Source organism: Corythoichthys intestinalis, chromosome 14, assembly GCF_030265065.1.
Source record: "Corythoichthys intestinalis isolate RoL2023-P3 chromosome 14, ASM3026506v1, whole genome shotgun sequence".
Classification (NCBI taxonomy): domain Eukaryota; kingdom Metazoa; phylum Chordata; class Actinopteri; order Syngnathiformes; family Syngnathidae; genus Corythoichthys; species Corythoichthys intestinalis.
This window is the reverse complement of record NC_080408.1, coordinates 47,215,035-47,359,213: the sequence shown is the minus strand read 5'-3', so window position 1 is coordinate 47,359,213 and position 144,179 is coordinate 47,215,035. Positions and strand designations below refer to the sequence as shown.

Below are 144,179 nucleotides of genomic sequence, written 5' to 3'. Positions count from 1 at the left end.
TTAAAGCTCCATCTCAACATTTTCAGAGACTTGGTCATTTTCTACATATTTCTCTCTCAGTCCAAGTTATGGTGCAGGAATGTATGTTCCGCTTTTCTGGGTTAATATACTACTAAAACTATTAATACTAATTAGGTGAATATTAATGGAGAGTGAGAGCAAGAGACAGCGCTTTTGTATGACTCGGATCATTATTTACACATTATACACATACACCTCCCTTAACACAGAAAGTCGCCAGAGAGAAAAACACAACAGGCTGAATTATGAAAATTTTATTTTAAACAGACTTTTACAATGGCGGAAGACAAAAGTACGCTAATAGTGAGGAAACAAGTTAGCCGTCTTGGCATGCTTACTAGCCACGGTAACAGCCTCGTTAACAAGCTAACATCATAGTATTTGTTTCAACCATCGCTAGACACACTAAACACGCTGGAGTGAACTCTCATAGCTGTTGGGAAACGTCCATGACACCATTTACTTACCTTAAATTTTGTGTAAAATGACTGATGATGGTCATGTTAATGCGAAATCATGTTGGAGGTGTTGCCTGCACGTTGGCTGTCCTTCCTCCTCTAAGCCACGGCTGTCTGTTTCTTTTCGGTAGCCGAAGTACTCCCATACTATTGACTTTGTCTATTTTTGAGGGGGGAAAAAAGATCAGATGTAGTTTTATGGACAGCGACAGCAGTCACCCACAGAGCACAAACTAGACGGGGAGGGGTGAGCGCTGCCAAGTCATTTCTCGTTTCATTTTTGGGACATACAGTAAAAAAGTAGCTAATACCGTACTACGGTATAACAGAAAATTTTAGTGGTTTTACAACCGTGACGTTTTCATACCACGGTAAACCTTGAAACCGGTAATCGGCACATGCCTAGTACAGTATAATAATAACAGGTAATAGAGACGAAGTGCAAAAAAAATATTTATACCATTTTTTTTTTTTAATCAGGTAAGGTAAATGGTAAGCAGTTACAATTTTACTCATTACTTGAGTATTCTTTTCAATGAATACTTTTTTACTGTACTTGTGCATTTTTGGATGACTACTTTTACTTGAGTAGTATTATTTAGAAGTATAACAACTCTTACTTGAGTGAAATTTTTGGCTACTCCACCCACCTCTGATGATACGTAATAACACTAGCATTCCGCCCTGTTCTTCAATATTGGAGTACAGGAAGCAAACGCACATCTTTGGTAAACATTTTAATATTATTTTAGTGGTTGTTAGGACTAAAATTGTTAACGTTTTTGCTTCTACAGCAATTGCAGCAAATATTTATGTTAAATAGTTCAAAACAAGGAATTGCACACTAACGGAAAACGGAATGAAGCAGCAACACCTGGGCAAGACCATGAGTAGAAGATGACTGGTGAAACTAATAGGCAATCATACAAGACACGAACAAATTAATAGAGAACCGAACAATGGCAAAGGGAAAGAACTGAACAAAACACACTCAGATCCTTACAGTTTCAATATTATGAGTTTATATAGCAGGAACACAGTTTCAATATTCTAAGTACATATGTACAGCAGGAAGAATAAAGGTGAGCAGTATGGTTTTGATGTTACTGGTTCATACGGTAGCTTTAACCGCTGCATGAACTGTGGATTGCATCATATGATTATTATCGTTATGAAACCCCACTACTGTTACATTTTAAAAGAGAACAGAAAAATGATGATTTTTGTGTGCACTGGTCAATGTGAAGACAATGGAGGTTCTTACTGTTGTTTAGTGGATGAGTGACCTAAATGGAGCAGTAATTATAATGATTTATTCAGTACCTTGAGTTGAAGAGTGTGTGGGAAGAATTGGATGACTTCCAGTCCGATGCCTCATTTATCAACATCTTGGCAACTTTGAACCAATTAAGACATACTTTGGAATCACGCCAGTGACGACGTGGAGGCGTTGAATGCCGGTGATGCCGAAAGTAGACTTTTGTTTTTGTTATTTTCTTGTTTGTTTGTTTGGTTTTGCATTTGTATGCAAGTTGCAGCCAATCTGTCGCATTGCAGCAATCAAGTGTAACATAACCCATCTGAAACAAATACTGAAATGGTCTGTTTAATGCCAAAAAATAAATAAAAATGGCATTTATTGTATTTTACAGTGCTGGTCTTAAGAAAAACATGCAGCAATGCAACAGTTATAATAGTTCTGTTATTTTTTTCCCCGAAAAGTTGTATTTAGGTTTTTATTTTTCCATTAACTCAATACATTTTAATCCGTTTTAATCAGAGTGGATTTGCTAGTTAGCTCCACCAGTAGGTAAAAACTACAAATTGATTTCAATCGAGTTTTATTTCGTATATCTATTGTATTTGTTTGTATGTTTGTGTACAAGATAACTCAGAAACAAATAAAGGGATAACTATAAAATTTGCAGGATATGTTTTTAACGTGAAACGGAGGAATGGTGTTAAATGGTGTTATACTTGTATAGCGCTTTTCCACCTTAAGGTGCTCAAAGCGCTTTACACTACATCGTCATCTACCTACTGGTGACGCAGCATTAGGAGCAATGTGGGGTTCAGTATCTTGCTCAAGGACACTTAGGCGAGTTCATTAGGACACAGAATTGAACCCACAACCTCTGGGCTGGGGGACAACTACTCTACCACTGAGCCACGCCATTAAATTTTGGGGTCATGAGGTCAAAGATTACAGAGGCCATAAAAGGAATTGCATGATAACTGAAAAAACAAAGAATTATTATCAAATTTGAAGGATATATTTGTAATATGAAATGGAAGGAGTGATTAAATTTAGAGTTATAAGGTCAAATATGGTGATGCTTTGAATTTGGCTGCTTAGGCGAAAGGCCGCTCTCTCAGAATGTGTTTTCATTTTTCTTGTGCTAATTATTAATCAGTTTCAGTTCTTAAAACATTTAGCGTTTTATTTCCTCTATTGTAGTTTTTATTTCAGGTAATTTTTTTTTTTTTTTTTTCAATTCTACCATGCTACAGTGTCTAATAGAAAATGACATCGGATTTAGTGTTCTTGCAGGGGATTTTTCCAAATGTTGCCCCTTCCTAAAACGGCAATACCAAGGGATGGGAACCTCTGGGTACCCCCCAATACGATACGGTTTGCGATACAAGGCCCATTATAACAATTATGTCACAATATGGCAATACAGCAATTATTAGGGGCCAGAAATTTCCTCCACGATAGTCAACGATACAACTATTAACAAGCTACAGTGGTATTAAAAAGTATCCGAACCTTTTGGAAATTCTCACATTTCTGCATAAAACTGCACCATCAAATGTTAACTGATCTGTCAAAATACCACAGATGAAAAAAAAGTGTCTGCTTTAACTAAAACCACCCAAAAATTTATAGGTTGTCATATGTTAATGAGGATAGTATGCAACAATGACAGATGGTGTAAAAATAAGTAAGTGAACCACAATAGTTATATATTTTGTGCCCCCCCACCCGCCCGGCAGCATAAACTTCAACCAGACGCTTCCCGTAGCTGCAGATCAGTCTGGCACATCGATCTTGGCCCATTCTTCTCTTTAAAACTGCTGTAGTTCCGTCAGATTCCTGGGATGTCTGGCATGAATCGCTCACTTTAGGTCATGCCACAGCATCTCAATGGGGTTCAAGTCTGGACTTTGACTTGGCCACTCCAGAAGGTGTATTTTGTTCTTCTGAAACCATTCTGAAGTTGATTTACTTCTGTTTCTTGGATCATTGTCTTGTTGCAGCATCCATCCTCTTTTTAGCTTCAACTGTCTGAAAGACGGCCTCAGGTTTTCCTGCAAAACATCCTGATAAACTTTTCAATTCATTCTTCCATTAATGATTGCAAGTTGTCCAGGCACTGAGGCAGCAAAGCAGCCCCAAACCATGTTGCTCCTACCACCATGCTTTACGGTGGGGATGAGGTCATAATGTTCGTGAGCTCTTCCATTTTTCCTCCACACATGATATTGTGTGTTACTCCCAAACAATTCAACTTCATCAGTCCACAAAATATTTTGGCAAAACTTCTGTGGAGTGTCAAAGTGCCTTTTTGCAAACATTAAATGAGCAATAATGCTTTTTTTTTTTTTTTTTTTTTTTTTAAGACAGCATTGGCTTCCTCCGTGGAGTCCTCCCATGAACACCATTCTTGGCCATAGTTTTACATATAGTTTGTGTGTACACAGAGATATTGAACTGTGCCAGGGATTTCTGTAAGTCTTTAGCAGACACTTTAGTGTTCTTTTTTTTACCTCTCTGAGTATTCTGCGCTGAACTCTTGACGTCATCTTTGATGGACGGCCACTTCTTGGGAGAGAAGCAAAAGTGTCAAACTCTCTCCATTTGTAGACAACTTCTCTGACTGTCGATTGATGAGCTTTAGACTTTTAGAAATGGTTATATGTCCTTTCCCAGCTTTATACAAATCAATAATCCTTAATCGCAGGTCTTCAGACAGCACTTTTGATCGCAGGTCTTTAGACAGCTCTTTGACCAAGCCATGATGCACATCAGACAATGCTTCTCATCAAGACATTTCTTTCCATTGTGTTTTATAGTGGGCAGGGCAGCTTTAAACCACTCATCAGTGATTGTGCACACCTGACCTAAAATGTTTGGTAAAAATTGGTTTCAATTTCTCTTTAAGTCTCCTCAGGCAGAGAGTTCACTTACTCATTTTCCCCCTTTTGTCATTGTTTGCATGATATCCTCATTAAAATATGAAAACCTATTAATGTTTGGGTGGTTTTAGTTAAAACAGACACTGTATTTTTATCTATATGATTTTGACAAAGGTCAGATCACATTTGATGGTGATTTTATGCTGAAATGTGAGAAATTCCAAAAGGTTCAGATACTTTTTCACACCACTGTATTTCTAAATGTTTATTAGGTTATTTATGCACTTCTGCCGTCCTCAAAGACTATGAGAATAATTCAGTGCAACCTTTTTGTAAACATAGGCAACACTATATTATAGCGGCATTCTTATTTTACTTACTTTCTTAACTCATTGCCTGCCATTGACAGCCATAGACATCCAGTTCATTTAAACTGGGAGGACTACCTTTGAATGCTTCTGTTTGAACTGTGTTAATAAGGAAGTGACCCTAAAATGCTCCACAATAATAGCAGGTGACCAAAAATCTACACCATTCGCTCATTCGCACTTTCCCAGTCGAAATGAATTGGACGTCTAGCGCCATAAGTGGCAGACAATGAGTTAATACAGACATTCTACAAGTGGAAAATGTTGGTCTACTGGAAAATTTGCAAACTTTTGGTTCATTTATTAAAGTGACTGATTTTGAAAACGAAATACCGATTCTTGGCAGGAGCATATCGAAAACCGATTGTAATACAAAGTACTGCGATGTCTCATCATATCAATATATTGTCACACCCCAAACAATACCATTTAAAAAGTTTTGGGAGACACGTGGATGACATCGACTTACATACAGTATTTAAGTGACCTTGTGTACATGTTTGTCATTTAAATCACTTCTGTATGGGAGAATGTTTGCCTGGGCACTTTCAAAATCAGACATAATTTAAAATTAAATGTCTGTTCCGATATCTAAATAGATGGCGAGCCCACCGGATGATTCATCCCAGTGGCTAATGAGGCTTCACTAATCTCTAATGGACTTTGTTCTATTTTCAGATGAAAAAAAATGGGTGAGTGAGCTCATTTACCTTTTAACTCTCTACTTTCCTCAAACACTTTTTAGTTTGTTGCCAAGATGCCAAAAGTGTGTTTTCATTACATTCTACAACAATTAACTACATTTAGGGGTATTCCAAGTTCTAGATATATTTAAAAAAAAAAAAAAATTTAAAAAGTCAATTAGAGTGCCTTACAATAGTCTTCAAACATGTCAGTTTCAAGCAAACAAAGCTCTTAGTTTAAGGTTCAAATACTACATATAATCAAATTATGATATCTATGTTGAATGTAAATATCAGTAGTTGAGTTACATTACAATTTCTTGTCCATTTGCACTGATTCTATTGAAATTACGTTATTGTTTTTGTGACAAAAAACAACATGTGAAGTAACCTAATTCAAAATCACAAGGGCATAGGTTTGGTCTCATCATTGGTAGGGTCGATATAACAGCATAACCTGCATGTACACTTTTTGCTGGGGACGGTACATTAATAAGATCAAACATATCGGGTGAATGGGGTTCAGGGCTACATAACTCTCGAATATAAACATAATTAATTGATAGGCTAAATAATCAGCACATAATACATCTGTATTGATTTATACTAACTTTCATATGTAGTGGTTCAGGTGATACACTGTTTCAACATTTGTTTTCAAAAACTACTAAAGAAAAACTTTGAAAACTTCCAGAATAAATGTCTGGATTTAATTATCAAATTTATATTTCAGTATTTGAACTTAACTCAAATTATATTAAAATCCACAATAAATACAAACTTATCAATATTTTCTTTACTATCTAGGAATGCAAAAAATAAACATTTGTCTTAAGGCCACTCAACATTGTTGAGAAATTAATATAACATTTATATAATATATAAAAATATAAATTAGAAATAACACAAAAAAAAACCTCTTAGTCAGGGATAAACAAAAATGAATAAAAATAGAGCCTTCCTTCAGGTAAAACACTACTGCTTTTGTTCACAAGCACAGCCAAACTCACCAAAAAAATGAAATCTCCTTTGGGCTGCTTTAAAACCACATAAATAAAATAAAAATGAAAATTGAGGAGAAAGAAATAAACCTCGGTTCACTACATTTCTCACAGTTTAATTACCATTAACAGACGACACTTCTTTCTAAGCAGCTTCCTACTCAGGTTTTGCAGGTTAGCAAATTCACACAGTTTAATGTTATGCTAACGCTGATACAGGTCGGACCTTCAGTAGCATGATTAGTGGTGTGTTCCCCACCTCCACAACATTGACATCTTTTTACATTAAATACCATGACTGCAGCTGGTCGGAAAAAAAAACCTTCTAGTATCCCTGCTCTTCGAAGGGGGTGGAGGAGGCGGCATGGGGCTGGGGATGTGAGTGTGTGTGTGTGTGTGTGTGTGTGTGTGTGTGTGTGTGTGTGTGTGTGTGTGTGTGTGTGTGTGTGTGTGTGGGTGTGTGTGTGTGTGTGTGTGTGTGTGCGTGCGTGCGTGCGTGTGTGTGTGTGTGTGTGTGTGGGCGTGTGTGTGTGTTTGTGTGTGCGTCATCAGCCAATTAAACATGCATTTGAGCGGAAAAAATGGACTGGCACCCTCAGCAGTGAAAAGGGGTAAATGTAAGTCTGAACATAATGAAAATAATTCACTTAATAATGGTAGGGTCAATTCTATCCTTACAACATACAGTGGGGAGAACAAGTATTTGATACACTGCCAATGGGTTTGCCCACTGACAGTGTATCAAATACTTGTTCTCCCCACTGTATGGGAAGACAATCTAAATTACCTATATAACTGAGGTCATTATATAATGCAAATCAGGTTACCTTAAAAGTTGGTGGGGACAGTTTGAGCATCCTGAAAAGTTGGTAGTGTTATGTCCCTACCGTCCCTATGCAAACCTACGCCCTTGCTCATTCATGTTGCCATTCTTTTAAACTCGACAGAACACTGACTGGTCCAGTTGACACCTACGAGATTGCTGCTCATCCACCTCCATGTTTAAAACCTGGCAAATGGCTCAGTGTGTGCACAAACTAATGAAGACACAAAGATACAATTTCAATCCAGATTCTGTGGGGCACTCATTTACCTCGTTGGGTGCCATTGACAGCGCTAGACGTCTGATTCATCTGGTCAAAATGGATCGGCTATCTAGCAGCGTCATTAACACTGAAAGATGAGCATTCACAGCCATTTGTCCCTGTTTAAATGAATTGGATGTCTATCCTTGTCCATAGACTTCATAATGATATTGACGTGTCAGATCGGTCATGCACTGCGTCTCGCCTTCAAGTTGGGGGCCGCCCACATCCATAGAAGCTATTCACAAACACATACACGCAGCGATGTGACGCTGGATTCCTGTTGAAAAAGTACGATAGCTGTACCACATACAAACAGGAAGGATCTTCTCAGGAGTGATTTGTTCGAGGATTCAATAAATTATATTTTTCGTACCAAAAATACATTTTGAAACGTTGTGAAAAAAATCAATGGGAGAAATTAGCCGCTACTGCACTGGCATCATAGTTTGGAATATTTACAAAAAATAAATGCTAACTTCAGGCTTTTTTTTTTTTTTTTTTTTTTTTTTTTTTTTAATGCTTTTAACCAAGAATCAAGACTGTTTTACGTCCATATCTATTAAGAATTTGAGGATTTAAGAATTTATTCACAAGAAAAAAGGCCACTAGCTAAATTCACTAACAGACTAGCATTGTACTTCGACATATTTACATAAAATAAATGCTAACTGCACGGTTTTGTGGCTTCTAATCAAGAATCGAAACTGTTTTAGGCCCATATCGATAAAGAATTTGGGGATTTAAGCATTTATTCACAAGAATTTTTACCGGAAAAGTTCTGTTTACATAAGGCGGCCACTAGCTATATTCACTAACAGACTAGCATTGTACTTCAACGTATTTTCGTATAATAAATGCTACCTTCACGTTTTTTTTTTTTTTTGCTTTTAACCAAGAATCGAGACTGTTTTACGTCCATATCTATAAAGAATTCTGGGTTATAAGCATTTATTCACAAGATTTTTCATCGGAAAAGCTATGTTTACATAAGGAGGCTGCTAGCTATATTCACTAACAGACTAGCCTTGTACTTTGACATATTTACAAAAAATAAATGCTAACTGCACGTTTTTTTTTGCTTCTAACCAAGTATTGAGATTGTTTTACGTCCATATCTATAAAGAATTCAGGGATTTAAGCATTTATTCACAAGAATTGTCAATGAAAAAAGCTTTTTGTCCGTGATTTCGCTAGGTCAGCTTTGACGGCCTCGCCAACAATGAAGGCCCCTTTTTTATCCCATCAATACATTATGAGGTCTATGCCTTGTCATTGGCAGGCAATAAGTTCATAGTAAATATGCAGATTTCTTTTTTTTTTTTTTTCTTTTTTAAGTTAAAAAAAATGCGGGTATAAAACTGTAAATTCTCTTTCCTTTATTAAAAAAGTAGCTTCACTACGAAAAATAAAAATGCAATTGTTATCTCTAATTCTTAAAAAAAATCTATTTATATATTTATTTCATTTATTTATTTTTTTAACCTGTCCTGTTCAGCTGTTAGACACGGAGAATGGAAGTCTAAGTGTCCAGTTGGTCTGAACAGTTTTAGTGTTTCATATTGAGAATACTCCCATTGTGATCATTCAACATACCTCATTTATTCTGACAAAGCAGCGAACAGGGAGGGGTTATGGAGGAACAGAGAAAAACACACACAAGAAAAGAAAGAAAAGAAAAGCAACAAGAAACACATTGAACGCCTACACTAATTATTAATATGTTGGTGCTATCATCAGCTAGATGTATTTCCGGTTGACACCATGTGGGGGGGCCTTTTGACCAGGGAAAGAAGGGGAGGAGGAGTGGGGGAGACTATAAGCTAAGTGATTGGGAGGGGTAGCACTGTGATCTAGAACCCAGTGATCGTGTGAATCCCTTGTGAGTGTAAGCCCGTTGGCAACCGACCCTACGCCGCCCCACCGCCAATCCCGGCACCAGGACCCCCACAACCGAGTGCGCCTAATCACAACCATCTGCACGCAAGCCCAACCAAACACGCGACAGCCATGCAGACGAGAGGAAAACACCCACCAAGGGCCACGGCCCCAATTTTCAATTTATATTTATTCATTCAACTATGTACTTTATTGATATTTCTTTATTTAATTATTTCAAATTTTATTTCATTTTTATTTATTTCATATAAATATAAATTGAAATAAATATATAAAAATTTAACTATGAATTGAAATAAATAAAAAGTGAAATATATAAGTAAAAATTGAAATATTGAAATTAATAAATATTTATATAATAAATATGGAATTTTAATCACACATTTTATAATTTATTTAATTGTGGGTTTGTTTGTTTTGTTTTTTGTTTTTTTTTTTTAGTTTTTGCTCTCCTGGTCCTCCATAATAAAAGGCTAAGTGGGAGAATTTGTAAAAGGGTGTTCTTACACTTATGTATAGCTGTTAAAACGGCACATAACGTTAACACGTTACGACGAGAAAATGTCACGGGAAAACATGAAACTTGTGTTAAAATTGAACGATATACTGTATACCTTATTGTCAGCACACCATCACGATGTCCAATGAAATATTCGGCACGTATGTACAAATACATTGGAGTTAAACGAGCGACTGCCTCACCATCCCACATCAAAATTCTCGCTAGCCAATTGAAATCAAGCGATGGTCTGTTTCAAACCAATGCCGTGAGATCGTTTGAGAGTAACTTGGAGTCGCGTGCTGCGACTTATTAAATGGTCAATACATCTTTGGAGGCTTTCACAAGGTGCCCATTGGCTCGTGTCAGAGCAGAGCGCAGCTCGTCTTATAAAAAGCCCAGCGCATGCTTTTTCCTTCTCCTGGATCACGGCAGAACCTCGGATCGCTCGCATCACTTCCAACTGTTCGGAAGAAGACAAGAATTCGGCAGTCAACAGGTGCGGGTGTCTGTTTTTAAATGAAATTGTAAAATGTATTGAAAATTGGTTGTTAAAAAAGATAGAAAGTTACGTTATCAGATGCCTCATCGTGTGGTGGAATGTCTATTAAATTAGTTTACCAGAAAACATGTATATATATTATTGTTGTTAGTTTTTTATTTCCCTTTGTATTTTAATTTTTGTCCGAGTATAAAACGACAATGTGCATGCGAGATTGAAAAGTAACTACCTATTTGAAGTCTTTCAGTGCTTCATTGACGATGAAACACGTCCAATCATGTGGTTGTTTTCATCCTTCTGCTGTGATTTTCAAAGAGTTTTTCACTAGCAGATGTCCAATCCATTTTAAATGGAGGGATGGCAGCCCTTCCACTTCTTGATTTAATCATGTCAATAGCAGTCAATAAGAGAATATATTTTAAAATCAATAATACATATCTATATACGGTTGGCAGTCTATATACCCTGGCAGAAAACACTCAGGTGACTTGAAGTTCCCCTCTGAGACCCCCAATTTGGCCAAATTTCAAAATTGTCCTATATGCAAGGGCGTAGGTTTGCTTAGGGATGGTAGGGACATGACACTATCAACTTTTCAGGATGCTCAAATTGTCCCCACCAACCTTTAAGCAGCCTTATATGCAATATACAGTATAATGAGTTCAGTTATACAGATTATTTAGATTGTATTCCCATATGTTGTAAGGATAGAAATGACCGTACCATTATTGAGTGAATTATTATTAATTATTATTATCATTATGTTCAAACTTACATTTACACCTTTTCACTTGCTGAATGCGCCATGCAGTCGATTCCCCCCTCCCACCCCAAAAGCACGTTTCATTAGCTGATGACTTGACCCACCCCCGACACACACACGCACGCTCACAATCACACAGCCCTGACAGAAATACATGTCGACAACATGCCGCCAACTCCGCCCTCCTTGAAGAGGAGGAACATTAGAAGGGTTTTTTTTCAGCCAGCAGCAGCCAGTACTGTGAAAAGACGTCAATGTAGTGGAGGTGGGGAACACAACACAAATTTTACTGCTAGAAGTCCAACCTGCATCGGAGTTAGCATAATATTAAACTGTGTGAATTTGCTAACCTGCAAAACTCAAGTAGGAAGCTGCTTAGAGAGAAGTGTACTTCTGTTTGTGTTTTCTACTGTTAACGCTAATTAAACTATGAGAAATGTAGTGAACTCTGCTGGAAACTATAGAACCAGAAAAATGTGAGCAAGAGGCTGCCTAGAGAGAGACAGGCGCTGCAAAATCTCATAGGTTGCTCACACAACACAACATGCACAAAACAATCATAATTAACCATGTACATAAAAAATACTTTTTGGGGGGGGGGTGCGGTGAGCTACCCAAACTAGCGTTGCGATTGATTGGTTGATCGTGTTCAACGTAATGGGCACCCCTGTTTAAGAATATCAATTATTTAGGTTCTTATTCGTGAGAAATGTAGCCCTGAACCCCTGTCACCCAATCTGTTTGGTCTTATTAATGTCCCATCCCAAGCAAAAAGTGTACATGCAGGTTATGCTGTTATATCGTCCCTACCAATGTTGAGACCAAAACCTACGCCCTTGCCTAGATGCATGTGTGATACATCATTGGAAAGCCTAAAATCTCAATTTTCTGGGGGAAGAAAAATTTTGAACAGGAGGGCATTTAAAAAAAATTAAAAATTTAATTTTAAACCCAAACTCGAGGTGAGAGCATGAGAGAGCATAATTAAAGACACCATGATTTTAATGAGATATTGTCGCGAACTTACCTTGTTTTGATCCAAAAACTGTACCATGTGTCACCGAGTGTCAAGACACAGCTGTAAATGGCCACAGCAGGATTTTGGGGGGATTTTATGGGTGAAATACGGTAATATAACTATATGACTATTTACTATATAACCACTAACCATAAATATATAAGGGTCACAATGCAGAAATCGCAGACAGCAAGGAGTGGTCGAGATTTTCTTTTTCAAACATTTGCCCTTTTAAACATTTTTTTTTTTTTTACCAGATTTTTCGTTGTTTGGATCGATTATTTATCTTCTAAAATATTGGGGAAAAAGCGACAGTAACAAAAAAAATACAATTAAGCATCTGTGACCTATTTACAGACACTATTTTTGTCATTGTGACGTAATTTGTTTAAAAGTTTAAAATATGCGAGTGAGTAGTTGTATTGAGTTCATTTTGCTCACACTTGTAAAAAGTTTTGACGAATGTGCGTGAATAGTTTTATAAAGTCTTTTTTTTTTTTTTAACTAAATATTAGACATCAATTAATGACTCTAAGCTAAAATTGATAGAAATTTCGAATAATTAATATAATTACTTACCTTTTTATGGCTGGGTTGAAACAAAAGCTGTTGCGCGGTGTCTGTAAACGGGTGACTCCAGGGTAAAACGGACAAATTAAAAATATTTCGGGGACTTAATGCGACATGAAACTGATATGGTGGCATTTAGACATATTGTTCAATCAAACACAACAGTTCTTTTGGCTTAAAATACAGCAGTTTATCTTAAAGAGGGGTGCAAGAGCAGAAACTGCTTTTTCAGCCTTGTCTGTGTTTTCCGCCATAAATTACTTTTTTTGTGAGTTTGTCCCATGTGTATGATCAAAAACCAGATGCATTTGCCTCCAAAGAATGCAAAAAGTAGCTCACCTGTTATTTAGAGAACCATCTTTTCATTTCTTTTTACCAGTATATTGTATTTATTAATTTCTCTCTTTCTCTCCCACTTCGAATTAATATCAACAACAAGGTGTTGTGGTTGTTTGGATTGGACGTCCAGCGCCCTCAATGGCACTGAGAAATAAGCATCCACAGCCTATCCTCCCAGTTTAAAAGAATTGGACATCTATCATTGTCATTGGCAGTAACTGATTCAAACACATTTAACTCAACGTGAAATTGTCAGTGCCTTAAATGGGAACGTTGACCCTACTGATATGGCCGCCACATATGTGCATTTGTTTAAATAAAAATGGTTTAGATGTCTACTAGATGAGTTCACAGCAGAAGGATAATAAGACATCAAATGATTGCACGTCTATCATTGCCAATGGTCCTGAAAGAGTTAATAAGTCATTTTCAAGTAGTTCAAAATGGACTTATACTGTTTTTTTTTTTCCAGCAGAGTATGTCTGCTTTAGCTGTATTTCTAAAAATGTACTTGTTACAACAGGAGTGGTGCGTGGACATGTGGCTACTAGAGAAACTACGTAACAAAATGGAGAGCAGCGGGACGTCATCTCAGCCCCCGCAGACCACTGAAGCAATACCCGTGGCTGTATATGCCAATGTGCTGACCCCTGAAAAGATTCCCAATTTTTTCATCCCCCCCAAACTCATATGCTGCCCACCAGAAGAGTCGTCACCCCCCAAGCCTCAGCACGGCTTGGGCTTGCGAGCATCCTCCTCCGATCACGTCATCTGCGTTCAGAGTCCCAGGGGCAAAAACCCCAGCAGCCCTCGCCTCTTTTCCCGCCTGGGTGGGGACGCACGCAACCTCCAGAAGTCGGCCAACCGCCACATCATCCAGATAGAAAGCGCGGACGAGCCAACCGCCGGGACTCTGGACACCAACACAAACGCAGACCCACAATCTCAGACTGCCATGTCATTGCCTTACGTCCCAAAAGCCCAGACTTCTTACGGCTTCTCCACCCTGATGGAGTCTCCGCACACCCGACGCAAGGAAAGCCTGTTCCACAGCGACCCCAGCAGCCCCCTTACCTCCCCCAACAGCCAGAGGCGCTCCCAAGGGGGGACTCACCTGGCCCCCGCCAACAACCCTTACCGCTACTTCAGCGGCGGTGAGAGCGACACCTGCTCCTCGGCGGATTCGTCTCCGTTTAACTCTCCTCTGCTGTCGCGCTCAGCCTCTCTGCTGCGATCCTTCACTCAGGAGACACATGCCAAGGTAGGAGCTGACTCGAGGTCGACCGATATGGGATTTTCAAATACTGACGCCAATATCTAAAAAAAAAAAAATTCAGCTGATTGCCAATATCCAAAGCCGATATTTGAGGCCGATTTTCTTTTTTTTTAGCACGTAGATTATAAAGGTATTTTTTAATTGCTTCAACAGCTTCAAATTTACAATGATGACCTGAGACTTAACGGATTAATTTGGTCTTCTGCTACCCAACTAACAAACGCTGCACTTCTTTTTATCATTTTACTTACACTCTTAGCAAGAAAAGTACATTATTTTCAAACATCTAAACCCACCAAGATGTCTCTACAAGATGTAAACAAGTGAAAGTTTAAGAGTATGCTCGCCATGCTAAAGCTAATGCTGACGCTACAAGTTACATTTAGAGTGAAAAGAAGGCACTCAGTAAACACCTTAAAAAGCTAAAGCGAAATTGCATATTATTTCATGCAAAATTTTAAAAAAAAATACAATATTTACAAAACAGGCAAGCCTGAAGCTTCCTGTAGCAGCCTGCCTTCAAGCGAGAAGGGTCTGACTACAGCCCAGAGCCAATCGACAGCCACTATAAACCAAGCCTCATACAAACCATGCCCTCTAGAAACCACACCTGCTGTTGGTACGGTGGCACGAAAAATTTGTTTACTATATCAAGTACAAAGCGTTTTTGGGACAATAGGCCCTAGCCCAATTCCTTACCCTAAACTTGACACAGGGGTAATGCGGCCACAGGGGCATGCGTAAACATAACTAGATTGTAACCTTTGCTATGTTTGGAAGTCATTTAATGTTGTGAATCAACCGTTAAAGTTGTAAAAAAAAAAAAATTGCTCACGTTATTGCATTATTGCTTTATTTCCTTTCTGTCCACTTTCGACATGTGAAAGTGTTAAAACTTTTTCAGCATTTAAAGATAGATTCATGTCAAGATTTTGCCAATTTTGAAGTATGTTAGATAAAAAGTTACTCACCTTAAGTTCTCTACAACACATCGGCCTGAGAACTCTACTGCTAAAGATGGCGGCTGTTTACGAACACCGCCGAGTGTCTCATTTCGCATCTTTTTCTACTTACATTTTCTCACGCGGCCGAGTCTGTCATTTCGCATCTAGTTCTACATACATGTGATACCTATGAGACGCATCTGACGCTACCACCGTAGCACCGTAGCATCATGTGGGTGTACAGTGGTATGAAAAAGTATTTGAACATTTTGGAATTTCTCACATTTCTGCATAAAATTACCATCAAATGTGATCTGTTATTTGTCAAAATCACACTGATGAAAAAATAATGTCTGCTTTAACTAAAACTACCCAAACATTTACAGGTTTTCATATTTTAATGAGGATGGTATGCAAACAATGACAGAAGGGGGAAAAATAAGCAAGTGAACCATCAAGTTTAATAGTTAATAGTTAATGTTGGCAAAAAGGCACTTATTGCCAACATTAAACAAGCAACAATGTTTTTTTTAGACAGCAGTGTCTTCCTCCGTAGAGTCCTCCCATGAGCACTATTCTTGGCCATAGTTTTACTTATAGTTGATGTGTGCACCAGAGGTTGCGCTAGACATTTTCGTTGTCTGTCATTTTGACTGACAGGGTCATAAAAATCTGGTCATAATCTATTTTTACCAGTCACTGAAATTTTTAAAATGATAATGATGACATATTCAATAGTATTTAGTTTTCATTCATTTTTAATTTTGTAACGCTTGCTTGGCGGCGAAAAATTAGACACTGAAGTTGTATTTTTCTCCCTCTTTTTACTCTGCTTACCGCCAACAACACCAACAAAACAACTCCACTCCCAAAGAAAAAGAGGCAACCATATAGACCCCAATCACCAACGTCACACAATGATCTTAATTGTGGTTGTCAGCCCAAAATCTTCTAAATATATATTAAATGCATCTTACCAGATATAAAATGACTACTACATAGTCTGTGGTGATCGTTTGGTGCCCCGATTTCTTGTCGAATTACAGCAGTCCATCTCGCTCTCCTCTTCGGTAATTCCAGCTCCAATAGCATATATTTAAAAATGCTACCGTTCACAAGTTCGTAGTTGGATCACGGCGATCTCGGCGAACCACCGTCTGTCACAATTCCTGCCTCTCTCGGCCTCTCCCGGGAGTCGAGCTGTCATCATCATTGTGGAACGCAAACTATATATGTTCGATATATGTCCATCAACGTACAAGTCAAGTTGTCTTCTCTTTTATAACAGCATTTCCCAGCTGTAAACAAACGAATAAAAACTTGTAACACTTGGATATATGCGGTGCATTCAAACACGATTAGCAACAGGCGGCTAGCAGCAGTAGCAGAAGCTAGTTGTTGTAAAAATGATTAAACTTCGTAATTACAATCATCATCGTAATATCAATAGCAAAGGCAACAAGTCGTTTCATAAGCCAGATTTTAGGTTTCGTATTTTTAGAGCACATTACCTTCCATAACAGCGGGGGCATGACTGCAGGAGCTGTCAGTTTTGTCCATCTCCTTATGACGAGTACGAGCACCCATGGTTTGGAAATCGACATGGTACGAGCATGGAGGCCTTGGCTTGGTTCTCCACCCGCCTACATCAAAATAACATTCCCGGGATCTTGTATAAAGACCTTCCAACTTCGATTCCACCGCCATTGACTTCAATGGTAAACAGGCGGAAACGGAAGGGGAAGGAAGACATAAGGAAGTAAACCGGTACCTCGAAAACTTGTCTATACACAGGCGGCAATCTAGTCCACCAATTGGATCACGCGCTGGCACACCGGGTGCACCAATAAGAACCTCGCGTTGATGTGTCAATCACGGTGCCGCCGCCAGACCCCGGTTACGCTACAATATTCTGACAGAATAGCCAACGACGTCATGCATTAAGAGAGACAATAGCTAATTAATGTGCCACCCTGTGGTCCGGGGTGTGAATTGCAACCTGTCAAAATGACTGACGGACTTCAGTTTTTTCCGTCACCGTTTTAAAAAACCGGTCAACGACGGAAAATTTCCGGTTAACGCGACCCCTGGTGTGCACAGAGATATTGGACTGCGCCAGTGATTTCTGTAAGTCTTTAGCAGACACTCTAGGGTTCTTTTTTACATCTCTGAGTATTCTGCGCTGAACTCATGGTGTCATCTTTGGTAGCCGGCCACTCCTTGGGAGAGAAGCAAACTCTCTTCATTTGTAGACAACTTCTCTGACTGTCGATAGATGAACATCCAGACTTTTATAGATGGTTTTGTATCCTTTCCCAGCTTTACACAAATAAACAATCTTTGATCGCAGGTCTTTAGACTGCTCTTTTGACTGAGCCATAATGCATATCAGACAATGCTTCTCATCAAGACATTTCTTGTTTTATAGTGGGCAGGGCAGCTTTAAACGACTCATCAGTGATTGGGCACACACCTGACTTAAATTGTTTGGTTTCAGTTGCTCTTTAAGTCTCCTTAGGCAGAGGGTTCACTTACTCCCCCACCCCTTCTGTCACTGTTTATATGCTGTCCTCATTAAAATATGAAAACCTATAAATGTTTGGGTGGTTTTAGTTAAAACACAGTTTTTTTTCATCCGTGCAATTTTGACAGAAATCAGATCACAAGTGATGGTCATTTTATGTAGAAATGTGAGAAATTACAAAAGGTTCAGATATTTTTTCATACCACTGTAGTTTGTTGGTACGCGGTGTGTACGAGGCGTAGTTTGTAGCAGCTTTTACTTGGCTCCAGGCTGCAGTCAGGTATTATTACTTCAAGCTGCTTCGGGGTCCTTTTGGGGTCCTGCCTTCAGTCAGCGGCGGCCACAGTTGCCCACACAGATGCCTGATCAAAATCCTTTTTTTTTTAATCAATTAATTTTTTTGTTTGTGACTCGGCCGATTTTATTTGTTTGATCGGCCGATGGCCGATGCTGGAAAACAGTCCATATATCGGCCCAATACTTCGGGTGGCAGATATATCGGTCGACCTCTAGCTGACTTATGCCTTCACAAGGTTCAGTCAGATGATTGAAGCTAGGGCTGCTAAAAAACATTGAGATTCAACTAAACCTAAAAGTTATGTTTTTTATGTTAACTTATGTTTTTATATGTAAAACGTGGTATTTACTGTTACAGTATATTACTGTTGGCTTTATATTTTATCTGGAAATGTGCATTGGAACCCAAAACGATGGGCATTCACATTGAACTAGGACCCACAAAACCAACACCCATCTATTTAGGACTTGCACAAAAAAAAAAAAACTCTATTCGAGGCCTTTTTTTTTTTTTGCCACATTAAATTTCATCCGGTGTTCACTTATTTGCCTTTTCACATGATTTTGAAGTATGACTACAAAAACTAGGAAAATGACATTTCTGGAGAAATTGCGATGGTAGCTTTGCTTTCGCAGGTAAATCCTTTGGGGCCACGTCCTGATTTCAGGTCACTTCCTATTGATTTGGCGACATTACATGGTCACTTCCTGTTGTTATCAGGTGATATTTTGATGCACTTGGCCGTCAATGGCATTGACTTACATACTGTATGCGCCCATGGAAACCAAGTACATTGTCATGAATAGAATCGACATTTAGGGCTGTCAATGGCATGGACGTACATTGGTGTCAATGGCATTGGACTTATATGGCTGTTAATGGAAACCAAGAAAATTGGCATTAATAGAATCGAGATACATGGCTGTCAATGGCATCGACATACGTGGCCATCATTGTCAAGGACGTACATCGCCGTCAGTGGCATCGACCTAATTGGGCACCAGATTCGTAATGAGCTCACGTCCACATATGATTGATTATGGCAGCAGATTTGGGAGAGGGAGAGGACAGTCCTGGAACTAATAACACCTAGCGCCAGCAGGGGGCGCCAAAAAAAAAAAGAAACAGGCAGGCAATAAGTGGACATGACAACACTGCAATTTGCATATTGGCCCAAAACCAATAATGATAAATGGATTTCGATATTATCTGATTTCATTTTAAGATGCTTTTATCGGCCAATATTTTCGGCTACCCAATAAAATCGGACAACTCTAATCAAAACTCATAGGGTCACCTTGTACCCACAAGGGCTGAACAATATTGGAAAAAACTGACAATGCGACTTTTTTGGGGGGTTGAAATTTTTTGGCGATATTAAAACTATTAAAAATTGAAATTAGATGATTTGAATAGCTCTGTTTGGGAAGACTTTGGTGGATCAGGATCACTATGACCACATTGTATTCATTTGAGATGTACCGTTCGGATCACATGATCGGAAATTGTGCCAATCGCACTATTTTTCATAGGATTGGAATCAGGTGAAAAGGATCCGGGTTTTAATTATGTAATTGATTAACTGTTTTTCTGCTTTATGCTCAGACAGCGCCATAGCCTCTCACCTTCCCTCCTGCTAAGCAGTGCAGCCAAACTGCCCAACTTGTGTTTGGTAATTTAAGGTTAACAACGATTGACAGGTTAGCTCCAATAGCCTCGGTAGCTCTACAATCAAAGGCAATCATCGTTAAGCTTTGTACACACTGAAATGTGCTGTGGAAACTCATTCATTGTGTAAATTAGAGGCTGTTCTCAGCAGCGCAAGCGTCAAAGCAAAAAAAAAAAAAAAATTTTTTTTTATTCGGTATCGGCTCAGGACTCGTCATCGGCAGCTTCGCAAAATCAGGTGACTCGGACTTTCCTAGTATTCATATAATACAGTCTAATCCAGCCTAAGGTGGTTTATCTGTTAAAGATGAATATTGGGGTTTAGAAAGGGGATCCATGTCCTGCACAATTGCTGCTTTTATGAAGAAAAACAAAAGTTTACATTGGAAAAAAAACAATCGCACATCCTGCAATGGGACTATAGCGCATGCACACATTGCGATGGCGATGTTCTTAACAGCGATAGGTGTTTAATCCATTTTGACTGGGAGGCAGAGACGATCACTGTCAGACCCCCATTCAAATTGTATTCAAGGATTTTTATTCTCATCAGTTCCCATTTACATGTTAATGGTGAGAAATTAGAACTCAGGTTTTAAAAGCCAATATAAATGCAAAGTGAGTAAAAAAGAGCAAAAGTGTAAGGTGCATAAAAATTACAAGAATGACAGACAACAACAATGATGGATCGAAGTATAAGAATATGTAACTACTAAACATTTTCGTAGTTGGCCGACTTGGGCTTGTTAGGTGTTAAGAAGTGCGTGAGTCGGCATGTTAGGTGCTAAGATGTGCGTGAGGTATATAGATATGATCATAAGTTATGTGATTGTCTCTCAAAGTGACTTCAGTGATTTAAGTGCATCCAGTGATATTATGATAGATATGATCATAAGTGATGTGATTGTCTTTTAAAGTAACTTCAGTGATTAAAGTGAGTCCAGTGATATGGGGGGGGGGGCTACGGAGCATGGCAAGAGTTCAACAGTCTGACAGCTTCAGGAAGACCTGAGCCTGGTATTGGACGTCTATTGCCATCAATGGCAGTAAATTATGAGCATTCACAGCCAGTTCTCCAAGTTTAAGTCAATCGGAAGTCTATTGTTGTCTGTGGAAGGCAAATAGTTAATTTTGGATCACTTCCTTGAAAGTTTAGTGTAGCTACAGTTTACTTCCTATACATTCTGGGGTACCTCAGTGTGACTTGGTGTACATTTTGATAATTTCCTGTTGATTTTAGGGCCTTTTAGGGCAATGTCAGTCATCCAATATGAAGTGACTATGACGTCTTATCATTGTCAGTAGAAGTGAATTAATTCAGTCTCATCAACACCTTCAAATACAAGGTTCACATCTTTGCCTATTCAAGTCATTATTGAATATATACATATATATACATATATACCTATGTACAGTGGTACCTCTACTTATGAACGTCTCTCAATAGAGAATTTCTAGGTTACGACACGGCCGAACTGGAAAATATTGCCTCTTGTTACGAAAGAAATTGCAGGATACAAAAGGAAAAAATACAGAATGGGCTGGTTCTCGCAGCTCCCAGAGTTCACTAAATGTAACATAATTATGCTGCTCAGCCATTGGCTATTGCCTAGCATCTTCCTGGCCTCCAATTGGCTACGAGGGACCTCAACTGTATGTGTATCCCAGCGTCCTCTTCATTCGTGTATTAATTTTAATTCTTTACTCAACTCTTTGTATTTTACATTATGCACAACTCTCACCTTTCGTCTTTTATAAAGCATAAAATGCATCAAAACATGTATGTTTTGATACATTTTTAAACTTTATAAAGATTCAGATTTAGATTTATGTCTGAATTTTGGGGGACTTGGAACGGATCAGGACATTTACATGGAAAACTTGTCTCTACTTAAGGATTTTCCAGTTCACGAAACTACTTTCGGAACCAATTAATTACGAAAGTTGAGGTACCACTGTATGTATGTATGTTACTAAAGAATGGACACTTTTTACATCTGTTCTATTGGGCCTTAACAGGTTTCAACTTGTAATTGTTGTTCGTTTATAGGTATCTCGTGCCAAGCGCTCCCTGGCCCGCCACAGCTCTCTTTCCACCGACGATTGCAGCTCTGCCGACAACAGCCCGAACATGCAGCGTCGCCGTATGCGTTGCCCTACCTCTCCTGCCCTGCGCAAGTGCAAGAGCAGCGCCTTAAGGGGCGTCACCTCTGACCCTTTGCAGCGCGAGCACACCGTCAACCTGCACAAGGGCGGGACGCTCAGACTCAGCACGCACTATGACCCAGAGGCGGCGCGGCTGAGGGTCCGTGTGCTGGCCGCCGAGTCCATTTACGCCAAGCAGATGGACCTGAAAAGTATCAACTGCTGTGTGGCACTTTACCTGAAACCCGGCAAGAAGCAGAAACAGAGAAGCACCATTATCAAGAATAGCAGGAATCCCGTTTTCAATGAGGACTTCTTTTTTGACTCACTTCCTAAGGCGCAAGTGAAAAGTATGGCCATGAAGATAAAGGTGATGAACAAGGGAACCAGTTTGAAGAGAAACATGCTTCTTGGAGAGCGAGAAGTGATGCTCAGTGAGTTGCTGGCAGGCCTGTAGGGAATCTGTCAAGCCTTTCCTGTGATTATTCCACTTCACAGATCTGATTCAAATTGGAGATGTCAAATGAATCTTAGGGGGGTTGTATCTTGCAAAAACCTTAACTAGCAAGTTACAGTACAGTAACATGAACGCATCGGCCATTGACGGCGATTGACATCCAATCAATTTGGGCTGGGAGGGCCTGGCAGTTAATGGATTGACATCCATCTCCGTCAGTGGTATTGAAATGTGATCATTTACTATCAATTGAGCTTTATTTACATATTACTGTCGCACAATGTGTTACGGTTTTTAATTAGTTGCAATGGTCAAATTTACAAGGAATATGTATTGACATAGACTTCATAATGATATTGACGGGACACGGGGCCGATTAATAGTGGGCCTGCATTGTTGTCGTGGCTGTCAAAGCTGACCGAGTGGAATCACAGACAAAGAGCTTTTTTCGTGGAAAATTCTTGTGAATAAATGCTTAAATCCCTGAATTCTTTATAGATATGGACGCAAAACAATCTCGATTCTTGGTTAAAAGCATAAAAAACAGTGCAGTTAGCATTTATTTTAGGTAAATATGTCAAAGTACGATGGTGGACTGTTAGTCAATGTGGCGGCCGCTACATGTAAACAGAGCTTTTCTGGTGAAAATTCTTGTGAATTAATGCTTAAATCCCTGAATTTTTAACAGATATGGGCGTAAAACGGTCCCGTTTCTTGGTTAAAAGCCAACAAATGTGCAGTTATAATTTATTTTACGTAAATATGTATATAAGAATGATTCTAGTCCGTTAGACAATGTGGCGGCAGACTAAAAAACTAAAAATATCATAATTACCCTGAAGCCTCTAACAAATCACTCCTGAGACAATCCTTCCTGTTTGTATGCGGTACAGCTTTCATACTTTTTCAACCTAAATCCGACATTGGATCGCTGCATGTGTCGCTGCGACCGACTGCGAATACCTGAAGCGGATTGTGGGACGCCCCCTACTTGAAGGCGTGGCGCAGTGATGGTCGAATCTGACCCTTCAATATCATTATGAAGTCTATAGAATTGCACATCACCCTATTGTTTTTTGATGGAACTTGTATTTGGTCATGTATTTGCTCCCTACTGAATTTAACAGTCCTCAGTTATTTGCTGTGGAATCATGAAATAAATGCCTCTGTGTTAAAAAGATTCATGTTTATATATTGTACTAACTAATGCCCTCAGATGTTTTGTTGGTGTTTGTGCATGTAAATCTACAGAAAGGTTCCTGTGAGTCAACTGTGTTCGCATAATAATGTCTCTGTGAATTCAAAGTCCCTATTTAATTTTAGGAAATACCATTATGATTAAATTATGTGTTTCAAAAGTGTAAAATCACAGCTTGATTGCTCCCCAGAAATGTAAACGTCGACAGCAGAGCGAGAGGAAGTTAAGGGGAAATAAAGATTAATTTCCTATTCGGAAACAGGATAAATTTTATAAAGTAAATAAGAAAATCCTATATTAAAATCTAGTTTTTTATTTTTAGGCTAAAATGGTTTACGAACCAGGAATTATTCTTAAACTGTGAGCTCCCTCTGGTGGCAGTCCAATTAATCAACGCCCGAGTAGAGCTATTGTATTTAACTTGTGTTATCTTTATTTATTATTAAGAACATTTTCCCCATATATCTAAGTGCAGTATTAATGATCAAATTGTGTGATGTCACGATGGCTTACATTAATATCAACTATGAGGTGGACTTACCTTCTATACCTTGTATTCTGATGAACCTGTATGGGAAATACTTGGGGGGTTAATGAAAAAAATGGATTATTGTATCGCCCTCTACTGGCTAAAATTTATTATTACACGTTTTAGTGTCAACTGTTTCTTGCATTTGCCATGACGAAAACGTTGTCTTTATGATGCTGCCTGAAAATAGAATAAAATACATTTAAAAAAAAAAACAATAACAACAACAAATCTTTAAGCAGACCTTAATAAAACCACAAGGTGGGGTTTTGATAAGGAATTATCTCATTAATTGTCATATCCAATCCATTTCGACTGAGAGTCTGGCTGCGAAGGACCGCTGCCAGCCATCGAGTTTAAATGGATTGGACGTCTATCGCCATCAATGTTTAAAAAAAAAAACATAAAAAGTTAACCTGGTTATATTTCAATATATATATATATATATATATATATATATATATATATATATATATATATATATATATATATATATTGGTCCAAGGTCATTAACCATATTTGACATTATATTTGGGTAGTAAAGTATTCAATCAAAACATCTATGCACGTTAGAAATGTTTGTCAAGGTCATTAACCATATTTGACATTATATTTGGGTAGTAAAGTATTCAATCAAAACATCTATGCACGTTAGAAATGTTTGTCAAACTTTTTATATATATATATATATATATATATATATATATATATATATATATATATATATATATATATATATATATATATATATATATATATATGTCTGAGTTAGAACCATAGATATCCATATATAGATAGCTAGATGCAGAATGTTGTCAGCGGCGTGAGTAAGCAGAAGCCATCTTAAAGCAGTAGACTTTACTGGCAGGTTTCTTTTGAAGCAAATCCAATTTGTGATTTTATCGAGATGTTTGGTTAATAACAAACCGTATTAACGTGGCTATGATTCAGGCTGGATGTTGTATATATGCAGTTAATTTACTGCATCTCTGACCTTTATGAAAAACAATGCTATTTAAAAATCGGTTGAAAATTGAGCATTTTAAACGATTTCAAAGTACCCGCTACATTGACGATAATGTTTATCGACTAGCACTGACACAAACTGGCCGACAAGTAATAACGGCTGTACAGGTTGGCTCAGACGGCGCATTAAGCGTCTAGTTCTATATATGTGATATCTACGGTTACGTCTAAGGGAGTGTTGCATTTCCGGAAGGTCGTTCAAGCCAACTGCAGTCTAGGAGATGTAGTCTATTAGCTTTAGAAAGACGCCAACTTATGTGTTTAAAACTACATTACCCGTGATGCTCCGCGGCTAGCCTGAACACAGAACTGTCAAGCAACACAAACGCCATCTTGACAGCAGCCTCAAAATGGAAGAGAGATGAGAACTCAAAGCCGAACCCGGAATAAAATTCAATGTCGGCACTTTTGAAAGCCGCATTTGCCGTTTTGGTGCTAGTCGAGCGGTTATGGGCTTGATAGCCGCTGCGGCGACACGGAGCTTTTAACAATGGATATAACGACGGCGGTGTTCAACGCGGCCAGAGATGGTAAGCTGAAACTTATCCAGAAGTTGCTGAGCAACAAAACTCCCGAAGAGCTCGAGGCTTTGGCCGAAGAGAAGACACAGGGAGGCACCCCTCTCTTGATAGCGTCGCGATACGGACATTTAGATGTCGTCGACTACCTCCTTGTACATTGCAAAGCCAACGTGGAACTCGGAGGCTCGGTCAACTTTGACGGCGAAACTATCGAGGGGGCTCCTCCGTTGTGGGCGGCGTCGGCGGCCGGCCACCTTCCGGTGGTCAAGACGCTTCTTAAACACGGCGCCTCGGTGAACAACGCCACGCTCACAAACTCCACTCCCCTCCGAGCCGCCTGCTTCGACGGCCACTTGGAAATCGTCCGCTACCTGGTGGAACACAGAGCTGACATGGAGGTGGCCAACAGACATGGCCACACCTGTCTCATGATCTCCTGCTACAAGGGCCACAAGGACATCGCCAAGTTCTTACTGGACCGCGGTGCCGACGTCAACCGTAAGAGCGTCAAAGGCAACACGGCCCTCCACGACTGCGCCGAATCCGGCAGCTTGGACATCATGAAGATGTTGCTGAAGTGTAGCGCCCGTATGGAGCGGGACGGCTACGGGATGACCCCGCTCCTGGCCGCCAGCGTGACTGGACACACCAACATCGTGGAGTACTTGGCCCACCAGCCTCGCGCTTCCAGGGAAGAACGAATAGACGCGTTGGAACTGCTGGGAGCCACTTTCGTGGACAAGAAACGTGATCTTCTGGGGGCCATGAAGTACTGGAGACGAGCCATGGAGCTGAGGCAGCCGGGGGAAAAAGCCGGGTGCTTGAGCAAGCCCCCTCCCGGGCCGCCCGTCCCCGCGTACGGCTGCGCGCGGGAGGTCAACAACTCCCAAGAACTGGAAGCGCTGATCACCGACCCCGATGAGATGAGGATGCAGGCCTTGCTGGTCCGCGAGCGCATCCTGGGCCCGTCCCACCCGGACACCTCCTACTACATCCGCTACAGAGGGGCGGTCTACGCCGACTCAGGCAATTTCGAAAGGTGCATCAGCTTGTGGAAATACGCTTTGGATATGCAGCAAAACAACTTGGATCCCCTCAGCCCCATGACGGCCTCCAGTTTCCTGTCCTTTGCCGAGCTCTTCTCCTTCGTGCTCCAGGACCGCGCCAAGGGCACCATGGCCACGCGCGTTACCTTCCACGACCTGATGACGGTGTTGGGCAAAAGCGTGCGAGAGGTGGAGCGAGCTGTGGCGCAGAAGGACAATCCGCCGGAAGCTCCTCAGTTCACCAAAGCGCTGGCCATCATCCTCCATCTCATCTTCCTGCTGGAAAAGCTGGAGTGCAACCCGGAGCAGGAGCACCAGAAGAAGCACACCGTCTACCGTCTGCTCAAGCTGAACCCCCGCGGCCGCTGCGGTTACACGCCGCTCCATATGGCGGCCGACAAGGAGACCACCTCGGTGGGCCGTTACCCGGTGGGCCGCTTCCCCTCGCGGGCGGTGGCGGCACTGCTGCTGGAGTGCGGCGCCGACGTGGACGCGCGGGACTGCGACAACAACACGCCGCTACACGTGGCCGCCTGCAACGGCTGCCCGGAGATTATGGCGCTGCTGGTCAAGGCCGGCGCGCACTTCGACGCCACCAACGCACAGAGGAAGGCGCCCTACCAGCTTTTAGAAGAGCACAATATCGGACACCCGGCGCTCTGCCCGCTTAACTACGTCACCCTTCAGTGCCTGGCCGCTCGCGCCGTGGAAAAGCACAAACTTCCTTACAGGGGGCTCATCTCGGAGGAGATGGAAGCGTTTATCGAGCTGCACTGACCTTTTTTTTTCCCTTCAGGGCTGCCACGATCTGTTATTTTGATAGTCGCCAATTCTTTTTGATAGACTTCAGCTGTGAATTGAAGAGGTTATCACTGCTAGACGTCCGATCCACTCTTCAAATGGATCGGACGTCTAGCGCCGTCAATGGTGGACAATGTGTTAAGATGGGAAAGTGCATTAGAATTTTAAAAAAATGGACAAGGAGTAGTATGTAGGTGTACAGTATCATTGTTTTTCAAAGTAAAAACATCTTGAGTCTTGACAAAGAATCCTCTGCTTTAAAGTCTACTGAAATCAGAAAATAATGACTGTTTTCTTTTTTTTTCTATTATAAAAATTAAATCATAAAAATGTACAACCACAGACTTCATGATGATATTGACGGGGCGCGGGGCCGATTAATAGGGGGCCTATCTTCGTCAAAACTGACCGAGTGGAAACGCAGACAAAGAGCTTTTGACGTTGAAAATTCTTGTGAATAAATCCTTAAATGCCTGAATTCCTTATAGATATGGACGTCAAACAGTCTTGATTCTTCGTTGAAAGCAAAAAAAAAAACGTGCAGTTAGTATTTTACGACAATGCAGAGGCGTAGGTTTGCATGGGGACGCTAGGGACATAACTGTAGCAACTTTTCAGCATGCTTAATTTAAACAGTCCCCACCAACTTTTAAGCAACCTTATTTGCATGATATAAAGAGTTCAGTTATATAGGTAATTTAGATTGTCATGCCGCCTCCTCCAGAGAGTAAAGATATTAGAAGGTTTTTTTTTTTTTTCGGACAGCAGCAGCCACTGTAAATCATCCGATGTCAATGTTGTGGAAGTGGAGGAAACACCAGTGATTTTGCTACTGAAAGTCCGACCTGCATCAGCTGCAAAACTACTGTGGGCAGGCCAGCCTCCACAAGGAACAACGAAGTCAAGCTAGCCGTCTCTTATTTGGATCATTGTTTGCATTATGTGCATTACGGTAATCTCGTCCCTACCAAAGGGAGAGACGAGACCAAACCTACTCCCTAGGTCGAATGTCCTGCTAGTCTTTGTCACTTTGGCACCGCCTTACCACCCCAAGGAGCTGAATATTTTACATAAATATGTCGAATGTGCTGCTCGTCTTTAAGTCACTGTGGCGCCACCTTGTCACGACAAAGAGCTTTTTGTGTTGAAATTCTTGTGAATAAATGCTTAAATCCCTGAATTCTTTATAGATATAGATATGGACGTAAATTAGTCTCGATTCTTGGTTAAAAGCGACCAAAAACAAACAAACGAGCAGTTAGCATTTATTTTACGTAAATATTGCGGACTACGACACCAATGCAATAGTGGTTAATTTCTCCCATTGATTTTTTTCACAACATTTCAAAATGTATGCATGGTACGAAAAATAAAATAATTACCTTGAATCTTCGAACAAATCACTCCTGAGACAATCCTTCTTGTTTGTATGTAGTACAAGTAGTTGTATGTACAGCTGATGTGGGCAGGCCCCCTACTTGGAGGCGCGGCGCAGTGTATGACTCGTGACCCGTCAATACAATTATGAAGTCTATGGTATAACTCAAAGCAAGTAGTGTTTTTTAATTTAAAAAAGGAATTGTAATGTTTTTTTTTGTCATTTAATACAAAAATACAATTACCAATATCAACCTATTTTTGTCTTCAAAAAATGTTTTTTGTATTAAAAACAGCGATAAATATACAAAATTACACATGACATTTTTTTTTTTTTTAAAATCAATATTTTTCCCAAAAATTAAAACGTAAAAAAAAATCCATATTTTTTAATTAAATATGTTAAATATAAATGTGATAATTCACTATCAACCTACCCAATGCCATGACGGTGTTATACGTCCAGTCCATTTGGGCTGGGAGGGTTGGCAGCTGATGAAAGAATGTTCATTGGCTGCCAGCCTCCTAGTTCAAATGGATAGGAAGTATACTAGTGATACAAATTGACAGCAGAACGATGATTGGACACCACATTATTGGATGCCTGTCATTGTCAGTGTCACAGAGTTAAGCTCAAAAAATATGAATTAGACAGTTATCAGGTCAACTTGTCTCTAAACTATTTGACTATCAAAATAATAGCGGATTAATCTGCTAATCTATTAATTCTCGATTAATCGTGGCAGCCCTGCCCTGCTTGGCATCAGACTTGCTTTCCTCGTTTGTCCCTCCTTTGCTAGCCCAGCATTTAACAAAAACTCGCGTGAACGACCACAAAGCACGACACTTCAAACGACTGCGATTATTATTTGTCGGATATTCCGAACGGGTGATCTGACAAAACCGACCAGTCTTGTTTGTATTTATTGCTTTTGCTCTGTTCCTGTGTGATGATGTGAAAATATTCACTGTGCCAAATTTGAAGAAGAATTAAGATACCTCAGGTCATTTTTGTGAGAAAACGTTGTAAAAACTGGAGCTGTCACGATGAATTGACTAATCGGGAATTATTTAAAGTTGGTTGAACTAAAAGTCCAAATTCTTATCCTCAGTGTTTGCTTCCAGTTTACAATTTCAGCTAAAATGTTGCACCCAGAGTAATATAATGTTTAATAACATATGAGCTGATTAGTCGACGATCAAAATAGTCGTTTGTGGCAGCCCTAGTACAGGCTATGAAGTGTTGCTAACTTCCTCTTTCTAACTCGTAAGAACATGTTTGCCAGACACCGCCTGAATAAAATTCAGTATGGCAGCAGGAGTTTTTTTTGTGGTGTTCATACCTCAGATTCTGTCGTTTTGATGTGAAAATGAGTAATTTTGCCAATTTCTGCCAAATAGACATCAAAGTATGCTGATATGAACTATAAAATTGCCGTGAATAATCAACCAAATGACAACTAATCGATGATCGAATGATAGTTCTGGAATCCTGTAGAAACATTCATGACCAAAGCATAGTCAAAATCCCGCTTTTTGAGCCTCTTGATAATAAAAATATATGGCGGAAAACACTCAGGTGGTTTGGAAGTTCCGCTCTGAGACCCCCCCCCCCCCCCCCCCCAATTAGTCCAAATTACAAAATTGTCCTATATCCATGTGTGATACATCATTGGAAAGCGTAAAATCTCAATTTTCTGGGGGAGAACATTTTGAACAGAAGGGCAATTTTTTTTTTTTTTATTTAACCCCTAAACCCTATCGAGTTGAGAGCATGAGAGAGCATAATTGAAGACACCATGATTTTAACGAGATATTATCACATACCTTGTTTCGATCCAAAAATGCCATGCAGCATGTTTCACCGAGTGTCAAGGCACAGCTGTGAATGGCCGCACCCGGTGTTTTCAGGAATTTTATGGTTGAAATACGGTAATATAACAGGCGTCATATGCAGAAACCGCAGACATCAAGGAGTGGTTGAGATTTTCTTTTTCAAATATTTACCCTTTTAACCCCCCACCCCCATGTTTTCTTTGTTTGGATCAATTATCTAAAATATCGGGGGAAATGTGACATTATAAACAACAACAAAAAAATACAATTAAGCGAAGTGGTGGTTAAGTGGTGTCTATAAACGGGGGTCTCCAGGGTAAAACGGACAAAAATAGTTCGGAGGTTTAATGCGCCATGAAACTTCTATGGCAGCATATAGACATATTGTTCTATCAAACACAACAGTTCTTTTGGCTTAAAGTACAGCAGTTTATTTTAAAGAGGGGTGCAAGAACAGAAACTGCTTTTTCAGCCTTGTCTCTGTTTTCTCCCATATAGATAAACAACCACAATGGGAGAACAGTAAACTCCCATATAGCAAATTAAAATTGATCAGCCTATAAAGACACTCATTCTCCAAGATAAAAAAAATACATAAAGTTAATTTTTAACCTGGGAATTTGGCCCACCATCAGACGCAAATTTAGAAAACATTGTCATTCGTCTGTGCTGATTTTTTTTGTTTGTTTGTTTTTGCTGCTATGCTTTTTTTTTTGGTATTGAGATATTAATTTTGAGTAATGACGTCACGCCCTCCCCCGCACATTAAATGTAATGGACCCAAAATGGTGCCATTCATTTATGCTCCGTTTGTGCTATAATTTTTTTTCTTTGTGCTGCTGTCGTTTTATACATATTGAGATATTAATTTTGAGTGATTAAGTCAACCGCAGCACCTCCGTCACGGCTGACGTAGCGTCCCAACAACCAGGGGCGCCGTATAGGGGTGAAAAGTGATACTGATTCTCAGGGCCCATGCCCTGATGGGGACCCACAAAGAAAATTTGAACATTAGGTAATCATTTGCAAACTTAAATATTAAATATTATATATAAATAAACAAATATATAACAAATAAATATTAAATATTCACTATCTCTGCCCCTTTTTTCACTCCCACTCTACGTCACATGAAGGCTAACGATCGTCGGCTGGAACGCCTCTCCAGGAAAACAGGTCTGACTTTTCATAAAGAAATGTACAAAAACCGCATATCAGCCTATAAGGCTTCAATTATCAAGACCAAAACCCTTTACTATTCCAGAATAATCACCACCAGTCAAAGCAATACCAAAACTCTCTTCTCACTCCTCAACAATATCACCCAACCCAAAGACTCCCTCCCCCCCTCACTGTTACACTGCCTCCTTTCGCAGCTCTATCATGAAATTTTTCACCGAAAAAGTTAAGAACATCCACGACGACCTTGGTTCAACCCCCCATCCCAGCGTATCTTCTGACTGGCACCCGTCCCCACGCCCACTCTCCTCCTTCCACCTCCCCACCGCCTTTGAGATTGCCAAACTCATCCGGAAATCCAATCCATCCACCTGCCATCTGGACCCCATGCCTGGACTCAACTAATTGAACTCTACTCACCCTCCCTGGTCCCTCTCATCTCTGCTATCATCCATTTATCCCCCACCACTGGAATTGTACCCGCTTCTTTCAAAACTGCAGCCGTCACTCCAATCCTCAAGAAACCTGGTGCGGACCACTCCGACTTCAATAACTTCCGCCCCATGTCCAACCCACCTTTCATCTCCAAAATCCTCGGATGAACAGTCGCCTCCCAACTCCACTCTCCCCTATCCCAGAATAACCTTTATGAACAGTTTCAATCTGGTTTTCGCCCACTACACAGCACTGAAACAGCACTCATTAGAATAACCAACGACATCCTCATGGCAGCTGATTCTGGACTGCTCTCCATCCTCATCCTCCTGGACCTATCTGCAGCCTTTGATACAATTAGTCACACCACACTCCTCCACCGGCTTTCCACTATCTGTATCACCCGCACCCCATTGAACTGGTTTTCTTTATGAGCGCAGCCTATATATCCAACTAAAGTCATTTAAATCTACCCCCCCCTCCCGTTACCTCCAGTGTGCCTCAGGGCTCTGTCCTGGGGCACCTACTCTTCATCATATACCTACTTCCCCTTGGCAATATTTTTTCGTAAATTCAACATCCACTTTCACTGCTAAGCTGACGACACCCAACTCCACCTCACTTCTGAACCCTCCGCCTCTCTTCCGCCCTCATCTCTGACTGACTGTATCACTGAAATAAAAATCTGGTTTACCCACAATTTCCTAAAACTTAACAGTAATAAAACTGAGGTGCTTCTTGTTGGCTCTAAATTCACCATCTCAAAAAACCATAACACATCCCTTACCATTGACAACGCCACTGTTTCACCCTCCCCCAAGTCAAGAGCCTCGGAGTAATCCTCGACAACACACTTTCCTTTCAATCGCGCATCCATAACATTACCTGGATTACGCACTTTCACCTACGCTCCATTAATCGCCTCCGCCCTTCCCTCACCCCACATTCTGCTGCAATTCTGGTTCACAGCCTTGTCACTTCCCGCCTGGACTACTGCAACTCCATCCTCTTCGGCCTCCCTCATAAAACTCTCCATAAACTCCAACTGGCCCAGAATTCAGCTGCCCGCATGATAACCCGTACCCCGTCCATCCACCACCTCATCACTCCAGTCCTCCAACAGCTTCACTGGCTCCCGGTCCACTTTCGAATACAGTTTAAAGTTCTCCTCCTCACATTCAAGACCATCCATAACCTCGCCCCTCCATACCTGTCCGATCTCATTCATGTTACTACACCCTCCTGTGTCCTTAGATCCAGCTTTGGAATTCACTCCCACCCGACCTCAGGAACAAAGATTCCCTCCCCCTTTTTCAAACAAAACTCAAAACTCACCCGTTTAGACTAGCCTATCCACAATAATCACTTAGTTCTGGTATTTTTAACTGCCCCTATATTTCTTTTAGGATTTTAAATTTCCTTATACGTTATATACTTTCATTTTCTCACTTTTAATATGTTTAAATGTTTTAAATGATTGTACGGCGACCTTGAGTGCCGGAGAGGTGCCTTCAAATAAAATGTATTATAATTATTATGATTATTATTATTAATCATTATAATTTTAATAGGACTAAAACGAAGGGTTTCTTTTTCGTGTTTTGTTTTTGGCAAAAAGTAAACACCCAGAGAGCATATTTACTGCCAGCCACCACCACCCAACTCCCGTATTTTCATTCAATGGTTTGGTCCGCCCTTCCTTCGATCAGACCAGGAGCAGCGGTGCGCATTTACACCAGTCAATGACTCGGAGTGCGCAGAGCGCGGTACTGCTGAAATGTTTTCAAGACCAAAATCGGGTTTTCAAAAGTGGAAAGAAAAGAAAGCAAAACAGGAGATGGGTAGAGAAGGCCAACAGGCTGTGACAAAGTACTTCACAAAGGAAGGTTGGTGTCTTGTGTCAGTGTAGTGCTGAAAATTAACTTGTTATCTTAGCCCAGAAGCGAGGTCCCAGCTCACTCCATAAGAAATACGGGATTTTCCAGGCCTTAATGAGCGACATTCACCTATTCAAAAACATGAATTCCAAATAATGGCGGCATTTTTTGGTATCCTACAGATGTTGAAAGTAAGCCTGTCGCAATATGGAATAATTCCATTTATCGCATGGTAAATAAAAATGAAGGTGGTAATTTTTCCGCTGCGATTTATCCCCTCGCATGCACGTGCGTGTGCGCGTGCGGCAGACATGCTGTTAGGGCCAAAATACACCAGATGCATCATCGTTCCGGGTTCGGTCCTGTTCCGGTAAAAAATAGCAACGGAGCCAATCCGTTACCATTATATCCTATTGTTCAACGTATACCAGTCGCGTCAGTGCTCCAGATTGACTGCGGACCATCTCCGGCATGCCAGAGCCCGCCGGATGGTTTATGCTATTTTTATTTTTGCCTGAGAAGCATCCGTCAAATGGGCGGAGTCGGGCCTGGAGTCAACAGAGGGGAAAAGTTTTCATTTGCTTAAATGCTTAAGTTATTAAGTGCATTTTTTTTTTTTTCTTGAAAAATACATTTTATTTCTTCTGTTTCTCTGCGGTATTAATATTGTTGTCTTTTACTTAAAAGAGGCATGGTCTATCATTTTTAGTTGTGATTTCTTAAAAAGTATTTTTGAATTCAAGAGTAAACATTTATCGCGTTTAAATGGGTGTACTTGATCTATTAATATATACTGTATTCTTACTGTGTTATTGTGAATTGGTTTTTTGAAAAAAAAAAAAATTTAAAATTGGGGGGGTGGCAATAAAAACGCATATCGCAATAATTTATGAGATAAATTATCGCACACTAAAATTTGTTGTAGCGACAGGCCTAGCTGGAAGTTGGTGTGGAAATTTTCTTTTTTAAAATCTGCTTTAATCCAGTTTGTCAAGAATGTATTGAATTTAGTTTGTCATCAATTGAATTTAGTTTGTTAAAAAGGAACCGCTTCCAAGCTGTAGCCTATAGTGGAGATCGCGAGCCTACTCCATAATGAAATACTGTAATTGTTTACTAGTTAGTGTTTGCTCCACTTTTAGCTTACATTTAATCAGTACAGCAGGCAAACCCTTAGCAATCTCTTCATACGAAAACAGTTGTATACTGTAATGTATACTATAGTATAGTTAAGTTAAAACATTTATCCTAAGTCATTCATTATGGTATTTGCTTTGAGAATATTTCTAATAAAAATATATTTAGATTGTAAAAGATGGCCTTCAGTACATTTCTTATAGATGATATCAGTTTATTATTATTTGCTCTATACACTGTATGTTTACATAAATATATTTTCATCTTAAATTAATGCAGAAAATGCTCAAATTAGTGCGTAACGTTTCACTGGAATTCAGGAAATTACGTAGTTGATACTCTAGATGTATGTGTGTCCCCCGGCACTGGTGGTGGGGCCCAAAGTGATATCTTTTCATGTGGCCCAAAATCCTTGGCAGCGCCCCTGCCAACAACTAGCATAAACTTAGCGCAAACCAATGGCACCCCCTTCTGGTCCATTTTGCAGTGAACGGGGAGTTACGAATAACGTCATCACTCAAAATTAATCTCAAATTTGTGCTGTAAAAAGTTTAGTTTGTGCTGCTATTGTTTTTTAGATATTCATTTCAACTGATGATGTCACGCAGCCCCCCTTTTACTGCAAAACTGACTTAAAGGGGTGCCATTGGTTTGTGCTGCATTTGTGCAAGTTTTTGAGACAACCCCCTGTTAATGAGAGAGTTTGTACATATGCAACAGAGGCGCTGCGATTGACATCATCACTCGAAATTAATATCTCAATATCTATAAAACGATAGCAGCACGAACGTGGCACAAAAGATTGGACACCATTTTTAATCAAATGGGAGGTTGTTTGACTTCGGATTGAGCTATAAAAGGATTGTTAATATTTCAAAAATGATAGCAGCACAAACAAAAAATGTCTTGAGCACAAACCTTGCGCAAATGACATAATTTTTCTTTAAATTTGCAGACAGACAGATTTTAGTAACAGACTCAAGGTCCAAGCCACAACCATACAATTCAAGCAAAAGTTTAAACAAAACAAAATAACAATAAAAGGAAGTAAACTACACTGATGCAAAACTAGGTCATCTAGTGATCCACTTTTAAAAGGCACCTAACCAGTGTTTCCAGAACAGTGAAAAGCAGTGTGTAGAACTGTGTAAAATGTTAGTCAGGCCTAAGTCAATCACATTTTTAGAACACTTCAAACGATCAATAAAATACAGCTTAGTAAAATATAGCTTATACAGCTTTGGTAGTGGATGAGTAAAGTGATGTTTTTTTCTATACAAAAATGAGGGGGAAAAAACATTTTTTCAACGTATTTTACATTTTGGTAGTCCAACATTTCACTGCACATCGTTTTTGTTTCCAATGCACATTTCAATGCTCAGACTAATATAACAGTAAATAACACAATTACTAGAGTCATCGTAAAAATAATCACTGATAAATTGACGGTCGCAAAAATCATTATTGGGCAGCCCTAATGTAAACATTATAATGCCCTCTTCAGTGCATCATGGCTTTGAGCGACTGACTTCCACTATGCTCACCGATACAAAGAATAAGAGAAACCCGATATTTGCAGTGGAGTACTGATAGTATAAATAGAGTGAAATGATCATCCATGCTGCGGGGCAACGGTCGAGACGTTAGTGCTCGTCTTTCTAATTTTAGGGCTTTTGCCCTAGCATCTGCTCTGAAAATGGGAACCGTGTGACTCATACCATCAGGACTGGTCACGGGATGAAGGGCGCTGAAGGCACTCGGTCAAATTCTATTTGTTAGTAGTCTAATTGCTAGGATCTATTTTAACACTTTTCCGCACACTGTTGCCTGACCTATCACATTCAATCAGAGGTAGGTAGTAACGCGTTACATTTACTTAGCGTAGTTTTACCACGCAATACTTATTACCTGAGTAGATTTGTAAAGCAGAAACACTACTCCTATTCCACTACTTAGGGTGACACTAGAGTCGTTTCATTTTTCCTTTTTATTTAACATATTGACTATATAGTGAGATAGTGTAAAGCGCTTTGAGCGCCTTGAAAGGTGGAAAAGCGCTATATAAGTATAACACCATTTAACACCATTTATTTGTCGGACGATCAAGGGCGTATTGCATCGGGACAGTAGGGACAAAACACTACCAGGATGCTGAAATTGTCCCCACCAACTTTTAAGCAACCCCATCTGCATTACAGGGTGACCCAAAAAAAGTTTACACTCAGGTGACTGCTTGTTTAAAAGCCATTGAAACATATCTAAATAGGTTGTCATGCTTAAGTGATGCATTAAGGTCACTCAATGCAGCTGGTAATCTCTCGTCTCTACAATTCCTGTGCTTCTGCTGAAAATGAAGAAAACTTTAGCTGTACCTGAATTGCTGCGTGCCGGTCTGACACCTACTGAGATTGCAGCAAATCTGAGAATATCCAGATGTGCAGTCTACAAAGTTAAAAAGAAGCTGAAAGATACTGGAACAGCCTCACGAAAACCTGGGTCTGGAAGTGCCGATCTGTGCGAACCAAAAAGTTGATTGACAAGGTGATATGTGGCCACCCCAGAGTCCAGATCTCAATCCCCTGGATTATAGCATATGGGCAACTGTGGAGGTGCCTGTAAGAAGCCACAAACTTCTGTGGCAGCCTTGGAGAGGTCCATTGTTAGATCTTGGGAAAAGATGACAGCATCCTACTTAAAGAAGCGTTCCGCAGGCGCCTGGAAGCTGTTGTGACACTTAAGGGAGGACACATTGAAAAATAGAGTGTACTGTACATGTTCTTTACAATAATGTATAATTTGTGATTAAATTCTAATTCTAAGATGAATAAACATGGCATTTAAGTTGTATTATGGCAGTGTAAACTTTTTTTTGGGTCACCCTGTATATTATGTGTTGAGTTATATAGGTCATTTTAATTGTCTTCCCATATGTTATAACAGTAGAATTGACCCTACCATTATGAATGAGTGAATTGTTTTCATTATTTTCAGACTTACATTTACACCAGTGCATGTTTTTTTGCTCAAACGTACGTTTGCTTGGCTGATGACTCTTGACACTCTCTGATAGCACAAAATTACGTTACATGTCAACATGCCACCTCCTCCGCCTGCTTCGAAGAGGAGGAATATTAGAAAAAAAAAAATTTCCGGCCAGCAGCCGCTTTAAGGAAGAAAACACACCACTAATTTTGCTACTGAACCTACCGACCTGCATCGCAGTTTAGCATTACCATTACATTAAACTGTGAAAACTTGCCAACCTGAGTAGGAACATGCTTCAGGAGAAGTGTTCTCCTGTATGTGTATTCGACGATGTTAACGTTAATTAAACTTAGAAATATAGTGAACTCAGCTCAGCTGTAAGAAATGTATTGAACCAAGGTTTACCCCCTTCTTTCCAGTTTTCGTTATTTTGCTTATGTGGTCTGAAAGCAGCCCAAAGGAGCTTTCATTTTTTTGTGGAGTTTGGCTGTGCTTGTGGTCAAAAGCAGCAGTGTTTTTCCTGAAGGAAGGCTGCATTCCTATTTTTGTTATTCCCTGACTATAAGAAGTTTTTTTGTTATATTTAATTTATTTAGACAGATAATTTTGGGTGGTATTAAGACAAATGTTTATTTATTTATTTATTTTCTTTTGCATCCCTAATTTAAATTTGCTAATAAAATCCAGACATTTATTCTGGAAGTTTTAAAATGTTTCTTTAGTAGTTTTTGAAAACAAAGGTTTGAATCAGTGTAAATCTACTTGAAATAAGTGAAATTATTTGCCAGTGCTTCAAGTAAAATTTTCTCAGATTTCTTGAAATAAGAAAAATAGCTAGCTGAAAATAGGCTTAACAGACTTATTTTAAGCAAAAAGCTTCTATATTCAATCTTGTTTAAACTTGTTTGTCAGAAATGTTCTTAATTCAAGAATAGATATTGTTCAAAACATTATTTGAAAGCATTTTTTTCTGCATTTAGGTGAAAAATGACCGACTATTAGATTTTTGGGCATAATAAGAACAAATGGTAATATTTACTAAAAGTAAGTCGAAGAATCTGACACTTTAATCTGTTAACTGGCTTTTAAAATGCTAAACAAGATGAAGAAAATTATTTGACTAGATTTTTAAAATATTAAATTATTATAAAATATTAGATTACCACGTTATACTGTAAACTTGCAGCGTGAAAGTTAGTATAAGTCAATACAGATTTATTTTGCATTAATCATTTAGTCTATCAATTAATTGGGTTCTTATTGGTGAGAAATGGAGCCCTGGCCGCCGTTCACCCAGTCTGTTTGGTCTTATTAATGTCCTTCCCCAGCAAAACGGTAACAATGTTTTTATCCACGAGAGGGCGATCATGCTCTTTGGACGGGTTATCTTTCAATTGTCGTTCTGGTCTGAATTCGATTAATTTTGTGTCATCTTTTGGCCTAATACGGTCATGTAGTAGGTAATAGTACAGTATAATAATTCATATGGATGAAGTTGTGCTGAGAAAAAATGTATACTATTATTTTAAAAAATTGACATTGTAAGCAGTTACTCAAAATTCAGCTACTCATTACTTTAGTATTCTTTTCAATGAATATTTTTTTTACTTGTACTTGGGTATATATTTGGATGACTACTTTTACTTAAGAAATATTATTTATAAGTAACGCTACTCTTACTTAAGTAAAAACATTTTTACTCTACCCACCTCTTCATTCAATGACCACGATGATAGGTGTGTAATCCGTTTAAACTGGGCCAAACGATACAAGAGAATTCAAATTCCTCTTAAATCGGAATGCGGAAAGAAATTGACCCCCCCCCCAAAAAAATCTGTTCCAATTAGAGCTTATCAAAATTATTGATTTGATCCCAAATGATGGGCATTTTGGCCTGTAAAGTTTGCATGTTAGCTAATTTGAAGCCACATTATAAGATTTTTTTGCCTAACAGATTTTCATTAGAATGGATGTCATTTGAAAGCTTGCTTAGCGTAGAGCATGAAATAAGCAAGATACCCAAAGCCATTTCTGTTCGTTGCAAATTAGAGCCCACCAAAACTATTCTATTTGATCCAAAATAATGGTCATCTTGGTTTGCAAAGTAAACATGTTGGCAAATTTGAAGCCACATTGTAAGATTTTTTTTTTTTTTTTTTTTTTTGCCTAACAGATTTTTATCATAATGGCTAAAATTTGGATAGCCAACTCAGCTCAGTATACAACATGAAATAAGTGAGAAACCCAACAGCATTTCTCTTCTGTGTCAATTAGAGCCCAACAAAATCAACTGGTCAGGCGCCCCCACGTTGTCCTCCGACCTGATGACTGGTGCCCTTTGTTCCCCTCTCCTCCTCAGGCCTTTCCAAAGCAAATGACCTCCAGGTGGTCTGTTGACCTTTGCTGCTTCCCCCCTCCTGATGTCCATCATGGGTCCCAAGTTGTATCTTCTCAAAAAGGCTCCTATATGCTTCTAGAAACAGTCTCAACATTCTTGTAGTAAATACATTGTATTGTTTCACTCTTTTTAGTACAGGTAATCCCCGGGTTACGAACGAGTTCCATTCCTACGCGGGGGACGTAACCCAAATTTCCGCTTGAATCAGAATTAACCCTTTGAGTATCCCAAGACGCCCCCTAAATCTCAAAATAACTATCCAACAACATGTATTATACGTCACTGTACAGTGTAGAGCTGGGAATCTTTGGGCACCTAACGATTCGATTACGATTCAGAGGCTCCGATTCGATTACAAAACGATTATTGATGCACCCCCCCTCCTTTTTTTTTTTTTTTTTTTTAATTAAATGTTTTGTACAATAGTTCCAAAATTGTTCAAAAATCCTCTCAGGCTAAACCAAACTACTATTTCAGTATCAAGTTAACATATAGCAGTAAACAAATATACAAAAATAACAGTAAATAAAAAACTCCACTCCCCATTCTGTAACAGCAGCTTTAAACTACATTCAATTAATTTAATGTTGTGAATCAACTGTTAAAGTTGTTAAAATTGCTCCCGTTATTCCATAATTTCCCTTTTGTCTACTTTCGACATGTGAAAGTTTTAAAACTATTTTAAAGATAGATTCAAGTCAATATTTTACCGATTTAGGAGTATTTTAGATAAAAAGTTAATTAGGTTTGCTTGGAAGGTTCGCTACAACAGCCTTGCAGGGAAGTGTACTGCTTTAAGATGGCGGCCGTTTACTACCGGCCGCATCTAGTTTTTTGTAGATGTGCTGCTCACGCTACCGAATCAATGGTGCATCTAGTCGTATATAAATGATACCTACCATTACATTATGTGGATGACGTACTTTGTAGCAGCTTTTCGGCAGCAGTCAGGTATGTTGTTGTGGTTTTTTTTATCTCGTGGCATGAGTTGAGCTAAAGCCGTGAGTTGAGCATTGGCATTACCCGAGGGGCCGGGTAATGAGAAGCATGATGTTTAGCTACTCTCGCTGCGCTCTTCCTCGTTGCGCCCTGAAGACCGCGCGGCGCGCTGAGTGTGTTGTACTTCCACTTTACTTGGCATATTTCAATAATCGGAATTTGGATGTTTGTGAATCGTTCTCGAATTTTCCACGGCCGAATCGCGAATAATCTAAGAATCGGAAATTTTGCACACCTCTAGTACAGTGTATCACAAAAGTGAGTGCACACCTCGGATTTCTGCAGATATTTAGGTATATCTTTTCATGGGACAACACTAACAAAATGACACTTTGACACAATGAAAAGTAGTCTGTGTGCAGCTTATATAATAGAGTTCATTTATTTTCCCCTTAAAATAACTCAAAATATAGACATTAATATCTAAACCCCTGGCAACAAAAGTGAGTACACCCCATAGAAACTACGTACATCCCTAAATGTCCAAACTGAGTACTGCTTGCATGTTTATTGTTAAAGTAATTTGGATTAGCAACCTACCCTTTAAGAAGTTACTTATTATTTATCATTATATTTTGAATTTAAATCCAGTGATAAAAATAAAAATAAGTGTAAAGTGTATGACAGTAAACTGTGTCTCTTAAAGACAATACCAAGAACTTTTTTGTCAAGTTTATCATCATTTTCTTACAATAGTTTTTATTGTAAGAATTTTGCAATGGTGGATACAAAAAAAAAAGAAATAAAAATTATAAAGTGACACTACCTTCTAGAAAGGACTGTGGTCCAGTCTACTGACAAAGCCTCCGGGGCTCCAGGCCCCAACAAAGGAGCAGTGAGGGAGGACATGCAGTGGGACTCAGCGGCTGATGAACTGGTAACGAAATAATTAATACTATTTCAATAGCTTCCAGTTTTTTATAGTAAAACAGATGGCAGTTACTATGAAAAACTTCAACAGGGCCTTTTCTGACCAATTTGGTACCCTCGGCAACAAGTCGCTACCAAACTCTTCCACCAATATAGTTTCTCAGTTAACTCTGCATTGACGGTTCTCGATGCCCAATCCATATAGACTGGGAATGTTCGTTCATTCGAAACCAGAGCATTCACAGTCATTCTGTTCAATTTTCAGGGCATTTACAGGTCACTTGCTGTTCAGTTTAGGGCATTTACAGGTCATTTTCCTGTTAAGTTTGAGTCACTGCCTATTCATTTGGATTATTCCCAGGTCATTTGCTGTTCTGTAACTCTAAATAAACAGGGAGAAACCCGTAAATGGTGTCACACTTATTTAGCGCTTTTCCACCTTTTAAGGCGCTCAAAGCGCTTTACACTATCTCGCCATCCACCTACTGGTGACACAGCACCAGGATCAACGTGGGGTTCAGTGTCTTGCTCAAGGACACTTAGACGAGTTCATCAGGGCGGAGAATTGAACCCACAAGCTCCGGGATGGGGGACAACTACTCTACTACTGAGCCACGCCACCCCCGGGTTAAAATACCCCTAAATCAACAGGAAGTAACTGCAAATCAACAGGTAAATGACCTTAAATGGCCAAAAATTACCTCATTGCCTGGCATTTGCTGCCACTACCGGTCATAGACGTTCAATCCGCTTGAAGTGGGAGGGATTGCAGCGAATGAACGAATGCCACCCTCCCAGTTCAAACCAATCGGACGTCTACTAGTGATAAACTCATTCCAATTCACAGCAAAAGCTTGTTTTTCTGTTTATTAGTTGTTTGTAGAATATCCTAGAATGATTTCCTGACCAATGTATCGATAATCGTTGTATCGCCATATTGTCAGATCATCGTTATCGTGAGCTTTGTATCGCAAATTGTATCGTATCGTGAAGTACCAAGAGGTTCCCACTCCTAAATCTGAGTAAAATTTACTTGAAGCACTGTAGTAGATTTACACTGAAAACAAGGGAATTTAATTAGTTTTAACGAGGTGTGCTTTTGCAGGGCACATAATGAGATGATATCATGATGAGGCGATGTCATGTGCCCCCCTCTTGGAGGCTTCAGGGTCGTCGCTGGTTCCCTCTTCTGGGAGCCGTCGTGACCTGTTAACCTGTTTTTTTTTACTGCGCCAAACAATTTATTGTTGTTTACGTATAGCTTGTCAGTAGGTGAAGAGTACCAGATGCATCTAGGAGAAGTACTACTTAAGAATTTGTACATGCCAGTAATTCAACATGACACTAAGGAGGTAAAAAGTTCACTTTCTCACAGAGTCAGCGAGTGGGCAAGTAGCCAGATGGGCCATGGGTGTCGCCAGACATATTTCACTGGGGCACGTGCCCCAGTATTGATCTGCAGTGCCCCAGTATAATTTTTAAAAAATAAAGAAAAAAAATACTTTGGAGTTTTAAGTCTACATTGCATAATCTACAGAAGGAGCCTATTTGATATAGTCATATTACTCTATTCACTCCATACCCACAATCTGTACATGGCTCAATAATATGGTAACTTGTGAAAGTAACATTGGCTGTGATAGACATATGAGTTGATACTTCCGTGAAACACTTTCAGGAGATGCACTGAGCGGTTTGATCAAATTTGGGCAACTTTTAACAAAAGTAAGGAACCATTTTGATTAGTTTTAGCAATTAAACGTGTATATCTAACACCTTGAAGTTCAGCTAAAATGCATTCTTATTACTGGCATTTTAGCGCCTCACAGCGCGTGGAGCTGTGAACAGCAGGTTTGGAGGTACAATTCAACAAAATAATTCTCAAAATAGGATAACATTAAAATCATAAGCGGCCAGGCCCCCCTGGTGGCCGAAAAGTGTGATTGCATGTAATTGACGTTCCTATATATATATATACAAGTTGTAAAGCAATAAAACTGCAACAAAAATGAATGAAATGAACAAAAAAATATATTTTTATAATGGGTCAAAATTATTTTTTCAAACAGATCATGTGACTAGCAACTTAGACGGTCATTTGCTTTGCATATAATTAAAAATATATATATATATGGAAGGGCAATTTTATTTTTCAAATAATTTTTTTCTTTGGATTTTTTTTTTTTTTTTTTTTTTTTTTTTTTGATTGAAGCAACTTTTCGGGGGGAATTAAATGATTTAGACACAAATGTCCTTCTCATAATGTGGCCCAAACAAAAAAAGGATTGCTTCAATCAAAGAAAACTTTTTCAATGAAAAATTAAGTGTTCAAATGCAAATTTTTCAATCTCAAATATTTTTTGGCATTCAAAAACTTTTTCCATTTTTTTTTTTTGATTGAAGTGATTTTTCTTTTTGAAAATATGTTTTTATGAAGCAACTTAGTTTTTGATTGAATAATAAAGACAAATATGTCCTAGCCAAAATGTGGCCCAAACATAAATCAGCATTAATTCAATCAAAAAAGTTGCTTTAATCAAAAAAAAAAAAAAAAAAAAAAAAAAAATAGCTTTCACGTGCATTTTTTTGTTTGTTTGTTTGTTTTAAATTTATTTTTGCATTCAAACTTTTTTTTTTTTTTTTTTGATTGAAGCAACTTTTTTTTGGTTGAAAATATATATTTTGATTGAAGCAACTTTTTTTGATTGAATAATAAAGACACAAATTTACCTTCATATGGCTCGGCCCAGGGGGTAAAATTTTTTACTGGGGTAACTCCATCGGCACGACACCGGCGGGCATACCATATTCAATGGATGACGATCTTGGTGATCTTGTCAACTTATTATTATAAATATACTTGTAAGTAAATTTTATTGCTGACACTGCATTTCAGGGACATCAACGTGTTGTGCCCCCCCTGCCCCAAAAGTCAAACTACGCCTATGAAAATACGTTAGATGAACTGGAATTAAAACAATGACATCAATATAATTATGATAATTGTAAAAATTACATAAAATCAAAATGCACCAGATGCACTGTATTTTTTTCGCAATATTATTTTATTTAGATTTTTTTCTTAAATTGTTCATTACTCATGACTATTTTCTTTTTAATTCTTTACAGACAAGTTTCCAGAGCGAAGTATGTAAGTAAAAATTTGAAAATAAATAAATAAATAAATAATTTCTGGTTCGAACTTCCAGCTTAGAAAAAACCTGATGAGTTGGGGTTGAAATTAGCAGTGCGTTTGCAAAGTTAAAACTGCAAAATCAAGCCAGAGGAACTCACAGAATCTCCAAAAATGGATTTAGCACGGCGTAGATGAGATTGTATGATTGTTCTTATCACTTCGTTAATCATTCATGGACAAAATTATAACAACCTGTCAGCCTGTGTTGACATGGGTATAGATTGATACGCCGGCCACTTGAGTCAGCAAAACGAGATGAAATTACACATTATATTACATTTGCCAAATGCAGAAGGGCTGATACGGATTCTGTTGTTACAAGGAAATAATACAAGGTATCTACATATAAACAAAAATAGTATGTCATTCTTTTTTATTGCAGATATTGATCACAATAAAAAACATTTGGACAACATGATTCCATTTCTTGTTTTATTTAAAACGATTTGTGCATTTGCGAAACAGGTCAATAAATCACAATACATAAAATTATTAGAAAAATATTAACGAAGGTTGAGCATACGAGGAATGTGTTATCAGACAGCCGAGCTTAAAGACCAAATGTGAAAATGGGTTGGCCAACCATGTTTTTGAATAACATCAATGGCTAAACAATTATAAGCATATTTTCGTTATTTTTTTAAACGCAACCCTTCCAGATTCTTTGTTTAACCCATAGCAACGCCCTTGACAACGAAAATGCTTTTCTTTCGACAATCTTCGGAAATTACGTCACACAGAGAACTGCGAGTGAAGTCCGCCATAGAACAGCATTGTTGCATTGCTTCTCGGTAAGATGCCACGGCGGTGTGTGGCGATGTATTGTTCTCAATCTAAAGAAAAGTTGTATGAGTGGCCAAAGTATAGCAGGGCACGTAAGTGGACATCTTTCGTTCGCACGTAGCGAATTAATTTCACGCCATCATCGAGTAGTGTTCTCTGCTACAAACACTTCGAAGATGCCTGCTTCCTCAACCCGTCTGCTTATGATCAAAGATTTGCAAAAAAGTAAATGTGATTTTTCGATAGATGTAGGGTTGCCACCTTTTTGAAATAGAAATAAGGGACGCCCCCCCCCGCGCCCAAAGCCTTACGGGCGAAAAAAAGGGGCATCCCCAAAACTCCTAAAATGCATAGAAATGTATGTATTTTTAGATGAGAAAACTGTATTGTGCACTTTGTGGGCATGGCAGTTTCCTTGCTTTCCTTCCTTGATTGTTTTTTTTTTTTTCCTGCAGGTTAGTGAAAACGAAGTTGTGAATATCGTAATTAACATTTGTGTTGTCGGCACTGAATCCAGTCACGTGATGCATTGACAAGCCAAATTTCCTAAGGGAATGTTCGAGGATAGCTACAATTCCAGCAGCTGACTAGTCTGCATTCCCTATGAAGTCCAGCATTTTGTTGGTGAGCCCAGACTCTGGACTGAAGAACATCTTCCTGCTCAATTTATTCAAGGCATCGGTCTGTATGGAGAATGGGATGGGTGACGTTAAGATCTTAAGCACATCACCCACTGCCTTTGGACCCAGGACTTGTTTCAACAGTGCCTCTTGCTTGTTCTCCCCAAAGTAATTTTCTTCACCATTTCGGAATCACATAAAAATCTTCTGATTGAGCTTGATTCCACAGTCAGCACTATTGTAGCTCTGACTGGCTACGTTTTACTGTGTGGTATACCTGTGTCACCTCAGCTGCAGTAATTTAGAGGGTAAGGTTGGGATGATGTCAAATTCACTATTAATCAATCATTAGATAGCATATATTTGCAGTAGGACTATTTATTCAGTGTTTATTTGCTATTAATCCATTAGGAATAATTCCAAATGAGTAGCATTAGTTAGCGTAACAAAATAACATGCTCTTTATGGGTAGATAAATTCATTTCATATTGATTGATAATAAATGCATGTTTAAAAAATAAAAATCAACATTCCGAAAAATAATCAACCATAGTAGCAACTGATATAGCCTAGCTATGCTCCTGTCAATGCAAGATGTATGAAGGTAAATATAAATATAGCCTATATGTTATACATATACAAGAGCATAATAACATACCAAATCAAGCTCAGGGGATGTTTCAGGTACAAAGAATTGTGACGAATGCTCTTCTGAGATCTTATATTCCGTTTGTGGAGGTCCCCTGCAGCATGCTGTTTTACACTTCCGTGAGACACTACAATAACTTTCCTGCCTGCCTTGCAGTTTGCATTGTAATCATCATCAGTGACTCTATCGAGCCACTGCAGTCTATTTTTTGGAGACGTTTCCCCTTTTGAGGACTGTCCTGGACTTCTAATGTTGAATAGACATGTTAGTTTTGAAAACGCACGGGGCGATGCACTGAGCAGAGAGAGCGAAGTAACTACGCAACTAAGCCTGTCGCAATATGCAATAATTCCATTTATCGCGCGGTATATAAAAATGAAGACGGTAATTTTCCTGCTGCGATTTATCGCCTCGCGTGCACGTGCGCGCGCACGTGCGTTTGTCACGTGCGTGCGTGCGCTCGTGAAGCACGCGGTTGCTGCACACTTGCTGATGTGGGGCAGACGTGCTTGACAGCGCTGTTTAAAGTTCAGCTTCCTTGTGCCACTCTGTTTTATCAACTTCTGGGTATGTTCGTTTTATACATTTGAGTTTGAGTGACCGTCATTTAATGGATGGAGGCAGGGTCGACTGCACTGTCGGCACACAGCAATGAGCGAGCGGAATGAGGAAGAGGACGAACCAGTCTGCAAAATGTTTCTAGAGGTTGTGTCAACAAAGATGACCAACAGAATAAATCTACATGATCATTTGAAACACTATCATCCACTCCAGTTTTCACTGCTTAGTATGAAAACTGCATCGTAACAAGCAGAGCCTCCTCCTCGCGTTAATTGACAATTAGAGGTATTCGCTTGATGTGAGAAATAAAGACGACACTGCGCAAAATAGCGTTCCCTCACGGAAAGTGAAGTCAGCTACATTGCTGAAGAAGTGAGACCGTTTTACCTCTGTTTAATGATATTTGATACCTTTGGGAGACAAATTTTTGGTTACTGCTACTTAGTCTATTTTTCTCTGTTGTTGAAGTGCAATTACAGTGACAGCAACTTTATACCTATGTGCCTAAATGCTTGTTATTAAGTGGAATTTTATCTTTTCTTGAAAAAAGACATTTTATTCATTATGTGTTTCTGTGCGGTATTAATATTGTTGTCTTTTACTTGAAAGAGGCATGGTCTATTGTTTTTAGTTGTGATTTCTTAAAAGGTATTTTTTAATTTAAAAGTAAACATTTATTATTTATTTAAATGGGTGTAATTGATCTATTAATATAAACTGTATTCTCTGTATTCTATATTCTGTTATTGTAAATCAGTTAAAAGGGGACGGGACTTGATAAGCATATGCTTCTCTCGTCAGCCCTCGTCTTCGTTTTTTTTCGGGTTACTCATATCACATCTTGCAACTGTCAATGATACAGATGATGATGACAATAAATAAATAAACGCTTAATTTTTATTTTTTTTTCGGGGGGGGGGGGGGGGGGGGCACCGCAATAATATCGTATATCGCAATAATTTATGAGATAATTTATCGCCCACTAAAATTTGTTATCGCGACAGGCCTATACGCAACGAACCCGGAAGCGGAGCGCAGCGCAGTGCAGGGCAGACAGCAGCGGGCAGGCAGATAACTATGTTGCTGTCTTTAATATCTCCTGCCCTTTTTGTTCATTATTGTTGGCTCAGTGGTCACTCATGAGCGCAGGTGTGTGTTTGTGTGTGACAGACGTGCATGGGCTGGGTGCACCGCCGCCCGCCACGCAGGAGCCATGGGACAACCAATTGTCAACCCATGGGACAATTGTGAAAAACGGAATAAACTGCGTTCCGTGTTGGTTCAACACACACAACTATTACATATATATATATATATATATATATATATATTAGGGCTGTATATATATATTAGGGCTGTCAAACGATTAAAATTTTTAATCGAGTTAATTACAGCTTAAAAATTAATTAATCGTAATTAATCGCAATTCAAACCATCTATAAAATATGCCATATTTTCTGTAAATTATATATATATTCTGTAAAATAAATTGTTGGAATGGAAAGATAAGGCACATGATGGATATATACATTCAACATACGGTACATAAGGACTGTAGTGGGCATTTCAGTCTACTGTCATTTAAATCTGTCTATGCTGTCTTCACTCCGAAGCGTCTACTTTTTCCAAAGCTAGACAGCTAGTGAACGACGCCTTAATAATCAGACTTCTTCCTTTTTCATCTGATTTATTAATAAAATGGCCTCAAACCATTGTCCTCTTTAGACCGTTGTAAAACTACAAAAAAAAGTACACAAGCATTGCATTAGCAACAACGTTAGCTTAGCACGCTATACAGGTTCACTAAACATAAACAAAAAGCGTCTCATACAAAAAATATAACATTTCGCTTACTAACATAATATGTACATTCTTTACAACAACCATACTTACGGACAAATCTTGTCCAAGGATCATATAAGCACAACATTACAACGTAGGCGTCAGCCCGAGACGTCGTGCAGCCATATTGAACTGGCAAGAACACAATAAACCATGTCGCAAAGCGACCACAAGAGTTCGCTGTTAGACAGCACAAAAAGCCTTGCTGTAAAACTTACCAAAAGGCAGAATACTGTCTGAGCGGGACATATGCGTTAATTGCGTCAAATATTTTAACGTGATTAATTTAAAAAGGCGGCACGGTGGCTTAGTGGTTAGCACATCTGCCTCACAGTTCTGAGATCAAGGGTTCAATCCCGGGCTTCGGCCTTCCTGTGTGGAGTTTGCATGTTCTCCCCGTGCCTGCGTGGGTTTCCTCCGGGAACTCCGGTTTCCTCCCACATCCCAAAAACATGCATGGTAGGCTGATTGAACACTCTAAATTGTCCGTAGGTATGAGTGTGTGCGTGAATGGTTGTATGTCTCCTTGTGCCCTGCGATTGGCTGGCAACCAGTTCAGGGTGTCCCCTGCCTACTGCCCGTAGTTGGCTGGGATAGGCTCCAGCACCTCCGTGACCCTCGTGAGGAAAAGCGGCATGGAAAATGAATGAATGAATGAATGAATGAATAATTTAAAAAGTTAATTACCGCGCGTTAACGCCATAATTTTGACAGCCCTTATATATATATATATATATACACATATATTTGCTTTTATTGAAGAATGCTCCCTTTGCAACAATTACAGCTTTGGGGACCAATGACATACTAGCTGTTAATTTGTTGAGGTAATCTGGAGAAACTACACACCACGCTTCCAGAAGCACCTCCCACAAGTTGTATTAGGCTCGAGCGTTTACGTCACAGCAGCACGGGATCATGCGAGATTTGCGACAACGCAGCCATTACGGAAGCACGTCTGCATCACGGGACATTTAAACTTAACGGCAAATACAATTCAACTACGAGTGCCAAAGATGGAAAAAAGTAAGGAAAACTTGCCAGTTCGATACAGAGACAAACCTGTTACCACGGCGAAGGACAGATATGTGAGCAGTTTTAAGGATGTGAACAATGTTGACCCTTACGAGCAAGCCGAACACAAATGGAATAAAGATGTCGACAAGCTTCCACCACTACGCGAAACTGACATCGTGCTGTATTTAGTGTTTGGTGTAAGTTACTACACTCATCAGCAATTCCGAAACTACAAATCGCTACAAAGCTACGGACAGTTTTGCTGCGGATGGGTGCAGGATCTGCACATTATGACCATAGCAAACGGCAACACCATCTTTCTAGCAAAGGTAGGCAATGTGTGTTTACATTAGTCTGTGACCACAGATGTACAAATTTTTTGTTGCAGAAAATGTAGCCTGTGTACAAATTCTTTGCCACTCTCTCACATCAAAATATTACAGCTTTTTCATTTAGCAACGACAGAAATTATGTCTTGTGAAGACAATGCACATGTATGCATGCTAGTTGTTTAGCTGTAGCTATAGCTAACAACAGGCCGACTTAGGGCATAAAGTTACCGAAATTTGCGTAAACAAACGAAATTAACTTACCGGAGTGGAAGTGCATAGAGCAAACTCTGTGTGTAACTGGAGAATCAAACGTTATGCCCTTCCTTCTGATCGAGGCCACCCATGCCATTCTTCGACGTTTGGTAAGTTCAGATATGACCTTTCCCTCGCCTTTTCTCCATGTAGGGATCCAGAAGAAACTCAATGGTGTTCCGTCGAGCTGTACATTCTCCTTTCTATTCGATCGGTTGTTGCAATTCTTTACCGCACAATAAATTCCAACCATTTTTAAAGAGCGACCTGTGTTGAAATGCCTCACTGTTTATGTTTACCGCTTCCATAATGGCGATAGCGGCGGAAACCTCGCGAGTGCCACATCATACGCTCGAGCCTAATTGGCTTGATGGGCACTTCTTAAACCTGAGTTATACTCCAGCGTTGCGGTGACGGCGCAGCGACTACGGCGTCATTCGACATTCGATAGTTCTGCGGTGAGGGAACGCATTGCTCTGTAATTCACCGCCAAGCCACTAGAGGGAGGTGGTGTTATGTTTGTACGGTTTTGGGGCATGCTTGTTGACTTCCGCTAGTCTAGTTTAAAGGAGAAAAAATAAACAATGCAAGATGGAACTCTTGAATGTAAATCTTCTGCTTATCAACATTGAATACATGTTGAACATACAAATGTTGAGGGGCAGGCGATGCAGAAGACGGTTTCGAGGTGGTCTGGCCGGCTTTTGATGCCGCCCAGAGAGTTCTAGACTCGGGTGGAGAGAGCTAGCTGTGACGGCTAGCTTCAAACTGGTGTTGAGCACTGCGTCCAAGGTCTGCAAAGCCCTCCAGCCTGATTTGTTTGCCGTGTCCTACAACCAGCCAGTCGGAAGCCATAGCAGATTTCTGGCGTCTATGGAACTTCCCAAACTGCGTTGGGAGCCTTGATTTTAACGTTATCATAAAAAGCACCGAGGCACTCTCAATCAGTGATGATGTATCGTGTGTGAACTGTCTGTTATTGAAAATTAAAGATCAAAACAACTCTTTTGACTCCAAATCTGTGCTTTACATATGTACACAATAAATGTTGAAGTGCACCAACCAAAAATTCGACATAAAGTGATGAACAGTTGGCAGTTTTTGGCCGACTGGGTCACTGCTTCGTGTGGTCAATCGATTCCGAACACACACGTCTCGGTGGTTCTTCAATTTTTTTTTTTTTCAATCGCCGACCTTGCCATTTGGCAATCATAATAATGTCTTGACGAGACTTGCTCTTCGATGATACTCCCGTCGGCTTGGTCCATTTTTGCGTGTAGAAAAATAATGTTTCACAATGGCGGTGATTTCGCGCTGAACCGGAACCAACAGTCTGAGCAAACCAATCACAGTCCATTTCCCCCACGTCATATGCGTTGATGTGACGCTAGGCTGACGCTAGGGTTTGAAAAATCAATAGGACCGCGTCAGGCTATGGCGTAGGGTCGTAAATCGGGTCTTTCTTGACGGCGCAGGTCTGACGCGGAAGTATAACTCGGCCTTTACGGTCAAGCTGCTCCCACAAGAGCTCAATGGGTTTGAGATCTGTTGACTGTGTTGGCCACTCCATTACAGATAGATTACCACCGGCCTGCTTCTTTCCTAAATCGTTCTTGCATAATTTGGAGGTTTGCTTTGGGTCATTGCCATCTTGTAGGATGAAAGTGACTCCAATTGAGCGTTGTCCACAGGGTATGGCATGGCGTTGCAAAACGGAGTGTTAGCCTTCCTTATTTAAAATCCTGTTGACCTTTTACACATCTCCCACTTTACTAGCACCAAAGCAACCCCAGACCATCACATTACCTTCACCATGGTTGACAGATGACATCAGGCACTCTTTCAGCATCTTTTCAGTTGTTCTGCATCTCACAAATGTTCTTCTCTTTGATCCAAAGTCCAAACACCTCAAACTCGGATTCGTCTGTCCATAACACTTTTTTCCAATCTTAACTCTGCCCAATGTCTGTGTTCTTTTGCCCATATTAATTGTTTCCTTTCATTAGCATGTCTCAGATATGGCTTTTTTTTTTACCACGCTGCCCTGAAAGCCAGCATCCCGGAGTCGTCTCTTCACTGTCTACATTGACACTGGCGTTTTACAAGTATTATTAAATGAAGCTGCTAGATGAGGACCTGCGAGGCATCTATTTCTCAAACTAGAGACTCTTTTATGTACTTGTCTTCTTGCTTGGTTGTGCAGCGGGGCCTCCTGCTTCTCCTCCTACTCTGGTTAGATCTTGTTTGTGCTTCTCTATGAAGGGAGTGGTACACAGCGTTATAGGAAATCTTCAATTTTTTGGTAATATCTCTTATGGAATAGTCTTCATTTCGAAGAACAGATTGTCAAGTTTCACGTGAAAGTTGTCTTTTTCTGGCCATTTTGAGAGTTTAATCAAACCCACAAAGGTGATGCTCCGGATACCCAACTATCTCAAAGGAAGATCAGTTTTATAGCTTCTCTAACCACCTAAACAATTTTGAGCTGTGCCAACATAATTGCACAATGTTTTCTAATCATCTATTATCCTTCTAAATGTTATGTTCTTATATTTATATGTTCACTTGCATGCATAATGTAGCCTTTTATTCTTAGTCATTAGTTTTAACATATACCCTTTGGTGTCATAAAAGTAAGCTCAGTTATCTTAGTCCTTTGAAGACCACAACGGTGTACCATAAACCCCCGCTGTCTACTCAAATCTTTGTTCATCTTATCAGAGGAAGTCACAAGACAACTCCAGAACTGTTTCTTGTTGATCACTGGTTTGAATGAGTAAAGTAAACGCCCACTAGATTGTAAAATGTGAGGTAGATATTGGAGTCAGATTCTGTAATGTGTGCGCCTCATTCATTAAAACTTGTGTTTATTGTTTGACCGCAACCTGAGACTCTCAGTATTTGTGTGTCGATTCCATTTTTATTAAAGCCTACAGAACAGAAAAATAATGCGCGGCGTTGAAGGTACGAGGTCGAGAGCCAACGCCAACATAAGACAACTAGAAAGCACAATGTACCATTAGAACATTGGAGTGATGTTTGCTGTAACTGGGCCTCTTTACAAAACTACATATATATTGTATTAAAACTGAACGTTTCCAGCTAGAATAATCATTTACCACATTAATAATGTATAAAGCAGTAGTTCTTAACCTTGCTAAAGGTACCGAACCCCATAAGTTTCACACATTCATGAACCAAACCCTTTGGAATTAGAAAAAAGATCTTTTTTTTCCCCAAATTCAAAATCAATTTAGCTAAGCTAGCAAGCTAAAACCCAAGTGAATTTCCATTCAAATGTCTTCATATTTAGACAGCGTGTTTTCAAACAGCCCAAAAGGTAGGTTTTTATCTTTATGCCTACAGCATTATCAGACCACTAAACCAAGACTGGCACGTGCGCATATCTTATAATTTTTCATTCAAATTTGCAGGAATAGGGTTTAGAATAAACATGAAATCTTCTCACAAATCCAATAAACAGTGTGAATTTACAGCAAACAATTTTGCCTTTTGATTTGCTTTTCACATTAGAAAATGAAATTAAGTCAGATTCATTACACAGTTTCTATTTTTGTTTTCATGTCGACATTCTCATTCTCTCACATCCTTGCCTCACATACTATTTTCATGGCGTAAAATGTGACGTTTTTTTTTTTTTTTTTAAGTTAACGCAGTCCACGTTAAAGGTAGATCTGTTTTACTTCTTCATACCAAGTGAGAGTCAACCTTCCACTGAGCAAACCCGTTTCTCCTCCCTTCAGATAGTGGACAAGCAGTTGAAAGAATTGGAATAAAGCTCGTAAATTGGGGACTAACCAGTCCAAAACCTGGTCCAAAATGCTACTTCGCCTACATTTAGTCAGCATCCAAAACTTGGGCCCTGAGTGTCTACACCTTCACCGAACCCCTTAGACTGACTCACCGAACCCCTGGGGTTCGATTGAACCCAGGTTAAGAACCACTGGTATAGAGTGTTTTTCTCATTAGTTTAATGTTATTTCCATCGAAAAAAAACTGTGCTTTTCTTTCAAAAAGGAGGTCATTTCGAAGTGACCACCAACTTTTGAACGGTAGTGTAAGTACATCTTTAAATAAATAAATAAATGTGTCATTAGTTAATTAAAATCATAGGCGGAGTTTGACTTTTGGGGCAGGAGGCCCCAACATGTTGATGACCCCGAAACGCAGTGTCAGCAAAAAAATTAACTTACAAGAATATTTATAATAATACGTTGACAATGAGTGTTTTTTCCCCCCCATCATTCTTGAAGGGAATTCTAAATCAGGCTGCTTAAGATAGCTATACTTTTCGCCAAGATCGTCGTCCATTGAATATGGTACGCCCGCCGGTGTCGTGCCAATGTAGTTACTCCAGTCAAAAATTGTATCCCCTAGGCGGAGCCATATGGAGGTAGATTTGTGTCTTTATTATTCATTCAAAAAAAACCAAAAACAAGTTGCTTCAATTTAAAAAAAAAAAAAAGTTGCTTCAATTAATATATATATTTTCAACCAAAAAAAAGTCGCTTCAATCCCCAAAAAATTGTGTTTAAATTAGGGCTGTCAAAATTATCGCGCCAACGGGCGATAATTAATTTTTTTAATGAACCACGTTAAAATATTTGACGCAATTAACGCGCATGCCCCGCTCATACAGATTTAAATGACAGTACAGTGAAATTCCTACTTGTTAATTGTGTTTTATGGAGTTTTGCCGCCCTCTGCTGGCGCTCGGGTGCGACTGATTTTATAGGCTTCAGCACCCATGAGCATTGTGTAAGTAATTATTGACATCAACAATGGCGGGCTACTAGTTTATTTTTTGATTGAAAATTTTACAAATTGTATTAAAACGAAAACATTGAGAGGGGTTTTAAGATAAAATTTCTATAACTTGTACTAACATTTATCTTTTAAGAACTACAAGTCTTTCTATCCATGGATCGCTTTAACAGAATGTTAATAATGTTAATGCCATCTTGTTGATTTATTGTTATAATAAACAAATACAGTCCTTGTGTACCGTATGTTGAATGTATATATCCATCTTGTGTCTTATCTTTCCATTCCAACAATAATTTACAGAAAAATATAGCATATTTTATAGATGGTTTGAATTGCGATTAATTGTGATTAATTACGATTCATTAATTTTTAAGCTGTAATTAACTCGATTAAAAATTTTAATCGTTTGACACCCCTAATATATATATATATATATATATATATATATATATATATATATATATATATATATATATATATATATATATATCCAACATCCAGCCCTAGTTTAAATGCAAAAATACATTAAAAAAAAAAAAAAAAAAAGCATGTGAAAGCTGTTTTTCTATGACTGATTTTTTTTTTTTTTTTTTTTTTTTTGGATTGAAGTCAAGTTTTTGTTTTTTGTTTTTTTTTAAATTGGAGCAACTTTTTGATTGAAGTAATGTTGCTTTCTGTTTGGGCCACATTTTGGTTAGAACATTTTTGTCTTTACTATTCTATTAAAAAAATAAGTTGCTTCAAAAATATATATATATATATTCAAAAAGAAAAATCACTTCAAATTAAAAAAAAAAAGAGATTTCAACCATGGAAAAGTTTTCGAATGCAAAAACATTTGAGATTGAAAAAGTTGAAAAAGTTTCAACACTTAATTTTTCATTGAAAAGGTTTTCTTTGATCGAAGCAATCCTTTTTGTGCTTGGGCCATACTATGGGTAGGACATTTGTGTCTATTTCATTTAATCCCTCAAAAAGTTGCTTCAATAAAAAAAAAAAAAATCTTTTTTTTAATCACAGAAAATCATTTGAAAGATAAAATTGCCCTCCCCTATTTTTTTTTTTTTTTTTTTTGAAAATTATATGCAAAGAAAATGACCGTCTAAGTTGTTAGTCACATGATCTATATGAAAAACAATTTTGACTCATTATAAAAAGATAAATATTTTTGTTCATTTCATTCATTTTTGTTGCAGTTTTATTGCTTTACAACTTATATATAGGAAAGTCAATTACATGCAGTGACACTTATCTTATCGGCCACCTGTAGGGCCTGACCCCACTCAAAATCCGTTTAAAATGGGAATTAAATAAAAGTGCCATTAGTGTTTCATTAATGGAATCAAATACCAGCCCATTTAATGTAAAAACATGTATAATGATTTCACTATTTAATGAATTATTTCATGGACAAACGTCGCAGCACTTCATGAATTGATTTATCCTGTCAAACTCGCCCATCAAAATCAGTGGGCGGTACTAACCTGATCTAAATCGATTGCTGTTGTTTGAAGTCTTTCAAAACATGGCTGCTACGGAGGATACACTTCAACTTTCTTGGAGGAGTTGGTTAGAGATATCACTGGGTTAGAGGTCTCTCGCTTTCAGCGGCACTGAATTGTAGTCGCTCAATGCCAAAATGGATTTGATATCTGTCGCTCTCTGTCAATGGCAGTGAATGGTTGAGCTTGCTTGTAAAAAGAAACAAAAAACGCTTTTGCTTGGTGCGTTTATTTTGCTTCCATTTGGAGAACGCCCAATAGAGGAGGAGCGCGCAGTCTCGAAACAGATTCAAGCCCAGCACTGCTTCTTTTCCGGAATTTGCATTACATTCCTATTTGTTCTTTCTAACGGACCAGGAATAAAGTTTGCGGCGTCGCCTTCCAGCACGTAAGTCCTCCTTTTTCCCAATCTTCCAAATTGAGCTCTGAAATCCGTAATTGATGACACACTTGTGCGCGCACTCCTTGCAACGTCAAGAAGAAAAACACGAGATTTGGGCAAAATTACCATTGCAACAGGGAAATTTGACACCGTTTTCACTTTGAACTGGTAGTGTTCCAAGTTTAGCACCGTGATTGTCCTTAGAGGCATGAAATCATTAGATGATCATTGTCAGTGATAGACGAACGAGAGTTGCATTAAAAATGCAGTTTTTTTTTTAACATTGACCACACTCCATAGCATATTAGCACTTATAGCACTCAATTTAAGAAACACATCAACAGCATTCCAGTGGAAGTGTATCCTTTTTTTTTTTTTTTTTTTTAATTGATTTTCTACATATGCAACATTACAAAAGACAAGCACAGAATAAATGAAGGCAAACCAACAATGTTTATAATTCAATCAGAAAAAAAGTCACTTCAATCAAAAAAAAAAATTTTTTTTAATAATAATTTAAAAATTGTAACTTCATTTTAAAAAATGTGTTTGAATGCAAAAATAAATTTGAAACTCAAAAAATTCATTTGAAAACTATTTTTCTTTTTTTTCTTTTTTTATTTTTTTGATTGAAACAAGTTTTTTGAAGCAATGTTTTGGGCCACATTTTGGCTAGGACATTTGTGTCTTTATTATTCAATCAAAAAATAAGTTGCTTTAAACAGGAAAAATGTTTTCAAAAGAAAAATCACTTCAATCAAAAAAAGAAAAATTTCAATCATAGAAAAAAAGATTTTGAATGCGAAAAAATATTTGAGATCAAAAATTGTATTTGAACACTTAATTTATTTTTATTGAAAATGTTTTCTTTGATGGAGCAATCCTTTTTGTGTTTGGGGCATCTTATGGGTAGGACATTTGTGTCTAAATCTGTCATGTCTTTGTTCTCAGTTGTTCTTTATGACATGTTTGCATTCTGAGTTCTTTACGACACATCAAGGGGTACACAGTCTTTGTGACGCATAAGGAGCATGAAGATGAGGTCATGCCCTCATCTTCATGCTTCTCCGGTTGTATCCTACTTTGATCAGTTTGTTTTTTTGTGCTCTGTTTTCTATCTATATTACCGTCTGGCATGGTTCCTGTATTGTACTTTTTAACAAATACAAACTTCGCTATTTCCGATCTTTGAGTCTGTGATTGAGATCCACCTAAACGGCTTGCCGTTCATCACATAAGTGGCCTCAAACAAAAAACATAGTTTCAAAGGAAAAATCTTTGTCAGACTATTGCTTTCCTTACCGCTGTGTGCCCTCATCTTCATGCTTCTCCGGTTGTATCCTACTTTGATCAGTTTGTTTTTTTGTGCCCTGTTTTCTATCTATATTACCGTTTGGCATGGTTCCTGTATTGTACTTTTTAACAAATACAAACTTTGCTATTTCCGATCTTTGAGTCTGTGATTGAGATCCACCTAAACGGCTTGCCGTTCATCACATAAGTGGCCTCAAACAAAAAACATAGTTTCAAAGGAAAAATCAATTCAATAAATTTTTTTTTTTTTTAAATCAATCATAGAAAACTTTTAGGAGTGCGAAAAAGTATTTGAGACTCAAAAATTTGCATTTGAACCCTTATTTTTTCACTGAAAATGTTATCTTTGATTAAAGCAATATGTCTTGTGTGTGGGCCATGTTATGGATAGGACATTGTGTCTAAATCATTCAATCCCAAAAAACTTGCTTCAATTAAAATATTTTCAATCAAAGAAAAAATTCATTTTCAAAAATAAAATTGGCCTCCTCTAAAATATATATGTATATATATTTTTGAAAATATTTTCATTTGAATTTTTTATTGAAGTGTCCCTTCAAGTGCAAAAAGTTTTGAACTACTTTTTTTTGTTTGAAGAGGAAAAAGTTTTGAAGGCACTTTATATATATATATATATATATATATATATATATATATTGGATCATTTTGACACAAATGTTAACTTCGCACCATTGGTCAGACATAAGAAAAATAATTTCAAATAAAAATAATATTCTCAAAAAAAAAAAAAAAAAAAAAAAAATTCCTACTCAAAATATGGCCCAAACACAAAAAGGATTGCTTCTATCAAAGAAAACATTTTCAATGAAAAATTAAGTGTTCAAATGCAAATCAATCAAATATTTAGAGTCTCAAATATTTTTTGGCATTCCAAGACTATTTTTCTATGATTTAAATTTTTTTTTTGATTGAAGTGATTTATCTTTTGAAAATATTTTTTGTTTGTTTGAAGAAACTTATTTTTTGATTGAATAATAAAGACGCAAATCTACCTCCATACATTCCTACTCTTCTTAAATTAATTCTTGGACTCCATTGACTGCGAAGGACATCCAACCCATTTTAAGTTGTAGGGGATCGAATGAGCGCACTTGAGAAAATGCCACTTCAAAATATGTTAAAAAAAAAGAAGTTATTTTTGCAAAAGGGCTGTATGATTTGATTAGACTCTTAACAGGTAAAAAAAAAAAATCTAAATTAGTCAATTGACTTCCAAATGGTTCGAGGGCTGTCAGTGGCGGAATAATGTGAATGTGTGTACGCCTAGTATGAACAGGACTGTCTGACTGGGAAGGTGGTAGGAGGTCATCCCTCGTGTTCAGGTCACCTTTGTCCCAAGTTGGAGCTATACACCCAATAGCTAATGCTAGAGGCAAGACAGACCTCTGAGGAGCCCGGTTTTCGGGCATAAAGAGGGCGCGGGTAGGTACTCAAAGTAAAGTATGAAGATGTGTGGAGCTGTGATTGTGTACATGGATCCCTCATTTTTCGCGGTTAATGGGGACCAGATCCCACTGTTCATTCATTCATTTTCCATGCCGCTTTTCCTCACGAGGGTCGCAGAGGTGCTGGACCCTATCCCAGCTAACTACGGGCAGTAGGCAGGGGACACCCTGAACTGGTTGCCAGCCAATCGCAGGGCACAAGGAGACATACAACCATTCACGCACACACTCATACCTACGGACAATTTGATAAGTGGAAAAACCGCAAAGTAGTGCCCCTACCCCCGACAATTTTTTTTTGTGCGTGTAGTCAATGTATTTATTCAGATATATCATTGAAAAGAGATACATATAAGACATGTTATGGCATTCCTTCGCAGGCAAGAGAGAATCCATATTCTATGTTCATAATTTGAGTAACTCTTTTCCATTGTTGTTCGTAGCTGTCCATTTTATTTGTCAGTTTTGCAGATATTTTCTCTAGTGTTATGTTCAATGATTAGATTTAGCCAGTGGTTCGTATTAATATTTTGTTTGTTTTTCCAATTCAGCAATATTGTTTTTTTGGCTATCGTTAAGCTTGCCAGTAGTGGACGGACTTGATTATTTGAGATATTTACCAGTGTTTCCCACAGGTTTTTAGGAGACTGTGGTGGGAGGGTCTCTGAACCTTGGGGTAGGGTGTGTGTGTGTACATTTTCAAGCCTGGTGTATCTCTTTAGGGCATTTTGAGACCACTGAATGTAATATAAATTGCTGTATGCGGTGTCGCCGGATTGCGCCAAATGCAGCAGAATGCAGCAGACAGTAGTCCCGTAGCCTGGTACACCAGACTCAGCGGCAATATGTTCCAATCCGCGGTAAATTCGGTTTTACATGACCAAAAACACATCGAGTCGATAAAACCAACAGTCTGTCTCGCGCTAGCCATGTTGAATATGTTGAAATGTCTCTCGCTAGTTTCTTGTCGCTTTATCGACGTCGCGTCAGCCCGTCGCTGATTGGTCCGCTCCGCTATTTGCTGTGGCTGGCTCCGCCCTGGAAATTTTTTTCTGCTGAATGGTGGCCAGACTCATACTCTCATAGCCAGGCATGAAAATGGGTCAGGGGTTGAAAAGGTGAGAAGGGTGTGGAGGAAATATGTTCCAGTACACTGTACACCCCAACAAAATATTGAGCTCTGTCGACCCACACTGTCTTTCAGCAGGGCCGTGCAGAGACTGGTGGAGGGGCGGGTGCTCGTAGATCAAAAGAAGCACATGAACAAGTATTTAATACACCTTAAAACAACATAACTTCAATTTTAACCAGCTTTAGATAATAATTGGCTGCGACTGTGACATACTTTAATTGGGAGGGGGCAACAGTGAATAGAAATCAAAACTGTCATCAACACTTTCTGGCTGTGACTCAGTCAGTCTGCCTCTTTTCTTCCTTCAACCTCTGCATCAAAACTTCCTTCCTCAACTTGTTCATCTGAGAACAAACCACATCAGATGGTCACTGAGCCACCAACAGCACAGTTTTCTCAAAACTATTATTTCATTATTATCCATACTTAACAACTCTAGCACCTAATGATTAATAAAGCAATGACATAAAATCTTATAGAAAAATAACATTTCAATTGTGTTTATAATTGTATTTAATACCCGACTATTCTTGCAAACTTGTTCTTACCAGGTCTGCTATTCACCCAGCTGATGAGGTATCCACTGCCTTTAGCAGCCTCATCCAACTCCTTTTTTTATCCCTCAATCTCCTTTCCCTACGAGGCATGTCTATGTAATGAAATATAAATATTAAAAAAAATAAAATAAAAAAAAGACTCCCCGGTGGCTTTTAGTTTTAAAGCTTTCTTAATTTCTTTCTCTCTCAATAACGATGGAGGTAGATTTGTGTTTTTATTATTCAATCAAAAAACAAAGTTACTTCTATCAAAAACAAAGTTGCTTCAATCAAAATACAGTACATACTTTGAATCCCAAAAAAGTCACTTCAATAAAAAAAAATTGTTTTTGATTGCAAAAATAAATTTGAGACAAAAAAAGCATTTGAAAACTATTTTTCTTGATTGAAACAAATTTTTCCATTGAACTAATGTTGTTTTGCGTTTGGGCCACATTTTGGCTAGGACATTTGTGTCTTTATTATTCAATCAAATAAGTTGCTTCAAACAAAAAAATATATATAAAAAGAAAAACTTTGCACATGTGTCAATCACCGTTTAACAAAGCCTGAGAGGGTTTGAGTAGACTCACTATGAAGCATTTAATAAAGCCAAGTATTTTCTTACTACTTTATTCTTGTTTAAAAAATAATTCGGTGGGGCAGTAACATGTTTAAAACTTATTATAATTCTTACATTTTGAAGTGCTTGAAAAGCATTTATAAATGATACTTTGGTGAAAAAAGTGAAAAACATGTCTTATATATATGTATCTTTTTTCCAATGTAAAATCTGAATAAATACATTGAACACGCACAAAAAAAATGGGGGGGGGCTACTTCGCGGTTTTCACTTATTGCGGCGGGTTCTGGTCCCCATTAACCGCGAAAAACGAGGGATCCCTGTATTTCTGAAAAGCTTTAAGAAGCAAGAGTCATTCCCACCACTCGTCGGGCCGGTGTTGTGCCGACACCGGCAGTCAGCTCAAGTCCCAGCCGAAAATAACGCGTCTCAGGTGGACGACGGGAGCGATACGAGGCGCCCCCCTCCATCCAAGAGCATGCCGCTTAATTTGACTCAACAGTGTTTCTTCGTGTATATTACTGCTAAATACACAAGCTTGACGCCAATTTAACGGGAGCTATTTTTTTTCATGGGAGATTTGGCTAGCTCTGGCAGTGTTCAACGCAAGCTGCAACGAATGGAAGTAACTTTTTTATATCGCAAAATGTGAAAACGATTGAAACCATTACTCACCAAATTCAATCTGCTGGCAAATACAGGCAAGTGTGTATGCTGCGCTCTGGTCTGCCCCGGTGTGGATAAGGCCTGCTTTTTGTTTTCGCAGCTTTGCAATGCAACCAAAGGCTCTCCGAGCACTCCATGTTAACGTAAGGAGTGCGCGCGTTTGGAATAATGGAACGCAGCTTGGGCCAATGATTGGTTTTCGTCAGCGAAGCATCTAGAAGGATTTGCTGACTGTCCAATTGTCACTTTTTTAAAGAACCGATTTCTTAAGTTCTCAGTTTACGTACTAAGTTAATCACATGATGATAATAATAATAATAATTAAATAAAACCTCCCGACCCCCCCCCCCCCCCCCCAAAAAAAGAATTTCTCCTCGGATCTACGCAATTCACTTAGGTCGCCCTTTTTGACTTCAAAACGGCGAATTTCGCCGAAAGGTGAGAGATTTTCATGCCTGCATAGCACAGCTATGAGTCTGGTGTACCAGGCTAATAGTCCCGTCTATGAGCGCGACCTGTTGGCGCGTGTGTCTGTGTGTGTGCACGCGCGCACGCGCGCGCGCTCGCTCGCGCGGGTAGTAGAGTGGAGTGGGCTACAGCTGTGTAATCGGCTGACTGACGCATCTGATTATTATCTTTTTTTTTTTTTTTTTTTTTTCGGCAGGGGGGTGGCAAACGAGACTGTGGCGGGCCGCCACAGTCTCGTTCATTGGTGGGAAACACTGTTTACTGTACTGTATTCAGATCGCCAAGCAGACAAAGATTTTGAGACAATGGAATCCTGCAGTTCAAAAGGGATGACAGTTTCTTCGTTTCCTGCAATCAGAAATGTTGTACCAGTTTATATTGCCAAAAAGCATGCAAGTATGTATCTAAAGTATCTTCGTTACAGTTTGTACATTTATCGGATTGGGGAAAAAACCCATTTTGTACATATTAGACTGACTAATATGCCATCTGTACAGTATTTTAAACTGTATAAGTTGAAGATTAGTCATTGTAAATGTATTTTTACAAATGTGGGACCAGTAATTATTATCTAATGTTACTGAAAGGTCGTTACTCCATTTTTCGATTGGTAGACAAGTAGAGTTGTTACATGAGAATGCTCCTGAATGAAATGGACCGCTTGGATGTGTGTGTAAGCAATCGTTTTGTTCAATTTTTTGAATCCCGCGCCATGAAAATGAATAACTTCCTGTTTTGAGGAGGATTGCTAATGTGACGTCACCCGGGTCAGCATCTCACAATATAGCACTGCAGATGGACTGCGGATTCAGCTTTGCGGATTAATTCGTTTATTTTTCGCATCATGCCAGCCAAATGTGCTGCAGGGTGTGGTGGCCACACCAGGGAGATGCGTGTAAGCCTTTTTGGCTTTCAAAAACCCCCACCCCGAGATTGGCTAAAACAAGTCCGACAACTGTGGGACCATTGGACTTCCGAGGAAGTGAGTAAAAATCGTGTTTTGTATTATGTCAAATACTGGGATCATGGCACACGTTTTAATATGGAGGTGGCCTGCATTTTGTGGCTGACAATGCTCCTTGTTCACTGAGAATGCCACTCGGCCGACGACCGGTGGCTTGTTGCACACACCCCTCGGTCCTCTTCGCTTGCCCGCCGGGTGTGCGCTATACTCTGCTTATTGCCCTCTTCGTGTGATCTGTGTTCTGTCCAATTCTGCACCCCTTTAGAAATTGCAACTTTGTGTTAAAAATGGCCACGAATACAGCAATGACGAAGTAAACACTACAAACTTTCTTTAAATAAAGGAATATTTACTTACCTTTGATCATGGACGGACATGTAGAAAATTTCTCCTCAGACACATCCTGCCCTGTTAGCTGCACAGAACTGCGCGCCGCTCTCTCACTGTTTACATCTTCGCCGTGTAGTTAAGCATTAGTTTACACCATATTCGTGTTGAACATGTATGCTCACAATTTTACTTGTTTATTTAGCACCACTTGATAACATTGAGAGTCCAACTGAATGTACAAAAAGTGCTTATTCACAGCCACAACTGCTTTGGGAGCAAAATATTATAAGTGTGCAAAATTTGGCAGAACACCGGCAATAGACCACTATCCAGCTACACGCTCCTCCGACGTTGGCCAGTTTGTCCGGCGGTCATTCTCCAGCTGTTTCCAAGGCAAATGAGCTCTCCCGCCCGCAGTAGGGGAACGACAAGCTGTCACTTGCAAGCTGGGGGGGGTTGCCGATCGGCAGTCACAACCACGCCGCCGTGTGACATGATCCAGGGTAGTTTTGTGTGATTTTTCGCTTGGAAAGGCGAAAATAAGACCTGGAAACGCTGCTCGGTTCGAGTTAGCATGTCGGCTAGCTGTCACGCCTCTGTTTTTTTTTTTTTACGCTCTCCGAAGCCGGTTCAGGGAAAGGACAAAAGCCGGACTAACTCCGGTAGAAAAAAATATCGTTCGGGAGGTGCAAGAAATCGACAGTTTTGACCATTATGGAGTCGTTTTGTCATGTCGTACTGAAAAAATGCATTTTTAATATTTTCTATTCCATTTAGCACAAGACTGTTATTTGTCATGACCATACCATTTATTTGGCAATTGGGGAAAAATACTTAGATAAAAAGAATATCCTGTATAAATATTGGAGTAGAGAGATTGAAACAATGATGACATTTTTCTGCTCTCAGTCGTATTTTCCTCGTTCCGAATCTTACCTCTCAATGGTCTGAATTCGAAATCAGCTGAAATCGTGACCCTGCCGACGTCATCCTCTAGCTGGGAATGCTAGAGCGCTATAGATTCTACCCACCGACGTGACAAAATCACAAGATCGCTGTATTGTTCCGCCCCCTTGTCCGTCATTTTGTGTCTGTATTATCAATGGTCTCAATTGATCGAGCAATTTATAATGCATTTCATGGAAGACCCGGTGCTTTCGGATGCCGTAAACTCACTTGATGCGTTGCATAAAAGGCGTTATGTGGAAAGCTTCAGTTTATCCATTCGCCAGATCCATATTTGATGCCTAAATCAATGTTTTTCGACCCGCTGTCTCCGCCGTATTTGCCTGACATCTGCTAGCTACCCTGATATGTACAACTATCTTGTCCACACAAAATCAGCCTATTCTCACGAAAGTTTGAAAAACTTTAAGAGCTTGGAGGCTTATAAATACTTCGTTGCTGGTTGGGTGAAACAGGTCCTCGTCCACGAAAATTCGGCAGGAATCTATCTTGTGCTTGGAAAGGTGAGTTACGAAATTTTCAATTCAATATCTTTTGTTCTTGCTAACATCCACTGCCAAGTCTAATGTATTTCATGTCATTTGTCAATGGAGCTAGGGCTTTTAATGTTTATATGGTTTAGCGATAGCACTCTCACTACATACATACGTGTATGCTGTCGGCGATTAGCCTAGCAATGATCTCAATTGTGGTTGTCAGCCCAAAACCCTCTAAATATATATTAAATGCATCTTACCAGATATAAAATGACTACTACATAATCTGTGGTAATCGTTTGGAGCCCAGTTTTCTCGCCGAATTGCAGCTGCCCATCTCGCTCTCTCCTCTCCGGGTCTCTCGGAATCCGGTAGAACTTCAAGTCTCTCCGTCTATCTTCTCTGTTATTGCAACCGACCGCCACACACGCCTTCACCATTTTGATTATTAATGTTAACGAGCAGAAAAACACGCCATAAATAGGAGGAATGTACGTAGCCGTAACAGGCAAACACGATGTGTTGACGGACAATTGGGCGGCACCAGTCAGGAGGGCGGAGTTGTGACATCACGTGGGTCGGGTCTATAATGACAGGCGTGGTTAAACGCCAGATTAAAACACTAATTTCCGGTCATCTGCGCTTTGCCAAATTGTTGTATATAGTCGAATCTAGAGCTGAAACGAATACTCAAGCAACTCGAGTTAAAAAACTGATCCGAGTAATTTTATTCAACTCGAGGAATCGTTTAATGTTGCCAGCTCTAAGCATCACATTTTGCCCGGACTACTGTTAATGCGGGACAACGCGCTGACGTCACGTGCGTAGAGGAAGAAGCAATTTTTAAAAAAAATAGTAAAAAATTACTGCAAAAAAAACCTTACTGCAGCTACGAACTTCACCGATGTTGCAAAAAACTACGCCCGCATGATGCTACGGTCGTAACAGGTAGCGTCCGATACGTCTCATAGATATCACATGTATGTAGAACTAGATGCGAAATGACAGACTCGTCAGCGTTAGTAAACAGCCGCCATTTTAAAGCAGTAGACTTCTCAGCGCTAATAAATAAGATTAACGTTACTGTCACTCGCTCACGTAACGTTAGCCCTGCAGAGGGCTAGGTTTCTATTAAATGTGACCACTGTCGATGCGTGGCTAACATGTACTACGTACAGGCTTTATTTAATCGGTGAAAACATAGTGCTGTAGAGTGATGAGGGTGTAAAATAAAAACTTGATAATGCTGTCAATTTTAGCTAGGTAGTCATTGCTTGATAAAACACCAAGTAGCACTGGTCCCTAATGTGCTCCAGTACAGCAGGTAGCGTACATTTATTTTGAACACTACAAAAACTCAAAATCCTATCGGGACTTAGTTTAGACTAACTTAAAACTTAACTAGAACTTAAAAATAGCTTGACACAAATGGAAATTCAATTAAAACACGTAGGAAAAACACCTAACTTTTAAGTGATGTGTTATCAAGCGTAATGACATTTTTAGGTAAGAAATATACATATTTTTTTTTCATAAGATCTAGAAGTTTTTTTGAGTGAAAGCAGTGAATTAGGTTTTTTCTTTTTTTTGTCTAGTCACATCTGAGATAGAGCTAACAATGCACATCAAAAATAAAGACGTCATTGACTGAAAATGGTTTAATATTAGATGAAATGTCTTGTTTTCTCATGTATATTTATAATTGCTCTTTACCTAAAAAAATGTTTTATTTGATTACTCGATTAATCAATAGAATTTTCAGTCGATTACTAAAATATTTGATAGCTGCAGCCCTAGTTGAATTGTCTCAAAATATTATTCTAATTCACACAATAATTCTATTCAAGAGTTTTTTATCCTGTCATAGGCACTTTAAATGTGTCATTACAATATGGAGGGCCATATGTGCAAAAATTTAATAAATACTCAAATTATTAAATGTGCCAATAAAATGCTTCTATTTCCATGTTTATTCAGCTCAATACAGTATTTATTTCAATATTTATTTTTGCTGAGGTTCTGCATGAGCTTTCTCAGGATTTAATAACTGACATGTTAGACTTAGCAGAGCGCGTTGACTTAGGAAATTTGGACCCTGAGCAGGTGGCTTACAAAACAGCGGTTTAACGCGGGGAAGAGCTCATGCAGAACCTCAGCAATCGCTGCCACGCTGGCATGTTTGGAAGGAAGGAGCAATATCTTGACTCCAGAGCCATGAAGCTTGACTAGATCAACTCAAAATCCCCGCCTAGTTCACGACCGCCCACTGAGTTTGATGAGCCAATGACATATAAAATTGTTTTATGCGGTGCATAAATGAATATAAATTGAAATATTAAAATTATAAGTGAAATATTATAAATAAAAATGGAAAAATAAATAAATAAATTTTGAAATAGAAACATTTTAATAGCACATTTAATAATTTATTTATTTTTGCACTCCTGATCCTTCATAGAAATGAGGAGGGCCCCGCAAAATGGAATGGATGTTGAGCTAGTACCGTTAATGGCAGCCAATGAGTTAAGGAAGACACTCATTTGTTGGCAAGTGCAATACTGTACTGTTGCTGTATTGCATTGCAATATTGCTTGTTTACAGGAATTTTGCACTGAAATATTTTGATAGTCTTTGAGGAGATTTTTTTGTTTGATTGCACCCAATAGTTACCGCCCTTATTGTCCATGGAAGCAAAATATTTCCAAATCATTCTACACATGCAGAATTTAAGGCATTTCTCGGCAACAGATAGGCTTCTTTAGTTACCGTCTCTTTTGTGTGTATGGCCCTAACCCAGTGGTGTTAAACATGCGGCCCACCTGGGGGTCCAATTCAACCTGCGGAGTCATTCTGCCTGACAGGCACGTTGTAACTCACTCATACTGTACCTACAGAATGACATGCTTTTATTTTGACACTGGCACCTGAAAGCGGAGATTTGTGCTCTACGGCTCAATTTTGTGTCTATCGCCGTCAATGGCAGCCAATGAATTAAGAAAGCAGTAATGCAAATATGCCCTGAAACCAACAGAAAGTGACCAATGAATATAAAGTGGCCCGGAAATGCCCTAAAAGCAACAGGAAATGATGCAAAATGTACAGGAAGTGACCTGTTGGTGCCCTAAAATTACGGGGAAGTGACCCAAAATGAACTCTTTTGGCTTCCACTGATGACGATAGATGTCCATTAAAATGCAATTAATTTTGATTGGCAGAGGCTGGCAGTGAATGACTGCCTCTTTATCCAGCAAATCAAATGAAAAATAATGTATAATGATGAGGCGGGGAGAGGGGTGGGAAAACCTCGATACTCCATTTGTAATGCAGACTTTCAGCCCAAGTTAAGGTCAACACCACTCTGATTACATTCCAGTCCACCCCCGCAAGTGTTTTTTCAACATGTGAAAATGTTCCTTTTGTTTTAAAAATTTAATCAACAGCTCGCCCGAGGAAGATAAGACAAGGATTGTGTCCTTCGTAAACTGCCTTTATTCTAAACTGAAGTCTCTTACAGATGTACTCTAGTCAAGTCACATTTATTATGTAGCCCTTAATCAGAACAAATGTCTCAAAGGGCTTCACAGGTCCACAGTTGACGAACGATTTACACCACCCCTGATCTGAATCCCCGAAAGAGCAATGAGAAACCGGAAACCCCAGTTGGTGGGTTGAACAACCAACCATAGTAGGGTCAGGCAATAGTCTTAACTGTTGATTCTGGCCCACTAACATCTAAATTATCCCACAGACTTTGAGGACACATTATTCTTGCGTTCTGACTGGGACATCTTCAGTATGAAAAGTCAGTGTTGTCACAGATTACTTGAAAAAGTCATTTAATTACTGATTACGCTACTAAAAAGTAATCTAGTTACTTTACTGATTACTTTATCAAAGTAACTAAGTTACTTTAAAAATTATCAGTTACTTTTTGCTAATGTTGCTGCCTAAACATACGAATGACTTCAGAAAAATATCGCATGTAATTAAATTTTTCACATAAGGCTTAATTGACAAACTGACAAACTGCACGGAATTTGTTCAAATCAACTCCAACAACTAATTAAACCCCCCGGTTACTCGTGATTAAGATTACTGTATATACAGTACAGGCCAAAAATTGGGACACACCTCAAGGGTGGATACTTTAAAGAATGTAGAATATCAAACTTGCTTTTAGTTATTTCACTTTTTTTTGCCGAGTACATAATGGCGTACCGCACGAATGCTATTTTAAGACACTGACGTCGCATCGTAAAGTGGACATGGGACGTTCTAGACCTGCCCTCGCATAGAAACATATGATATTTCTGCTACTTTTCTCCGGCAATCTTTCAAAAACGAACATGCCGATCACACATTGCTTTTTTGGGAACTTGTAGAAACGACTCTAGACATTATGACATATGAAGGATGTTTTCTTCATATGTTTCCCGAAACCAAAAAACTCGGACGTTTAACGCCAACTGGGTGAAGCTATTCACATTTCATATGCAATAAACATTTTGTTGGGTTGGCATTAGTGACGGGAAAAGTCGTTCACCTGAGGAAACGAATCAATTCCGGTTCGTTCAGTAAAAAGATTCGTTCAAACAAATCGTTCAACGAATCGTTCGCCCTCCTCATCCCCCCACCCACAACCGCCCAAATGAATCGTTCGGTCAGTGAACGGGAAGTGACGTTGCAAACGAATCACCAAAAGACCGCTTAGCATATATAACTGAACAGGAAGGCTTGGTCCCTCCCCCTCTTGCACAGTACACAGGCTTTTCATTGGCCGCTCTCTTCGTAGATTCAGAAGTGAGTGACAGACTGTGTTTTTCTGTCTTTTTTTTTCACTGCCTCGTCTCTGCAGCCCAGCCGCTGCAGCAATGAGAATTTCCGCGTCTATCATATTTCTATGGGATCAAAGCCATGGCTTGTGCCTGCTTCACTTTCATATAGGAAACGGTTAAACATTTCCCCTTTTTTTAAGCACAAACTTTTTCAATCACGCTAAATTACGTGTACGCTCCCTTCCATATTCGTAGCTTAAACGCGTGTTTACGTGAGCTGGCTGCTCGTGAAAGCCATTTGATATACCACCAAATCATTTTGGCTGAAGAACAAATAAAAGTGGAATTTAAATACACTGTTTTCGGCTATTTTTTCCGGTTGAGTGAGATTTATTGCACACAAATAAGAAAATATAAAAAATATTAATAAATAATCAATTTATAATGTATATTGATAAATATTAAATCAACGTTATAAATAAAAATTATTATTATCATTATTATTATTATTATTTGGCTTCTCTGACACAAAAATAAATAAATAAAACAACACTCGAAAAAATATTACCTAAAAATCTTGTTGAAATGTAATTTTTGCACTGGTATTAATATATAAATAATCCCATCAACTCCACGCAACTCCCCTCCCGATCTCAGATCGCCAAATGCTGACGAAAAAAGAATCGTTTGCTCTTTACAATGTAACCATTCCACTCTCATTGGTATGTTAATAAAATGGAGACATACATGTATATATACACATCCTACGTCCCTGCGTTTAATTTTTGGACGCTTTAGTCGCACAGGATGGACTGGTGGACTCAACGTTAATTAATTTGCGCCCCCACCCGACAAGCTGTGACACGGAAAAAAAAAAAAAAAAACTCTCGCAAAAATATGTCATGAAACTACCGTTTCATAGCAAATCAGTATTATGGTGATCATACTAAATAGTCATTTTCCATGGGCACAGATTAGATAAATTTTGCTGCCATGAAGTCCAGCTAGTCTCTTGACAGCTTTCTCGCCCGCCCCCGCGACGTCTCCATAGCTCATCCTTATCGCCTTGTAGCTACTGGCGAAAGTTTTAACGTACTGTAAAGTGGATACAATGTCGTCATATGTAGTCTCGAGTCTGTTGATAAAAGCACAGTAAACTTGTGTTTATGTGGTGATTTTTGTGCATTTGAGTAGCATATGATAGGCTCAACATGAAAGAATATGTGATAAAGCCCTTTCCTTTCAGTCCTTAGCTCGTTCACTGCCGCAGCGCAGCTACGTGACTGCCGGTGTGGGCGCACTATAAATTAGCGTAGCCGTCTAGCAGAACGAATCATCTAAGCATTCTCGGTAGGACGGAGAGTCAGTGAACGGGAAGTGACATAACTCAGTCTTGCCCCCTGCCTGCACGCTGGCTGCTTATTGGCCACACGTGGAAGTGAGTGACAGACGCCCTGATTCTGTTTCCGCTCCCTCCCCTGCCCGCGATGAGGCTGGCGTCTGATTGGTCGTGTGCTATGTCAGTAGACGCTGCCGCTTGCTCAACGCCCACGCAGATAACAAGGCAAGCCCCAACTTCATAGAACGAATCAGTGCAGAAGGTGATGAGTTCGGTCTCGTTCACACAAACAATTCGTTCAAAAAGAACGAATCGTTCACGACCGATACAACACTAGTTGGCATGCTCCTTCAGAGGACAGAGGTAAGCCATTTTGATATTTTTAACTCATTTTTTAGCGCGGCGTTGTGCCGTGCTGCTTGTCTGACATTGAAGGACCTGAAAAAATGAAAATGATATCTGACTGCCACTGTTACCTTTTCTGTTGAAAAACTTTAGTAAGGGGGAAGTGTAAATAAATTATAGAATTAAGATTTGTTATTAATGAAAAAAACTAAGAGTTCGTTGGCTCTCAACGAGTAGCATTTACGATCACTACACAAAAACCCAAGAACGGTCAGAGACGTAAGACCACCAGAGCATATAAAATATAAGATAGACAGGGCATGTGGTGGTACAGGATAGATTGTTAAAACAGGAGAATGTCATTGTCAGTCGCGTAAGAAAAAGGTGTCTATAAAAAAGCTAAGGCTATGCTTAAGATGGCTCTTTTTTTTCCCGTCTTTTTCAGCCCTCTACACTCAAGCCATCTCTTTAACTGAAAATTTCTATGTTCTTCTACTTCTTTACCACTGAATTTGGCACAAGGGACATCATTTTAGGACAGAATTGGTAGGTTTAGCTCTGTAAACATCTCCTTCGTACACGATTTCCATTCATTTCCTATTGGGGACAAACTGTAGTGTGCCCCCCCCCCCCCCCTTAGCAACATTAGCTAACGTCATGAATATTAATGAGCGGAAGTGACGTCTAGCGTGCGCAGGCCTGTCACGATAATAAATTTTATTGTGCGATAATTTATCATGAATTATTGCGATATGCGATATTATTGCGCCCCCCCCCCAATTTTTTTTAAAACCAATTTACAATAACACAGTGAGAATACACTATATATTAATCAAGTAAACCCATTTAAACGCGATAAATATTTACTCTTAAATTTAAAAATACTTTTTAAGAAGTCACAACTAAAAACAATAGACCATGCCTCTTAAGTAAAAGACAACAATATTAATACCGCACAGAAACGCAGAATAAATAAAATATGTTTTTCAAGAAAGAAAAAATAAAATTGCAGTTAATAGGCTGCATGCTCCAGCACCTCCGCGACCCTCGTGAGGAATAAGCGGCATGGAAAATGAATGAATGAATGAACTTAAGCATTTAGGCAAATGAAAACTCTTCCCCTCATAGCTTCTGCAATGGTGTTCCACAGGGATGCAACGATACAGTTCAGTCACGGTTCGGTACGATTTTCGATTTGGGGGACACGATTTTTGATCTGATTCAATACATTTAATGCTCTGAAAAAAAAAAAACTATTGTATTTTTTGTTTCGTTTTTTTTTTTTTTTTTTTTTTTTTTTTGCTAACAGGCAACAAAAAAATTGCCATCATATAAACATGCATTTTAGTGCATGTTTTTATGATGGCAGTTTATGTGCTTACTTTTTACTGATCTGAAGAAATTTAGTATAAAAGTGCTGAGAACAATCTTTACTGTTTGTAAAGTGAGGCGGGGCACACTGCTGATTGCTTCAGCTCTCTTAGCAGCTCGGTTTACTACTACATGAGCAAGACATCCTATTTGTGGTACGAATCCATCTGTGTCACGTACTGAATTAACAATATTTGCAGCATTATCTATAGTCACTGGTATGGATTGATTTGGCCTTCTTAACTTCCATTCATTCAGTCATGGCGGTTTATAATTCATCGATGTAGTATATGGGCTACGTGTCCCATAATCACTCTGGGCTCACGTAGCGAATGGCATGGGATGTAGCACATCTAGTTTGCTATTTCATGATATCGAGTGTGTGCGCGCATTAAAAAAGTTAGCAAATGCCACAGAAGTCAGGTCTGCTCATAACTGCACAACACCAGCATATGACAATCGACTTTCTTAAACAGGACGAGTTTGAAGCACAGCGCTTTTAATTTGCCACTCAATGTTCATCATGTCAATTCAGCTGTTCGTTGTCAAAGCGAGGTTGTTCGTAGCAGCCAAGTCGGTAACAATGTTTTGGCGCACTTCGTTGTAAATATCCGGTGTTGTGCTGAAAAATAGCCGCCCTGGGTGAAATGTCACCCCTGACGGAAGCGCCCACACGTCAACAACACCGGCATGCCGGAGATGGTCCGCAGTCAATCCGGAGCACTTACGCGGCCGGTATACGTTGAACAATAGGATATAATGGGAATGATTTGCTCCGGCGCTATTTTTTGCCAGACCTGGAACGAAGATGCATTTTGCGCAGTTGGTAACAAGGAATCCGAACTTTTAACAGCACGTCTGCCGCACGCACGTGCACGCGAGGTGATAAATCGCAGCGGAAAAATTACCGCCGTCATTTTTATTTATCGTGCGATAAATGGAATTATTGCATATTGCGACAGGCTTAGCGTGCGGTACGCTATTCCATGTGTTCGTTCATAGTTTTGGGATCTTCAGTGAGAATTTACAATAGTAGTGAAAATTTATAAGAGGCACAAATGATGACATGTGTCCAAATTTTTGACTTTTGTTTCAGGGTCATCAACATGTTTTGCCAACCCCCCCCCCCCCCCCACCCACCCACACACACACAAAAGTCAAACTCCACGTATGGTTACAAACTAACTCTAAAATCTACTTAAAGGCAGGTTACAAACTGTAGAAATGCTTGCTGTCTCGTTACCTGCACAGTAGGCTTTGTCACGCTGTGCTGTTTAATTCCAAGTGGTTCCTTGAATTGGATGTTTGAGTTGATGATGAGTTTTTAGCGGTCGACAGTTTTTTTGACCCAGCGCAAAGTTTGCAATGTGCAGATATATTTTTGTCATCTTTACTGGACAGAAACGTGAAGTAATGGCTGTATTATCAGTGAGCAAATGCACCTGTTTGTGGCATCTCTCCTGCCTCTTACACTGCGCCCTGACGAGGTAGCTAGGCTATGTTGTTAGCCGCCACCGCTGTACAGACACAGCACTCACACAACATGGTAATACACGTCCCCCCCCCCCCCCCCCCCCAATAGTGCGGTTTGCTATGTCAAAAAAAACAGCTCCCGTAGGAGTTTTGTGCCAAAATTGATTTTTTTTTGCTGTTTTGGCTTCTATAGGGGCCAATGTGATAGAACATGAAGGGTGCCAAATTTTCTGATCCCCACCCCCATTTTTTGGGGGGGGGGCATCTATTTTGGGACCTCCCTGAACAGTAAAATAGAAGTCCTCCTGAGACAACTCTTACTAAAATGGCTGTAGAACTGTTGTGCTTCAGTTGTATGACACCAAATTTGGAGGAGATGCAGCTGAGAATATGTAGAGCTGATCTACATTTTTATGTTCCACTGGTAGATGACATCACATTTGAAAAATTTAAACACATAATAAAATAAATAATAGCCCATTTAAATAAAATAAATTGAAATGAGCTAAAATGCCTGTAATTAAATAATAAGAATAATACACAGATCATGCTTACACAATTTATTAATTTCTGTGTGGCGCTTTAACTTGAGAAAATCCACCAATAAAGCTTTTGAAAACCGTTCACAAGAAAAAAAGATTCATTGAGGCATTTCATTTGTAAAACACATGTTAAAATCTTTGTCATTGGGATTGCTTTTCTCTTTAGAACAGGACTTTTTTTCCCCTTCTTTCTTTCAGAAAGAAAGCTGACCAATACGCGGGGTCTGAAAGGCAAATTGTTATTGGATTATTATCTTTAAATACCCGCTACTTTTTGAGCAGAATTATAGCTTTGTATAGGCTAATGTTCCTATTGTTGAAAGCACAAAAGTGTGCAATAAACAACTAGCACATTTATATTTTGCATTTTGTTTTCTTACTGTACCAAAAATGAACCGAACCGAGGTACGTACTGAACAGAGATTTTTGTGTACCGTTACACCCCTACTCATTACTGAAAGAAAGTAATCAGATTACAGTAACGCGTTACTTAGTAATGCGTTACTGACAACACTGTGTAAAGTCATGTCACAGCTACAGTGTATTAAGCAGAGGTAGGACCCTCTAAGTAGGGTTATGGGTCAGGAAAGTGGCTGAAATGGGTTTCCTCCGCAGGGTGATAAGCTCGGTCAACCGGGAGGGACTCAGGGTCAAGCCGCTACTCCTCCTCGTTGCGAGGAGCCAACTGAGGTGGGCATGTCCCACCGGCGGGATGCCCTGGGGATGACCCAGGACACGCTGGAGAGACGGTCTCTCGGCTAGCTGGGAATGCCTTGGGATCCCGCCGGAGGAGTTGGTTAAAGTGGGTGGGGAGAGGGAAGTCTGGGCTTCCCTACTAAAACTGCTGCCTCTGCAACCTGAACCCAGATTAAGCGATAGATATTGGATGGATAGATGAATGTGTCAGGAAAATGTATCTCCAATAGTATTAGAGCTGAAACGATTACTCAAATAATTCGAGTAACTTGATTTTAAAAATCAAATCAAATTTCTCTGCCTCGAGGGATCATTTATTTTTGCCAGCTCTAAGCATGACGTTTTGCCCGGACTACTTTTAATGCGGCACAATATGCTGACGTATCATGCATACAGGAATAAGACAGAGGCGGCGGATATATTTGATTTCAATCATGCATTAACATAGAAGAAACGATGAAGAAGCCGACGAAAGTGAAGAGCAAAGCACCAAGAAAAGGCAGATAATGTCAAAAGTGTGGGAGCATTACAAGCAGGACACCAAGGCAAACACTGTTTCATGTATTCACTTAAGCTTCACCGAAGGCACCCCGTTTACTCCGAGAGCGGAGGAGCGATACTCGGGACAAGGAAGAATTAAGTTTGCGTAGCGGTAGTTATTAAGATTAAGGTCACTGTACCTTGTTAACGTAACGTTAGCATGCGGAGGGCTAGGTTTCTGTTAATTATGACTACCGTCGATGCATGGCTAACGTGTCTTATTTCATCTGTAAAAACACAGCGCTGTAGAGTGAGGGTGTAAAAAAAAAAAAGAATGTCATAGGTTGGACCGTCTGTGACGCTGCACATAAAGTAGCAAAAGCGCACTCTGCTCTGGTTGCATTCACAAGGGAAGCATGGTGCGCATGATGCGATTTTTGAAAGGACCAGAGTTCGTTTATTTGGTCCGAACCAGAGTTGGGAGGCGCGTTCATATTTACAAATCGAAGTGGACTGTCTGAGGAAAAAGAACTCAGCTCCGTTTAAAACGTACCAAACAGTGCTAGTGTGAAAGCGCTCATAGACACTTTTCTATTGGATAATTGTCAGGTCTAAGCTGCCCTGGATATTAAAAAGAAGACAAAAAATCATGAATGAGAAGCCACACAACTTTCTTCTACTCTCGAGTAATAGAAACCTGAGTGGAATATGTCACTGCACTAGTAGCATATTAAATTAATGGGTTCCTTGAAAACTCTTCGACCAGTGGCGGTGTGGAAATGAAGATGGACACGTTGTTTCTTCTTGAAAAAGTTGTTGAGGCTTTATTTTCATGGAGAAGTCTCGTGTCTACTCTTACAATGTACTCATGCAAGGTCAGAGAAGGAAAAAAAAAGGGCTTATTGCATATTGCCTGTCGCAATATGCAATAATTCCATTTATCGCACGGTAAATAAAAATGAAGGCAGTAATCTTTTCGCTGTTAAAAGTTCGGCTTCCTTGTTACCACCTTCGCAAAATGCATTTTCGTTCTGGGTCCGGCAAAAAGTAGCACCGGAGCCAATTTGTTCCCATTATATCCTATTGTTCAACCTATGCCGGTGTTCTGCCAAAATCTCGTACATCGGTGAACACCGGATTGACTGCGGACTATCTCCGGCGGGCTTTGGCACGCCGGATGGTTTCGGCTATTTTTTAGTTTAGTGCAGTTTAAGTTTAGTGCCGGTGGAGAAAAAAAGAAAAGGTGACGCTTACCATTGAAATGAAGATGTGAATGATAGCAAAATATAAGCATGGTGTGTGCATCCGTGAACTGGGTCGACAATAGGGCCGTAGTATGTCGATCTCGGCTGGCGGTCCTCCTCCGTTCGCCAGTCTTTATAAGTAAAGGTGACAGTTCTTGTTGTGGTAACATCGCCAAAGAAATCACCAGCTTCGTCAGGTTTCTAATCATTTATTCCATCAACTCACCGAGTGTCCACTGCTGTTGACGCCAGGATCGAAACAGAAAGTAAAATAGTGCTCTCCTGCTCACCGTCAGCCCCGCGGTGCGTTCAGGTACAGCAAAAAAAAAGTCCGCCACATTAGAACCCTGTTCGTTACATTAATACAGGTACTGTACTGTATTATTATTATTATTATTATTATTATTATTGCTATTATTATATTATTGTTATTCTGATTTTTATGCATATTCTTGCTCTTTGTAATTGCTATTTGCAATAGTAACAGCAGTATTTATTAAGCATGTAGTGTGGGTTTTTGAGCTGTGGAACGAATTAATGGAATTATAATGTATTCTTATGGGAAAATCCTGCTCGACATACGACCATTTCGACTTACAAACAAGCTCCTGGAACGAATTAACTTAGAATGTAGAGGTACCACTGTATTACACATGGAACGCCATAGCAGAAGCTATGAGGGGAAAAGTTTTCATTTGCCTAGATGCTTAAATTATTAAGTGGAATTTTATTTTTACCTTAAAAAACACATTTGATTTATTCTGTGTTTCTGTGCAGTATTGTTGTCTTTTTACTTAAAAGAGGCGTGGTCTATTGTTTTTAGTTGTGATTTCTTAAAAAGTATTTTTGAATTTAAGAGTAAACATTTATTATGTTTAAATGGGTGTACGTGATCTATTAATATATACTGTATTGTCACAGTGTTATTTTATTTTTTTTTTTAATTGGGGGTGCAATAATATCGCATATCGCAATAATTTATGAAATAAATTATCGCAGACTAAAATTTGTTATCGCCACAGGCCTAGGCGGAGCCCATATCCCACTTAGTTTATATTCACCCAGAACGAACCGTTAGCGTTCCTTTGTTCTGTCATCTGGCCGAGAGGGAGGAAGATGGCCCCAGACGTTGCAGCGACCAAAGTACTCCACCCTGTGTGGTGTTGCCCCCTGCTGCGGCATACTAATTACCTTTTCTATGTAGATGTCTATCTATCTGCATCGTCAAGGTGTGATCACTCTCGACTGTATCTTTTTGTAAGGAGCTTGCACAATGTATTATAAAGAAGCGACGGCCTGTCCATCTTCCCCCAAGAGTCTCCCAGTCAACTGCTTTGCTCTACCTTGTTACATCGCTACACAAGTAACTGTATAAATTGTACATGAGTAATAGCTCTTCATATATACCACATGACATTCATAATCTCCACACCAGTTCTGACAAACACCTCTGTTTCCTTGCTTTTATTTTCTTGAGGTGGTCCCTAGTTACTCAACGATGTTGCAACACTAAAGGAAGGGGGGGCCCCACAAGTTGCAACATCCCTTTGATATTTTGAAGAATATCTTTTGTCTGTGAGTAGGTGTGAGCTTGAATGCAAGTCAGTATGTGTTATCTTATCAAAACCAAAACAACAGTTAACGATCTTAGAGGCAGTTTACAAGTTGCGGACTCGCCTCGCGTGCATATGGTGCCGGCAAAGATGGAAGGTGAAAACGAAAAATTCTGAATCCTGCCTCCAAAGTGAAAGAATCCGATTGCGGGGGGCTGAGGGGGGATTCCTCGGCATGCATATCAAAGGCTCCTGCCACACGAGACCGCACTGTTAACGTCAGCACTCGTACACGTCACATTGGGCGTGCGCAGCGCTGCTACTAAACATTAAAAAGAGCAAATATGGCGGAATGTCAGCTTTAATTTACTGTTTTAATAATATTTTTAAATTTAATATGTTGAACGTTTCAATTTTTGTGCTTTTTTGAACAAAAGAAAAATGACATCGCTTCGAATGGGCGGGCATATTTTTTTCCGGGCTGATGGAGCTTGGTGGGGTCAAAGTGCATCATTCTCTGTTGCCCGGTAAATATGCACTGCCCCCTAGGGCTTGGCATGAATACTACATCGTTTTCATGCGGAATTGCGATATTGTTCAAATGGAGACGCAAATGCAAATGCAAATTTGAAATTGTTCGTATTCTCAGAGAGTCACCATGTAAATGGCCCTTTATTTTCCAAGTCCCCAGTTGACCAAGTCGCCTCGCCTTTGTCTTATCTTGTAACCAGTGTTGTTGTTGCAGCCCTTTTAATTTTCGTCTTAGTCTTTTGGTCCATAATACTCATTAGTCTTAGTGATATTTGAGTCATCGCAAAATGTGTTTCTCTTCGTCTAGTTTTTGTTGACGGAAACTCAAGACTAATTTTGTATAGGTTTAGTTAACATTTACTAAAAATGTTTTTGTCTGTAAAATTTAAAATAAAAATAATCAAAATCAAGGTTTACAACTATTTTGAATGAATATTAACAGATGGGCATATATTGTTGCGTCTAGAGGGACAACACCAACTTTGTGATAATACACACTCAGCAGGAAAACAGTACATTATTTTCAATTAATTATACCCACTTGGATGCCACGAACTGTATGTGGGGGGGGGGGGGGGGGGGGGAGTTGTCCAAGAGTTTAAGAGGAAGCTCACCGCTAGCATTAGCCTATTGCTAACGCGAATGCTATGTTAACGCAACGAGTTACATTCATGGTGCGTGATCACTAAGCACAGACCTCTTAAAGTGCGTATGACACCAAAAGCATGCTTATTTCATATTTCAAGTTGTGTTTTATGCTCCTGAGTGAAATGGTCTGCTTGGATGTGTGTGGAAACGATCAATTTATGTATTCAATTTTTGAATCCAGTGCAATGAAAATGAGTGACTTCCGGCTTCAGTCTCGGGTTTAGATCGAATGCAAATGTGACGTCACCGGATCAGCATCTCGCAATACAGCATTGCTTGATAGCATGCAGATGGACTGCGGATTCAGCTGATTTTGCGGATTCATTCGTTTATTTTTCGCGTCACGCCAGGCAAACGGCTGCAAAAAAATATTCCTGCACCAGGGAGAGGCGTGTGAGACTCTGGGTTACAAAAGGTTCCCGTTCACCGCTGATATTGGCCAAAACAAGCCCTACTACTATGGGACCATTGGACTTATCAGAAAGTGAGTAAACATCGTATTTTGTATTATGTCAAATACTGGGATCGTGGCACATGTTTTAATACGGAGGTGGCATGCATTTTGTGGCTGATTGTCCACCATGAATGCCACTTGGCAGAGACCAGCGGTTTGTTTGCACCCCCCCCTCTATAGTCGGCTAATTGCCCTCTTTGTGTGCACGGTGTTCTGTCAAATTTTCAACCCCATCAGGAGTTGCAACTTTGTGTTAAAAATGGCCGCGAATACGGCGATTACAAAGTAAACACGACAAACTTTCTTTAACTAAAGGACTATTTACTTACGTTTGACCATTGACAGACATGTAGAAAAGTCCTCAGACACATTCTGCAATGTTAGCTACATAACAACTGCATGCCGCTCTCTTTTTACAAAAAGCATTAGTTTACGCAGTATTCGTGTTGACCATGTGGCAGCTTAATGTTCCTCTGATGTTGGCCGGTTTGTCCGGCGGTACTCTCCAGCTGCTCCCCCTGCTAACTCTCCTGTCTGTAGCAGGGGAACGAGCTGTAACTTGCTTGGGTTGCCGATCGGCGAAGACGATCGACATCCCCGCCGCCGTATGAGATGATCCGGGCTACCTTTGTGTTATTTTTCGGTTCGAAAAGCGGAAATAAGACATTGAGACGTCACTCAGTTCGGGTTAGCATGTCGTCTACCTGTCACGCTTCTTGGTTTGTTTAAATTCTCAGAAGCCGGGGGACAGGGAAATGTCAAAAGCCTGACTTACTACGGTGGCATAAAATATCGTTTGGGAGGTGCGACAGTAAAGGTGAAGTCGACAGTTTTGACTGTTATGGAGTAATTTTGCCATGTCGTACTAAATAAATGCATTTTTATTATTTCATATTCCTTTTAGCACAATACTGTTACTGGTTATTGGTAGGGTTGTTCCGATCATGTTTTTTTGCTCCCGATCGTTTTAGTTTGAGTATCTGCCGATCCGGATATTTCCTGATCCGATTGCTTTTTTTTTGCTCCCAATTCAATTCCAATCATTCCCGATAATTTTTCCTGATCATATACATTTTGGCAATGCATTAAGAAAAAAATGTATAAAACTCGGACAAATATATACATTCAACATACAGTACATAAGTACTGTATTTGTTTATTATGACAATAAATCCTCAAGATGGCATTTACATTATTAACATTCTTTCTGTGAGAGGGATCCACGGATAGAAAGACTTGTGACTTTGTATATTGTGACTAAATATTGCCATCTAGTGGATTTATTGAGCTTTCAGTGAATGATACTGTGGCCATCCCAAATGCATGATGGGAAGTGGAACCATGACTGTGCGCCGTGCTACCAATTGATATATCTTCTCTGCGTTGGGAAATAACTTAAGGTGTTAAGACAAAGATCCATTGCCACCTTGCTTCCCCACATTGCTTCCCTTGATATTTCTAATCATAGGGAGAGGGATTGCAAGGCTTTAGCCAATTAAAAAAAGGCTCCAAAGGCTGCCAAAATTCACTCTATTCATTTTGCGCTGCCTTTTATCTCTCTATATAGGTAAAACGGCGTCAGTACAGATTGAGCGCGACAATGAGTGAGAGGGTCGTGCAGCGCATACCTTAAATCGCATTATTATGTGAGTTAGAATCATATTTTGAGACGATTCGACTATATACAATAATTTAGCAAAGCACAGATGACGAGAAATTAGTCTTTTAATCTGCCGGTTAGCCACGCCTACCATTATAGAGGTCTAGCGTCCCAAACAGGTGGATGACGTCAGCGGTAGACTGGGCTCATCGGTTTTACTATTCAGCCTATTGAGGGGGAATTATTCACAACGAGGAAAACGCGATGAAGAGAGTCGCAAAATGTCATTGTTTCAGTCTCTCTACTCCAATATTTTTACAGGATATTCTTTTTATCCAAGTATTTTTCCCCAATAGCTATATAAATGGCTTAAGAAGGACCAGTCAGCCCGTCAAGGGGGAACTATTCACAACGAGGAAAACACGACGAAGAGAGCGGCAAAATGTCATTGTTTCTGTCTCTTTACTTCAATATTTTTACAGGATATTCTTTTTATCCAAGTATTTTCCCCAATTGCTAAATAAATGGCATGGTCATGACAAATAACAGTCTTGTGCTGAATGGAATATGAAATAATAAAAATGCATTTATTCAGGACGACATGGCAAAATTACTCCTTAAAGGTCAAAACTGTCGACTTCACCTTTACTGTCGCACCTCCCGAACGATATTTTATGACACCTAAATCAGACATATGTCATTTCCCTTCCCCGGCTTCGGAGAATGTAAACAAACCAGAAGGCGTGACAACTAGCCGACATGCTAACCCGAACCGAGTTATGTTTCAAAATCTTCGAAGCGGAAAATCACACATAACTATCCTGGATTATTTGACATGACGACCCGGTTGTCGATTGTCTTCGCGGATCGGCAAACCGCCCGACGGAGAGCAATTGACAGTTCGTTCCCCGGAGGAGGGTGGCTGGAGTTGTTGTGCAGCTAACGTGCTGCTGCTAATGAGCATTAGGAGAGCTTTTTACATGCCTATCAATGATCAAACGTAAGTAGTCCTTCATTTAAAGGAAGTTTGTAGTGTTTACTTTGTAATCGATGTATTCGTATTTGACCTAATACAAAACAAGATGTTTACTCACTTCCTCGTAAGTCCAATGGTCCCACAGTAAATATCCACGGTGAATGGGAACCTTTTGAAACTCCAAAAAGGCGCATACGCCTCTCCCTCATACAGAGTGATTTTTCTGCAGCCGTTTGGCTGGGGTGATGCGAAAAATAAACGTATTAATCCGCAAAATCAGCTGAATCCTTCGTCCTCATACACAACAGTACACTGTAGCGTGAAGAGGACGTCTTCTACCGTACACGTCACAGCGCCCTCCTCCTCAATGCAAGACCGAAGCCGGAAGTCACTCATTTTCATGGCGCGGGATTAAAAAAACTAAATAAAAATAGCGATCGCTTCCACACACATCCAAGCGGCCCATATCATTCAGTGGCATAAAATACCACGTGTATTATGAAATAAACATGCTTTTTCGTGTCACAGGCACTTTAAGCCTAAACTTAAGGCTCTGGATGAGTGTAACATATTATGTTTGTAACGTTAAGTACAATTAGATAATGATTTAATTAAAAAATATATATATTAAAAAAAGGCATGGCCGATATGTTTTTGCCGATTCCGATACTTTGAAAATGACGTGATCGGACCCGATTGATCGGGATGCCGATCGATCGGGACATCTCTAGGTATTGGTCATGACCGTACCATTTATTTAGCAATTGGGGAAAATACTAAAACTGATTGAGACTGAAACAATGACTTTTTGCGGCTCTCTTCATCCCATTTTTCTCGTTTTGAATAATTCCCCCTCAATGGGCTGAATTGTAAATCAGATGAAACCATGACCCTGCCATCTCTGTTGGGGATGCTAGAGCCCTACAGTGGTAGGCGTGGCTAAACGGTGGATTAAAAGACTAATTTCTTGTCATCTGCGCTTTGCCAACTTGTTGTACAGTGCCTTGCAAAAGTATTCGGCCCCCTTGAACCTTGCAACCTTTCGGCACATTTCAGGCTTCAAACATAAAGATATAAAATTTTAATTTTTTGTCAAGAATCAACAACAAGTGGGACACAATCGTGAAGTGGAACAAAATTTATTGGATAATTTAAAGTTTTTTAACAAATAAAAAACTGAAAAGTGGGGCGTGCAATATTATTCGGTCCCCTTGCGTTAATACTTTGTAGCGCCACCTTTTGCTCCAATTACAGCTGCAAGTCGCTTGAGGTATGTTTCTATCAGTTTTGCACATCGAGAGACTGACATTCTTGCCCATTCTTCCTTGCAAAACAGCTCGAGCTCAGTGAGGTTGGATGGAGAGTGTTTGTGAACAGCAGTCTTCATATGGAGGTAGATTTGTGTCTTTATTATTCAATCAAAAAAAAAGTTGCTTCGATCAAATAAAAAGTTGCTTCAATCAAAATATATACTTTCAATCGAAGGAAACGTCACTTCAATAAAAAAAAATGTGTTTGAATACAAAAATACATTTGAAACTCAAAAAAATATATTTGAAAACTTTTTCTTTGATTGAATTTTATTTTTTTGATCAAAGTCAAGTTTTTTTTAATTGAAACACCATTTTTGATTGAAGTCATGTAATTTTCCGTTTGGACCACATTTTGGCTAGGACATTTGTGTCTTTATTATTCAATCAAAAAATAAATTGCTTCAAACAAAAAAATATATATTTTCAAAAGAAAAATCACTTCAATCAAATTTTTTTTAAAAATCAATTGTAGAAAAAAAGGTTTGAATGTGAAAAAATATTTGAGACTCAGAAATTCACATTTGAACACTTTATTTTTCATTCAAACTGTTTTCTTTGATTGAAGCAATCCTTTTTGTGTTTGAGCCATATTAGGGGTAGGACATTTGTGTCAAAATCATTCAATCGCAATAAAAGTTGCTTTAATCAAAAAACTATTTTTAATCAAAGAAAAAAATCATTTGCAAAAACTTTTTTTTTTATATATATATTTTTTTTTTATTTGAAATATATATATTTTTTTATTGAAGTGTCACTTTTTTTGAAAAGCAAAAAGTTTTAAACTTATTTTTTTCAAAGTGGAAAAAGTTTTGAACACACGTTTTTTTTTTGAAGTGGAAAAAGTTTTGAAGGCACTTTTTTTCGATTGAATCATTTTGACACAAAGATTCTCCTTCAACGCTAGTTCCGGTGTGTTTGATTGGCAGGTAGCTGAGCCAATGACATAAAAGTATGTAGCAAGCATAATGGCCACCAGGGCTCCATCCAGCCATCGGAGTCTGTTGGAGTCTAAGCCGAATATAGGGCACCGGTACGGGCGTGTGACATTGACAGCGTTGACAGCAGCAGGTTTATGAAGCTTGGCGCCTTTTTCGTGGCCAATCAGCTGCGGCGATGTCGTCGGTCCGTCCGGCGTCAATCAGCTGTTGTCCCAGTGAGAGGGCTCCACCAGCCAGCTGGTGGAGGCGACGATCAGCTGACAGGAAGAGTCTCAAAAAATAAAAAATTATATGGCCAGGGCCATCACAAGTTTTCTCTGCTGCAAACACTTCGAAGATGCCTGCTTCCTCAACCGGTCTGCTTATGATCAAGGATTTGCCAAAAAGTAAGTGTGATTTTTGGATAGATGACTGATGACTGTGTCAAAGCAGAGCTGCCAACTGTTGTGGAACGAACAGTAGAAGCTAGCGACGTTAGCTGAAAGCTAACTCGTGGCAATCCCCGATCATAGTTGTTGTTGCGTTCACTAGGTTAAGCGTGTTTAAATTGTGCGTCAGCTACAATCTTGTCCGAAAGGGTTAATCCACTGTCAATCGGGAAAGGGGTGTGGATGTGCATATAAGCGGGTCGGCGTCGCGGTAATTCACGGTCACGTTGCCGTAAGAGACACACACCGCCGGTGAGTTTGTCCACATTTGTATTTGTATTATGTATTTCCACCTTCATGCTTCAAGCATTGCATTGCTTTTGGACGGTTCGGCGTTTCTTTCACGGTGATCGCATGATAGCCTTCTAGTTTGTGTTTTACGAGAGCCGCTGACAGGTGACAGTTGACGAACAAGCGTGTTGGTTTTAATGTCTCGCAGCGAATCAGCGAGCGCGCAGGACACGCAGTGAATCATGGGAAATGTAGTCTTGGGACAACACTGAAGTAGTGCTTTGTAATCTGTTCGCTTGTGTGAAAAAACTACATTTCCTCACGCCATTAGACGCCACTTCCTGCCGAGAGCCCCAAGCTGTCTCGATGTGTTAAAAAAGAAACAAAGTTGTCAGCATGTCGTGTGTTCGATACCTTTGTCAACAAAAAGCTCATAACAAGACACTATGCACGATCCGTTTAAGAGACGCTGGGACTAGAGAGCTGTGAGTAGTAGGAGGCGAGGGGAAGATGAGCGAGAAGCAAAACTTTGCGTTCGAATGTGGCGGCAGTCCGCTATTATTTTGTTTTCTTATTGTTGCCACAATAAAGTGGAGAAAGCCATCAACGACTCATCTCCTTCTTTCCCCCTCAACATTTTTATATTATTATTTTATATGCACAAGAGCTGCCGGATCTGGCAAAATGAACATGAAGACTGATTATTATCTTTTTAAACAATGTCATCAGATAGACAAAAACATAAAATTATGTGCAAATGCCTGCGTCTTCAAATCATGAAAATAATAAGCCTATATCTTACCAATCTTGTAATCTCGTTGGGTCTTGTCTCCATTCCATGTCAGGTAGTCTAGGCACATTGTTTGCATCCTGATTAGCGTCTGACTAATACATGTTAGGTCCAACATGAAATTCCAACCTCCTCTTCTTCCTCCAACTCGTCAAAAACTTGGATCTCCTCCCTTGCGCTCGATCTATCGCTTATATCGCAGTTTGAATCATTGTTTGAAGGGCTTTGTATGGCGGCCGTATGTATGGAGCGCTGCCATCGCTGTTCTTGGTGTGACGTATCATTTCCGGGTTCCTCCCCTTTCAGGCTCGAACTTCGGAAACGCGATTATTTTGTCAAATATACAAAATATAAATTATTTTTTCATGCTTTATTTGTTTGACAATGTTTAATTACTTTAATTATGACCCTATTTGGCATGTTATGAAATTACTTCACATTTCTACTTTAAGTGAATTACAGTACTTTAATTATATTCAGATTTACATTGACCCCTTTTCACCTGATGAATGTGCCAGTCCATTTTTTCCCCCCACAAACGCACGTTTGATTGGCTGATGACTTGAAACACACACACACACATGCATTCGTCCCCCTCCCCCCGACAGAAATACAACATGCGAGGGATATTAGAAGTTTTTTTCCGCCAGCAGCAGCAGCAACTCCTAGTATTCCAAAAACATCAATGTCGTGAAGTGGGGAACGCATAATTGATTTTGCTACTGAAAGTCCAACCTGAGTCAGAGTTAGCATAGCAATAATCTGTGCAAAATTCCCTAACTCGAGGAGGAGGCCGCTTTGATGTTTTCTACTGTCAACGTTAATTCAACTGTAAGAAATGTAGTGAACCAAGGTTTACCCCCTACTCCCCAGTTTTTTAAATTTATTTTATTTATGTGGTCTTAAGCAGCCCAAAGGAGTTTTCTTTTTTTTTTTTTGTTGAGTTTGGCTGTGCTTGTGGACAAAAGCAGTAGTGTTTTACCGGAAGGAAAGCTCCATTTTTATTTTTTATTTTTGTTATTCCCTGCCTAAGAAAAATAGCTAGCTGAAGATAAGATCAACAGACTTATTTTACGCAAAAAGTTTTTATATTTAATCTTAAAAAAGAAAAAAATAATAATAATCTAAATTTAGAAATAGATATTGTTCAAAACATTTGAAAGCATTTTGTTTCTTGATTTAGGTGAAAAATGACACTTTTAGATGTTTGGGCTTAATAAGAACAAATAGTAATATTTACTAAAAGTAAATCTGTTAGCTAGCCTTTTAAACTCAAAACAAGATGGAGAAAATTATTTGACTAGATTTAAGAAATATCAGATTAAGATGTTATGCTAAATTTCACATTGCAAATTTAGAGTATAAGTCGATACAGATTTATTTTTATTAATCATTTAGCCTATCAATTAATTAAATTCTTGTTGGTGTGAAATATAGCCCTGACTCCCGTTCATCCAACCTGTTTGGTCTTATCAATGTCCTGTCCCCAGCAAAAAGTGTACATGCAGGTCATACTGTTAAATCGTCCCGACCAATATTGAGACCAAAGCTACGCCCTTGATATTGTCACACCCCCTGATATGAAGATTACCTTGTGAAAAAATTCCTTCAACTAGTCATTTTTGAACTGATATTTAGTTTTAAAAAATTGCTTCGTCTGTGTTCTGTATGGATTTGTTGCTATTTTCAATTGTATTGCATGTATTAGTCACGTGCAGAGTTGCAATGTAGCCTTATTGTTGCATCGACTTACCATGACAACAGTCAGCAGTGGCAATCTTTTTACATTCCTTAGGAAACATCTGGTACAAACTATCACACATGTATCTTTCTGAAAATGAACTCAAACATTCTAACTTGGATCAAATATGACTTGAGAAGATAATGATATTATGAAACATTTTCATTTTTGGGAACAAATTGGAGTATATTTTGGGAACACTCTGTTCTTTCACATTTTCCTATCGTTTTTGTATCTGGTGAAGTCCTAGACAAAAAAAAAAAAAAATTTGGGATATGTGAAGCCTCTGGGCTGAGGCAAAAACCGCTGGTCACGGTTAAGGCCCCTTTAAATTGCCTATACTGAAAGAAACCTACTATCATAGAGTATGGAAGTAACTGTCATAACTTCATCCCAGTACAACAAAAGCAAACATTGTTAGTCCTTGCACTTTGTCTTCATCCAAAATTGGCAAGCTGGTCTCACAGTTGCATCACAACATTGATACTTTTTGTGACATGTCTGTAATATGGCTGCCAAATGCCAGGCGTGTTTTCTGAGCCTTGGGATGTCATCATTTTCGGCACCTCTCCTAAATGAAGCAAGCCTCAGTATGTACTCAGCAGAAATGTCCCTTCATTACGCGACACACACTTCGAAGGCTCGGCGCACCTCATTACATCACTAATTTTTACATAACGGAAACAAACTGCAGAACAAAGAGACAATGTCCAGCAACAGAAAAAAAAGTCAAGAAAATCACAACCAAGATTGCTCAATTTACTATTTTTTTTATGCAAAATAAAATACTAACATTCCCACATTGATTTCAACATGTTGTCAGGTTTTGAAGCCTGAGCTAGGGGAATATTATGGAATTGGTCACTTTTTTAATTGACGACTGCCACCTCTGGCCCAAAGCGTAACTGCAACCTGTGTTAAGCTCATACATGGTGCGCATGCTCGTATGAGCACGAACATAAAGCAATGAATGTTTGGTCCTTCAAATCAGCACCAGAAGTGTAAAAACGTTAAACGTGATTGTTTACTGTGAGTTAAGTGACTTAGAAAAGTGTCTTTGATAAGCGGGGACAAGGTGAAGGCTCAGTGAAACGGCAAATGGACTAGAGGTGGGAATCTTGGGGCACTTAACGATTCGATTATGATTACGATTCAGAGGCTACGATTCGATTATAAATCGATTACTGATGCCCCCCAACCCCCGCTTTTAATGTTTCACATATTAGTTCCAAAATTGTTCAAAAATCCTTTCAGGCTAAACTAAACTACTATTACAGTATCAAGTTAACAGTTCAAAACAGTAAATATAATACTCAAGTCCTCATTCTGTATCAGCAGCTTTAAACTACATTCAATTAATTTAATGTTATGAATCAACTGTTAAACTTGTTAAAATTGGTCCCGTTATTCAATGATTTCCTTTCTGTCTACTTTCGACATGTGAAAGTTTGAAAACTGTTTCATCATTCAGGGATAGATTCAAGTCAAGATTTTTGCCGATTTAGGAGTATTTTAGATAAAAAGTTAATTTGGTTCGCTCCAACAGAGCCTTCCAGAGAAGTCTACTGCCTTAAGATGGCGGCTGTTTACTAATGCCGGCAAGTTTGTCATTTCACATTTAGCTGTCTATACATGTTCTAACCCTACCGACGTCTGTCATTTCGCATCTAGTTCTGTATATATGTGATATCTACCGTAGCATTAGGTGGCCGTATGTTTGTAGCAACTGGGCGTTGTTTGTAGCGGCTGTCGGCCGCAGTCAGGTATTATTGTTTATTTTTTATCTAGTGGCATGACTTGAACATGATATTTACTCTCTGTCCGTTCCTTATTGCGTCCTGAAGACCGCGCTGTGTTTTAGTGCAGCTTTACCCGGTATACCATAATTTCCCGAATATAGCACATACTTTTTCCCCCCAAAATCAACTTGTAAAATCATGGTGCGCATTCTACACGGGTACAGGGATGGAGACAGAAATTATATGTTAGGGCTGTCAAAATTATCGCGTTAACGAGCAGTAATTAATTTTTTAAATTAATCCCGTCAAAATATTTGACGCAATTAACGCACAAATGCTCCGCTCAAACAGATTAAAATGATAGCACAGTCAAAGGTGTACTTGTTGTGTTTTTCGGAGTTCTGCGCCCTCTGCTGGCGCTTGGGTGCGACTGATTTTATAGGCTTCAGCACCCATGAGCATTGTGTAAGTAATTATTGACATCAACAATGGCGGGCTACTAGTTTATTTTTTGATTGAAAATTTTACAAATTTTATTAAAACGAAAACATTAAGAGGGGTTTTAATATAAAATTTCTATAACTTGTACTAACATTATCTTTTAAGAACTACAAGTCTTTCTATCCATGGATCGCTTTAACAGAATGTTAATAATGTTAATGCCATCTTGTTGATTTATTGTTATAGTAAACAAATACAGTACTTACGTACCGTATGTTGAATGTATATATCCGTCTTGTGTCTTATCTTTCCGTTCCAACAATAATTTACAGAAAAATATGGCCTATTTTATAGATGGTTTGAATTGCGATTAATTGTGATTAATTATGATTAATTAATTTTTAAGCTGTAATTAACTCGATTAAAAATTTTAATCGTTTATATAAAAAGACCGATTTTTTTTATTGACAGGGCCATGTTGTGTTGAAGAAAACGTTTGTAGCGATCCGTTGCCGACCATTACGGTACATGACGTCAAAATTTTGTTTCGGTAATACTTAATTCAGATTGGTCAAATGATTTCGTCTGTGCTAAATTCTTTTTTCCACTCTTCATAAAGCACTGCATTTAGTTTCTTTAACTCATTTGAGTCAACGTTTATTGCAACTCGGCAACTCGGACCATAACAAATGTAACGCGACACAGACTTCCTGTGTCCGTCAACTATATCTGTCCCTCGGGAAACTCAAACCCAAATAACAAGAGTTCCTCGTTACAGTAGCGATGCTCTCGTTCCGATTTCCGACTTCGGTCCTCACTTTTATTTTACCGTATCAATCCATAGAAGAAACATTTATTCATCATGATGAAACGATCAAGTTATACAGCAGCCTTTAAAAGAAAAGTCACATCTGTTTTGTTTTCTCCTGGATTTTGGTAAGTTGGAGAAGTTGTCAGATCATATTATTACCGTGCATATTGTCAGTTTATGGTAATGTTTTGAACTACCAATGTGCTATGCTTGATCTGTGTTTCACCAGTCAGTAAAATGACATTTCTGTATCTGTACACGAGCTCTGTTTTCTTGTATTCTTCTATTTATTGGTACTAAAATTATGGTGCGCGTTATACACGGGTACAATAATTTCCCCTAGATTTTACAAGTAAATTTGGGGTGCGCATTATACACGGGTGCGCCTTATATTCGGGAAATTACGGTAATGAAATAATCGGAATTTGGAGGTTTGTGAATCGTTCTTGAATCTTCCACGGCTGAATCGCGAATAATCTAAGAATCGGAAATTTCTCACGCCTCTAGTAGAGACGCTCATGGACACACACAGGCAGGTATTCGCCCAGAGTGTTTAACTCTAGGGCTGTCCCAAACGATTATTTCTCTCCCAATTAGTCTGCAGACTTTTTTAACGATTAGTCAAATAGTCTAATAATTTTTTCACTTTGTTTTTGTTTTTGTTTTTTTAACTAATCTTGCAATTAAATTTTCACTGACGATTATTAATTTACAAAAAAAACACTCGAATTCTTTATTAATGTACAAATAAACACATAGATAATGATAATAAACCACAAAAAAACAATGAGGTCGAATGCTGATGATATTAACTAGTGCAAAAGAATGGAATGTAAACATTCAGAACACTGTGACTTTTTGTGGTATGTCTATATTGTTCTAAGAGTGAGCACCAGCAAAGTAGATAAATCAATGTCACGTATCACTGAAGTAGGTGAAAAAAACTTAATGTTGCACGTTGATACCATGCTACGACGGAGTTTTAGAGCCCAAAAAATATATTTTGGAAAAATGACTACAAATTTAAAGTTGTACTATTCCTACAAGAAAAAAGTCTCATATGCAAGAGTAATGTAGTTAAAAGCCGCTACCCATTTTACATACATGTTCCTTAGTAGGGAGCTATGAGTCTACGACGAAGCATTAGTATAAATTCTTCTATTGATTATAATTTGATGAAGCTGAAGCAAAAATAATGATTTCCTTATTTGTAAAGCCGATTCTAAAACACAAGATGCTTTCAATATTGTTGATTTTAACAGAGGCGGCAATGCGCTATGTAAAGTACACAGCTTCTTATTTAGCTCTATTAGCCTGACATTAGCCCCTAATTCTCTGTCGAACAACGTACATAAAGGCAACTTCAATAAAAAAAAGTCTTTATATGGACTTACAATCGGCCAGCTTGTTGTCTCCTGTCGTCTTCCAAAATTATACCTGGGTGACGACATGTCAGGTGTTCATTTATGGCCAACGTGCTGCCGCCATGCTCCACACGACAGTGACACCCTCTTTTGTTTCGTTAAAATAAATCCATGCATCGACCACTCTGGTCTGCTTTTTGGGCTTTGTGCCGCTTTCCCCGCTTGCATCCCGAGTAGGCATGTGCAGGTATGAGATTTTGACGGTATGATAACTTTAAGCAAAAATACCGCGGTATCACGGTATTGCAGTTATAGCTCTAAAATGTGTTATTTTGAGATGTATGGGTTAATTTTTTTTTTCATTGTACAGGATTTGCTATTTTTCACAACATATTTGCAAATTAGAACATGAATATAATGTTTCAATTAGGGCTGTCAAAATTATCGCGTTAACGGGCGTTAATTAATTTTTTAAATTACGTTAAAATATTTGACGCAATTCATTCATGCACTAAATGACCCGCTCGCACATTGCCTCAAACATATTACAATGAGGCCGTTTATGGACATTAAGAGTGAAGAGAATACCACCGGCCGCTTGGGGGCAGCGCCGTTCCATACTCATGTTTTTTCTTCTAAACGTGGGAGAATTAGTAGTTGTGAGACGTTTATGCTGTATTCACAATGCAATGCAAATTGCTATTTGTGCTCCACACATATTTCGGTAAGTTTTCTTTCTTTTAGTGGCAATTATGTGTCTCTTGTTGTATTTTGGGTAAGATATGTACAGATATATGTTATACAGTAAAGGCGAGTGGACACAGGCGTTCTTTGGACCGCGCCGTTTATTGGCATAAGCTTCGGCAACTCCTTCACAACAAACATAAGTATCGTTTAGTGAAAGCACAACAAAAATAATATTCCTATCTCTCCCCAAAAAAATAATGTTCACAAAAAGAAAAGCACTTCAGTCTATAGTAATGAGGTCCTATTCTGACACACAGTTAAACAACAATACAAAATGAACTGGCATTCCATATCAAAATAGCTATGCAAAATACACGTAAAACTTAGACTTTGGTCACTCTATTTTTATTATTGTTATTTTTATTATTATTATTATTATATTAACTCTACTTTTGATTGAAAATTATACAAATTTTATTAAAACAAAAACATGAAAAGGGGTTTTAATAAAAAAATTACTAGTAACTATAACAATTATCTTTTAAGAACTACAAGTCTTTCTATCGGTGGATCACTTTAACAGAAAGAATGTTGATAATGGCATTTGTGGATTTATTGTTACAATAAACAAATACAGTACTTATGTACAGTATGTTGTATGTATATATCCGTCGTGTGTCTTATCTTCCCATTCCAACAATAATTTACAGAAAAATATGGCATATTTTAGAGATGGTCTGAATTGCAATTGCGATTAATTACGATTAATTAAGTTTTAAGCTGTAATTAACTCGATTAAAAATTTTAATCGTTTGACAGCCCTAGTTTAAATAAATAAATAAATAAAATAAATAGAACTTTTTAGAATATACCCACGGCGAAAGTTGCTCAAGATCAGAGCAAGGACAAAAATAATTATTTGCCATAGAAAAGTAAAAACATTATATGTTGTATATCCAGTTTATTGCAGGGACTTCATTGACTTCAAAGCTCCATCTCAACATTTTTAGAGACTTGCTAATTTTCTACATAGTTCTCTCTAAGTCCAAGTTATGATGCAGGAATGTGAGCGTATTCACCTTTTCTGGGTTAAATTTGGAGCGTTGAGTTGAGAGGAAACTAGTTAGCCATCTTGGCTTACTAACTAGCCACATTATCTGCCTTGTTAACAAGCTTACGTTATAGTATTAGTTTTACCATCACTAGACACACTAAACACACTGCACTTTCGTAGCTGGTGGGAAACGTTCATGACAGCATTTACTTATCTTGAATTTTGTGTAAAGTGACTGATGATATTCGCGGAAATGTGAAATCATGTTGCAGGTGTTGCCTTCCCTTGCAACCACCCTCCGCAAGCGTGTCTTGCACGTCAGCCTTCATTCCTCCCTCAAGCCGTGGCCGTCTGTTTCTTTTTGGTAGCCGAAATACGAAAGGCTTTGTTTTTTTTTGTTTTGTTTTTTTTTTGTTTTTTGAGGGCGGAAAAAGCTGAAGTCAAGTTTCGCCTCTTTCAGCCACAGTGTCAACTCTTGTCTACAGCAGACAGAATACCGTCACTAACAGACACAGCAACAACCGTAGGGGTGAGCGCTACTGCTCCAAGCCACTTTTGGCTGCATTTTTGGGACATAAAAAATCGTGAATGCGCTACTATGGTATGATGGAAAATTTTTGTGGTTTTGAAACTGTGACGTTTTCATACGACGGTAAACCTTGAAACTGGTAACCGACACGTCATAGAATACGTCATAGAATACGTCGACTAGTCGGGACTGCTCTATTTGACACGAACACTCTCGGATGAAGGGGGGAAAAAATCTTACAATTTCAGTGCTCTGTGTACTCATGAGGTCATTGGTGGAACATGCATGGATTAGAAAAGTTTTTTAAATTAACACTAAAAATCCATAGCACCTTTAAGTGACTAGCTCCATCCAGTTTTAAAGCTGAGAAGTGCGACAGAATTTAGGCTTTTTTTTAGGCTTCTGGTGCGGGCCATATTCAATAATATTTTTGGAATTTGGTCTGGGCCAATAAAAACTGTGACAAAAAAGTTTGGACACTCCAGATGTAACCCGTCATACCTGTTCCTATGCCATGCGTTCTTTATTCCTGCAGAGCCAAAATTTAATGAATCGATGCCAATACATAGCACTAAGGAGGAAAATAAAATAGCATGTTCCCCCACTAACCACGTGGCCTTTTGGGACCTCTTTCAGGGACCTGCTGGCTCAGCTGAGGACAGGATGCAGGCGTGCGCACCTTCGTGGGATGCCTTGGCAGGGAGAGTGCAGGACCCACTGAGTGCAAGGAACCCGTGCCAGTACCAGACATGCAGTGGTGCTGGTTGGCCGACCTTATCTTCCGGGCAGGACATCAGATGCTACCAAAATGTTCCATGTGAACCCTGGAACAACATCACATCTGGTCCTCAAGGGAGAAACTATCAGTTTGCCTCCTATGGAGTTTGTCATTACATGATAGAGCAAAATTCATCAACGTGTAGCACAGGAGTCACCTCCTGTGACCAGAGCGATATGGTGGCTTACCAGAACCCATCCCCTCCTTCGTGGCACCCATTAGAAGCAGTCTGCGGCAATAGTGTTGTAACTGAACACTACGTGCACAGTAGTGGATTCTACCAGAAATCGCTGCCGCCCTATTCGCAGACCAGAATCTGTACAAGTGGGCAGAGCTTTACCGTACCCAACACCAATCAGACACTCCAGCACCAGCCAGCCACAGTTGGCCCATTAGCAGAGTCTTTGCAGTCATATACCCGTAACTACTTAGAAACACCCATGCAGGCTATACAATCTATCAAGCAAAAATTATTGACACAGGCAAGGATGAGAACATGTCCAAATGACAACATTCAAATGAGGATGCGAGAAGAGGCTGTGCCAATGAGCAAGCAATCCAGAAGCTATTCTTATGTTTCAAATCCTAAAACAAGAACAATTCTAGAAGGAGTGCTGGCTGGTGGAACCTTGGTATGTAATGCTAGCCAAGGTAGGAATTCAAAAGAGCCTGAGATCCGGTTCGACAAGCAACATGAGCAGCCGGCCAGCGGTAAACTCAAATCTCTCCCAACACAAAAGTGGACTAGAGAGTCTTTAAAGTTACTCATCAGGAGGCAGATGAAGTCTCCTCCATCTTTCCCCCAGTTTGATTATTCATCAGTAATGAACCTCTTCTGGGAAAATCGCAAATTGCTGGCGGAAAATCTCAGGAAGGAATTTTTCACAAACCTCATGGTCGATGCTCACGTGTTCTGTGAGAAGCACGTGACCACAGACACGGTGGTGCTGTTGGAAGCCAAGTGCGACTTAAACCTCAGCGGAGTTCAGGTTCTACGAGATGGCGACTGCTATTCCGAACCGCCGTACACGTCGGTCTGGAGGAATGTCAACCAACATCTCGACGACATAGATAAGGAATTTGGCTTCGACAGGAACTTTCTGCATCAGGTGCAACTTATGGAACCGCTTACGCCATCAGGTCCTGCGACTCCTCTGCCAGAAGCTAAGCCCGCCTCCTTGGAAGAACTCAGACGAGAACAGAAAGAAAGACAACAAGAACTTGAAGAGGCACAAAGTGAACCGAAGATGGAATCTGCTGCATTTGTGTCCCACAGTGAAGATCCAGATGATGTGTACTCATTCATCATCCAGGTTCTGCCCCAAGAGGAGGCCAAAGCCATCCATGAACACATACATAATGCAGAAGAAGCTACTGCCCTTCCAAGTAACAGTTCGCAAAAAAAACACAATAATGATCTTGAAGACCAAGTGGTGGAAATTGAGTGTGAGGATCACGACTGCTCCCTCCCCTGCTTGAGTGAACGCAACCAATCTCCTGATGCCTCTTTTGTGACGGAACAGACGGACAATCAAGAAATGGGTAATGTTGCCCCAGAAGACAACAAAGAGCTTGAAAAGACAACAGTAGAAGGTGACCAAGCGATGCTAAAGATCTCACGGCAAAAAGATGACCGAGACACTGGAAAGGACACCCAACAAGAGGTGGCAACTGTCTCCCTACTAAAAGATGCCCAAGAGTCTGGAAGTGTTAGCGGACATGCTAATGACAGAGTGATGGAAAAGATCTCCCGACAAAAACATGTCAAAGATGTGGAAAATCTCTCCCAGCCGCTCGCATTTTTACCATCTAAAAATTCTTGTCCATCTGAAATGTGGCCTTTGCAAGATCGCCCTGTGAAAGTCCTCTCCAAGAAACAATACCAAGGTGAGAGGCTACTCTGCCTCGCTGCCAAACGTTTGGCAACTTTAAAGAGAAAAGTCAAGAGAGCAAAGCAATCCGGCATTCACATGCTCCACCGCAAGAGGCTGAAAACAAAACATTTGGGGATGGACTTTGGCAAAAAAAGCAAAGAAGCTCTCAGGGCCAGTCGCAAGCAGCCAGTGGAACTGGCGCTTTTTGGCTCTGCTAGACGAAAACACAGCCAAACTCCGATTGATTGTGTGCCAGAGGTTGTGAGTGTGAGTACTAAGAGGAGTTTGAGCAAACAGAAGATCTACGACAAGTGGCGTCTACCCCCAACCAAGCTTGATGGCCAAAGCAAAGACCAGTCTATGAAGAAGTTCTCCATGGACATGCTCAAAAAAGAGCCACCATTGCCTTCCCTTCTATTCAGGAAGAACAACGGCAGAGTTTCATTAATCCTCAAAGAAAAAAGGTCCGAACTAGATGTACCCCGAAGACAAGCTACTGATGGAATGCGGAAGACCACTGTTGACTATTCTCATGGTAAGTCAACGAGAAAGTGAGGCTACATTGTAACTCTGTACATGATTAATGCATGCAATACAACTGAAAATAGCAAAACAAATAGTTCACACAGAACACAGACAACACAGTTCGTTTTGTTATCAAGATTACCTTATTTTTAATAATATGTTGCTTACTCATACAGCAGTCTTGGGCCACGTTTACGAGACAACAATCCTACGCAATAACGCAAAAGTGTTGTTTTGCCATTATTTTCATTCCGTGTTTACACGACCATTATGTGTAGGGGAAAACAGCCTGTGCAATTTGCCAGTGTGGTATGCTTTCCCAATGTGTATGTGGCAGCACCAAAAAAAGAAAGAAATCACGAGAATGCACTTCCTTGGCTGACGTAGCGTACCAACTCTTTAAATAACAGAGGAGTGTCTCAACACCAACCCTTCTGCAGTCTCCTCTTTTGTCCTGGTCAAATAACAACTTGGCGAAGCGCATTTGGCTTTAATTAGGGAACAGCAGTGTAGTTTTCGTCAACAATGACGATAGCGAAAATATTTCGTCAACGAACACTTTTTTTCATGACGAAGACAAGACGATAATGAGCTAAAAACATGTTTTGGGAGACTAAAACATAGTGAGGCGAATGCCAGTTTTTGTCTGACGGGGCGAGAATGCACTATAGTTTCCGCTAGGGCTGGGCGATATGGCCTCAAATACGTATCACGGTAAATAGAGCAGATTTACCTCGAGAACGAGAAATGACGATAAGTTCGCCAAGCGAACTGTTATATATTTTGAAAATCTGAATCAATGCGTGAAATACAAATTAACTGTTTCTTGGTGGTTTATTCACCAGATTTCAATTTAACATATTTAAACAATTGTACATGCAGCCTCAACACTAAGTACATAAAAATTCTTGTAAACCGTAAGAATTCAAGTATGAATGTTTATAACAGCTTGTATGACTTCAACAATGTACAACTTTATAAAAACCAATACAACAACTGTGCAAACATGTCATTGTAACACAAATGACTTAGTTTGAACAAAACACTTCAAACAGACAACTTATTGTTAATGGCTGCTGTGACATAATTACGCAACACAAGTGTTTACTTCAATGTTTCAAGTTTTTTTTCCCCAGAGCATTTTTTTAATACATGCACGCAAACATGCACCCCCCACAGAGACACATACACATATTAAAGCTATATTGCTCTATTGCCAATGAAACATTTAAGATTTTATCATGCCAGTAATGACACAGAATGAAGCAAGCAAATATAGAAAAATTAAACGGTCATATTATAGGCTTCACTGTTGCATTATAATTTATGCTGAATGCTTTACCCTCATTAAAGATATCAAAGAAATATCACACAGAGATACAACATAACGTGACATACTAATTGCTAGATGCAGTCTGTAACCCAATCCATCCATTAAGTTCAACCATTTTGACAAGGTTAGAGCCGCTATCCGACTCATCACGTTCATTTTATAGCGTTAGCCGCTAGCATTAGCCTGTGGCCTGGCTACCAGTAGAAAGGCCCGCTACTGAAATCGTAAGGACCAGGGAGGAAAGCGGGTGAAAGCCCCTTTGTAGGCCGCCAAGAGTCTACTTAATGTCGGGTGAAAGTTTGGCGACACTCCCTTAAGCCCGACTCCATTACATTTGCTTGTACCGATAGCCGCTAGCCTTAGCCTACAGGGCTTCTGTTTGTTTGAGTTCTGATAACCACGTGACTTCATACGTAAGCACACTGACTGCTTTCTTAAAGGGGAATGAACATAGCCGAACAACAGAGTCAAAGCGAGATGAAAAGACCAGTTTTTTTAACGACATGGTCAAAATTACGTCGGTCATCATGAAGAATTTCGGTAATGGTAAATTTTCGGTATACCGCCAAATGTTTACAATGTTTAACATTTTTATATGTAGTTAGCCATAATCGTAGCAGTGTCTGGTTGTATCACTCATGTGAGGTGCTGCATCCCCCCAACTCTGAAGTGTCCAGGCTTGCTTGTTTTGAAACAGACGGGAAGATTTGGTTTCTTACCTTCGCAATAGAGAATAATCAATGTTGCTTTAGCCTTAAGTCTTTGCTGCGTGATCATCACACACTAAATGTAACTCGTAGTGTTAGCATCGCGTTCCCATTAACATTAGGCTAATGCTAATGGCGAACGTCCTCTAAACTCTCAAGACAACTGATTTTTACATACAGTTCGTGGCGTCCAGGAGGCTATAATTGTAAATAATGTACTGTTGTTTGTATAATCACCAAGTTTGCGTTGTCCTTGGAGATGCTACAAAATGTGCTCGTCTGTCAATGTTCGTTCAAAATAGTTGGAAAACTTTATTTTTGCAGACAAAAAAAAACATTTTTAGTAAACGTTGACGAAAGCTGGAAGAAATTAGTTTTCGGCAACAAAATTAGACGAAGACAAACACATTTTGAGATGACTAAAATATAAGACTATTAAATGTTATCGTCCAAAAGTCTTTAAGAGTAAAACGGAAATTAAAAGGGCTGCCAAAAACAACACTGGTGAATAGTTGACAAGATGTTGAATAATGTTGAACACAGGTAGGCCGTGTACAAGGTTGCTATTTAAGGACATGTTTTCATATACTGTCGGACTGTCTGCGCGCACTGATGTCATCAGTATCTTCACCCCCTTTACTGACAAATATTCTGGAGCCAGTGTTGTTTTTGGCAGCCACTTTAATTTTCGTCTTAGTCTTTTGGACGAAAATACTTATTTGTCTTAGTCATATTTTAGTCATTTCATGTGTTTGTCTTCGTCTAGTTTTACTCAACGAATACTTCTTCTGTGAATTTCAAAGAATTTATCAGAAGTAGACGTCCAGTCCATTTGAACAGGGAGGGTAGCAGCCAATGCCACCCTGTTGATTGGACGTCCACGGGCGTCAGTGGCTGACATAGGGTTAACTTTGGGGTTTCAGGTCATTTCTTGTAGATTTTAGGTCACTTCTTGTTGATTTTGGGGCATGTATGGGTCACTTCCTGTGGACTCCTGGTTACTGAACAGGAAGTTACCTGGGAATATCCCAAAATTAATGGGAAATGAATTGGGAATTTCCCAAAATCAACAGAAAGTAACCTGTAAATGCCCAAAATGAACAAGTGACCTACAAATGCCTCCAAAGCCAGGAAGACTGGCTGTGAATGCTTTGTTTTCAGTGCCAATGACGGTGCTAGACATCCAATCCATTTTCACTGAGAGGGGCGAATGAACGTTTGTTCAATGGCAATGAGTTAACATCATAGACACTATTCACCTCTGTGAAGTTGCCCCCCCCACCCCCATCAGATGCAAATTTATATAAAAATAAAGTCAATCGTTTGTGCTCTAAAAAGTTTCGTTTTTGCTGCCATCATTATAAGATATTTACAATTTATTATTGGTTAGTCTGAGGTCAACCAACCACCCATTTTAATTAAAAATGGTTAAAAATGGTGTCAATCGTTTATGCTTCGTTTGTGTCGGTTTGTGCTCTTATCGTTTTATAGATATCAAGACATTAATTTCAAGTAATGACCTCACTCGCAGCTTTTTCATATCAAAATCCCACGGCTGACGGAGCGTACCAACTCTCTCAATAACAGAGGAGTGTCCCAACAACTAGCGCAAACGTAGCATAAACAAATTCACTTCAAAAACTCAGTACCTCACTACCATTGCCAGCATGCCTTCCCTTGCCATTGGCAACTCGGCTACTGTACGTGTTGGCAACAGCCAACGGCCGTACGCGATGACAACAGAAATGAAGGAGGAGTACCAACCATCGAATAAATGCCGGCCAACTACCACAACAGCTTCCAGGTGTTGCAGCCTGAGGACGTCAAAAAAGCTAAACTCTTAGCAAGAATATTTGTCTCATTTCTGGTAAAACACATCTAATCACGCTTAAAATAAGACAAAATCCCTCAAAAAGGAAAAAATTGAGCAAAATAATAATAATACACTCTTTATTTTAAGACGTATAGTTTTAAATATCTTGTTAAGCCAGAAAATCTTGAAAGTATCTTGTTTTTAGTCAAATCTCACATTTCAATCTCACAAAACAAGCATTTTTATCTAAGGTAAACATTTTAGTTATTTTGAAAAGAAGACTTGTCGTTTTAAGAAATGGACTTAACTTATTTCAAGAAAATACAGTGGTACCTCTACATACGAAGTTAATTCGTTCTAGGACCTAAGTCAAAATGGTCGTATGTCGAGCAGGATTTTCCCACAAGAATACATTATAATATTAATTCGTTCCACAGCCTAAAAAACCTACACTAAATCCTTAACAAATGCTGCTGGTACTGCTGCAAATAGCAGTTACAGAGAGCAAAACACATAAATTACGAATAAAAATTGGCATAATAAAACAGTATGATAATAATAATAATTAATAATCCTTTTAATAATGTAAGGAATCAGGTTCTAATGTGGCGGGTGGGTTTTGTACCTGAACGCACCGCATGGCTGACTTGACAGAGGGAGGGAGCGAGGACACTTAGGCTACGTTCATACTACAGGTCTTAATGCACGAATCCGATTTTTTCGTATTTTTCCTACTCGAGTGAGGCATTAACTTGACGGTCTGAACGTGGCAAGTCTCATAGAGCTGGACCATTTCAAATCCCATCTGGGTCACTTTCGTATGTGGTTCAAATCCGATCTGGGCCACATTTTTCCAGACTGTCGCGGCGGTCTGTACTGTCCACTCTCCCAAATCAGATTTCATGCAGCAATTACGTCATCAAATAGCGAGCGAGACGCTACCGTAGCGGTGCAGCTGTGCGTTATTAGCGCCTAGCTTGCAGTGAACACGGCTTTTGGGGAAGGGCTGAGCTTGACAACAGTCATTAAAAATAAAAATGGGTTGAGGATAAGCCTGAGAATGCTCAGTTTTCTCTCTGCTCCAAGTGAGCAATATTTCAACATTGCCTACACGGCAGAGAGTCGGGGCAAACTGCCCGTATGTGTGTGTGACATGCACGGACAGTGCGTGCATGCTATCGATCCATATAAACTTTGAATATAAGCCTAAACGGGAATTATTTATGTCTGTTATTTGTGTCCTCCTTTTGAAAAGCAAAATATGATATCCCTGAAATGACGGATGACGTGTGTCATTTGTTTTGATGCTTCTGCGCATGCGAGTCTTCTTGGTCAGCGCGTGTCGGACTGTGAATTCGTGGGCATGCGTAATACTTGAACGGTCACAATGGACAAAGGCAGTCTGAACGGGCACGCCAAAAAAGCGGATATGACAAAAAATCGGATTCATGCATCAAGACCTGTAGTATGAACGTAGCCTTACTTTCACTTTGTTCAGCTGGGGCGGACAATAGGCATGTTTTGTAGCACAAGTTCTGAAATAAATGATTAAAAACCTGACTATGCTGGGGACTTTTTGGCAATGTTACCACAATAATAACTATCACCCTAACTTATAAAGACTGGTGAACGGATGTCGGACGAGGACCGTCGAGATTCTAGCCATTCAACGGCGGTATTGTCAAGTTGGTCCACGAGCGCCAACCATGCTCACATTTTTATATCATTTCCATGGTAAGCCTCATATTTTTTCTCCTTTTTTTGCCCCCTGCACTAACATTCTTGGAACCCATGTTAATTTCTCTCACAAGAAAAGGTGGTGTGCATCAGTCTTGCGGGAAAACAAAGTAACTGCGGCTCTCATAAATCGTCGTATTTCGAGCATGTCATCGGATGTAGAAACAAATGGCGATTGAAATTTTACGTTTATGTGGAAAGGATCGTGTGTCGAAGGTACCACTGTATATCGTTTTTATTTAAAAGATTCACGTACACATTAATTGCAACACAACAGACTGTTTAAACGAAGGCTGGAACTAATCAATTTCATCACAATATGATAGGAAATTCGGACAACAGTATACAGTGGGGCAAATAAGTATTTAGTCAACCACCAATTGTGCAAGTTCTCCTACTTGAAAAGATTACAGAGGCCTGTAATTGTCAACATGGGTAAACATCAACCATGAGAAACAATGTGGAATAAAAGCAGAAAATCACATTTTTTGACTTTTAAAGAATTTTTCCAAATTGGAGTGGAAAATAAGTACTTGGTCACCTAGAAACAAGCAAGATTTCTGGCTGTCGAAGAGGTCTAATTTCTTCTAACGAGGTCTAACGAGGCTCCACTCATTACCTGTATTAATGGCACCTATTTTAACTTATTATCGGTCGCTATAAAAGACACCTGTCCACGAACTCAGTCAGTCACACTCCAAACTCCACTAAAGCAAAGACCAAAGAGCTGTCCAAGGACACCGGAGACAAAATTGTAGACCTGCACCAGGCTGGCAAGACTGAATCTGCAATAGGTAAAACGCTTGGTGTAAAGAAATCAACTGTGGGAGCAATTATTAGAAAATGGAAGACAAACAAGACCACTGATAATCTCCCTTGATGTGGGGCTCCATGCAAGATCTCACCCCGTGGTGTCAAAATGATAACAAGAACTGTGAGCAAAAATCCCAGAACCACACGGGGGGACCTAGTGAATGACCTACAGAGAGCTGGGACCACAGTAACAAAGGCTACTATCAGTAACTCAATGCGCCGCCAGGGACTCAAATCCTGCACTGCCAGATGTGTCCCTCTGCTGAAGAAAGTACACGTCCAGGCCGGTCTGCGTTTCGCTAGAGAGCATTTGGATGATCCAGAAGAGGACTGGGAGAATGTGTTATGGTCAGATGAAACCAAAATAGAACAAATAAATTTGCCTTGCCTTGCCTTGCCTTTTTGGTAGAAACACAGGTTCTCGTGTTTTGAGGAGAAAGAATACTGAATTGCATCCGAAGAACACCATACCCACTGTGAAGCATGGGGGTGGAAACACCATGCTTTAGGGCTGTTTTTCTGCAAAGGGACCAGGACGCCTGATCTGTGTAAAGCAGACATATCCAAAGTGCGGCCCGGGGGCCAAATACGGCCCGTGGTCAAATTTCATCCAGCCCCCAGCCTCTGTCATAAGATCAATATTGTCTGGCCCGCACACAGACCTAATAAATTGGTCAGCAGTACTGCTACCAGCATATGAAGTAGTCTACACACTAAATGCTGCTCCTCATTTACCCACTAAAAGGCAGCAGCACTCGAAGCAACATTACCCCGTGTGATCCTTGACTTCCAATTTTCTAAAATGGCGACAATCAACAAAAGAAAAGTTGACTGCGATGGCTGACGCTTCAAGGATAGGTGGAAATTGGACTATTTCTTCAATAAAATATGCAACAACTGTGTCTGCCTCATTTGCAAAGACACAGTCGCTGTTTTTAAAGAATTCAATGTGAGGCGATATTACCAAACAAGACACGCTAACATGTATGACAAGATTACAGGGAAGATATGGAGCAAGAAATTGAAGCAACTTTTGAAGCTAGTTCAATTTCACAGCAGCAGTATTTCGCAAGAGCCCGAGAGTCGGAAGAGAACGCTAGTTGCAAGATTGTTGAAATTATTAATTTAAAAAATATAATAAAACAAATGTGACAAACAGAATGACTTGCTTTAAAATTTGCTTAAATATATTGTTCTGCGTAAAGGACGTCAGCCAAGGTCGGCCCCCCCACATTTTTACCACACCAAATCTGGCCCCCTTGGCAAAAAGTTTGGACACCCCTGGTGTAAAGGAAAGAATGAATGGGGCCATGTCTCGAGCGATTTTGAGTAAAAATCTCTTTTCCATCAGCAAGGGCATTTAAGATGAGAAGTGGCTGTGTCTTTCAGCATGACAATGATCCCAAACACAGCCAGGGCAATAAAGGAGTGGCTTCGTAAGAAGCATTTCAAGGTCCTGGAGTGGCCTAGCCAATCTCCAGATCTCAACCCCATAGAAAATCTTTGGAGGGAGTTGAAAGTCCGTGTTGCCGAACAACAGCCCCAAGGCATCACTGTTTTAGAGGAGATCTGCATGGAAGAATGGGCCAAAATACCAGCAATAGTGTGTGAAAAGCTTGTGAAGAGATAGAGAAAACGTTTGGCCTCCGTTATTGCCAACAAAGGGTACTTAACAAAGTATTGAGATTTTTGGTATTGACCAAATACTTACTTTGCACCATGATTCGCAAATAAATTCTTTAAAAATCAAACAATGTGATTTTTTTTTTTTTCCCCACATTCTGTCTCTCATGGTTGAGGTTTACCCATGTTGACAATTACAGGCCTGTCTAATATTTTCACTTGCACAATTAGTGGTTGACTTAATACTTATTTGCCCCACTGTATTTGCAAGTATTACAAGGTCTGCCTTTAAAAAAAAAAAAAAAGTGCCACGATTCAAGGGCCTTCTATAAATTTATTTAAACATTACGCCCACAATTAACAGTTACATTTCACATAAGGCATTAAAATACAAAACAAGTTTCATGACAATTTCAGTTGGAAAAAAAAACACCCAACAGACTCGAGTGAACGGCAACATTGTCAGTTAATACTTAACTGGAATGTACTTGTGATTATTTAAAATAATGTAGTAGTATTGTTTATGATCAATAAGACTGGCAACTTAAATGAACATAATGGCCTGGGCAAGGTGAGGCACCTCAACTTCATAAGCTAAATAATGTTTATTCCACTAAATTGTAGAGAGAGGTTGACATTCAATACAATAAAATGATACATTTAACACAAAGATATTTTTTACAAGTGCCAACACTGGTGCAGTGGTATGAAAAAAGATCTGAACCTTATGGAATTTCTGACATTTCTGCATAAAATTACGATCAAACGTGATCTGATCTTTGTCAAAGTCACACAGATGTAAAAAACGTGTCTGATTTAACTAAAACCAAATATTTATAGGTCTTCATATTTTAATGAGGATAGCAGGCAAATAATGACGGGGGGGGGGGGATAAGCAAGTGAACCCTCTGCCTAAGGAGGCTTAAAGAGCAATTGAAATCAATTTTTACCAAACAATTTAAGTTGGGTGTGTGCCTAATCACTGATGAGTGGTTTAAAGCTGCCCTGCCCACTATAAAACACACACCTGGTAAGAATTGTTTTGATGAGAAGCATTGTCTGATGTGCATCACGGCTCGGTCAAAAGAGCTGTCTGAAGACCTGTGGTCAAGGATTATTGATTTGTATAAAGCAGGGAAAGGGCACAAAACCATTTATCAAAGTCTGGATGTTTATCAATCGACAGTAAGAGAAGTTGTCTACAAATGGAGAGAGTTTGGCACTGTTGCTTCTCTCCCGAGGAGTGGTCGTCAACCACAGATGGCTCCAAAAGGTCAGTGCAGAATAGTCAGAGAGGTAAAAAAGAACCCTACAGTGTCTGCGAAAGACTTACAGAAATCACTGGCACAGTCCATTATCTCTTTGCACACATCAACTAAATGTAAAACTGGCCAAGAATGGTGTTCATGAAGGATTCCACGGAGGAAGCCACTGCTATGTAAAAAAAAAAAAAAAAAATTGTTGTACTGTATAGAGGAAACAAACCACAACCGCTGATATCTCTTGGAGAGATCATGATGAATTGCACCCTTAATTTCTTTAAAGTTTTAAATCTTTTTAAAAAAATTAACAGTGCTGTCGGTGTCAGTCAGCAGTTGAGCTTGGAGTGGGGCAATGATAAAATTGGTGGATGTTTTCATCGTGTATGACCTTTGTTGCCAAAAGCATTGGTTTGAGCACTTCCACCAATTGGTTCAGTATTTGAGATATCGTACGCAATCTGTCACATTCTTCCTCACCTTAAAAAAAACTAAATCAAAAAATATTAGCTACTTAATAGCTTTTGAGTTGAAATCCTGATTGTGTGTGTGTGTGTGTGTGTGTGTGTGTGTGTGTGTGTGTGTGTGTGTGTGTGTGTGTGTGTGTGTGTGTGTGTGTGTGTGTGTGTGTTGGTAGTATTGAGTGAATTAAAAAATATGAATTGAACGTATAGAAATTAAAACGCAATAATTACCTATTTTTAATATGTAGGCTACATTAATTATCATGCACATCACCTTATATATCTTGGAAGCTATTCAAACCATTTTATAGCTCATTGTATCAAAATGGCAGTGATAACAGTTTGTGTTGTAAACTAAATGGAAAGTGGTTCTCAAATAATATCAAATAAATCAGTAAATTCATGTAGGCTTGTTCGATATTCATTTTCATCCAGTTTAGGGTGCTGGTTCATTTTATATAATTCAACACCAAATGTCATCAAAATAATTCATGTAAATTAAAAAAAAACAGTTATTAGTACATTGCAAAACTTTCTTACCTCAAGTGATGAAAGCGAAGCAGTGAAGAAATGCGTGTCCACTTCGTCACCAGCTGCCAGTGAACCTTATTTTTGTTTGACAATTCTTGCATACAGCAAAGTCCTTGCTCACCTTACTTCCTTTCTTGTTGGTGTAAAATCTAAAGTGTGTCCACATGTGTGATTTGTAGCAATATATTTCTCACTTTTTCCTCCACCGTTCTCACGAAGCTTTTTTATTTTTTTCAACCCACTTGGAGCTTCCTCTCTTCTTCTCTAGATGACTTGTGCGCACTTTACCCTCACCGCCACTCTTGAGCGCTACTAGTGGACCGCCAAGGAATTCCTCAACAAACATTGAGCAGTTTACAGCATCCAATGGCCAATATGTCAAATAAAAGTATCCATACTTGGCGGGAGCATATCGATAACCGATTGGGTTGCAAAATATCGTGATGTTGTCACACTCTTAATGAGGAAACATGTCTTCTTGAACGATAGGTTGTAATTTAAGTTGGTTGTAACAGAGCTGGGTGGGTTTTATGGACTGATAGGGCCGGATACTGTTTTTCTGATCAAACAACCTGAGCTGTCACTCTGGAGAAAGAAAAAAAAAAAAAAACTTTCAGGCCTAACAGTTGAAGAGCCGCACTCTACACTCGTGCACGCACGGTCTCGAACTCACTGAACGAGATGTACAACGACAATTTCATATGAGTCCTGTGTAATTAATTCCAAGTAAGTTAAAGTTATATGAAATGTTTTGGGGGGGTTTTTTGTTCAAGCTGCATACACATTTGGACTACTATCAATATTTGAATGCATATTTATTGTCTACACTTGCAGCCCACGAGGACACCGTGGAAGAATTGGATGACGTCGTTTTATCAACGCTTAGAGGTAATAATGACTATATATGTATGAATAATTTAATACATGACATTATCTGATATTTGTTTTAATTGTAATTAGTGTGAATGTAATGTCCTTGTTTGTGACTGAAAAACAACACTTTGGAGAAATGGAAAAACAAAATCCGTGAATTTGTGTTCATTTTTGTCAAATTTTTTTTAAATGGTCTTAATTAGGCCTTAAAAAGTCTTAAATTTAACTTGAGGAAACTTGTTGGAACCCTGTCATACACATGTCAATGTCTTCACAGCTGCAAACATCAGTGACGAAATGGTGAGGACCCTGTCACGTGATGATTTGCGGGATCTTTTCCCAGGCCCAGAAAGCTTTTTTCGGAGGAAAGCAGTCTGGCATGCTTTTCATGGTGTTTTAGAAGAGGTCAGTGTCTCACTGATATGGCATTCACTAGCCACTTGGTTCCCGCAATAGCGTACCGCACGAAACACGTCACCTTTGCTCATTAATATTCATAACGTTATCAGCTGTTGCTTGGAGGGTCAAACTCGCGTTTGTCCCTCATGCTAGATGCATGTAAAAAGTGTACGAACGAGATGTTTACTGAGCTAAACCTACCAATTCTGTCTGAAAATGATGTCCCTGGTGCCAATATCACTGGTAAAGATGTGGAAGAACATACACATGTTCATTTAAAGACATGGCTTGAGTGTCAAGGTCTGAAAGGCTTACTACCAAAAGACCAAGGCCAAACATGGCTAATTTGTTTAAATATCCGTAATTTAGAAAAATAGGCCTACATGACTGTTGTGATTTATATATATTTTTAAAATTTAATTCAGGTCATTCATTGTCAGACAGAAGCAGCACGGTAAAACGCCACGCTAAAAAATAAGTAAAAATATCAAAATGGCTTACCTTTTCGGGGCAGGCTGTGACAGACAATGGATCTGTACGACTATGGCCCCCAACAAAATATTTACTGCATATGAAAGTGAATGGTTTCATCTTGCTGGCGTTTAACTGGTCTTTTGGACGTCCGCTCAAGTTGTTCCATAGTTCACATTTTTTCCCGCTGAGTTTTTGACTTCGGGAAACGTATGAAGAAGACATCCTTCATATGTGGACGGTCTTAATGTCTAGACTCGTTTCTACAGGTTCCATAGCAACAGCGTTTACTCGGTATGTTCTTTTTTGAAAGATTAGAAAACAAGCAGTACTAGCATTGGTTGTATGCGAGCGTGCTTCAGTGTTAACCCCCTTCCGGTTTACGATAGTGACGTCCCACAGCCTTCCAGTCTAAAAATAGCATTCGTGCGGTACGCAATACTTAATAAGTCAAAAAAGGAATTGAATTTATTTATATGATACTCAGACCTTTATTGGTATTACTGTCAAGTCTTAAAAATGAATCATGGGAAATTGAAATCCATTCATTTATCTACTAGTGGTGCAGTAGAAGAAAAATGTTGGCTAACAATTATATAACCAAACTTCATCACCAGACCAAAAAAATCTATTTTACAATAATCAAACATTGTCTCAAGGCATAAATAAATTAAACAGTAAATGTATAAAATAAAAAATAAACTTTTTTCTTTCAAATGAACTGTGCATAAGGGGAAATACTTTTATTTTTTGAAACGGGTCTGAGAACAATTTCATTTGGTAATTATAGAAAATATTTTTGTTTTAAAGCTGCCCCATGACATTTTAGTCATTCTGGAGTTAGTTTTAAAGGTCATAGACACAATCATAGGAGTCCTGGGGAAGGTCTTTGAGGACCTGCAGGCCATTTTAGAGTTCCTGGAGCTGGTTTTAGATTGTTCATTGTTGGGTGTTTTGAAATGTGTTGTTGCCGAACTTTAAACAGTGTTATATTTTTGCATTTGATAATGAATTATTACCCATTTTCTGTTAACCTGCTAATAAAAATGCACTTTTTTTTTTTTTTTTTTCTCAATAGTCTCACCAAGAAGGGGCAACAGGTGGTTCCACATCAACATCTCTTGAGACACACATGCCAAAGACATCCGCTACTGTGAAAACAGTATGTCTTGAGCACTGTACTTCCAAGAAAGTTGCCAAGTTAAACTTCCCCGAGAACGTAATACACACTGACCGTGAACTTGAGGATGTCCGGAAAGAGTACTTCGAGTTAGCAAAGACAGGTCAACAGCAAAAATGCCAACTGTCAAAAAAACAAAGATGCCGTCTCCTCCGAAACACCATGACAAACATGATTGCAATTTTGAGGGCAACAGGAAATAAAGAATCCCCTGTATATCCATCCAGACAAGAAATTACAGCAGTGGCAAAGAGAATTGTGCTCTACTACCCAATGCTGGAGGATAAAGGGGAGTCCAAATGGGTAAGTTCATGGATTGAGGTCCAAAATGCATAGTAGGTACTTTGAAAAAGTAATTTTATTTGATTTAAGGAATTTTTCCCATGCAGGTCACTACGTTTCAACAACTTCGTCAAAGATTGTATAATATTAGATCACCCTGGAAAGCCTTACATTTGGAAAGGTAGGTCTACAACTAAAATGGCGTTGTCAGTGAATTTGACAATCATTCCATGGATTCTTTGAATATGTAAAAATGCTGAATTTATATATGGCCGAAAACACAGACAAGACTGAAAAAGCAGTTTCTGCTCTTGCACCCCTCTATAAAATAAACTGCTGTATTTTAAGCCAAAAGAACTGTTGTGTTGATAGAACAATGTCTATATGCTGCCATAGCAGATTCATGGCGCACTAAGTCTCCGAACTATTTTTAATTTGTCCGTTTTACGCTGAAAACCCCCGTTTACAGACGTCGCGCACCTGCTTTTGTTTCAACCCAGCCATAAAAAGAAGGTAATTATATTTACTATTCAAAATGTCTGTCATTTTTAGCTTAGAATCATTAATCAATGTCTAATATTTCGTCAAAAAAAATAAACGACTTTAAAAAAATTATTCATTCGCATATTTTAAACTTTCAAACAAATTACGTCACAATGAAAACAATTGGTGTCTGTAAATAAGTCTAGGTTATCTACCTCATAACTATCGCTTAATTGAATTTTTTTTGTTACTGTTGCATTTTCCCCGATATGTTAGATGATAAATAATGGATCCAAACAAAGAAAAATTGAAAAAAAAAGTTTAAAAGGGTAAATATATGAAAATCTCGACCACTCCTTGATGTCTGTGAATTCTGCATTGCGACCCTTGTTATGTTACCATGTTTCACCCATAAAATCCCACAAAAATCCGGCTCTGGCCATTCACAGCTGTGTCCTGACACCCAGTGATACATGCTACATGGAGTTTTTGGATCAAAAAGCAAACAATAATATATAGTTAAAATCGTGGCGTCTTTAATTATGCTCTCACCTCCAGTTAGGGTTTTGCTGTTTAAAATTTTTTTTGTAAAAATGCACTCAGTTCAAAAAATTTCTTCCCCCAGAAAATTGAGATTTTAGGCTTTCCAATGATGTATTACACATGCATGTAGGACAATTTTAACATTTGACCAAGTTGGGGGTCTTTGAGTCACCTGAGTGTTTTCTGCCATATATTTTATTTCATTGTAAAAGATGACATCCACAATTTTTAAAATAAAATAAATAACCTAAATAAATAAATTAGTAAGTAAGTAGATAACTAAAAATTTAGGTATTTTATTACCAACAAAATTCAGATTGGGGAAAACAGAAATCATACTTTGATTGTTTTTCTTAAGAACATAGCTTCATTTATCAACTATCAAAACAGTTGTTGATTAATCTAATTAAAAACTTTGTTGCAGTACTCCGAAGAGGCAGCTTCTACAACAAAGTGTCACGAACAATGACCAGAACTTGAGTAGCTCAACAGCCACATTGGATTTTTCGTCACAAGGCAGTAAAACTCCAGACCCAAGGAGTGCTGAAAGTGGTAAGTCCTATGTGTGAGGGTCCTATTAAATTGTAACCATGTCAAAAAATGACTTCGCTGATGTAATCTTTCATGTATAAATTCAATTTAGCACTCAAATCTTGCTGTACTTTACCATTTCATAGGTTTTCTATCCAAAATTGTTCATCAGGGAGCACCCACTTTTTGGGAGGCAGTCCTGGTTGTGACATCACAACCGTATTTGATGATCTTGCCTAGCTTTCTAATGCTGTAAATTGTTTTTCTTAAATAAAACACAAACTACATAAAAAATAATAAATATTATAAAACTCACACAAACACAATGCATAACGAGTTATTTGAAAGCTAGTCAAATGCAGAATATAAAAATAGGGGAGAAACCAAACACCATTTTTGTTCTCTGCCAATTGCGTACCGCACGCAGGCTATTTTTAGACCGTGACGTCGCATTCTAAAGCGGAAGTAAAGCCGAAGTGGGACATTAGAAACTGGCCCTCGCATAGACACAACGTAATTTGTGCTACTTTTCGCCGGTAATCTTTCAAAAAGGAACATGGCGATCACGCATTACTTTTTTGGAACTTGTAGAAACGACTCTAGACATTACGACACATGAAAGATGTTTTCTTCATACGTTTCCGGAAACCAAAAACTCGGGAGGAAAAAATGTGAAGACCGAATCAACTTGCGCGGACTTTAACACCAGCTCGGTGAATCCATTCACATTTCATATGCAGTAAACATTATGTTGGGTTGGCATGGTCTTTCAGAGGACAAAGAGGTAGCCATTTTTATATTATAAAACTTTTTTTTTTTTAGCGTAATGTTGTGCCGTACTGCTTCTGTCTGACAATGAATGACATGAAAAGAATTACAATGGTATCTGACTGCCACTGTTAACGTTTCTGTTATATATATATATATATATATATATATATATATATATATATAAAACAACATTAGTAAGGGGGAAGTGTAAATAAATTATAGGATTAAGATGTGTTATAATGAAAAAATTAAGTGTTCATTGGCTGTCACTGAGTAGCATTTGCGATCGCTACACAAAGCTAACTAAATTACCCCCAAGAACAGTAAGAGACGTAGGACAACCAGAGGATATATAAGAAAGACAGGGCTAATGATAAGGGATAGCTTGTTGAAACAGGAGAATGTCATTGTCAGTCGCATCGATAAAAAAGCTAAAGCTATGCTTAGGTCGGCTCGTTTTTTTCGTCTTTTTCAGCCTTCGACACTAAAGCCATCTCTTTAACTGAACATTTTTATGTTCTTACACATCTTTGCCAGTCAATTAGGCACCAGGCAAATCATTTTTGGAGAGAATTGGTAGGTTTAGCTCTGTAAACATCTCTTTCGTACACGATTTCCATTCATTTACTATTAGGGACAAACGAGTAACAGTAGCTAATGTCATAAATATTAATGAGCGGAAGTGACGTGTTGCTTGCGGTACGCCATTAGAGCCTATCTAGTGTTTATTTAATCCACAATGACTGTCACCTTGTCCTGCAAAGTGGGCATCTTAGCAAATTTGAAGCCACATTTTTCTTTGTCATTTTAAAGTGCCTATGACATCAAAAAGCATGTCTATTTTATATTTCACATGGTATTTTATGCTCCTGAATGAAAGGGACCGCTTGGATGTGTGTGGAAGTGATCGTTTTATTTATTCATTTTTTGAATCCCGCGGCATGAAAATGAGTGACTTCCGGCTCCAGTCTCGGGATGGGGACGAATGCAAATGTGATGTCACCCGGGTCAGCATCTCACAATACAGCATTGCTTCATAGCATGCCGATGGACTGCGGATTCAGCTGATTTTGCGGCTTTAATCATTTATCTTTCGCATCATGCCAGCCAAATGTGGTGCAGGGTTTCATTGCTGCACCAGGGAGAGCCTTTTTGGGTTTCAAAGGTTCCCGTTCACCCCAAGATTGGCCAAAACAAGTCAGACAACTGTGGGACCATTGGACTTATGAGGAAGTGAGTAAACATCATGTTTTGTATTATGTCAAATACTGAGATCATAGCATATGTTTTAATATGGATGTGGCTTGCATTTTGTGGCTACACACGACAAGCTTTCTTTAAATAAAGGAATATTTACTTACGTTTGATCATGGACGGACATGTAGAAAAGTTCTCCTCAGACACATCCTGCCATGTTAGCTGCACACAACAGCTGCACGCGGCTCTCTCACTGTTTACGTCTTCGCTGTGTAGTTAAGCATTAATCTCACCCATATTTGTAGTAAACATGTATGCTTACGATGTTACGTGTTTATTTAGCACTTGTTGATAACATCATGAGACTAACTGAATGTAAAAGAGGGCTTATTCACAGCCACAATATCTTTGGGAGCAAAATATTATAAGGGTGCAAAATATGCAGAACACTGGCAATAGTCCACTATCCTTTGGTTGGGTTCGAGCAGCTACGCGCTCCTCCGACGTCGGCCGGTTTGTCCAGCGGTCATTCTCCAGCTACTTCCTGGCAAGCGAGCTCTCCTGACCGCAGCAGGGGAACGACGAGCTGTCACTTGCTCGCCGCCGGGGGGGTTGCTGATCGGCGAAGACAATCGACAATCCTGCCGCCGTGTGAAATGTTCCGGGGTAGTTTTGTGAGATTTTTCGCTTCGAAAGGCGAGAATAAGACTTTAAAACGCCGCTTGGTTCGGGTTAGCATGTTGGCTAGCTGTCACGCCTCATGGTTTGTTTACGCTCTCCAAAGCCAGGGCAGGGAAATGACAAAAGCCGGACTAACTCCGGTAGCATTAAATATCGTTCGGGAGGTGCAAGAAGTCGACAGTGTTGACCAGTATGGAGTAATTTTGCCATGTCTTACTGAATAAATGCATTTTTAATATTTAATATTCCATTTAGCACAAAACTGTTATTTGTCATGACTATACCATTTAGCAATTGGGGAAAATACTTAGATAAAAAGAATATCCTGTAAAAACATTGGAGTAAAGAGATTGAAACAACACCATTTTGCTGCTCCCTTTGTCGCATTTTCCTCGTTCTGAATAATTCCCCCTCAATGGGCTGAATTCTAAATCAGATGAAATTGTGACCCTGCCGACGTCATCCTCCATCTGGGGACGCTAGACCCCTATAATGGTAGGTGTGGCTAAACGGCAGATTAAAAGACAAATTTTTCATCATCTGCGCTTTGCCAAATTGTTGTATATAGTCGAATCGTCTCAAAATATGATTCTAATTCGCATAATAATGCTTTAAGACTTAAGACTTTTTTTTATATCCTGCCATCGGCACTTTAAAGCTAGACTTATTCTAGAATCTTGTATATCTGAGAATAACTCTTGAAATCTTTATTTACCAAAAAAAGTGCACTTCTATTTTCGTCATGCATGTGGTGTCAGTAAAAGATTTTGTCTTTTTTTTTTTTTTTTTTTTTTTTTTTTTTTCCCCTCCCCGCGTCATTTGCAAATGCTGTAAACTAGCGAGTTCCATGTTTGAAGTGTCACCTTTTCACAGCAAGTTTGCGTTTTGGAGAAAACTGCCAATGTTTTATAGCAGGCTAAAGTAATTAATACATTGTCTTTTTTCTAGTAGCCTTTATGGAGCAGTGCTAACGTTTTATAATGCTTAATATAGATGTGTTTCCTTATTTTGTATGTCGGAACTTTAATTCTACAGCGTGTTGATGACCATAAGCATCTGTGTGAAAGGAACTGGATTCTGATATGCAATCAACACGCATGTGTGCAGAGTACACGCAGCACACGCATACACAAATGTACAGTGTATCACAAAAGTGAGTACACCCCTCGCATTTCTGTAGATATTTAAGAAGTCTCTTCATGGGACAACACTGACAAAATGACACTTTGACACAATGAAAAGTAGTCTGTGTGCAGCTTATATGATAGAGTTAATTTATTTCCTCTCAAAATAACTCAAAATATAGCCATTCATATCTAAACTCCTGGCAACAAAAGTGAGTACACCCCTTAGTGAAAGTTGTCAATACTACCATACCACTACTATTATCCAGATCTGCCTTTACTCTCCTGGGCATAGAGTAGACCAGAGCTTCACAGGTTGCCACTGGAATGCTCTTCCACTCTTCAATGACGACTTTGTGGAGCTGCCGGATATTTGAGAATTTGCACACCTCCACCTTCCGTTTGAGGATCCCCCAAAGATGTTCTATTGGTTTGAAGTCTGGGGAAATGCTTGGCCAGTCCATCACCTTTACCGTCAGCCTCTTCAGTAAAGCAGTGTTCATCTTGGAAGTGTGTTTGGGGTCATTGTCATGCTGGAACACTGTCTGCGACCCAGTTTCTGGAGGGAGGGGACAGTACATGTTGGAGTTTAAGTTTCCCTCAATGTAACGTAACTCTCCAACACCTGTAGCATTCATGCAACCCCAGGACCATGACATTCCCACCACCATGCGTGACTGTTGGCATGACACACTTGTCTGTGTACTCCTCACCTGAACGCCGCCATACATGCTTGAGACCATCGGAACCAAACAAATTAATCTTGGTCTCATCAGACCATAGGACATGGTTCCAGTAATCCATGTGCTTTGTTGAGATGTCGTCAGCAAACTGTTTGCGGGCTTTCTTGTGTACAGTCTTCAGAAGAGGCTTCCACCTGGGGTGACAGCCATGTACACCAATTTGATGTAGACTGCGGCGTATGGTCTGAGCACTGACAGGCTGACCCCCCACCTCTTTAATCTCTGCAGCAATGCTGATAACACTCCTGCCACGATCTTTCCAGGAAACCACTTGGATGTGAGGCTCAGCACGTGCACTCAGCTTCTTTGGACGACCAACCCAAGGCCTGTTCTGAGTGGACCCTGCTCTTTTAACACGCTGGATGATCTTAGCCATAGTGCTGCAGCTCAGTTTCAGGGTGTTGGCAATATTCTTGTAGCCTTGGCCATCTTCATGTAGCGCAACAATACATCTTTTAAGATCCTCAGAGAGTTGTTTGCCATGTGGTGCCATGTTGGAACTTTCAGTGACCAGTATGAGAGAGTGTGAGAGCTGCACTACAAATTTGAACACATCTGCTCCCTATGCACACCTGGACCTAGTAACACTAACGAACACTAACGAGTCGCATGACATTTTGGAGGGAAAATGACAAGCAGTACTCAATTTGGACATTTTGGGATGTAGTTTCTAAGGGGAGTACTCACTTTTGTTGCCGGGGTTTAGATATTAATGGCTATATTTTGAGGGGAAAACAAATGAACTGTATTATATAAGCTGCACACAGACTACTTTTCATTGTGTCAGTGTCCCATGAAAAGATATACTTAAATATCTGCAGAAATGCGAGGGGTGTATTCACTTTAGTGATACACTGTATGCACGCACACACACGGCGATAAATGGCAGCCGGGAAAACCACCAACCTCATTTTTGTTACCCGTGCAATCAATTGACTTATTGCGTATCGCGGCAAGCTTAATGAAGCCAATGGTCGGAAATACTTAGTGAGGGGCAAGATCCTCTGCTGACGCCTTGTTGAAGAGGCACTTGTTGTTGTTACTATTGCCCTTGAAATATACATTGCTATAAAAGAAAATTTAAGGAATACATTTTTAGTAATTTACCTATGTCTTACAGCTAACAACCCTAAAATGGAAAGTCCAGCTACAGATCGCCCAGACACCAAGAGCTGGGCAACCATGGCCAAACACTACAAGACTTTCCAGGCTTTGTATAAAAATAAAAATCCAAACCAGGAGTCTGTGTCTCAACTCCTGGATATGGATAGTGTTCGCGTGGAGGACAGACATGTCAAAATAACAGGCGCATATCCCTGTTTTAAAGATATTGAACATTTAAGTCATGGACTGCATTATTTAAAACGAAGTACAATGTAGAAAAACATTTTTTTTCCCCTCAGATGTGATGCAATAATGTTTGTAACTGTATTTGTCATAGGTAATGGGGGAGCTCCAATGCATTTTGGACAAAGATAATGGCAACTTCGTGATGACCGACAGGGTAGATGGCATGACTTCAGCCAGAAGGTGCAGATTTTCGGGTTATGGAAAAACGTGCGGAAACTTCCAATGGGAAAGGACAATGGTAAGCAATTATGTAATCTTAAACCGTTTTCACACACTCTGAAACACCGGGAATATCTCGTGATTTAACGTGCAGCAGTTGTATGTGAAAACAATTTCCCGGGTCGCGTCTTAGTATATTTAGTAAATTAATAATTAGTGTAGCTCTGGTGCATGTTCTTGAGGTAAGCTGTATAAATGGTGTAGGATAATCTTTACTGAACAAAATAAGTAGCTAACTGCCTTAATCCTGTATGTACAGTTGATTACCTATTCACATTTTACAGTATTATTCTATTCTTTATTATTCTGATAAGGTGTCTCTTTTGTGTTTAAGGAAAGAGAAGACCCAAATACCTACTGGAGGACACGCACGCTGACATGTCCAGTCCTCTTTGTTGGTGCAACCAACTGCCTCCTGGCTAGCCATCAACACATTCCCCAAGGAAAAGTTAATTGATGGTGCATTATACCTCATGGCCTACTATTAAACGCTCCATCTAACATACCCCTGGTTTGCGGCCACTGTGCTCTCAGTGATCCAAACAGAGGTCCTCTTGGCCAGAATACATGAGCAGGATCTCACAGCTTTGTACAAGAAATGCCTAGCTAGCTGGAGGCTTTTCATGAGCATAAATTAAGCCAGTTGCTAGAATTGCTCCATCTCCACCCTCCTGCTTTGGGTTGTTGCATGTGAATGTGCTGTTATAAAATCCCTCTGACTATTAATCAGTTTAATAAATGTTCATTTATTGAGACTTGAATGTTTTTTGGGTTTTTTTGTCTGCGTAAATGTTTTGTATATGACATTCCTAAAATTATTGAATCCTTATCTTACTCCACTAGGTGATGGTGTCTTAAAGTTACTTCATGAATATCAGTTAAAAGCTTAATTTTGAGAGTAAAATGCTACATTGCAGACTTATTATGAGTAATCCTGCAATACCAAAAAGTAGTATTAACAGCTTGTTATAAGATTATTAGGAGTAATACTAGGTTTGCAAAGTTAGTGTTATCAGGCTGTTAAGGTTTTGGCCTCAGTTTTTCTTTGTGACGTGTTTGTGTTCTCAGCTGTTCTTTGTGACGCATTAAGGAGCACACTGTCTGATGAGTCTGTGATGAATGGCAAGCAGTTTTCACAGACTCAAGAGACCAGAAATAGCAAATAGGTTTGTATTTCATAAAAAGTACAACAAAGGAAGCACAAATTCCAATAGAAAATGGAGCACAAAAAACAAAAATGATCAAAGTAGGATACAACCATAGGAAACGTGAGAGAGCACGAAGGTAAGTGCATACACAGCGGTCCGACACAGCTCATACACAGGCGTCCTTAAATTACAGTGCGCTCCTAATGCGTCACAAAGACGGTGTGCTCCTTAATGTCTCACAAAGAACTGAGAACACAAACATGTCACAAAGAACAACTGAGAAGAAAACATGTAAGCACATGACAGAAAGAATTACAGGCTTTTTATGAGGCTCATAATAAGCATGTAATTCTAAACATAAGCATAACAGTCTTATTTTGAGAATTTTTGTTAGTCCCAAAACAAGCCTGAAAATATACATTTTAAGCATTACCTGCTTGTTACAGGGGTCGTAATGAGCCGATAAGGCTTATTATGCGCTCAAAGATTTGTTAAAACTAGCTTATAACTAGTTTCGAGATGCATTTCATCCTGAATGGATGTTTTATTTTAAGAATTCTTACTAAGACAAAAATTGCTTGTTCATTGGCTGAATTTTCTTACTTGTTATACGCAAATCTTCTCATTTCAAGTAATTTTTTAATCATTTTAGGAAGTGGCATTTTTTCCAGTGTGGCACCCCTTTGGGTCCATTTTGCAGTAAATGGGAAGGCGGGGGGGCTTGAGATAGTAATTTTGAGTGATTACGTGACTTGCAGACCCCCCATTTACTGTAAAGGTGACCTGAAGGGGTACCATTCGATTGTGCTATGTTTGCGCTATTTGTTGGGGCACCCCTTTGTTATTTAGAGAGTTGGTACGCTCCGTCAGCCGCGACGGACGGGCTGCGATTCATTTCATCACTCGAAATTAATATCTATAAAACGATAGCAGCACAAACGATTGACATCATTTTTATATAAATTTGCATCTGATGGGGGCAAACTACACGAAGATGCACTATTTTAGTGGCAAATTTTAGTCTCAACCTGTTGGTTCCTTTTTTAAATTTATTTATTTATTTTCAACAGTGACACCATTTTAAAACAATACATCGATTCTTAGGGGGAGCATATCGATAACCTTTTGGGATACAAAGTATCACTACATCACCATTTTGATATATTGTCACACCGTTACTTACAAAAGTATTCCCGTAAGGCCAGGGAAGGAAAAAAAAAAGACCAAGCCCTTATCCCTCCTTATAACATAACCACAGACGATACTTTATTCACTCATCAGGCAGAGGAGGGAGGATCATGTCCTAGTGCTTGGTCATGCCAGTTACGTACTTTTCTGGTATGAAAAAGTATCTGAACATTTTGGAATTTCTCACATTTCTGCATAAAATCACGCATAAAATATGAGCTGACCTTTGTCAAAATCACTCAGATGAAAAAACTGTGCTTTAATTAAAAGCACCCAAACATTTATGGTTTTCATTTTTTTGATGAGGATAGTATGCAAACAATCACAGAAGGGGGGGATAAGTAAGTAACGTCAAAATACTAAATAACGTAAATAACGTCCTGTAGCTGCAGATGAATCTTTTACATTGATCAGGACTAATCTTGGCCCATTCTTCTCGACAAAACTGCTGTAGTTCAGTCAGATTCCTGGGATGTCTGGCATGAATTTCTGTCTTTAGGTCATGCCACAGCATCTCAATGGGGTTCAAGTCTGAACATTGACTTGGCCACTCCAGAACGTGTATTTTGTTCTTCTGAAACCATTCTGAAGTTGATTTACTTCTGTGTTTTGGATTATTGTCTTGTAGCAGCATCCATCCTCTTTTTAGCTTCAACTTCTCACAGATGACCTCAGGTTTTCCTGCAAAACATCCTGATAAACCTTTGAATTTCTTTCTTCCATTAATTCCAAGTTGTCCAGGCCCTGAGGTAGCAAAACCGCCCCAAATCATGATGCTCCCTCCACCATGCGTCACAGTGGGGATATGGTGTTGATGTTGGTGAGCTGTTCCATTTTCCCCACACTCGTGATGTTGTGTGTTACTCCCAAACAATTCAACTGTGGTTTCATCAGTCCACAATATATTTTGCCAAAATTTCTGTGGAGTGTCCAAGTGCTTATTTGCGAACATTGAACAAGCAGCAATGTTTTTTTCCTAGACAGCAGTGGCTTCCTTCGTGGAGTCCACCTATGAACACCATTCTTGGCCATAGTTTTACATATAGTTGATGTGTCCACAGAGATATTGGACTGTGCCAGTGGTTTCTGTAAGTCTTTAGCAGACACTTTAGGGTTCTTTTTTATCTCTCTGAGTATTCTGCGCTGAACTCTTGGTATCATCTTTGGTGGACGGCCACTTCGTGGGAGAGAAGCAACAGTGCCAAACTCTATTTGTAGAAAGCTTCTCTGACTGTCGATTGATAAACATCCAGAATTTTAGAGATGGTTTTTCCCAGCTTTACACAAATCAACAATCTTTCATTATAGGTTTTCAGACAGCTCTTTTGATCGAGCCATGATGCACATTAGACAATGCTTCTCATCAAGACAAATCTTACTTGGTGTGTGTTTCATAGTGGGCATGGCAGCTTTAAACCATTCATCAGTGACTGGGCAGACACCTGATTTAAAATGTTTGGTTAAAAAAAAAAAAAAAACTGTTTCAAATGTTCTTTTAGTCTCCTTAGGCAGAGCGTTCACTTACTGTATTTTTCGGACTACAAGTCGCACCGGAGTATAAGGCACATTTTTGGGGGCTAAAATCCAACACATAAAACACATATGTCATCTTGAAATGCAATTTAATATAAAAATACAATAGAGAACCACATGTTGAATAAATCTACAGTGTACAGTGCATGAACAACGAAATGCGAATATACTGTCCTCACCAGGACACTACGGCTCGGTCCTGGCTATTCAGCGAACTCACAAATGACGATGCTGGATGTCCGTATAATTTGCTGAATCAATTTTGTCCTCGATACCAATCAGGTTTGCATCAACGTAAATAAATGATAATTAGGTTGTTTTACAGCAATGACATAAACGGTTAGCATGCGTTCGCTAGTATTAGCACATCGTTCAAACACCCTCACAACTGGCTCTAAGTGTTCAATTGCGGGTGGAAAACACACAACAACAGAAAAGATGATACACACAGGAGGGGTTGCCTCTGTAGAGATATTTTAAAAGCATAAACAATGAACGTAGGTTCGCAGCAGTGTTGCTCTCTGGCTAACTCACCGACTCACTCAGCTCCATAGCTGTCCGTCTTCTTCTGGCGTGTGAGCGCTCTTCACGTAAACAAGTGCGAGTGCGTCCCCACGTGGGCGTGAAAGCTCCACAAACTAAAAGCATGCATTTCAATATAAAAAAAATCAATAATACAATTGAACACCCATTGCCAAAGGCAGAACGCGAACGTGGCCATACCTGTTAAGTTATTCAGTTAACTATAGCATAAAGATCATGCTAACAAGTTTACCAAACCATCAGTGTCACTCCAAAACACCAAAATAACATGTGAAATGATATCATAATGTGTTAAATTTCACACATAAGTCTCTCCTGAGTATAAGTCGCACCCCCAGCCAAAAGCCAAAGCCAAAAACCTATTAATGTTTGGGTGGTTTTAATTAAAGCAGACACTGTATTTTCATCTGATTTTGACAAAGATCAGATCACATTTGATGGTGATTTTATGCAGAGATGTCAGAAATTCTAAAAGGTTCAGATACTTTTTATGCCACTGTATGTAAATGTATATCCACCGGTATCAACAAGATGCAATCACTATACTGTAGAATACCACTCCTTAATCACTGCTTAATGCAACAGTTTTTAACAAGAGCTAGCACAATGTCCTGCAAAGAACATCCTGTAACTTCACCCTAAGGTTGTTGTCTTTTCCTCTCATCCCATCGAATGCAATGTAAGGTACCATTTGTGCCTAACCGATTAAATCCCTACAAGAGTAACTAGACAAAGCAACACATGACCAATCATTCTGCTTATATTCAACACACTTACCAATGCAGTCACATGACCAAAACATGGCCAAACACAAGCTTGCAGTCGGAAGTCCGACAATCACGCTATTGGAGTTGAAGTGATTCATGTCATTCAAGCTATAAGCAGTTGCATCGGCCAACATGTCTGAAGCCCATGTTAGCCGGCGTGTTACATAAGAGTCAGTTGTTTGTTCCGAGAAAGTCCAAAGTCACCTTGACCTAGTCTGAACATTTCTTATTATAAAGTCCAGATGTCTCCTGTTATTACCAAGTAAGGCCAAGTGTTCGTGTGGTCTACTTCATATTATGTTTGTGTGCTTGCTTGTTGTACCCCATATACAGTGAGGAGCAGAAGTATTTGCACGCCTATTGATTTTGCATGTTCACCCACTTAGAAAATAGGTAGGGGTCTGAAATTTAAATCATAGATGCATTTCCACTCATAGAGACATAATCTTTAAAAAAAATCCAGAAATTAAATTGTATGATTTTTAAAAAAATAATAATATATTTGTAATTTATTGGGTTACATAAGTATTTGTCCCCCTAAGAATCAGCAATAATTATGACACTCAAAAAGTTGTCAGTCTATCTTAACTTACCCCATGAGTAACCACCCACCCACCACCCGTTTAAACTCATTATTGTCAACTCTGCACTCCACAGTCAGTCATAATCCAACTGCTACCATGGGCAAGACCAGAGAGCTTTCGAAAGACACCAGAGGAAAAAAATTGTTAGGCTCCACAAAGCTGGAAAGGGCAATGGGAAAATTGCAAGGCAACATGGTGAGAATAAATCAACAGTTGCAGCAATTGTTAGAAAATGGAAAAGGCTAAACATGACTGATAATTTACCTCAGACTGGGGAAACATGGGGCAAATCTCTCCTCGTGGAGCATCACTCATGATGAGAAAAGTGAAGGCTCAGCCTAGAACTACATGACAGGAGCTGGTCAATGACCTGAAGAGCTGGATGCACAGTTTCAAAGGCTGCTGTCAGTAGAACACTACGGTGCAATGGTTTAAAATTATGTATTGCTCAGAAGGTTCCCCTGTTGAAGCCAGTACATGTGAAGGCCCGTCTGAAGTTTACCAGGGACCATCTGATGGATGCAGAGGGGTCATGGGAGAAAGTCATGTGGTCAGATGAGACCAAAGTAGGACTTATTGTTGCAAAATTTACTCGTTGTGTGTGGAGGAAAAAGAATTTTTTTAAAAAGGCCTCTCCATGTAGGTTTTTTCTTCAACATAGAGCAATGAGTCTTGGGGAGTCGATACGTTGTGCAAAACTGCTCCAAAAAGTCTCTTGCACCCATATTCCAAACCCAACAGGAAATCGGGTATTTTAGATTGAATGTGAAATTTTTATCGATTAAAAGGGTGCACATTTGAGGCCTTGGTGCCTAGGGAGCTAGTTGGATCCGTCTCAAAATTGGTGAGAATGTTCATTAGACATATGAGATCTTAATTTCTCAAAATGGTGAGTTTTCAATCATGGGCCTGACCTGGGTGGGGTGCCAAAGTCGGCCATTTTTTTTGGCATACACCAAACTCAGAAAATGACTAATAACTCCCTGATACAATGTTCAATCTTTTTCATATCTGGCATGTATGTGAGGTATCCCAGCCTGAACACGACTGCATTTAAATATTACCCATTAGGCCTGGCGCCCCCTAGTTGAAACAGGAAGCGCCCTTTTTTTACGAGATAGGCACCTCCTCCTGGGAAAAAAAAACAATTGACCTCAAACCTGTTTCAGGGGAGCCTTAAGACATGAATTTAGGTGCCTGATGAAAAATGTTGAGTTTTCGTTGAAGCAGAGGGGTCCAACAGGAAAGTCGCCGTTTCGTCTTGCCACAAATTCTGAACAGCCATAACTTGGCAGACATGCAACATATCTGTGCCAAACTTCTCATGTTTGGTGAGAGTCGTACCCTGAAGGGTCCTGTAGGGGTCATTTGCATCAACCCTACAGTGCCAACTAGTGGCAACAGAAAGTCACTCATTTTACTTATACATGTCCAGTTCTTTTCAGGTTGTTCATTGTAGTTTCAAGACCTTTTGTAATACTACATTTTAAGGCCCATGTCCACATCTCTGTCTGTTGCCGTGGTGACCCTTTGATTGCCATTAAAAGGAAGTATATTTTTTCAGGGACTTAGGCAGCTTACAGAGACGATTTTTAGTGTATTTTTTTTGGGGGGGGGGGGGGGGCTAATGTGGTCAGGTAATAAGTAGTAATCAGTAGAACACGACAATGCAATGGTACAGTATAATAATAACAGTTCAGAGGGAGGACATTGTGTTTAATAAAGTGTCACCTTTTGACCGCAATTTTGCGTTGTGGAAAATACTGCCAATGTTTTATAGCGTGCTAAATTGGTTAATACATTTTTTCCATTAGCTTCAATGTGGCAATGCTAACATTTTACAATGTTGAATATTGATGTGTTTCCTTATTTTGTGTGTCTGAACTTTAATTCTACGGCATGTTGATGGCCAATAAACATCTGTGAAAGCTACTGGAGTCTCATATACAATCAACACGCACGTGTGCCAAGTGCACACGCACGCACAAATGTTTACCATGCGATAATTTCATTAATTGCATGTCGCGACAGACTTATGGCACACCATTACTGTTGACGTAGGGGAGGGGTAAAAGAAAGAAGAAAAAAAAACCAAATTGACACGTGTTGTCTTATTTCCTCTAAAGCTCAGCAGCGCCAGAGACCACCATGGGACCACCATCTTCGTCACGGTCATCACAGGAACTTTCCGTGGATCAAAAGCGGCTGCACTGGTAACTGCTTTTTGTGGTGACAGTTCATACTTAAGTTAGTATCAAAGAGCATTATTTTATTTTTATTTTTTTCTATTGTCAACAGACATACATTATCGTGATTTTCCACCTCCTCTGAAGACAACAAAATAAGACGATCCTTCGTCATCTTCTGGACATTTACCACGACGGGATTACGTCTAGTATATTCTGGAATATGAAGTTTTTCATGTCCTTAACTTTATTGGCTGCCGTTGACGGTGATAGATGTCCAATTTGTTTTGAGTGGGAGTGATTGGCAGCAAAGTTACTTTTTTTTTTTTTTTTTTTTTTTTTCAAAAAAAAGAAATACACTCCCTAAATTTAAAAGGGATTTTTTTAACTCATTGGCTGCCATTGACGGCGATAGACATCCGGCCCATTTTACTGGGAGGGTTGTCAGTGAACGTTCAATCGCTGACAGCCCCTCAAATTGGATTGGACATCTATTGCCGTCAATAGGATATAAAGAGTGAACAGTAAATATTTCCTCATTCAATTTTTTAAATGCATATGGTTTTTGTTTGTCTCTTTGTTTTTACATTTTCAAATTAAAACAAACCAGAAAGAAATGTTTTACTTTTTTTTTTAAGTAAATGTACAACCCCTAGCAAAAAGTATGGAATCACCAGTCTCGGACGAGCACCCACTCAGACATTTTTTCATGTAGAACAAACTCTGGTAAAAAGCTTGAAAAAGTAATTAGTTCAAAAGTGCAACTCTTTAGCATTCAGAAACACTAAAAGAAATGAATAAAAAACATCGTTGTAGTCAGTAATTGTTACTTTTATAGAGCAAGTGCAGGTAAATATATATGGAAACACTCCATTCTGAGGGGAAAAAAATATGGAATCGTGAGAAACAAACAAAAAAAACAACAATCAAAACACATCTCTAGTATTTAAGAGACTTCCTTGTCAAGAATTTGCATTGGACAAGGTGATGATGCTGGAACTTTTGTTTGGTGCTGTTCCAGTGAGATTTACAAAGATGACTCCCTGAAGTTAGTAGCACCACTTCTGGCTTTTATGACAGCTTGCAGTCTCTGAAGCATGGATTTGATGAATATTCTTCGTCAATTTGGTGCCAACTCTCTTTGATTGCAGTTGCCAGATCATCCTTGCAGGTCGGACCATTTTTTTCAATATCCACCACAGATTTTCAATAGGGTTGAGATCTGGGCTATTTGCAGGCCATGTCATTGACTGAATGAGTCTTTGTCCAAGGAATGCTTTAACAGTTTTAGCGGTGTGGCATGATGCATTGTCATCTTGGAAAATGACTAACACATTTTCAATTGAAGGGACAAGAAAGCTGTCTAAAATTTCTATGTAAATTTGTGCATTTATTAAAGATTTAACCACAGCCATCTCCCCAGTGCTTTTGCCTGACATGCAGCCCCACATCCTCAAGGACTGAGGGAATTTTGATGTTTTCTTCAGGCAGTCGTCTTTGTAAATTTCACTGGAACGGCACCAAACCACAGTTCCAGCATCATCACCATGTCAAGAGTCAAGAATCTGCATTTGCCAAGGTGTCAAGAGCCAAGAATTTGCATTGGAAAAGGTGATGATGCTGGAATTTTTGTTTGGTGTTTGTTTGGTGCTCGTCCAAGACTGGGGATTCCATACTTTTTGCTAGGGGTTGTAGAAAATTGATTAAAAATTTTAAAATCATACTTAAAAATGAAAAAAAGTTTTTTTTTTTTTTTGTCATTTCAAAACTATAATGGAATTCATTCTAAAAAGTATCGTTATAATTTTTTATTTTTAAAAAATATATTTTTTTAAATTTTTAGAAAATTTCATTTTCCATTGGCTGCCATTAACAGCAATAGTTCGCCCTTCCCAGTCAAAAGTGATAGGACGTCTTTTGCCGTCAATGGCACTGAAACAGGATCTCAATGCCAGTAAGCCCAGTAGAAATGGATTTGATGACTATCACAGTCAATGGCAATGAATGAGGTAAAAGTTGACATGCCCACACTCAGTGATATGTGGACATCCACAAATGTATGAACAGATTTTATTTTTTTAACAATGAATTAAAATCATTTTTTAAATTAAATCTTGGAATTTCCTTACCTCATTTTGCGGCATGTCTTTATATTCGTGTCCTCCCGCTATCTGCGTCGATAACTGGGCCTCTTCCGTGTTTCACAGTTGGGACAGTCTTCATTTTTGGATTTGTCAGTAGCACCGCAGAAAATACGTATATCCCAAAAAATGCAATTTTGTTTATCTTTCAGTCACAAGCAGTGTTGTTAATCGTATTTTTAAAAAGTAATTAGTTACAAATTACTTCTCCCAAAAAGTAATTGAGTTAGCAACTTAGTTACCTCGTTGTAAGAGTAATTAGTTAATCATCAAAGTAATCGACGTTACTTTCCATGTTGTACACATTATTTCATGATACATTTCATAACACCTTTCATATCAAAGACTGATTTGAACTTTTTTTTTTTTTTTTATGCAAAACAAAAAAACGTAGGTCACTTTTTATATTTTTTTCCTTTAATTTCACCTACAGGTCCTTCTATAAAAAAATTTGCAGATTGTGATAAGGTCATCATTTTCCATAATGATAAAAATTTAAGAAAAAACTTTTTTTTTTAAAATAAAGGAATCTTTAGCCAGATTGCTGGAATCACGCCAGCCGAACCGCCGGACCTGTGCTGGCGCAGCTCCAACGGCCCGGGCCAGCGAAAATCCAACAACCCGACCAAAAGGCCCAACTCCGTGCGTTCACCTTAGTCTTATTCCCTTGTACTGACTCCATTTTGAAAGCTGGAAAAAGGCTTCGAAACACAAGTTGACAACTTATTCTGAGTCGACAGCAATCATACAGCGCAGAGGGACCCAGGCGAGAATTCAGGGTCATTCAGGGCTGTGGCTCGTGGGCCAGGTGGGCGGACGGGGGTGGGGGCGGATGTGGGGTTGGTGTTACGTCCCCTCTTCCCATCCGTGAGGGCCAGTTGATGGGAGCGCGGGTTTCCCGGGGGACTACCCTGGATCCCGGGGGGGTGACGATGGCTCCTTTGCTGGGCTGCAAGAGGAGGGATGGTCTTCGCCAAGCCATCAAACTTGGGAGTTGTTTTTGTTATCGGGTGTTGTGGCAGTACAGGACGTCCCGCCATTTGTTCTGGACTGTCCTAAAGAGCTGATTGGGGGATTTAGTGTTGCAGACGTGGGCTTGTAGATGTCTTGCCTATCACCTGGTAGTCAGCGTTAATCTTGCTCAGATATCTGCATCACGCACGCGTCCTTATCTGCACGTTGTTTTGTCGCTGCAAGTTCTAATCATTCCAAGTTCAACTGTTCATAATATGTAATATTCTGCTTATTTTCCTTAAACTATGATATACAGTGGGGCAAATAAGTATTTAGTCAACCACTAATTGTGCAAGTTCTCCCACTTGAAAATATTAGCGAGGCCTGTAACATGGCTTGTCAACATGGGTAAACCTCAACCATGAGAGACAGAATGTGGAAAAACCAGAAAATTACATTGTTTGATTTTTAAAGAATTTATTTGCAAATCATGGTGGAAAATAAGTATTTGGTCAATACCAAAAGTTCATCTCTATACTTTGTTACGTACCCTTTGTTGGTAATAATTCTTGAAAGACTGTAAATACTAGAGCTGGGAATCTCTGGGCACCTAACGATTCGATTACGATTACGATTCAGAGGCTCCGATTCGATTATAAAACAATTATTGATGCAAACCCCTCCTTTTTTTTTTCTCTTTTTTTTTTTTAATGTTTTGTACATTAGTTCCAAAATTGTTCAAAAATACTCTCAGGCTAAACCACACTACTATTTCAGTATCAAGTTAACATAGCAGTAAACAAATATACAAAAATAACATTAAATAAAAAACTCCAGTCCCCATTCTGTATCAGCAGCTTTAAACTACATTCAATTAATTTAATGTTGTGAATCAACCGTTAAATTTGTTAAAATTGCTCCCGTTATTCCATAATTTCCCTTTTGTCTACTTTCGACATGTGAAAGTTTTAAAACTACTTTAGAGATAGATTCAAGTCAATATTTTACCGATTTAGGAGTATTTTAGATAAAAAGTTAATTAGGTTTGCTTGGAAGGTTCGCTACAACAGCCTTGCAGGGAAGTGTACTGCTTTAAGATGGCGGCCGTTTATAACGCCCGCATCTAGCTTTTTGTAGATGTGCTGCTAACACTACCAAATCAATATTGCATCTAGTCCTATATAAATGATATCCACCGTAACACTATATGGATGTACTTGTAGCAGCTTTTCGGCAGCAGTCAGGTATATGGATGTAATTGTAGCAGCTTTTCGGCAGCAGTCAGGTATGTTGTTGTGTTTTTTTATCTCGTTGCATGAGTTGAGCTAGAGCCGTGAGTTGAGCATTGGCATTACCCGAGGGGCCGGGTAATGGGAAGCATGATGTTTAGCTACTCTCGCTCCGTTCCGTCCCGAAGACCGCGCGGCGCGCTGAGTGTTGTGTACTTGCGCTTTACTTGGCATATTTCAATAATCGGAATTTAGATGTTTGTGAATCGTTCTCGAATCTTCCACGGCCGAATCGCGAATAATCTAAGAATCGGAAATTTTGCACACCTCTACTAAATATATAGTATGTCTAGATTGTAAGGGTGAAAGCTTAGGCTCTGCATATTCTTGTACACTAGATGGCGGTATGCAAATGAAACTTGCTTGCAATCCGCCATTAATCAAAAGATTTTTTTTTTTTTTTATGTGCCGCGATGTTCCTAAGGTGATTTATATGTTAAATTCAGAAATATAAAACATTATAAAACCCACATGCCAGACCATTCGAAGAATATATGTCCGAATCTCTCGCATTTATTAGCATAAAGCTAACGGAGGAAGTGACATAGCGCAGTCACGTGAACAGCCGGTCGCAATTGGGTAGCCGTACTTAGCATGTGCATTAAAATTCTTCTTGCAATCAATTTTCAGCCGCATACTTTCACCTATTGTAGAAAATGTACAGCACCCGTTGCTCCACTCTTACAATCTTTACATCAACTTATGCCTTTCAAGAATTTAAAAAGTGCTTTTCTTACATATGTTTTTTTTCTCTCCACTGACTCCAAATAAACCCTTCAGAGACCATCCACGCTGAAAAATTTGAACCAAAAACTTTACTTAAACATTGCAGACGTTATAACCAGTGTTGGGAGTAATGCAGTTATAAATAACGCTGTTACGTAACGGCGTTATTTTTTCAGTAACGGGGTAATCTAACTAATTACTTTTTCCGCCGTTACCGTTACTGACGGTCAAAAGCGGTGTGTTACTTACTCTGAACAAATTGAAGAAACTACCAGCCGTGTCGAGTCGACTCTCTGCTCTGTTGATTTGTCATCCAAGACTTGGTGTGCGTTAAGGTTCGAGAATAGCGCACGTACTTCTGACTCCAAGCTGTTTGTCCCTGCCCATTCAATTAGACAATGCTTTCTAAAGTTTGGTAACGTTTCTGTGTTTGCTACTCCTGATGCTAGCCTAGTTCCCATCTCTCACTGTCAGCCAGCAATAATTCTGCTTCCATCTAGAGCAGTGCTTCTCGATTATTTTCTGTTACGCCCCCCCAAGCAAGACGTAAATGTTTCGCGCCCCCCCCCAAACTATCTGCCGCCACTGTAAATAGTATCATTTGTCTATAAAATTACTATCATAAATACGCATCTGCCTAACACTGTCCTTTTTTTCTAATAAAGAAAAAAAGTAACATAGATCAACTCATAATAAAGTATAACTTTATTAACGTTGTTTTGTTTGTAACAGAGAAGACTTGACGAGCATCAATTTGCCTGAATTTAAAAAAAAAAAAAAAAGTCAACGTTCAAACTGTAAAAATACACTCAAGGTACATTTTTGACCATTTGATACAGAAAAATAAAATGTAATAAAATCAGTAAATAATAACAAATTCGAATTGATTAGAAACATTCACTCATGAGGACAATATGCCAAAAAATTTGACCGAAAAAAACAAAAGTGAATAAAAGAAAAAAAGAGTGTCCTTGGACAAAAGGACAGTTTTTATTTTTGCTGCTCACACTCAGTATTACCTCCTTTGCAATGGTGTGGAGTTATTTTGCAACGAGCATGCTATCAATGCTCACTGGTTTACTGATATAACACTGACAAAGCAGGACAATTGTTGGCAATATTCGGCATGTTTTCGCTGAAAAACAATCAAGCGGCTTATCAATGAGATTGAGGTCGAATGTCTTTAAGTGGCGTCTTAATTGATTTGGCTTCTGGCTGTCCGCTATAAATATTTTTGGACACAGTAAACAGTGGTCTTTCCTCATCACACACTGTATTAAAAGTCAAAGCTAAAAGGCAAACGGCACGAAAAAAGCGCATTCTCGGCGGCCGAGGTAGAACCGTAGGTGAGGGCGGTCGACGTGATGATCCCAAGCCGAAAATGGCACTTCTCGGGCGGCGACGTGAGAACCCGACAAGACCGTGGGTCGCTGCGTGAGTGAGTCCGGTCGGAAAACGGCTTTCGAAAACGGCAGCGGCGCACTGCTCTTCATATCTGTTTTCTGTGTGCTGAGTGCTCTTCCTTAGTTCAAAAATACTGAATGCACTCTGTAAATAAGAGCGCCACTGCCACCCACTGAGTGCATGTGCAAGTACACGTTATTCCAGTACGACAAAAAAAAAAAAAAAAAAAAAAGCATGTTCCCCGAGGACACATGCGTCCCCCCTGACATCGCTCTGCGCCCCCCCAGGGGCGCGCCCCACTATTTGAGAAGTACTGATCTAGAGGACGGCAGACGCTTTGAAGGTGACGTGAATTGTCGGGATCGAGCCTACTTGAATGCAGCCCCTCGAGAGATGCGATGGAAGTGATTGTGATTGGCTGAGGGTTAGAGTCATGTGTCGTGGTAAGCCAATCAGAGCCGGTGATTTCACAAGCAAACCGGAACAGCGCGTGCGGCAAACACACACACACAAAACAGATGCACAGGGTCGGGATGGCAGAGCATTCAGAAGAAAAATTGTCCTTTAAGAGGTGGAGATATAGACACTATTTCAAGTTTGTCGAAATTACAGGAAAGAACCTGCATGTAATGTGTAATTTATGTCCCGGGGCAAAGCTTTTGTCGACATCTGTGGTAAGCAATTCAAATCTGCTGAAGCACCTAACAAGTTAACTACCTGTCTGTTTTCTCTATTCCACTGACTCGAATACTGCTAAGAAAATTTCAAATTCTTTGACATACAACACTTTCTTTTTAAAGTAACGGAAATACTTTCCCTGCTAACTAGGTACTTTTACTATAGAGTAATTCAGTTACTAACTCAGTTACTTTTTGGAAGAATTAGTGAGTAATGCAACTAATTACTTTTTTAAAGTAACGTGCCCAACACTGGTTATAACATACAAAGTTTTTCCAGATGACTAGCTTTTTTAGTTAGTCTTTGATAAGATACAGTGGGGCAAATAAGTATTTAGTCAACCACTAATTGTGCAAGTTCTCCCACTTGAAAATATTAGAGAGGCCTGTAATTGTCAACATGGGTTAACCTCAACCATGAGAGACAGAATGTGAGGAAGAAAAAAACAGAAAATCACATTGTTTGATTTTTAAAGAATTTATTTGCAAATCATGGTGGAAAATAAGTATTTGGGCAATACCCAAAGTTCATCTCAATACTTTATTATTTATCATTTGTTGGCAATAACTAAGGCCAAATGTTTTCTGTAACTCTTCACAAGCTTTTCACACAGTGTTGCTGGTATTTTGGCCCATTCCTCCATACAGATCTCCTCTAGAGCAGCGATGTTTTGGGGCTGTTGTTGGGCAACACGGACTTTCAACTCCCTTCACAGATTTTCTATGGGTTTGAGATCTGGAGACTGGCTAGGCCACTCCAGGACCTTGAAATGCTTCTTACGAAGCCACTCCTTTGTTGCTCTGGCTGTGTGTTTGGGATCATTGTCATGCTGAAAGACCCAGCCACGTCTTTTCAATGCCATTGCTGATAGAAGGAGATTTTCACTCAAAATCTCTCGATACATGGCCCCATTCATTCTTTCCTTTACACGGATCAGTCGTCCTGGTGCCTTTGCAGAAAAACAGCCCCAAAGCATGATGTTTCCACTCCCAGAAGGAGATTTTCACTCAAAATCTCTCGATACATGGCCCCATTCATTCTTTCCTTTACACGGATCAGTCGTCCTGGTGCCTTTGCAGAAAACCAGCCCCAAAGCATGATGTTTCCACCCCCATGCTTCACAGTAGGTATGGTGTTCTTTGGATGCAATTCAGTATTCTTTCTCCTCCAAACACGAGAACCTGTGTTTCTACCAAAAAGTTCTATTTTGGTTTCATCTGACCATAACACATTCTCCCAGTCCTCTTCTGGATCATCCAAATGCTCTCTAGCGAACCGCAGACGGGCCTGGACGTGTACTTTTTTCAGCAGGGGGACACGTCTGGCAGTGCAGGATTTGAGTCCCTGGCGGCGCATTGTGTTACTGATAGTAGCCTTTGTTACTGTTGTCCCAGCTCTCTGTAGGTCATTCACTAGGTCCCCCCGTGTGGTTCTGGGATTTTTGCTCACCGTTCTTGTTATCATTTTGACACCACGGGGTGAGATCTTGCATGGAGCCTCAAATCGAGGGAGATTATCAGTGGTCTTGTATGTCTTCTGTTTTCTAATAATTGCTCCCACCGTTGATTTCTTTACACCAAGCGTTTTACCTATTGCAGATTCAGTCTTCCCAGCCTGGTGCAGGTCTACAATTTTGTCTCTGGTGTCCTTCGACAGCTCTTTGGTCTTGGCCATAGTGGAGTTTGGAGTGTGACTGACTGAGTTTGTGGACAGGTGTCTTTTATGCCGATAATGAGTTAAAACAGGTGCCATTAATACAGGTAACGAGTGGAGCCTCGTTAGACCTCGTTAGACCTAGTTAGAAGTTAGACCTCTTTGACAGCCAGAAATCTTGCTTGTTTGTAGGTGACCAAATACTTATATTCCACTCTAATTTGGAAATAAATTATTTAAAAATCAAACAATGTGATGTTCTGTTATTTTTTTCCACATTCTGTCTCTCATGGTTGAGGTTTACCCATGTTGACAATTACAGGCCTCTCTAATCTTTTCAAGCAGGAGAACTTGCACAATTGGTGGTTGACTGAATACTTTTTTGCCCCACTGTAAATGTTATTTATTTTATATTGGGTACGTTAGAGTAATACAAACAGTCAAACATTAAATATGAGAAAAAACAGTCAAACAGTAAATAGGAGAAAAGATACTATTCCCTGATTGGATTATATTAAGTGTATTAGAGTAAAACAAACACTCAAATGGTAAATACGAGAAGAGATACTATTCCCTTCAAAAACTAAGTTTTTTTGTAATATTTAATTTATTTAGATAGACCATTTCGAGTTGTCTTAAGGCAAATGTGTATGTTTTGTTTTGTTTTGTTTTTTTTTTTTGCCATCCTGGATAGTTTAGATGATGAACAAGTGTGTATTGCTTGTGTACAGTATGATATGATTTGTGTTCAAATATAGCAATTTAAATTTGCGAATAAAACCCAGACATTTATTCTGGAAGTTTTCAAAATATGTCTTATGTAGTTTTTGAAAACAAAAAGTTTTCAATCGAACGGTGAACACCTGAACCAATACAGATGCACTGCAAAAACCCATCCCCTTCAAACTGAATAAATAAATACTCTTGTTTTCAGTGTAAATCTGCTAGAAATAAAATTATTTTACAAGAAAAATAGCGAGCTGAAAATAAGTTTGACAGATTTATGTAAAGCAAAAAGTTTGTATATTTAATCTTTTTTTATTTTAAAAAATTGCCAGAAATGTTCTTAATTCAAGGATAGATATTGTTCAAAACAATATTTGAAAGCAATTTTTTCTAGATTTAGGTGAAAAATGACCAACTTTTAGATGTATGGGCTGAAGAACAACATTAATATTTACTTAAAGTAAATTGTAGAATCTGACGCATTAATCTGTTAACTAGACTTTAACACTGAAAACAAGATGGAGAAAATTACTCGACTAGATTTAACAAATAAATATCAGATTAAGACATTACAAATTTTCAGTGTGAAAGTTAGCATAAATCATTATTTATTTTGCATTGATCATTTAGCCTATCAATGAATTAGATTCATATTCATGAGAAATGTAGCCCTGACCCCCGTTCACCCAATCTGTTTGGTCTTATTAATGTCCCGTGTCAAGCAAAAAGTGTACATGCAGGTTACACGGTGTTATATCGTCCCGACCAATATTGAGACCAAACCTGACTTCTTGGTTTTACTTCCTTTGGAATGCGTCTGGGACTTATCAACCAGAGTCGAGGTACAATAAATAGCTACGTAATCAACCAGAGTCGAGGTACAATAAATTGCTTAGCTAACTAACTGGTCAATAGGTCACGATGGCGCCAAAACTTGTGTGTATCATCACACCCTTTTTTTTTTTTTTTTTAACCTCTCCTGTTCAGCTGGTTGACACACAGAATGGAAATCTGAGTGAACGATTGGTCTGAACAGTTTTGATGTATCACATGGGAGTATGTCATACTCCTACTGTGCTCATTTAACGTGCCTCGTTTATTAGGAGAAAGCAGCCAACAGGAAGGGGTTATGGGTGGACAGAAGAAGGAGAGAGACAAGAAGCACAAACAACAAGAAATACATTGAACGCCCACACTAACTATGAATATGAAAACAGACAACACTGAAAAAGCAGTTTCTTCTCTTGCAACCCTATTTAAAATTAACTGCTGTATTTTAAGCCAAAAGAACTGTTGTGTTTGATAGAACAATATGTCTACATACTGCCATAGCAGATTCATGGCGCATTAAGCCCCCAAACTATTTTTAACTTGTTCGTTTTACCCCCGAAAACCCTGTTTACAGACGTCGCACTAGATCAGGGTGGTAAACTGAAAATTTACCGTCACCGAAATTCTTAACGATGACCGACGTAATTTTGACCATGTCGGTAAATTCGGTAAATTAATAAAACAAGAAAATATAGTCTTTTCATCCCGCTTTGATTCTGTTGTTCGTCTATGTTCATTCCCCTTTAAGAAAGCAGTGAATGTGCTTACGTAGGGAGTCACGTGATCAAAGGGAAGCCAATCAAACAAAAGCCCGGTAAGCTAACGCTAGCAGCTAACGCTACAAGCAAAACGTGATGGAGTGTGGCTTAAGGGAGGTTCACCAAACTTTCAACCGACATTTAGTAGACTCTTGGTGGCATCCAGACGGGCTTTCACCCGCTGTCCTCCTTTGTTCTCACGATTTCCGGAGATGGTGCTTTCAGTGCTTTCTACTGGTAGCCAGGCTAACGCTAGCTAGCGGCTAACGCTACAAATGAACGTTATGGAGTCGGATAGCGGCTCTAACCTTGTCGAATCGGCTGAACTTAATGAGTGGATTGGGCACGGACTGCATCTAGCAATTACTATGTGGCGTTATTTTGTATCTGTCTGTGTGTGATTCCTCTGATAGCTTTTGTGATGGTAAAGCATTCAGCATAAAGTACAATCCAACGGCAAAACTTATAATGACCGAGAAATGGCCCCAGCTATTTTTATTGTGCGTGCATTTATTAAAAAATGCACTGGGGGGGAAAAAAACCCTTAAACCATAAAGTAAACACTTGTATTTAATAATTATGTCTCAGCAGCCATTAACAATAAGTTGTCTTTTTGAAGTGTACTGTTCAAGCTGCAAGTCATTTGTGTTACAATTACATGTTTGCACAGGCATATTGATTTTGACAATGTACATTGTTCAAGTCATACACACTGTTATAAATGTTCATACTTGAATTCTTATTGCTTACAATACATTTTTATAAACTTAATGTTTAGACTGCATGTACAATTGTTAAATACAGTATATCAAATTGAATGCTGGTAAATAAATCAACAAGAAATAGTTCATCTGTATTTCATGCATTGATTCAGATTTTCAAATTATATAACAGTCCGCTTGGGCTAATTTATCGTCATTTATCGTTATCGAGATAAATCTGCTCAATTTATCGTGATACATGTTTAAGGCCATATCGCCCAGCCCTACGTCGCACAATCGGGTTTTTTTTAACCCAGCCATAAAAAGAAGGTAAGTAATGATACTTATTATTCTAAATGTCATTTTTAGCTTAGAATCATTAATTGATGTCTGATTTGTTTAAAAAATAAAAAAGACTTTAAAAAATGACGCACTTGCATATTTTAAACTTTTAAACAAATTATGTCACAATGGAAAAAATTGGCGTCATAAAAAACTCACGTAGATCTACCTCATAACTATTGCTTAATTGTATTTTTTTCGTTACTGTCGCATTTTCCCCAATATTTTATATGACAAATAATCGATCCAAACACAAATTGGGAAAAAAAACCTTAAAGGTTAAATATATGAAAATCTCGCTTACTACCTGATGTCTGCGATTTCTGCATCGCGACCCTTGTTATATTACCATGTTTCACCCATAAAATCCCCCAAAAATCCAGCTTTGGCCATTCACAGCTGTGTCTTGACACTTGGTGATACAGTACATGCTACATGGAGTTTTTGGATTGGAAAGAGATAAGTACGCAATAATATCTCGTTAAAATCATGGCGTCTTTAATTATGCGCTTGCGTGCGCTCACCTCCAGTTACAGTTTTGCTGTTTAAATTTTTATAATTTTTTTTTTTTTTTAAATGCCCTCCTGTTCAAAATTTTTCTTCCCCTCAGAAAATTGATACTTTAAGCTTTCCAATTATGCATCACACATGCATATAGGACAATTTTGAAATTTGGCCAAATTGAGGGTCTTGGAGCAGAACTTCAAGACAACTGAGTGTTTTCCGCCATAATTTGGTGCGATCGTTAGCTAGATGTATATCCGGTTGACACCATATGGGGGGCCTGATGACCAAGGAAAGAGAGGAGGGGGGAAGAGTCAGAAAGATAAGTGAATGGGAGGGGCGGAGTATACACAAATCAGCAATGTGTGGCGTAGAATCCAGTATTTGTGTGAATCCCTTGTTAGTGTGAGTATGTTAGCATCCTATTCTATGCTGTTTGATCGTTAAGCCTGACACCGAGTTTTTCTACTTAAATGTGTCCAATTGCACCTAGTCATGCTTGAATCCAATCTGACGTGATAGTCCTGCAGACGAGTGGAAATGCCACGCGGGAGCCGCCCCAGGGCCATGGCCATTCCCCAGCCAATCGGAAGGGCTCAGCTAAGGGGCCGCTGTCATCCCCCCCGGTATCAAGGGTGAAATTGGCGTTCCGGCATGAGATTTGAGGCCGGATCATTCCAGCATACTGTGCTTTGATCACGAAAATATGACGGCAACTGTCAAAAACCCATGTTTTAAAAAAAACAAAAAAAAAAAACATAAAAAACATCTCCAATAAGAAAAATCTACTAACGTCAGATTTACATACTGTACACAAGTGATGACAACAAGCTTAATAAAGAGCTTGTGTATCAATCCGTTTCCACAATATTTATTATTCACTTATTTATTTTACATAGTTCTTCCCAGCGTCTTTCTGTATCTGACAAGTCTCGTGGCCCTGCACATGCAGCAGCAAAAAAAAAAAAAAAAAAAAAAAAAAAGGACTCTGGTGATCGTTCAATTGGCTGACAAACTGTGATCAAAATGAATAGTTAGCTGTGATTGGTTCAAACTAGGGCTGTCAAAATTATCGCGTTAACGGGCGTTAATGAATTTTTTAAATTAATCACGTTAAAATATTTGACGCAAATGCCCCGCTCAGAGAGATTTAAATGGCAGGACACAGTGAAACGCTCACTTGTTGTGTTTTATGGAGTTTTGCCGCCCTCTGCTGGCGCTTGGGTGCGACTGATATTATAGGCTGAGCATGACCCATGAGCATTGTGTAAGTAATTATTGACAGCAACAATGGCGGGCTACTAGTTTATTTTTTGATTGAAAATTTTACAAATTTTATTAAAACGAAAACATTAAGAGGGGTTTTAATATCAAATTTCTCTAACTTGTACTAACATTTTTCTTTTAAGAACTACAAGTCTTTCTATCC

The 144,179-nt window shown here is 39.2% G+C and overlaps 3 protein-coding genes across 6 annotated transcripts; all 3 read left to right on the top strand.

Annotated features, from left to right (window-relative positions):
* Window positions 1–10,486: 10,486 nt before the first annotated feature.
* On the top strand, window positions 10,487–24,471 carry LOC130929961 (C2 calcium-dependent domain-containing protein 4C-like). The gene is made up of 3 exons (XM_057857603.1): window positions 10,487–10,653; window positions 13,870–14,607; window positions 22,107–24,471. Exons 2-3 carry the CDS (start codon window positions 13,885–13,887, stop codon window positions 22,656–22,658), a joined length of 1,275 nt encoding a protein of 424 aa, XP_057713586.1. The 5' UTR covers window positions 10,487–10,653; window positions 13,870–13,884; the 3' UTR covers window positions 22,659–24,471.
* Window positions 24,472–25,692: 1,221 nt separating this feature from the next.
* Window positions 25,693–32,035, top strand: fem1a (fem-1 homolog a). The gene has a single exon (XM_057858469.1). The coding sequence runs from the start codon at window positions 25,902–25,904 to the stop codon at window positions 27,753–27,755; it is 1,854 nt and encodes a 617-aa protein (XP_057714452.1). The 5' UTR covers window positions 25,693–25,901; the 3' UTR covers window positions 27,756–32,035.
* Window positions 32,036–58,421: 26,386 nt separating this feature from the next.
* On the top strand, window positions 58,422–130,398 carry LOC130929448 (uncharacterized). 4 transcript variants are annotated; one of them, XR_009066892.1, is made up of 10 exons: window positions 58,422–58,802; window positions 98,427–100,977; window positions 112,082–112,135; window positions 112,398–112,525; window positions 114,069–114,473; window positions 114,560–114,633; window positions 115,903–116,030; window positions 117,888–118,013; window positions 121,646–122,113; window positions 122,429–123,061. XR_009066892.1 is itself a non-coding variant. In XM_057856576.1 (9 exons), exons 2-9 carry the CDS (start codon window positions 98,454–98,456, stop codon window positions 130,200–130,202), a joined length of 3,447 nt encoding a protein of 1,148 aa, XP_057712559.1. In that variant the 5' UTR covers window positions 58,422–58,802; window positions 98,427–98,453; the 3' UTR covers window positions 130,203–130,398. The 4 variants fall into 4 exon arrangements, 2 of the variants coding, with proteins under 2 accessions (XP_057712559.1, XP_057712560.1); XR_009066893.1 differs by having other exon boundaries at window positions 121,967–122,113; window positions 122,429–123,060; XM_057856576.1 differs by lacking the exons at window positions 117,888–118,013; window positions 121,646–122,113; window positions 122,429–123,061 and adding exons at window positions 129,984–130,070; window positions 130,156–130,398.
* The last annotated feature ends 13,781 nt before the right edge of the window (window positions 130,399–144,179 follow it).

Coding starts and splice junctions, on each gene's coding strand:
- LOC130929961 (XM_057857603.1), top strand. CDS start 13,885: ATGTGGCTACTAGAGAAACTACGTAACAAAATGGAGAGCAGCGGGACG. Junction 14,608..22,106: donor CTCAGGAGACACATGCCAAG/GTAGGAGCTGAC, acceptor GTTCGTTTATAG/GTATCTCGTGCCAAGCGCTC.
- fem1a (XM_057858469.1), top strand. CDS start 25,902: ATGGATATAACGACGGCGGTGTTCAACGCGGCCAGAGATGGTAAGCTG.
- LOC130929448 (XM_057856576.1), top strand. CDS start 98,454: ATGCAGGCGTGCGCACCTTCGTGGGATGCCTTGGCAGGGAGAGTGCAG. Junction 112,136..112,397: donor CGTTTTATCAACGCTTAGAG/GTAATAATGACT, acceptor ATGTCTTCACAG/CTGCAAACATCAGTGACGAA. Junction 130,071..130,155: donor GATCAAAAGCGGCTGCACTG/GTAACTGCTTTT, acceptor TATTGTCAACAG/ACATACATTATCGTGATTTT.